The sequence below is a fragment of the Haliotis rubra genome, unplaced genomic scaffold (assembly GCF_003918875.1).
Source record: "Haliotis rubra isolate DU_JTF1 unplaced genomic scaffold, ASM391887v1 Scf623, whole genome shotgun sequence".
NCBI lineage: Eukaryota > Metazoa > Mollusca > Gastropoda > Lepetellida > Haliotidae > Haliotis > Haliotis rubra.
This window is the reverse complement of record NW_025767328.1, coordinates 111,279-255,457: the sequence shown is the minus strand read 5'-3', so window position 1 is coordinate 255,457 and position 144,179 is coordinate 111,279. Positions and strand designations below refer to the sequence as shown.

The 144,179-nt window shown below is 40.7% G+C and overlaps 1 protein-coding gene and 1 long non-coding RNA gene across 3 annotated transcripts; one reads left to right on the top strand and one right to left on the bottom strand.

Annotated features, from left to right (window-relative positions):
• Positions 1-32,120: 32,120 nt before the first annotated feature.
• On the bottom strand, positions 32,121-97,233 carry LOC124256305. Of its 2 annotated transcripts, none has more exons than XM_046690281.1 (4): positions 97,023-97,233; positions 51,613-52,608; positions 46,268-46,379; positions 32,121-33,255 (listed from the first exon to the last, which is right to left on the bottom strand). In XM_046690281.1, exons 2-4 carry the CDS (start codon positions 52,573-52,575, stop codon positions 33,128-33,130), a joined length of 1,203 nt encoding a protein of 400 aa, XP_046546237.1. In that variant the 5' UTR covers positions 52,576-52,608; positions 97,023-97,233; the 3' UTR covers positions 32,121-33,127. The 2 variants fall into 2 exon arrangements, with proteins under 2 accessions (XP_046546237.1, XP_046546238.1); XM_046690282.1 differs by lacking the exon at positions 97,023-97,233 and adding an exon at positions 63,565-63,654.
• On the top strand, positions 82,102-84,347 carry LOC124256307. The gene is made up of 3 exons (XR_006892872.1): positions 82,102-82,144; positions 83,104-83,169; positions 84,227-84,347. It is a non-coding gene; the product is annotated as an uncharacterized LOC124256307 (long non-coding RNA).
• Positions 97,234-144,179: the final 46,946 nt, after the last annotated feature.

The window sequence follows — 144,179 nt, the reverse complement described above, 5'->3', positions numbered from 1 at the left end:
AAAAAAGCTCATTAACTGAAATGACCTGTTCAGAAAAGTAACAGCACAATGTCAATTCAAGACAACTCGCTCTCTTACAAAGGTCAGGGTCACAGCAAGTATATGCCATTTCGCCGACGCTTCCCCGCTGATTAAACTTGTTCTCCACTCGGTTTTATAACGCGACACTTGCACTTTGTACAAGAAAGAAATAGTGTTTTTTTCTTACATTACATTTACATCACAAAAGAAGCATTTCTAGCCCTATAAACAACATCAGACGTAGATGTGTGGTTGGCATGTACAGGACTCAAGTTCATCCGCATCCAAACTGTTCGAACACAATAAAAGAAAGCCGGGAGATAGCACTCGCAATAATTACAATACACGACGAGGTGAGGATGTACAATGTACCTGTTTTCTGTGCCAATCGATGGCCACTGTCTAATCTTCCAGATCCCTAAACCTGAGGCGTGCTTCACCCGGTACTCAAACAAAACGGGAATTGCTAATATTGATAAAACAATCCAAATAAAACACAGATCCATAGAGAAAAGGATAATTGCATATATATATTCAATAACCAAGGTAACTTAATCTCCCTCCAACACAGGTGTTTATCCCTTTGCATCAATCTTTCTTATCGGGTTTGATGGTCAGCTGAAGGAGCGCCCCCTGTGTGCTACACTAATCCTCTCGTGGAAGAACCTGCAGACGAGCAGGTGCAGGCACCTACACACGACGTCATTGTCAACACCGTTGAGAGTAGACATACAACTCGTCAGCTTTCATCACCGGACGCTGTGGGTAGTAACGATGTTGTTTGTTACAATAAATACTGGTCAGTCTTTGTAAAGCAAGTTAAATTAGCTGGGAAACCATGGCCCTTTGATTGGTGTCCAAGGAGTCAGAAATATGTAGGTGGCTGTAATAAACATATCTTTAATTCGAGGTGAATTAGCACTTCGTATCGGTGGTAATGACATACACATGTGTCGCCAGATCGGTGCAAACTGGCACATGCACACTCACATGCACAAATAAACACACTCGCCGATACATATTTCCCAAGAGGCGTACATGACAGAATTGTGTGATGTATGATCTTCATCACAGCGTGCCCACAATCTAACAGCTTCAGATTAAACGTTTGTATATTCATGTTTGGGATGTCGAAAAGCTGTTTCCTGCTATGCGATTCAATTTCAGCTTCCCACTGAATAACGGCTTTTCCCGATCCATTAGACAGCTACATCGAAAATACAGATCAAGTAGGGAGAGAAATGGCAATGTTTCTAATTTGAGGTTATTAAAAAAAATATGTGAAAAATGTTGTGTGACAACGCTCGGAATAAAAGTTCATGCAAGGAAACATGCACCGCTGTTTACCTTTGTACATATGTAACGAAGTTTAACATCTCCTTTGGGAACTACGAATCAGTGATCACCTTACCGAGATGCGTCCCTTAGAGATGGCATGATCCGTAGAGTGAATCCGGATGTCAGATTTCACCCAAAAGTATCATTCTTTGTTTGTCGTAAAGACCTATGATTAAATGTGAGGACAGCCAAAAGGTCCCCTTCATTACCTGACAACGTGGGTGTATATTTGGCTGATGCACATATGCTTGCGGGATTTAGGCATGCTAAAGTCTTGTGTTTCTTGAGCGCTTTTGGGCTGGTGGGGTAGCCTAGTGGTTAAAGCGTTCACTCGTCACGCCGAAAACCCGGGTCCGATTCCCCGGATGGGTACAATGTGTGAAGCCCATTTCTGGTGTCCCCCGTCGTGATATTGCTGGAATATTGCTGATCGCGGCGTAAAACTAAACATACTCACTTACTCTTGAGAGCTTTTAGTCTCCACAAAACAAACTTAGCCATATGACTTTCGTAGGTGTATGTTACGGTATGACAGTTACAACCACCATAGCACTAAGGTCGCTTAGCTTGGAAGGTCGCGATCTTGTACATACATGTACATGATGCTATGACGTAGTACTGTTTGACGTCAATTGCTTGTAACGTCACTATTGATACTTTTCACACATCTGTGCAGATACTTAAATCCTAAAACATTCAGTACCAGTTGCTGTTGTTAAAAATAATAATAGCATATTTGGGATTTTATAGGATGGCTAAATTTGACTACATCTGCTCAAGGAATGATATAAATCCAGCTAGGGTCCGTGCAGGTAGCAACAGTACTGTAAGTCTCCATGGTCCCTGGTATGGTGATCTACCTTCAGTTGTTTGCGATCTATAGCCTGTATTTATATTTCTGCTTAGAAATCCAATTTTAGATGCTAGTTTTATATTCTGGTTCTGTGATATGTTAGTGTCTTTTTTACTGTCCTTTGTCGACATGTTTTTATAATTTAAATGCATTTATCATGTATTTAAACCTTGTTTTCAACGGCAACGTCAATTTGGAGTTTTCCTTCGCAGAAACGTATAACTGTAAACTCATTTAATGTTTTGATTGTATTTTTTTTGACAACATCTACAACTTTACCTGCCCAAAGACATTCCTTCTCAAACTCAGAAATGAATCCAGGAAATGGTCTCAAAAACGCAACCTGACCTCGGAGATGGTACGGTGTTCTCCATGTTTTTCATACAACTCTTGCTGCTCATGCTGTTCACAAGGACGCGCCCTATAAATGCACCCCCAAACCTGGTTGAAACATTCACATTACAACGACAGCAGGATACCGCGACTCACAACAGCTCAGAGGAACCAGGCGCTAGGAAGACTTGAAGCTGGCCACACTGCACAAGCCGTTGCCAATCACTTCCAGGTCAACGTTAGGACCATCTACAGGCTGCAGCATAGTTTCCGGGCCACCAACACCACAAATGATCGCCCCCGTACTGGCAGACCAAAGGGTACCACAAGACGACAAGACCGCCATGTTGTGCGACAGAATCTCTTCATGCAGGCATCCGAAATAGCACGCAAGACAGTGGGATCACACGGAAGACCAATCAGTACTGATACAGTACGCCGAGGTCTTAACAGCGGGAACCTCCTTTGCCGTAGATCTTACCGTGGACCTATCCTCACCCCTCGTCATCGGCGTGAACGTCTACAGTTTGCCCTACAACACCAAAACTGGCGATACAGGCAATGGGGAACTGTTCTGTTCACAGATGAGAGTCGGTACTGTGTATCAACTGCAGATAGCAGAACAAGAATATGGCGACGACGTGGCCAGCGTTACTCAGACCAATGTATTATGGAAAGAGACTCATTGGGAGGTGCAAGCATCGTGGTATGGGGTGGAATAGGCCTGAACCAGAGAGTGGGTCCTGTGGTGTTCCAGAACCTTGGTCCAGGGAGAGAAGGGGGCATCACAGCGGTGCGCTACATCGACAAAGCTCTCAGACCCCACGTCATACCACATTTCGCACGTCACCGGAACAACATTTTCCAGCATGATAACGCCCGGGCTCATACTGCCAAAGCTACACGGGTCTTCCTACAGCAAAGCGGTGTCAACATTATGCAGTGGCCAGCCTTTAGTCCTGATTTAAACCCAATTGAACATCTTTGGGATGAAATTCAGAGGAGACTGAATGATGTCATACCAAGGCCGAACACAGCCGATTTATTGCGCCCGACTTTTCTCAGAGTGTGGTTCCAGGTGCCAATGGCCTTCATCAATCGATTGGTGCACTCCCTGCAGTCAAGGGTCTGAATGGACTGCAAACGTTCACGTAATGTCTTGATATTGAGTTTTTCATTGATGTGTCAAGATATTGTACACTAAAAAAGGTTTTGATCCGCTTATTATGTCCATTTCTGTAATGATTTGATTACAGTGCCTATTTAATTTTGAATTCGGGGCGCTGGGGTAGCCTAATGGTTAAAGCGTTGGCTCGTCACGCCGAAGACCCGGGTTCGAATCCCCACATGGGTACAATGTCTGAAGCCCATTTCTGGTGTCCCTCGCCTTGATGTTGCTGGAATATTTCTAAAAGCGGCGTAAACCCAAACTCAGTCAGTCAGTCATTAATTTTGAATTCGTGCTGACGTTTTATTTGCTGCTGTGTATATTTTCAGTAACTTGATATTTTATTTTCGCATGTTAAGTGAGTGAATGAGTGAATTTAGTTTTACGCCGCACTCATCAATATTCCAGCCATATGGCAGTGGTCTGGCGGCACATGGGCGAGAATGTTTACGTTTGTGCAAGACACATGCATTGGAGGTTGTAAATGGATGAAAGTATGATGATATTTTTAGAAGGTAGATACTGTTTCAGTGTTTATTCAATCCCTATTCTAAACGGGAAGGTGTTCATTGCTCTAACGTTTGTTGTAATTTAAAATAATTTTGTTTGTTTGATTGATTGATGTTTAACGTCGCGCTCAGCAATATTCCACTTGTATAGCAGCGGTCTGTAAGTAATCAAGTCTGGACCAGACAATCCATTGATCAACAGCACGGGCATCGATCTACGTAACTGCGATACGAGTCAGCGAGCCTGACCACCCGATCTCGTTAGTCGCCTCTTACTACTGAAGATCAGTTCTAACTTCACGGGTGTGAAGTGTTAAGAACTTCAGTCGTTGTTAGTGTAAGCTCACAAGGCGAAATACAAACTGTATCAGCAGTCCTCTAACATTTTATTTCGCAAATTGTAATGCCAAATCTGATGCTGCCAAGAAGCTTTTTGTAAACTAAATTCCAGCAGTAAACACGATAATGTCTGCTACTCTTTTATTAGTATACTCTTTTATTAGTTCCTGAACCGCACTATTTCTCGTACTGCAAAGTACTTTTTGCAATGCTTTAGCCGCAAATGAAGCAAATCTAGATTTCTTAAGATTCTGAATCTCTCTTTTCACGGTGGCTCCTTTACAATTTAAAAGGAATTGTTTGTTTCTATTAAATATATATCTTTCTACTCTTTTATATGCATTCCCGTAGCAAAGTTTGAATTCCAGTCAACCTCAAAGCGTCTTTCCCAATCTTTGATGAAGGTATCTGAACAGGCGTAGAGGGCGTGGTATGGCTGCAGATTTCTAGCATCGCTGGATAACTGACTGTATCGGAACAGTAGGCACACGTGGCGGAACTCACTCACTCACACAACTGTGTTTATATGAATGTTTTAGGGACAGAGTATGTCATTACTGTCACCGTTGAGTTGTTAATCCTTCAACGAATCTTTAAACAACGCATTGAAGTATTGGATAGCCACTCCCACGAACTCGACGAATGGTTTTCGATCAATCTCTGTCACATTGAATGGGGATGTGAGCTTATGTGGCGGCACCGAAGATGGTAGTAATACCTATCAATGGAGATAAAACAAGGGTATATTGATCAGATAAGGCTCCTGATCGTTATCATAATGCCTTAGCCGATATCCAAAGAGGTTAAGTGGCATGCATTTCTCATTGGATTTGTTTCTGTGACGGTCGAGTTAATCTCTACGTCATGACATATGTGATGATTAACCTTCTTTCGTTGTTTACAAGTGGCAAGAAGATGGGAAAAGCGGCATCTAGGGTTGTTATTTAAAACCGTGTTATGTTCTCATTTGAAAGGCATTGCTTTAAGATCAATCACCGGCTCAGCTGAGCCCTGTCGAGGAACATTCACATTCATCAACTCAGGGCAACTTTAACGAGGGTCATCCTTGTGCAGCGTACATAGTGAATACTTTCTGATGATTGAAGGTTAAATATCAAACAACGCTCATGTATTCTTCATTAAGATCATTTTGTTTGAAGATACATTATACAGAAGTAGACGGGTTAATTTCATTTGATTTGCTCTTAAACGGGCCAAAACCATGTCTTCTTACAGAACTGGTGCTGTAAACAGCAGAACAAGGCAGACCACTCGAGGAGAATATGGGTGAATGCTGTTTTACGACGCTATATCATCGTCGATGGAAATTATCCAATCTGGACCACATAAATCGGTAGTTGACACAGTGTAAAAGATCCACACCATCGGTGCAGGAGGTCACGCGCATACTTGTCACACAGACGTTTTCAGTCAGCTCTTAAGACAAGTCTGGTACACTCTGGCATTTCACTCCCAGAGTGAGTTTAGTTTTACGTCGCATTTATCAGTATTACAGCAATAGCATGGTGGGGAACACCAGAAATGGGCTCAAACATTGTACCCATGTGAGGTATCGAACCCGAGTCTTCGGCGAGACGAGCGAATGCTTTAACCACTTAGCTAAAACACCATCCATCCAAGAGAAGATACTATTTAGCGATTACATGTATTGCCTTTGCGTTTCACGCCCGTATTCACAAGGCTGGGGTTCCATTTCCCAATCGGTACACTATATTGTTACGAACCTTATCCGGAAATCAACCCGTAAAAGAAAGGCGTAAAACAAGCAAACAAAAGCGATATGATATCATTACTGTAGTATTCTCAATGAGTTGTACAGCCTGTAGTATCTCCGTGATTACTTTATGTGTATCACGTGACTTGTGTACTACGTTAGAATAAAGCGGGTGATTGGAACTACTCGCATGTCGATCCTGTTGTCCTTTGTATGTGCGTGTTGACGAAGAAAGCCCATGAAGATATTACATGTATACAATGATGACGAGGATGGGATCTGTCGTATTGCTTCAAGGGAAGGTGGTATACACACGCGACATGAATTATGTTAGTGATACGAACTCTAACTAATTGGTGAATCTTTCAAACAAAACTTTGAGTGAGAACTTTAGCCCTCGTGAAGACGCCATTTATTCTCGTGCATCACATGTATCTCACCTGTCAGTGTCACGGCATGTCGCAAGTCTGGTTTACAGTCTACACCATGTCTACAATATGTTTTCAACATGAACATTTGTCATCATGAAATGGATATTGAGAACATTTTCTATATTTTGCTTAGTCGTACTTGCCTTGACATTCATAAACTTTGACTTTTTCAAATTGTGTCAACATTGTATAGCCGATATGGCTGACCCTGAACCTGTCGCAGCACCTGTGAACTTTAATCTACATTTACGTCCTCCACCAGCTCTAAATATGAATTCCACTGATCTGAGTAATGAATTTCCGGTCTGGATGGAATCGTTCTCTATTTATAAGGTTGCTAGTGGTCTAGAGACGCAAGGGGAAGGGCTACTTTGTTGCATTGTCTAGGTACTTTATGCCAAAGAATTTTTCTTACATTGCCTGGTCAAAAAGATACTTATGAAAGCGCTAAAGCTGTTTTGAGTGCATACTTCAATCAAAAAAGAAACGTTGTGGCAGAACGTTATAGATTTCGTTCTCGAGCACAAGGGTCAGATGAGAGTATTGATAATTATGTTACTGATTTCAGAGAATTTGCCGCTCCATGCAGGTAGCAAAAGTAATGTAAGTCCCCATGGTTCCTGGTATGGTGATCTACGCTCAGTAGTTGGCGATCTATAGCCCGTGTTTATACTGTATTGTCTTCTTTAAATGGAATGTTTTAGCTTTGCTCGCTAGTTTTATATTTCTATCTGTGATTCTCTAGTATTTTTACTGTCCATCGTCGACAGATTTCTATCTTCAAAATGTTTTCACTTTTTATTGTATAAATTGTTTTCGTCACGATATGGCTGAGATATTGCCTATGTGACGTTAACTATTAACTCACTCACTCACTCACTCACTCAGATAACATGCCAAGACTAATTTTGGTGCTTTGCATGATGAGATGATTAGAGATCAGATTGTTAAGAAATGTGCATCGAAACATTTGAGAGAGAAACTTCTGTTGAAAAATGATTTAACTTTAGATTCTGCTCTTAAGGTTGCAAGGCTTTATGAGATGGCCATGGATAATTCTAAGGCTATTGCAGGAATTTCTGTTAATATAGTTGATTTTAACTTTACTCAGTCTGGTAATCAGTCTTCACGGGTCCGTTTCTATATGGTCTTACCCGCCTGACTATATCTACATAATGTATTCGTTTGTAGCAATCAATTAATTACAACATTAGTTTCTTAAAAAACAAGCTAAAGTAACATCGTGTTACATAGTTTCTTACATACCAAGCTAAAGTAGCATCGTGTTACATAGTTTCTTACTGACCAAGCTAAAGTAACATCGTGTTACATAGTTTCTTACAAACCAAGCTAAAGTAACATCGTGTTACAAAGTTTCTTACAGACCAAGCTAAAGTAACATCGTGTTACATAGTTTCTTACATACCAAGCTAAAGTAACATCGTGTTACATAGTTTCTTACAGACCAAGCTAAAGTAACATCGTGTTACATAGTTTCTTACAGACCAAGCTAAAGTAACATCGTGTTACATAGTTTCTATACATTCTCTAACCAACCGCTCAACCGCGCACCTGTAACATCGTGTTTTTCACAACAGTCTTGTCATCCCGTAGAGGAATATTCACACTTTGAAGTGGATAATATAGCTAATAATTGCGTTGAATGTCACATTTGTGGACATGTAAAGCCGACTTATCTTTACATGTCGCTGGTTTACAACAACAGTTAAGGTCAAAGGTAAAGTATAGATTCTAAAAGAATGTAGCCTCAGATGGTAGTGGACCGGTGTGTGCCACCTTCTACATATAGATACTACACCTAGAATGTTATTACCCAAATTACTTTTGAGTTGTTTGCCTAAAACTAAGTTACAAGCACATACAATTCATTAAAGAATAAACCATATGCAATAATTACCAAAATTATCAAGTAATAATATGTGCACGTATACTGCGCCAAACAACAGGCACAGAGTGCTTGCTCGTGGCGCTACAAACAAAATGTAATCACTGTATAAAGTCATAGGCGTTCTTTTTCATCTGTGCTTACAGTTTAAAGAAGTCCTAAAGAGATAGGTTTTCAGGTCGCCCTTGACAATGTCAAGGGATCCTGCCTCCTTGATTTGAAGAGGTAACGAGTTCCATGAAGTGACAGCCAGGTAGGCAAAGGATCTGTATCCAAACTTTTTCAGATTGTACTTTGGTACGTCAAGTAGATGATGCTCGGAAGATCGAAGTGATCTCAATGGTACATATTTGTGAATGAGATCATTCAAATATGGAAGAGCTCTGATGATAGAATTTGTAGACAAGCGTCAAAAGTTTGAATTGAAGTCTTGCTTGTACAGGAAGCTAATGCAGTGATAAAAGCACTGGTGTAATGTCTGAAGACTTCTTAGTCCTGGTGACGATACGCGCAGCAGTATTTTGCACACGCTAGAAGTCTGGTATCCTTTTCAAATTGCGTATGTATGTTTCTTTACACACATATAATTACTGATCGAATGCATGCACCATACCTGTATACATTGGACATGGATATCGATGTTTTGTGTTAGTTTGATAGGTTTTACGCCTATTTGGGTAGAATAATAGCAGATACAAATTAATGGAAACAGTAGAATTGTTCAAAATTGTATTATGTGATGTTCGAGTAGTAACCAGTAGAAATTTCAGAGGCGTGGAAGTCATGGAATAACAGGAAGTTGAATAATTAGAATAGCAGGAGGTCTTTGAGTAGTTTTAAGTGTATAGAGTAGTGATATGGGGAGATCATAGACCAGAAGTAAGAGGAACCGACTGAGTAGTACTAACATGAATAGAATAGTAGGAAGACGATGTCTCGTAGTATTGGAATGTAGAGATTTTATCGCAGTTGAAAGTAGAGTAGTAGAGAGAGGCCTTAGAGTAGTAAGTAGCTGTCCTAAAGATGTCTTAAAGTTGGAAGAAGATGTCTAAGAGTATTAAGTATATGTCTTTAAGAAATAGGTAGTTGTCTTAAAGACGTATGTAGATGTCTTAGCGTAGTAAGTAGATACCATATATATAGAGTAGTAACTAGCTGTACTAACGAAGTAAGTAGATGTTTAAGGGTAGTAGGTAGATTTAAGTAGACAGAAACAGAGACACGGATATGCAGACAGGTTGGTACGTAGACGTCTCTGTGTAGTGGGTAGATGTCTTAGAGCGGGGGGGTGGGGTAGCCTAGTGGTTAAAGCGTTGGCTCGTCACGCCGAAGACCCGGGTTCGAATCCCCACATGGGTACAATGTGTGAAGCTCATTTCTGGTGTCCCCAGCCTTGATGTTGCTGGAATATTGCTAAAAGCGGCGTAAAACCAAACTCAGGCAGTCAGTCAGTCAGTCTTAGAGCGCTGGGAAACGTATCGGGAACTTAAAGATCTTAGTGCTTGAGGCTCTGTTCTTAAGATTATGAGAGGTGGAATATTTACGAAATCCCTGGAAAACAGTTCTGTATACCTTGAAATGATTCAATGATCCGGTAAACGATTCTCCTCCAATCGCAATGAATCCCTCCAGCGGAGCGAGGCACATCTTCAATCGGAGCCCGGGACCAGCTGTGATGTTTGTCTCCAGAGGCCACACCTTTCAAGGACAAGATAATTACCAACATTAATGAGTTCGAAGTAAATGTGGGAGTGAGAGCCAACAATGTATGCCTAAGTCAATAAATTAACAGGGTAGCCTAAGTATGCTGTGAATACCATACAGGTTCAAGAACTGTAAGTACGATCGACATTTTCCGCACGAAGGTCACTCCCATATGGTCCTGAATTGAAGTAAATATTTATCCATGGCGTTTATGGGTGTGTGGTATTTGTATGTATTGATTAGTGCCTAGGGGAACGTATGGCGTGTGAAATTTGAGCACATTTGTTCAAGACTGGTATGTAGGCAGGCAGGTGGAATGGAGTGGGTGAGTGAGTGAATGAGTTAAAGTCACTGTTAATGCAACAACACAAAACTGATACTCGCATCAACAGGGTTTATTGTATTGACATTAGGAATTACAGTTCATAATACATGGCTCCGGCTGAGGACTTGATGAATATTAGTTGCGTTGATTTGAGGAGTAGCATTGTTGATGAGGTTCAGAAAACTACAACAAACAATAGCTTTCGATAAAATTCAGAAAATGTACAAGTTTCATAGTACATAACATTCAATATTTCATTCGGATGATGTGTGAATACATTGAAATTGCAAACTTAACCACAAATTTACAAATAATTGTGTGAAATATATTAAGAATTTTTGCACTAACCAATTAACATTTTGGCATATATACAATTTCATTGTAATTTAGAGATAGTATAACCTAGCAATGAAAGGGTAAAGTACTCACATATGTGTCTTTACATAGTTCAGCTTACAGTCAGCTGGGTGACAACCAGACAGCATGGAGGTCCAATACACACTGGCAAGCATGTGCTCCAAAATGCATGAGCTTTGGAGAGGTCATGATGTAACCTGTGAGCTTTGGCATCACACATGAAGGTTAAGGCCACAGGGTATTGGAAATTTACTGGCCACATGTAAACATTGTTTTCCCTTTTGACTGATAAGGATTTAAATGGAAATGAACTTTTGTTTGTGAACTGGCCTTCGCAGCTCAGAGTCTTTTGTTTCCAGGATGACACTCCTGACATATCCACTTTTATCAGGCTCAGTTCCAGTAACACGACCCATCGACCAAGCACTTCGGGGAAGTGTATCATCTTTCAAGAGCACAATATCGTTCAATTGGAAATTGCGCTTTGAAGTGTTCCATTTCGGCCGTACTTGTAGCAACACAAGATAATCTTTTTTTCCAACGTGACCAAAATACATTTGCTAAATGTTGAATGTGTCTCCAACGTTGACGAGCTTAACATCATCAAGTTTAAATTCACCAGGTGGGAGAATGAAAACATTTGATTTCATCATAAGAAGGTGATTTGGAGTGAGTGGATCAAGATCACCAGGATCACTAGAAACTGGAGTAAGAGGCTTTGAATTCAAAATTGCTTCTACCTCGCATAGGAGAGTTCTGTACATTTCATCATCTTGTTGCTGACTGAACTCATGAAGTAGAGGATTCAGGACAGTTCGAACAGATCTGACGAGTCTTTCCCACACTCCGCCCATATGGCTTGTCGAAGGTGGAATGAAATTCCATCTGATATCTTGCTGAAGCAGATGGTAATGCAACTTTGACCGATCCAAATCATTTATAGTTTGACGAAGTTGCCTGGCGCAGCTTTTGAAGTTTGTTCCATTGTCACAGTAGATTTCTTTAACTGGGCCTCGACGTGCAATGAAGCGCCGAAGAGCATTGATGAAAGAATCTGTGTTTAAAGAATTGGCCGTTTCAATATGAACAACTCTACTGACAAGACACGTAAAAAGTGCACCATAGCGTTTAACATGCTTGCACCCTTCTTTCACAATGTGTGGCCCAAAAAAGTCAATACGTGTATATGTGAAAGGTGGTGCTGGGTTGACACAGTTGGCTGGAAGTTCTGACATAAGTTGTACGCTGGTTTTGAACCTTCTGCACACAACACATTTGTTGAGAACTGACCTAACAGCAGAGTTCCCATTTATAATCCAGTATGTTTCTCTCAAGGCAGATAATACATGATTACGACCTGCATGGCCAAGTGCTTCATGGATCTGTTGAATGATCAAGGTAGCCACATGACCTTTACGAGTCAAGATATTTGGATGTTTGACCAAATCAGGCACATTTGCTTTGCTTAAACGACCACTGACTTTCAGTAAATCATCATTGACAAAAGGATTTGGCTTCTGAATGGAACTGGTCTTTGGCAGTTTGACATTTGCTTGGCTTCGTTCCTTTGCTGTGCTCAAGAAATTCTATTTCAGACTTGTAAGTATTTCTTTGGACAAATCTAAGAATCTTTCTTTCAGCTGAAGCTAGCTCTTAGACAGTGAATGGTCCCTTCATTGGAATGCATTGCATCTTCAGAGATTTGGGAGGCTGTGATTTCTTGACCTGAAGATAAGCACAAAATCTGCGGTTAATTGCAACAGCCCTCTTTAGACGATACCAGGATGAATAATACTTGATCAAAGTATCTACAGCTTCGACATCAGCTTTGCCAACTTCTTCTGACTTGACCATTCCAGCATATTCACGACGATCAGAGACTGGCCATTCATCTTCAGGAGCAACCAAAAACTGTGGTCCATTAAACCAGAGTGTTGACTTGAGAAATTGCTTACAACATGAGTCTCTAGAAGCAATATCTGCAGGGTTACTTTTTGAGTCAATGTACTTCCATTGCTGGGGCGAACTGTAATCTCTGATCATCTTCACACGGTTTGTTACGAATACTGGAAATCTGTTGCATTCATTGCTGATGTAGTGCAGAACAGTTGTTGAATCAGTGTAGTAAGTGAGGCTATCAATGACAATATCCAATTCTTGCAACAAAAACTGACCACATTTAACTGAAGTTGTAGCTGCCGTCAGTTCAAGTCTTGGAATGGTCAGAAGTTTCAAGGGAGCTAACCTGGCTTTGCCTAGTAACAGCACAGTGGGTATGTTATCTTTGTCATCACGTAGTCTAAGGTAAGCTGAACATCCATACCCAGTAGTACTAGCATCAGAAAAAAAATGTGCATTTGTCTGGAAACAACTGTCCCAAAAGAAGGCTTGATGCAACGCTTGACTTTTAAGCCTCTTAATGCTTCCAAGTCTTAAAGCCAAGTCTTGAAGCTTTGAAGGATCTTTTTGGCAGGTAGCAAGACTGGTGATACAAGGCCTAAAGGATCATACAAGGAAGACATTGTGGACAAAATTCCTCTCCTTGTCATTGGTTTCTTTGGCAAATCTACAGAGAATTTGAAACTATCAAGTTATATGTCCCTTTGCATGCCAAGTGCTTGTTCCATTGGAATGTCATCATAATTCAAATCGATGGTTTAAATTTCCTTAGCACAATGTTCTGGGGGAAAGGATGCCAAAACAGGTTTGCTGTTACTGGTAAATTTGGTAAGATTGAACCCACCTTCTGCGCATGTGGATTGCTAGTCACTTATCAGCTTAACAGCTACTAGTTCATTTTCAACAGACTTGAGACAGTCGTCCACATAAAAGTTTCTTTCTATGGTTTCAGCAACATTTGCGTTATACTTTGACTTTGCATTTCTTGCTGATGCATTCAGTGCATAGTTTGCAATAGTGGGTGATGACTCTGTTCCAAAAGTGTGAACGGTCATTTTGTACTCCTTCAACTCGCTGTTCAAATCCCCACTAGGCCAGTACAAACACCGGAGAAAGGTTTGTTGCTCTTTGGGCACTTTTACCTGGTGGAACATTGCTTCCACATCACCCATAAAGGCAACATCGTTTGTGCGGAATCTCGTAAGAACACCAATTAAAGAGTTGGCCAAGTCAGGACCCTGTAGCAGAACATCATTAAGTGAACAACCATCAAATTTAGCACTGCAGTCGAATACGACCCGAATCTTATTGGGCTTTTCGGGGTGATAGATGCCGTGATGTGGTAAGTACCAAACTTTACCATCGTGTCTGTGCAGTTCATCTTCTGGGACCTCACAAGCATATCCCTTAGACAAGATAGTGTCCATAAATTTGACAATCCTTATGGTACTTGTCATCTTTTAGCATCTTCCGCCTTTGCCAAAGGACTCGTTTAAGAGCTTGTTCCTTGTTACATAGTATTGGGGATTCATCTCTAAATGGAAGAGGAATTTCAAAATGGCCATCACTAAATTTGAGTGAGTGAGTGAGTTAATATTTTTCGTCACATCGGCAATATTTCAGCCATATCGAGACGAGAACATTTTATAATTAAGATGAATAAAGTTAGACATTAAAAATACTGTTGACGAAGAACAGTAAAACTACTAGTGTATCACAGATATCCATTTAAAACTAGCAATTAAATCTAAAATATTGGAACTATAAATGACAATACAATATAAAAACAGGCTGTAGATTGCTAACGACTGAAGGTATATCACCATACTAGGGACCATGGGGACTTAAAGTACATTTGCTTCCTGCATGGACCCTAGCTGGATTTACACCATCCTTTCAGCTGTCAGCAAGTTTAGACAATAAAGCAATCAACAAATTTGAGATTTTGTTCAGTGTCTTTCATAAAACGTCGATCTTCAACAGAATAACCTCGTTCGTTTGGAGTTGAGATGCATTGTTAAAAGTACCAAGAGTAGAGTCATTAGTGATGCTGCTCGGTAACTCTCTACCATGGCTTTCCTTTATCATTTCGTGAGTATCAGTATTGCTTAGGCACCCACTCGTGACAAAGTACATCCTCATGCCAGAATGTCTCTTCATTTAATATTATCTTAGCACATTGTCTTGATACATTGATGCTGATCGTGTACGTTGGATGATATCCTTGCCAGTGTTTAAGCAGTGAGACAACATTTACTCAAAAGAATGGAGAACTGTTTAAGTCCCACATAGTCATCAGTTTTCAATACCGGCCAAGAAAGTATTTTGTTCAAATATGCTGTTGAAACTTTGTGTTGGTGACCATATTCTTTTATCAATAAATCTCTTGCCTTCTTGTAACCTGTATTTACATTCATGTAGAGACATCCAGAGACAAGATCCTTCGCCTCCCCTTGCAACTGTTGGTCTAGGTAGTAAAGCCTATCAGCATCAGTCTGTGTGTACGGAACAATTCGAGCATCGAATGCCATCAAGAAATGAGCAGATTCTGTTGGATCACCTTTGAACTTTGGCACTTCTGGCTGGGGTAAAAACATAGCATTGGCCATCTGCCTTTGACTCTGTGAAAAAATGACTTGATGAATTAGGTTGATTATCAAATACACCATGATTTGGCACAAAGTTCTTTGAAATATTTCCTTTTTATGGCACAAAGTTCTTTGCATCAACATGTAACTTTGGCTGTGAAGATTGCTCAGTGTTATAATGCACAGGGTTAGGAAACGATTCAGTAGGATTCAACATTTGCCTGGGTGGCTGGTCAGTGCAGTAATTCGCTTGACTGCTATTTATCTGCATATCCTTTATACGAGGTTTAATTTTAGATGTGACAGGAGGGATTGGATTTATCTCACCGTTGTCTGTATCTCGCATCTTTACCTTCATTTCTGTTGTAGATTTCAAGTCAGCATCAGCGAAAATCTGTTCCCTTGCACTTGTCTTCGCAATCTCAATGTCTAGCTCAAGCTCTTTCATCTTCAACTGAGTTTCATGCATAGATGTCTGTGCCTGTGTCATCGAATGGAATATGGATTTTTCTGCACGAATCTCAGCAAGTTTAGCTTTTTTCAAAAATATGGGCAGACCTAGTAGAGCTAGTGGTAGACCTTTTAGAATTACCTGAACGCTTAGAGAGACCACTGATAACAGAATTTTCTTGAGAAATGGATTCTTGATTAACTTGATCAGACGGCTCACGTTCAACACGTTGGATCCAATTCACGACCAAATCCCCGAAAGCGTTAGCTTCGTTCAGCCAAACTGCAGCATGCTGAATAGCCTCTACTTTCTGCTCTGGAATGTCAAGTTCACTGGAATAGAGCTGTGAGCAATTTTCATAACTGAAATATAGAGCAACAAACTTATCAAGAAAAGATTTAACCGAATGCAAATTATCATGATTGTTCATCAGAGAAACAAGTTCATTTTTGCAATGCAGAAAGACCTGCAATACACTTGTTCCTCAGCAGACGAAGATGTTCACTTTTTCCCTTCTCCGTCATAACTCTTTGTCTTACTGGACGCTGTGTGGTGTCCTCATTCCCTTCACCTCCAAGCGTGTCCCAGTGGTTGACCTCTTCTGTAGGAGTTGAATCATCCTCAGCCATGTAGCCATGACTTAAGTCTCATTCAAAGAATACAGATGTCACTTTTCAACAATTAACACCTGTTGTGTGAGGAATGACTTAACAGTTAAACGTTTAATCCTCACCGTTAAGCAATAAACAGTTCAATATCAACGGATCCAAGACTGAACTATTAAGCGTTTTAAACAGTCTTAGATGAGTGTATTGGCCTCCATTACAAATGAAACTTTCAAACTACTGCCAATTGTTTCCAATAGTTACACCTTACTAACTGTATATATTTCTGGACTAATGTTAATGCAAGAACACAAAACTGATACTCGCATCATCAGGGTTTATTGTATTGACATTAGGAATTACAGTTCATAATACATGGCTGCGGCTGAGGACTTGATGAATATTAGTTGCGTTGAGTTGAGGAGTAGAATTGTTGATGAGGTTCAGAAAACTACAACAAACAATAGCTTTCGATAAAATTCAGAAAATGTACAAGTTTCATAGTACATAACATTCAATATTTCATTCGAATGATATGTGAATACATTGAAATTGCAAACTTAACCACAAACTTACAAATAATTGTGTGAAATATATTAAGAATTTTTGCAATAACCAATTTACATTTTGGCATATATACAATTTCATTGTAATTTAGAGATAGTATAACCTAGCAATGAAAGGGTAAAGTACTCACATATGTGTATTTACATAGTTCGTCCCTGGTATGGTGATCTACCTTCAGTTATTTGCGATTTATAGCCCATTTTTATACTGTATTGTTTTTCCCCTATAGTTAAAACGTTTTAGATTTAATTACTAGTTTTACATACATATCTGTGATATTCTAGTTGTTTAACTTTCCTTCGTAGTCAGGTTTTTTATAATATACATATATTTCATTTCAATATCAAATGTTCTCGTCACGATTTGGCTGAAATATTGCCGATGTGACGTTAAATATTAACTCACTCACTCACTCACTTTACATAGTTCAGCTTACAGTCAGCTGGGTGACAACCAGACAGCATGGAGGTCCAAAATGCATGAGCTTTGGAGAGGTCATGATGTAACCTGTGAGCTTTGACATCACACATGAAGGTTAAGGCCACAGGGTAGTGGAAATTTACTGGCCACATGTAAACATTGTTTTCCCTTTTGACTGATAAGGATTTTAATTGAAATGAACTTTAGATAATAAAGTCTTTTAATTATTGGACCACCATGGATAAAATAAGTAAAGCCAATTGTAACAACTTAGTAAACAATTTAATTTTAAAGAGTTTGTACATTGAAATGTATGTAAGGAAATCTTGCATTTACTGTCACACTGGCAATATTTCAGCCATATCGTGACTAAAACATGTTAAACAGTTCCTGATAAATATAGAGTTGAAACCCTGTCACAGAATGACAGTAAAACAACTTGACGATCACAGATTTAGATATAGAGCTATTTTGTAAATCTAAAACTTGTTTTACTATACTCATGTCAATAATGGTTGTTACCCCCTCCTCACCCCAACCCCACACACCCCCACCCCACACCAATTAAAAAAATTGAAGGGGGTGACAACCATTATTGGCATGAGTATATTAATACAATACAATATGAAAGACAGACTATAGATAGCCAACAACTTAGGTAGATGACCATACTAGGGACCATTGGACATTACAGTGCTGCTGCTTCCCTGGATTTACACAATCCTTTCAGTCGTTGGCAAATGTATTCCAGTTAAGCCAGAACACTTAGTATGAACAATCCTTTGAATGAAACGGGACTTACATACCCTTTCAGGGGGACAATCATGTTACGCTACTTCAACCCTCTTGGAAGGTATTGCCACTGATAGTCAAAGTTATTAATTCATTTTAACAAATCAAAAATATTTACTAATTACAAAACAAAATAAAAATTTATTACAATCAAAATTAAATCAACATGAACATTATTCAAAAGATCCTTAATCGTTTGTACACTGAAATAGTTATCCCTTGTGATGGAAAAAATCAACACAGTCAAAAGGGACAAAACGGAGGAGCCTCATCTTTCAATAAATATCCTATATCTGCTGTGGACAATACTACATCGTCGCATAACGACATCTTCAAATCTTGACTGACAACTCAAGTAGGTGTAACCAATGGTTGGTTTAATATCATGTAACTTATTTATACCTACTTGAGTGTCCCACTTTTGCATTAGATCACGGACATATTGTCTAATCACAGCCTTATAATCAGTGTATGGGATTAGAAGTGGTGTCACAGATATTTCGAATGCTGCCTTAGCAGCAGAATCGGCCATTCTGATACCAGTGATTCTAACGTGGCTGGGTAACCGACAGAAGACGATGTCGTGTTGGCCAGTCGCAAGATCATTTTATAATTCAATTATTTCGATTAAAAGTGGATGTTTACACGAGAGATGTTTAATAGCCTGAAGGCACGAGAGGGAGTCGACATTACTTGACAACGACATTAGAATATATGTCGAAACGACGCCTTTCACATAATAAAAAAGTTGTATATGCATAAAATGATCATCATTCATATATTTAGGGTATTTATTCATATATTTTAGAGCTGTTAATATGAGCGGTCATCTGGTATTCTAGAGGATATAGTTCTGGCACAAGCAACTGCACCTTGGATCTATATGTAAATAAGGATTTGTATGTACTATATTTACTTTATAATTAATTATTTTTCAAAGTCTTGTATATACTGTAATTGGTTGGTTTATGACTTCTTGAGTGTTATGTCTAATTGTTGCCTCACCAACTGCCAAGGAGGAAACGAAAGCAGTAGGGACGGAGATATATTTTCCAGCTCAGTTCCAGCAGCTGAAATAAAAGGTTTGATTCTTATTCCTACAGGCGCAGTAAGAGGAGATGCTTGTACGAATCCTCATAGAGGGCATTAAGTACACAGTTAAATGCAGGGTTGGACTCATCAAAATGTAGTTAGTGATATACTGAAAAGATATTTTTTTACGGCATTGTTTAAAAGATGGCTCATCGGCCACGACGTAGATAACATCAACAGGAGAAGTAGGTGGACTAGAAGGTGGATATTAGACAGAGTAAGTGAGTGAGTGTGGTTTTACGCCGGTTTTAGCAGCATTCCAGCAATATCACGACGAGGGACACCGGAAATGGGCTTCACACTTTTACAGTTAGACATATAGACACGTAGACAGACATGTACACAGAAAAAGTAGGTTGACAGACAGGCAGGTAGATAAGTGTGTAGACAGGTAAGCATGTAGCTAACCATGAAGGTATATAGACAAGTTGGATGTCAGATGGACAAGCAGGTAGGCAGACAGATAGGTATAGAGATGGCCTTCCAGGTATGTACACGGGCAAGTATACAGGTAGGTAGACTCATATGTAGATAGGTAGAGAGAAAGATAGATAGGTAGACAGGACTGATTGACTGAGTTTGGTTTTACGCCACTTTTAGCAATATTCCAGGAACATCACGGCTGGGGACACCAGAAATGGGCTTCACACATTGTACCCATGTGGGGATTCGAACCCGGGTCTTTGGCGTGACGAGCCAACGCTTTGACCAGGTAGACAGGAAGGTAGGTGAGTAGACATGCGGGTAGATAAAGCGTTCCAGAACTCTAACTCTCTAGGTGAGAATACATTCAATTTGGAATATTCCAGAATAGGCCTAGATATTTCCAGTCCGGTCTTGTTTCCCAGTCAACATATAGCAACCAACATACACGCGCCCTGAAGCGAATCTTAACAGAAACAATGACTGTGATACAATACTGTTCCTCAATACATAGCACTGCCACGTCACAAATCAACGATTGTATTGAACTTGACATATCTTTCAAATAAATCATTTGACATAGTTACGATGTCATTCATCACAACCCTTCCACACATATATTCTTTGGATTTTATTGTTTCACCGACGCGAACAGTTCCAGATACCATTCTCATCAGAGATATTCAACTCACTGCACTGTGTATTGTGTGTTTATCGTTTCAATCACCAGTTGTTAAGACAATCGTTTCTTGGTGAAGAAATGAAATACATGTAATCATTAACGTCGTCACAGAATCAATACTTGATCACCTACCGCATGGCTTCACCTTATGTAGGGGCAACAATTAGTTCTAAAACGTCTTACAAGGAATAAAAAACTTTTTATCCATAAAACGTGTCATGTATTCTTGCTACATGGCAGTGTAATGTAATGTAAAAGTCTAGTAATTTTAATGCATTGTTTCAGTTGTTTACAAAGATTCAGCAGAAGTTCATAACAATATGCGTCGTCAATAGTTGTTAGGAATGTATTATTATCGGATGTAAGCAGTCTGCGAAAGGAAGTAAATCTATATAGTTTTGGTGCCGAGAGTAATCAGGAAACTTCGACACTAAACCGTTCAACGTAGTATGGCAATGCATGCCTGTATCGGTGACAGGAAAAAAGTCATAGGAAAAAAAGTCATAGGAAAAAAAGTCATGGGAAAAAATGTCATAGGATAAAAAGTCATGGGAAAAAATGTCATCGGAAAACTTCGGCTACATAAAATGTACTCAGACAATTGCTGTAGTGCTCTTGCAGATGATAGTGTTGTGATATGTTCATTTTATGATGTCATGTATTACATTGGAACAAATATACATTAATTGTATAAGTTAGGTTCAGATGTGGTTCAAATGTGGTTCAGATGTTGTGCTTTTGATGATAATATTGTTGTGACTTGTTGAATAAATACATTATTAATACTGACATTTTTTATCTTACGACGTTTTTCTTATGAGTTATTTTCCTACCCAAATCTATGACTTTTTTCCCATGACTTTTTTCTTAGGACTTTTTTCCTACATTCCTTGTATACAATCATATTACAATCATCACCAGAGATTATGTGAGGTCACATGTGGATATCAAGCTTCGGCCTTTTCTTAAAGTTTGGTGTTTCACACTAAATTCTTTCGCGTAACGATTTCTAGATGAACAAATTATATATTAATTTCGATGTCGACACGTTACAAGCGTAACATGCTCCAAACAGACTTTTTTCTACACTGTACGTATTAACTGATCACGTTCCATATAAAGAATGTCGGACTTGGGAGCAAAAGGGGCTGTTGATCAATGCATTCCTGTAAGAATATTATACCAACAGAATCTCCCATGGTTTACTTTGCATTATTAAAACCGAGAATTGTCTCACAACAATACCGTTTAGTGTTTTCTGACATGTTATATTCCCCCAGAGACAGTTTCCCTGTACGACATCACATTCAGCTCACAGTGAAGGCGGGGGAAACGACTATGAAAGAAGGTGACGTCAAGACATTGATCAAAACAGCGAAAAGTTTTAATAATTACCAAACTGTGTACAATGAATGCTGATACCAGGCGAGTGATCTGCCACAATCTGCCACCATTACAACGCCCCGACAGGCACCTGTCAAAAAGACACACAGACAGACTGAGTTCATTTCCGGTGAACGAGATAGAGACTGCGAAGTATCTGTGGGCGATGCTCCGGGAAAGACACGATGATCATCCTTCCAGCCCACAGTTGACTTCTGACTGACAGACGCGGAACAATCGTAATATTTATGTTAACTTGTGTGACGGAATCATTCGACTGAACTAGCTCTTGATCGCCAAAGAGCAATGAATGGTTTTGCCTAAGGTAATACCGCGGGTACTGTTATGTGTAATGCCATGTGTACTGGCTTGTGTGGTGTCAAGTGTACCGACTTGTGTGATGTCAGGTATAATGCAAGATGTACTGTATTGTGTCCTGTCCGGGAATCGAACCCACACTCTCAGAACCAGGCACATAATCGCCAGCACACAAAGTCAGTCATCTAAACAACCCTGTCAGCGGTTTCAACAAAAACAACTTCCACAACTGGTTGTCTCGACCAGGGACTTTGTGTACACCTCTGACAAGTGTAAAGGCGCGTCTCCCATGGCCGAAAGCTATGAACACTCTGAGAGTTTGGGTTCGAATCCCGGATGGGACTCAGCCCAACAAAAGCACTAAATTCTCTACTTTACTGAGAAAGTGTAATCCAAAATATAACCTTTGTTACACTTGACCACATTCTAAAAGACAATATGTGTTATGTAATTGTGATTAAAATTACATTTAAGATAGTTGAAATCAGCGAGGTTGAGGTGTCGGGATTGAGCCCACCTGTGACCGGTTGTAAAATCCTTGGAGTCAACTTTGTGTACAGACTCTTTCAGTGTTGTCACAACCCCTAGTGTACAGTACACCATCCCGTGCACTTAAAGAACACACGAATCCGTTGGTAAATGACCAGATGGTGGCCACATGAATACGTGCAAACACCTAGTTGCGAGTACAGCAACGTGCAGTAAACTTGGACAAAGTACTATGACTATGTGTCACAGTCCACCCAGCTGTGATTAGGTACCTCGTAAGGATGGGAAAACCACATTAAGTTGGTGCGCCTAGTGGCTGCAAGAGGTGTACGATGCCCAGGGAGTTGACATTGATAATACGAAGTGCCGTTGAGATTGACATCCTATGATCGAGGGAAAACCAAGCGCCTGTGAGCCGCCTAGCTAGATCTCGACGCTATATAAATAGAGTATAATAATCAGGGGGAGGAGGTATTGAACATCTTGTGGAAGATTAGACCTACACCTGTCTTGGAATGCGAGACAGGCTCAAGAATGCCCAGATTCAAGACAAACTTCGGGCCGAGAATAAAGCTCGCTTAAAGACAATCCGGAGCTCAAAGCTAAATGCTCGAAACAAAGTCAAAGCCACCAATACTTGTGCTGTGCCAGTCCTTTCCTATTCCTTTGGAGTAGTTGATTAGACATCCAGAGTCTTGACCGCCTGACCAGAAGGATCATGTCTGATAACAGAGCCCATCACCCTCGTCCCTCTGCTAAGCGTTCATATATGTCAGTCAGTTCGGGAGGTCGGGGTTTGATTAATGTGGAGGTTCTTCATGATAAAATTTTAGTGTGTACTTTTGCACATATTAATTTGTCGGATGATCCTCTGGTGATGCATGTCAAGACCCATGATGAACGCAAGGAATTCCACAGCTTTTTTAAGCGTGCCAAGGTTGCTGGACAGAATCTGAGATTTTAGGTTGATTTTGTTGATGGTGATGTACTGCTGGACGGTACAGCGATGGGAGTAAACCAGGTGAAGGCCTTCATCAACTCTGTACAGAGTCGTTCATTTGCGGAAAACTTTCTGAGAAACTATCGCATCGTGTATACATGCAGTGTGTGGAACAGAATAGCAATCAAACTGACTCCTTCGCCTGGATGAAGTCGTCTGGTCTTAAATGTGAAAACTGAGGGCTTCCTTTTTGCTGCCCAGGATCAGTCACTTCCCACTCGAAATCGCCTAAATGTGATTTTTGAAGAAAATATTTATTTGAAATGTGGACTGTGTAATGAATTTATAGAGACTGTCCAACACCTTGTTAGTGGATGCTCTTCATTGGCACAAACAGCATATCTTAAAAGGCATGATGGCATGGCTCGTTGCTTCTACTATCGTCTTCGCCATGCCTGTGGTTTGGACTCCGAGGTCCATCCATGGTACGACCCTGAACAGGTCCATTCTCGGTGCCCTTGGTTTGGTACATCCTGATCTTTTGCGCAGATTAGGAGAGTGCCCAGGTTATCCACCGGGAGCAAAGCTCTTCTGACACTCTAGGTAATGCAGACGGCTGCAGTGTCGAAAGCCTTCATATTCTGCGGAAAGTTCATGGTGGGTTCGACTATGCAGCGCTTCCCGGGAGAAGTCCTATTCGCTGTCTGGACTGCGCGTAGAGGGGGCAAGGGCCCTGAGCTGATGATGAGCCTTGCCAGTCTGACTGTGCCAGGATCACCCAAACCCTCTCTGCTGCATTTTTATTTTAATCTGTAAATAATAATAATATTGTATTTGAATAAGATATGTCTGTCTAATTCCTCTTTTTCTTGTTGTTTCAATTCTTTGAATTTCTTTCTGGCAGCAGAGAATTCACCTTTTATTGCGCAATGTAAATTGTATTAATTGAAGAGATTGATCGTGGTCAGTCTGTGCACGTGTGTTAGATAATACTTATCCCCTCTGAGTCTCGCGACGTCAGTTACAACCATTACTCCATTCTCCAACTGATACTCCTCTCTCTCCTTTGGGGAAGGAAACTGGATTCGGCACTAAACAGATCCCAACGCCAACGGCTGGAAGCAGTTGTTGCCGTATACGTAACCGACACCACTGCAACTCTGAAGTCGACAGCGTTGAGGTTCAATAACACCCACGGGATGTCTCCTTACTCGGATTCCGGCAGCTCATAAGACCGAGACAAAAAGTCCATACAATGCAAGTGAATACTGCGTCTCAGTTTCCCAACAAAACGAATCAAGCAAATGTCAAATTTGAGTGGATTATGATGCTCTCGACAGGCATGCCTTAGCTATCTGCAGGCGCCACCATTCACCCTGACAGTCATCATCTGATACCTTTGGACCTTTTCATGGTGTTTAATGAGGTGCACATTTATAGTTAACGGTTAATTGTAAATGCTCTCATTTTTAATTCTGTGTGAGTTTTGTTTTACGCCGCCTTCAGCATTATTCCAGCAATGTCACGGCTTGGGACACCATAAAATGGGCTTCACACATAGTAACCATGTTCGGAATCGACACCGGTCTTCAGCGTGACGAGCAACCGCTCTAACCACTCGAGTACCCCACCGCCCCTTTAGATATGTAATGTTTCTAACATTGGTATTGATCTGCGTTTCTGTTCTTGTGTGGAAGCTGAAATATTCTTTTCAGCCTACACATACACACAGCCTTGCTTACGCAAACAAAAAAGTACAAAAATTTCATGTTTTCTCCTTGTACGTCTGTTTATGTTTTCTGTGTTATTTTTTAATAGAATACTAGTAAATATAGAGTGAATACATAATTTTCAAAATCAAATAGTTTAATCGATTGCAAATATATATTTGATAAGGCTTGTAACACTGTATACTGTCTGTCAAAAACTAATACCACCCCATGATTAGTCGTTCCTAGGTTAGCCTTTTTTTAACATATATGCGTCTCAACGCATCTTGTACACATGCGTGAAGTGCACCTAACAATTTCGATGATTAGACCATGGGTCATCGTCCTCAAAACTACTGCTAAATACTTGCATGAGTTTGTGCAAACAACGCGTGTTGGTATAGTAGAAATCGTGTTCGGGGATTAGAGAAATATCAATTGCTGAATTAGGTAATTGTAAGTGATCAATATCAAGCGGGAATTAAATCAGTCTACTTCTTCCTGAGAACAACATGCTCTTCATGCGTTACGTCATCTATGAGTCGTCCACAGTGACATAGTAGAGGGTCCTTTTACATGGTGTACTACACTTCTGATTTCTTACCGTCGCCACGGTGGCTGAGTGGGTTAGATAGCTGACTTTGTGTGCTGGCGATAAGGTGACTGACTCTGACATTGGGGGTACGAGTCCCGGATGGGACTCAACCTAACGAAAATACTAGCATATGTTAAAATGTAATCCTAATATAATAATCTCATAAATCGTGTACTTGACACTTTTCAAGACTGTGTTGCTTTGAAATTCCATGTCTCTCGCGTGAAATTGGACCGTGACATTATTTTACTGTTTCCATACATTTCCCATGAAAATTCACCAATCTTTGACGACAAGGACTATGATGGCTTGTCACAACTAGAGGATTACTTTCATAAGGTGGGATCAGACTACCCAGATGAACATATATTCCTTGGGGTTGACCTCAACGCGAAAATGTAGAACTTTCTTGATTTTATTCCTGATGACAATATTGATTATGTGTATGGTGCTGATGACTATCCGGGTGATATGTTTGATATTGAGAGGAATTCGAAAGACAGCGAACATTACAACAATTATGGTATCAAACTTGAAGAGTTATGTCGAACATATGGGGTACATACTATGACTGGTCGACTACATGAAGACAAGACTGCCGAGTTCACATGTATCTCTCATAATGGTGCCAGTGTGGTTGACTATATGAAGACAAGACTGGCGAGTTCACATGTATCACTCATAATGGTGCCAGTGTGGTTGACTATATGAAGACAAGACTGGCGAGTTCACATGTATCACTCATAATGGTGCCAGTGTGGTTGACTATATGTTAGCATCCTCCTCACTGTTTCCCTATGTTAGTAACCTTGGTATAGGCACCCTGGATCTGTCTTGTCACTTCCCATTGTATTGTTCTCGGGACATATCTGTGGACAATAACACTGACAATCAACCCTGTGACAATGTCGCGGATGAGGAGAGTGAACTATGGACCATGTATGAGTGGTCAAAGCACTATGATAGTAAATTCATTTCATATTTTGAATGTTTGATCTGCCAATCACTTAGTGATATGTTAGATCTTCTGGATACATGTGTTGATGATTCTATATCTCTGTTTATTGAGTTACTTCATGATGCTGCGGCACATACTAAGACTATTTATCCACCTGTATATTTCAGTAATTATGATAAGGAGCAGCCCCCATGGTGGGATCAGGAGTTAGAGTTATTAAAGCATAGCAAGTACAAGGACAGCTCACAGAGACTCCAATGAAAGTCTAGATGTCCTTAGATATTTTAGAAATTGTTTAGAAAGGTTTTCAGGGCTAAGAAGGAAGGCTATATGTGTAAACAAAAGGAGAAGTTGGTTGATGCAAGTATAGACTCTAAGTTATTTTGGAAGATTCTGAACAAGGCTATTTCCCCTAGTAGTATCTCTCAGTCAATTACAAATAAGCAGTGGGTTAATCATTTCATGTCTCGACTTGGGGGAGGTCAGTGCAGTTCTTTCAGCTCAGATGAAGATGGCGATATGTTTATTTCAAGTCAGCGAACAGAAGGGCTTGATGATCCTATTACTGATGAAGAAGTTTTGCACCATATAGTCCATGTTGCCAATAATAAGTCCCCGGGGCTAGATGGTGTTGCCGCTGAATTATTAAAGGCTTCTTGATATCTTATTGTGCAATATCTCACTCATCTTGTTAATAGTATTCTTGATTTCCTGCTTGTTGGGGTAAGAGTATCCTTTTGTCCTATATATAAGTCTGATTGTAGAGATATTACAGATAATTACAGAGGAATATCTCTTATAGATTCTACTTGTAATGTCTTTATGTCTATTCTTAACCATCGCCTTCAGTGTTGGTGTGAAGATCGTAATATTATTAGTAAATCGCAGGCTGGGTTTAGAGCTGATTATTCTACAATTGATCATATATTTTCTTTGCAGTCTTTAGTTCAAAAATATGTTGGTAAAAAAAGGGGTAGATTCTATTGTCTGCTTGTGGAATTTACTAAAGCCTTTGATACCTTAAGGCATGATGTACTTATAAAATTCCTTGCAGAAGTTGGTACAATTCTCTATCTGCTACAGATAGGACATCTAGTGGCTTATCAGGTAGATTCTCTTGTAATATTGGTACCCGTCAAGGAGGTGTATTGAGTCCACAAATATTTATTATTTTTATCAATAAGTTGCGTTGTCTTTAAGAGAGAGATGGTGGCTAGGGTATTACAGTTTCATCTTCCATTAGCAGTATTTGCTCTCTCATGTTTGCTGATGATGCGTCAGCTGTTGCTGATACTTGTGTGCAGCTTCAGAGGAAGATTGATGTTCAGGAATAAATATATTTAGAAATATTTTACTAAACTCCCCACAATTATAAATTTTATATCTATTCTACAGAGTGAAAATATGGATATGATAAAAAATGTATATATATTCTTATATCATGTAAACAAGAAACACAAACTGTAAATACTGTAAAATGCGCTGATGTGTTACATATTATCATGATTCTATATTGGGCCGGAGGCCTGTTACTGAATAAAATGTCTGTCTGTCTGTCTGTCTGTCTGACATATGTTACATTTGAGCACTTTCTAAATGACATTGTCTATCCATGGCTTTAGGTCGTCGTTGCCGTGCCAGTTCAGTGGGTACACAAGGAACGTGATCTAGACACTTTTTGTTGAAGTCGCGGTGGCTGATTGGGTTAGATCGCTGATTTTGTGTGTGCCTGACTCTGAGAGTGGGGGTTCGAATCCAGGATGGGATTCAATCTAATAAAAGTACTAGAATCTCTACTTCACTGATAAAGTGTAATCCCTAATATAACATTTGTTACATTTGACCACTTTCTAAATGACATTGTGTATTCATGTTTTGTTTCAGTTCTGACATAGACTGATATCTGATGAGATAAAGCCCTGTGTGGGTATGCCTTATAACATAGTGGGTAAAACAAGGTAACCAGCATGGTGGCGAGCCCTAGGATGCCCTCGCAATTTGCGATCGTGATTGAGGAAAATTGGCAATGTGAATTTATCAGACTAATTGCCAACTAGCAGACAAGTGAGGAAAGTAATGAGTGTTGTTTGATTTGCAATCGATTACGCTATTTGATTGATGATATCGGTCAAATCTGCAGTCATTTCATGTAATGACTAATCCTTCACCTGATGAAGGATTAAGAAAATATACTCCCGAAACGTAGTGTCCTGCGGTGTGTTGACATCCATGACGTTTCATTCTTTATGTGTATCACTTCTAAATGCCATTCAAAGACTTTAACTTACCGTACTTGTTACACCCTTTCTTACCGGAGAGTGGTGGGGTAACCCAGTGGTTAAAGCGTTCGCTCGTCATATTGCTGGAATATTGCAAAAAAGCAGCGTAAAACCCAACTCACTCACTCACTTCTTACCGGAGGATGGAATGATGTTGACACAGCTCCCACACCCTGCCAGTACCTCGATGTACGACACAATACCACACGCTGTACCACTCAACATAACAAACCGTTCCTGGAACATCCAATAAGGAGTTTTTGCATACTTTTCAACATTCTATTAATCTGCTGATTCGTTTCATGCTGTAGGCGTATTGATTGGAAATTACCAATACGGCTCTTAGAGTTCAGTTATAGATTTTGATGATGTAGTTATTTAATAATCTTTAGGGGTGGTCCAAAGGACAATCATTTTAACAAAAACCACATTCACTGTTCCTCAACAAGTGCTGCTGTTTGTGTGGCACTCCGGTGGGTTGGAGCTGCTTGTGGTGCAGCAGGTGTTGAGGGGGTCGGGAGAGATTTAATTAAACCCGCAGCGAAATGATGTTTCTAAATCAAATCGCCGACCCTGATATAACTGAAATACTGATCGTAGTGGAGTACCTCCTACACGGGGTCAAGCTATAACTGGCCGTCCAGGTTGAGGAGATAAAGCATGTGCTATTCAAGAAATCTGTAAAATATGTCTTCCCCATTTTATTCCATTTAAAAACTAAACAGACGTACAGAGAGAAAACCTAAAGTATATTATTTGTATTCTTTGTTTGTTTATCTTTGGAGGTGGTGGTGGGGGTAGGGTTATCTTCCAAACAGTAACGGATATATGTGAGAAGTGCTCGGCTGCTAGTCGTGGCATTTTGGTAGAAAATGATCCTACGTCTTTTAAAGAAAATAATCCCAGATCACCCGATGAGTACTTATCTTTGTACGTCAGTTTAGTATTATTGGCTAATTTGGCCGTTTTTGATAAAAGGTTTGTATGCGTTGTATGTTTATAGTACGCCAGTCGAGGTTACAGCAAGAGAGGAGGAGGTCGCTGAGGGTAGTGGGTGTATGATCGTGTCCGGCAGCAGGGTAGTGGGTGTATGATCGTGTCCGGCAGCATGGTAGTGGGTGTATGACCGTGTCCGGGGCAGGGTAGTGCGGTAGTGGGTGTATGACCGTGTTCGGGAGCAGGGTAGTGGGTGTATGACCGTGTCCGGGGCAGGGTAGTGGGTGTATGACTGTGTCAGGGCGAGCAGGGTAGTGCGGTAGTGGGTGTATGACCGTGTTCGGGAGCAGGGTAGTGGGTGTATGACCGTGTCCGGGGCAGGGTAGTGCGGTAGTGGGTGTATGACCGTGTTCGGGAGCAGGGTAGTGGGTGTATGACCGTATCGGAGACAGGATAGTGGGGTATTGGGTGTATGACCGTGTCCGTGAGCAGGGTAGTAGGTGTGTGACCGTGTCCGGGAGCAGAGTAGTGGGGGTATTACCGTGTCCGGGAGCCGGGTAGTGGGTGTATGACCGTGTCCGGGGCAGTGTAGTGGGTGTATGTCCGTGTCAGGGAACAGGGTAGTGCGGTAGTGGGTGTATGACCGTGTTCGGGAGCAGGGTAGTGGGTGTATGACCGTGTCCGGCAGCAGAGTAGTGGGTGTATGACCGTGTCCGGCAGCAGAGTAGTGGGTGTATGACAGTGTCCGGGAGCAGGGTAGTGGGTGTATGACCGTGTCCGGGAGCCGGGTAGTGGGGGTATGACCGTGTCCGGCAGCAGAGTAGTGGGTGTATGACCGTGTCCGGCAGCAGAGTAGTGGGTGTATGACAGTGTCCGGGAGCAGGGTAGTGGGGTAGTGGGTGTATGACCGTGTCCGGGAGCCGGGTAATGGTTGTATGACCGTGTCCGGGAGCCGGGTAGTGGTTGTATGACCGTGTCCGGGAGCAGGGTAGTGAGTGTATGACTGTGTCCAGGAGCAGGGTAGTGGGTGTATGACTGTGTCCGGGAGCCGGGTAGTGAGTGTAGGACCTCGTCCGGCAGCAGGGTAGTGGGTGTATGACCGTGTTCGACACCTAGGTAGTGGGTGTATGACCTCTTCCGGCAACAGGGAAGTGGGTGTATGACCGTGTCCGGCAGCAGGGTAAGGGGTGTATGACCTTCTCCAGCAGCAGAGTAGTGGGTGTATGACCTTCTCCAGCAGCAGGGTAGTGGGTGTATGACCGTGTTCGGGAGCAGGGTAGTAGGCAGCTTGATTCCTGAGAGTTTGTGGGGCTTCAGCCCTGCCCCGCACTTAAGCACATGTTTAATGTATCGTCTTTTTACAAGACAAATGTCTTTGTCCGAACCAATAAACTGCTTAATTTGTTCGAGTTTAACAGGTTGGGAAACATGAACAAGAAGGAGACAACCCCTCCCACACACACATACCACCCAAACAAAATAATAAGAGAGAACACGAGAAAAAAGAAGAAAGAAGATGAATAATAACGCCCCCCCCCCTCCTAAAACTAAACAAAAACAAAAACAAAACAAACAACAACAAAAATGAAAAAAAAACGACAAAAAAATGCAAACGACAAACCCAAATAACAAACCCACGGTGGATTGTAAGAAGATTAAACTTTCTGAAACCCAGGACGTAACCTGAAGGTAGGAATTAGACAGATCGATGGATTATACGATTCTGACAGTACCAAGGGGCTGTGTATGTGAATCATATATCCCATAATGATGACACCAGGTGTTCGCGGACAGGTGAGCATATCCTTCCCAAGGATAACAAAGTAATAAAGTTAACACCTTGTCATTGTAATTACCTGTATCCGGAGAATATTTCCGCTCTCATTTCATGTGCAGTGTGACGAAAAATAGCTTAATTTGTCCACTACCTTGAGAAAGGTAAGAGGTGCACAATGAGCGAGAACAAAACAATCAGTGCAATAAGAATAGACCTTTATTACATTTCTGCTGCATAACATTGGAAAGCAAGTGTTTAGAAATATAGATGTATTTATAACATGGGCCCACACATATTCCCTATACATGCCGTGTCAGATTTCCTACATTTGAACGTTCCCTTTTAGATGTAGCCGAAACCGGTACGGTTCCCCTGACGACAACATACATAACCCGACAAAGATGAATTTCGACGAATTCTCCAAAGTATAACACATTTGTGTATTTGGGTCCACTAGACCTCATTGTTTATGATACGTAAATCTGTGACTGCTGGTTTTACTGAAAATAGAAGACTATTATCCGTAATATAACCCCCCCCAAAACATTTCACAAATACAATAAGATTTTAAAGAGCATGAACTATATCACCACTCCAAATCCTAAGACAATCACTGACAAATATTGATATTGGGCTTACAGTTATATTTTAATGACCAGTAAAGATTTCGCTATTACTACCAGTATTACAATGATGAGAAATAAATAACTACGAATTGAAAAATAAATAAATAAATATGAACTGTAAATGTTCACCCACTTCCATTTGACGTGCTATACGTTACCTACAACAGCTCATAGTGTCTCATGTTTACCTGCTGTGACCCCTAGACATAGATAAGATTACACAAGACACTCACTAGCTTGCACATTGTGTAAACGAACAGATAGATATAAATATTCAAACGCTGACCCCTTGCCCGAGGAACAACTTCATGATGTAGGGAGTCTGTTTTAGCTGATTGTGATCATTACTTTAATACGCTTTTTAAGACATTGTAAATGCTCCTGAAGGCGAACAACAGCGCCCTGTTGTCACCTCCAGGAATATGGTTGGAGTATTCGCTACCCAGATAACACACTCAGCCGTTCAGTTGTAAGCAACGCCGCAAAGGTTTTCTCATTTTCAAAGACGGTCCATGTCTGGGGAACGGGTCATATGTCTCTATTGACCAATCGAAGCTCAGCATTTCTTCTCGGCGACATTCACTTTTTCGACTGCCACGGCAACATGAAGACCTGGATGAGCTTTGTCGGGTCCTTCCGTTTCGAGAAGCCCCCGAAGTCAAACGGGGTCTCCTGCCAGCTCCCACCCATTGCAGAATCGGCCGAACCTGCAGAAAAAGACATATATTGTTACTGTTTGCCATAAAAATCCCATTTATATCATGACACCATGGTCATGCATGGCCAGATATCAAGCGGTTCATATGGCCAAGGCGAACTGGTGTCTTGGTGTATTCCATTTATAAAACGAAAGGAAAATTTGTTAATTTGTTGTTTCAAGTCATTCTCAGTAATATTGCAGCTATAAGACGGTAGTCTGTAATAATCATTCTTTTTACACTTCCGCATTTTGCCTTAGACATTGTGATTGTCCTTCAGTATATCAGAATAGACGTAATGAACAGCTCTATTTAATCGGAGCGATGGGACTATTAACAGGATGCCCATCTAGGTTATTTTAATCAATTATCTATTTAGTGCACGACTTGTGTGAATTCCCACCAGACTTCCCCGACACACTGTGGAGAACCTGTGTAACACTGTCAAGCCGCAGATTACCGTAGTTGAGTGTTTTCACAAGAGCCCATTGTGGCTCCATTACTCTAATAGATTGGAGTCTACTCGATCGACGGCGTTATTGACAAGGTATTGGACAGTGGACAATAGAACGCAGAGTCGACTGTCGGCAACACAGACATTAGACTTGCTGCACACGTTCACGGGTAGATGTCGATAGTTGACAAAACTTCCGATCGGGATAAATTGTGATTTTTACATCCGGAAACAACTAATGCCAGGTTATGTGTAATAAATCGCTGTAATGCCGGAAGGCCATATCTGGATATGTCGTAGTAATATTGAATGCTCCCTTAACTTAGCTACGGTTGCAAAATGAGAAAAAACCCATTTGGCTTTATATATCATATTTGGTTGAACGTGCAGAAGGGGAGGTCTCAAAAATCTTTGATGGCATTTTCAAATAGTCCCGAGGCCATTGCCTCCATCTTTAACAATAAGCTTCATGATCAGGTTTTCAGTATAGCCTCAGAAAATCGTTTTGCGCGACCCGAATGTCTGTCGATAACAGCCTGGAACACCGCCTCATTTGCAGCGAGGAGGTTGATACATGACACCGTATCCCAGCTTCCCCGGTGGATTCTAATTATTACAATCACTGGATTATCTTGTCCAGATTTGATCATTCATCGATCTCCGTTGTAGAGTTGGAATGTTACCGAGTCGGCGTTAAATTGCAAACACAGCGAGATGGATACAGCAGGTATTTTGGAGGACGTATTGGCATTGGTATAGAATGGCGGAGGTATTTATCTCAGGATCAAAGAACCTTTATGTGGATTTCAAGCAGGAGATTGCCAGTAGACTCTCGAAGTCACCATCTCACTACAAGTCTGTCACAGTCACCATCTCACCACAAGATCTGTCTCAGTCACCATCTCACCACAAGCTCTGTCTCAGTCACCATCTCACCACAAGCTCTGTCACAGTCACCATCTCACCACAACCTCTGTCACAATCACCATCTCACCACAAGCTCACTCACGGAGTCACCATCTCGGCACAAGTTCTGTCTCACTCACCATCTCACCACAAGCTGTGTCTCAGTCACCATCTCACCACAAGCTCTGTCACAGTCACCATCTCACCACAAGCTCTGTCTCAGTCACCATTTCACCACAAGCTCTGTCTCAGTCACCATCTCACCACAAGCTCACTCACGGAGTCACCACCTCGGCGCAAGCTCTGTCTCAGTCATCATCTCACCACAAGCTCTGTCACAGTCACCATCTCACCACAAGCTCTGTCACAGTCACCATCTCACCACAAGCTCTGTCTCAGTCACCATCTCACCACAAGCTCTGTCACAGTCACCATCTCACCACAAGCTCACTCCCGGAGTCACCATCTCACCACAAGCTAGAATGGCGGAGGTATTTATCTCAGGATCAAAGAACCTTTATGTGGATTTCAAGCAGGAGATTGCCAGTAGACTCTCGAAGTCACCATCTCACTACAAGTCTGTCACAGTCACCATCTCACCACAAGCTCTGTCTCAGTCACCATCTCACCACAAGCTCTGTCACAGTCACCATCTCACCACAAGCTCACTCCCGGAGTCACCATCTCACCACAAGCTAGAATGGCGGAGGTATTTATCTCAGGATCAAATAACCTTTATGTGGATTTCAAGCAGGAGATTGCCAGTAGACTCTCGAAGTCACCATCTCACTACAAGTCTGTCACAGTCACCATCTCACCACAAGATCTGTCTCAGTCACCATCTCACCACAAGCTCTGTCTCAGTCACCATCTCACCACAAGCTCTGTCACAGTCACCATCTCACCACAACCTCTGTCACAATCACCATCTCACCACAAGCTCACTCACGGAGTCACCATCTCGGCACAAGTTCTGTGTCACTCACCATCTCACCACAAGCTGTGTCTCAGTCACCATCTCACCACAAGCTCTGTCACAGTCACCATCTCACCACAAGCTCTGTCTTAGTCACCATCTCACCACAAGCTCTGTCTCAGTCACCATCTCACCACAAGCTCTGTCACAGTCACCATCTCACCACAAGCTCTGTCACAGTCACCATCTCACCACAACCTCTGTCACAATCTCACTCACACAAGCTCACTCACGGAGTCACCATCTCGGCACAAGTTCTGTCTCACTCACCATCTCACCACAAGCTGTGTCTCAGTCACCATCTCACCACAAGCTCTGTCACAGTCACCATCTCACCACAAGCTCTGTCTTAGTCACCATCTCACCACAAGCTCTGTCTCAGTCACCATCTCACCACAAGCTCACTCACGGAGTCACCACCTCGGCGCAAGCTCTGTCTCAGTCATCATCTCACCACAAGCTCTGTCACAGTCACCATCTCACCACAAGCTCTGTCACGGAGTCACCATCTCACTACAAGCACTGTCACAGTCACCATCTCACCACAAGCTCTGTCTCAGTCACCATCTCACCACAAGCTCTGTCACAGTCACCATCTCACCACAAGCTCAGTCCCGGAGTCACCATCTCACCACAAGCTCTGTCTCAGTCACCATCTCACCACAAGCTCTGTCACAGTCACCATCTCACCAAAAGCTCACTCACGGAGTCACCATCTCGGCAAAAGCTCTGTCTCAGTCACCATCTCACCACAAGCTCTGTCTCAGTAACAATCTCAGCACCAGCCAAAACGTGGAGCCACCTTCTCACCACTAGCCCACTCGCGGAATCACTGTTTCCTCTGACATATTTAGTGGACGTTTCGTATCGTTGTCTGCAGATTTTACATTACTACTTAACCTCGTTTAGATACAGAAATACACTAATCTATGTTAACGATACCTGTGACACCTGCATGTTGAGATAAGAACGCGTATATGTTCATCCATGAGATCCCGAAGACTGAGGCGTATGATGCCATGAACTTGAGGAATGAAATGTAAGTGAAGTAAAATAACTAGGACTAGTTACACGGGTCACCTGGAAAATGCAGAACACTGTATTATGCGTTCGAATCCTGGACACACACACCCACACCCACCCACACACACACACACCCACACCCACACCCACCCACACACCCCCACACCACAGACACACACACATTCATCGGGGCTTGTCAGGACCAAAGCAGTGCCCGGATGTCACCAAACTGGTCTTATTTTTAGTTTTCCTCTAACAATAAGTTAATATAGTTGGGATAATGTTAGGAGCGGTGTTAAAACCTACTCATTTGCTCGTCACACAACACATTGCAGAATCGATGTCTGTTTCTGTACTTCTGAAGCATGTCCTTAAGGAGCTCACAACACATTTGTTTTATCAGATAATGAACACAATTTAATAAATATATACCTTGATTTGATGAAGGTGTTTGAGATCCTCCCTCATCAGGCATTCGACATATAATGCCATCCACTACAAGAATAGCTACTTGAGGGCTATTTCTGTCAATACCCTTGCATTCTAAATAGTACCGTGCGCATGTTAAATTATATTGATATTGATATATCGATGTCGTCACAGGTGAATGCTGAACGGAAGGATAAAACACTATAGTCCCATGAATGATGAATAAAATATTTCTTTTCGATATTTTATTCCGGACAATTGAGTTCGTCAGTAAATTATAACTGTTATAAGACTATTGTAATCCCATTCTTAATTCCAGCATTCCCTTTCAACACTGACTCTAAGACGGAATAATGTCGATATTGTACCGTCCATATGCAGAGGCGCTGATCCCCATTTCCCTGCCAACATGGAAAATGGACGTTTTTCACGCGTTTCCATGGCGACACATGCCTGTACGACATGATTAAATTGTGCCAGGTGGAATGAGCCCCTGCTAATATGAGAAATAGGTGACATCTAGGGGACGCAATGGAGAATGTTAGTGTGTGCTCTGGCACGTCATTGGTAGGACAGTGGGACTTTGGAAAATGGGACTTTTATAAATGTGAAATATACTCGGTAATATGTGTTAGTATCACGGAAACGTTTGTTCAGTGGCTGTGTCAAAAGACAACGTGGTTTCATGAAAACCTATAGTCACCTATTTTGTTGTTAATGTAGGAATTTGGTTTGTTTCAGTGAGCATTTTTGTCCATCATCATCAGAAAATAATATCCTCAAGACGGTAAAGGGGATCCCTGCCTTAAGTAAAAAATGTGAAAACACAAACAATCGGGAGAAAACTGCGGAATGCAGGGTAATGAAAGATATGATAAAATTAGCTAAGCTTCATGGGATTTGGTGAACCAAAAACTTTCATTCATTTTCCTCATTCTTTTTCCTTCAGATTCCATCTGTTTTGGAGCAGGTACATCGGACAAATAATATTTATTTTTTCCTGTTTTGTTATTCCTAAGCATTCTCCTAGTGGTATTTAGAGTTGCATGGGGAGGTGAACAGGAACATTCACTAGGTGTACATGTATAGACACGTTGTTAGTTATTTGTAAACATAATTTGTTTGCGAACTCATGGCATGTGAAGCCAGGTATGTAACTAGTATTGTTCTAACCAGTGGACCTTTTAAATAATTTAGGTAACCGACATTTAACAACATTCATATGCTATTACTCTTGTGTTTGAATGACATATGGAAGTGATTCACATGAGCAAGAGAGTTTTATGGATGTCAACTTCTTTACTATGAGGAACAAAACGTTTGGAAGTTCATCCGTTTGTTAGGTGAATGAATGGTATTACTCTTGTTAAAAAACATATACACGTAATGTAGATGTTTACATGCATTACAAAGATACTTATCTCAAATGATCCTGTTCCATATATAACCTCAATACTAGTTTTGTTTGAACCGAAAACAAATTATTTTGATAAATTTGAGAAGGTTCACGTGATATGCAGTGTTATGTTTGAACAGCACGTTAAAATCTCATAAAGAAAGAAATGCCGCCTTGAGTTGCCGTACTTTACAAACACCCTAAGTGTTCATGGAAGATGCGTTGGACTACGTCTCCTTTAGTTTTGACCAAACGCCATACAGTAAACTTTGTTGAATGGTAAGTTAAATTCAAACACAAATATAAGTATACTGAAATAAAAAAGGGAACTTGAATGTCCAATGTCCTTCTGTGGTGAAGATTCAGTTTCTGTAAGTTACTTTGTATGTTTGTGAACAATCCCCCAACATCACTCGCCAAAGCGGATATCATTTAATAAAATGTGCAATTAAACATAAAAGCCATTAAGTATGATCTTTTAATTCATAGACATGACTGAAATGCCAAATGTCTATCCAAATGCAACATAATGTAACATTCTTGAAATTGGTTTAGAAGTTGGACGAACATGAATACATGACACGTTTTGATGGATAACAACTTCTATTTTATTCTTTATGCTATGACGAAGGAGCAATAATTAGCTCTGAAACGTCGTATAAAGAATACAAAAGAAGTTGTTATCCATAAAATACGTGTCATGTATTAGTGTAATATTTACTAAGAAAAACTGACGATACAATACAATCCCTGACCTTGTAGTGACGGCATGGTAGTAAAGGATGGATCCAATGCAGCCACCTTGTCGCTGGGCTGACGCAAAACAACGTTGTTTATGCAAGTTTTCCACATGACGTCATATTCTGTTGTGTTATTGTGCGGCTTGGTGCCGGATAGCCGTTTGGTTTGCATTTTAAATATCATGCTTGCTCAATATTCATGGGTCCGCAAACTGTGTTTTGGTTCCTTTCAGTCAGAAAATGCTTCGAAATGTTCTATATTAATATTTTCGAATACAAGTGTTGGCCAACCAGAAAGATGCTTCCTGTGACCACGTGACCTTACATATCACGTGACTAGAAATAATCTTTTTGACTTCTTGAATCTGTAATAACGTAATTACAGATCTGTGAAGATCCGGGATAGAATTGGCTTTGAACAACCCATGTTTGTCATAAGAGGCGACTAACGGGATCGGATGGTCAGGTACGCTGACCTGATGACACACGTCATCTTATCCCATTTGCGTAGATCGGTGTTCATGCTGTTGATCACTGGATTGTCTGGCCAAGACTTATTACTTACAGACAGCCGCTATATAGGTGGAATATTGCTGAGCGTGACGTTATTTACAACAAACGTAAGAGCAATGAACACCTTCCCGTTTAGAATAGGGATTGAATAAACACTGAAACAGTATCTACCTTCTTAAAATATCGTCATACTTTCATTCTTTTACAACGGCCCTTGGGCGAGATAGTTTAAATTTAGAGTTTTCAAAAAAATGTTTTTCAGTTTTTCAGCCTTTGTATATATTCATGATCACCGCATGTTGAATAGTGTCAAATCCTGTGTCAGGGACTTGCAACCTTGTGGAGAGTTTCTGGACTTTGGGCTTTCCAGAATAAATTTGTGACACGTTATATACAATAATATATGGGTCATTTTCAAAATTGGTAGTATTTTCTGTCCGTTCCAAATACAAGAAAACTCTGTTACCTTAAAAGGATTTTTTTGTGCTAGAAAACATATTTAGATGTTTACTAGTCAGTAAATGTGGTATATCATCCGTCATGTCATTTTGAAATTTATATTTAGCTACATTTTAGGGTCAAAATTGGCAGATTTGCTCTGGAATTTTACTGTTCAAAGGAGTTTTGATGTAGTTGCATAAAAAACACAGTCTCTAGTAACGGTTGGACAAATAATAGTAACGGTCTGGACATATCTTTAATAAAGTTCAATTTTGAAGAATATGTTCTATGGTGTGATAATAAATTTCTATTTACTTATCTATCTGCTTTAAATAATAAAAACCAAAACAAATTTATCACGTTTAGTTTCTATTTTCTATAAGATCCATAGTCTTTATGAATTAAAGGTAACGGTTAGGACATCTATGGTAACAGTTTGGACAAAATGTAATAACGGTAAACAACTTAATTGTATTCCAACCTTTAAATATTTTTTGGGTGTAAACTGTTTTGTCTTTAACTGTGAGATATGTAAGACTTCTATTTACTTTGAATATTGCTAGGTGTTAATATGTTGTCAAAAACCTTTGTATTTGATAAATATGTGTTACCATCTCACTATTAACAATAACTAAAGGTATCCGAGTGAATGAAAGAAGTAATTTCGTGGAGACTAATATTGCACCATAATATCAACAGCTAACTGATATCTATGCAGCCTGTGTAGCATGACCATGTGTATAATATCATAGTTGTTGCAGTACCTTTCAGAATTTAATCTTTTGCAACTTTCTAGAGGGATAACATAATTTTGTTTGTTACACTGATCTCCTGACCGTTACCAGTAATGTAACAACCGTTACTATTCATTCAATTTTCGTTCCCCAATTGCACGCTTCCTTAGATTATAAGTGATTTTCAATCTAGACAGATGTGTTTTTCTATTCTTTAGAAGCTACAGTTTGTTTTTATTCAAAAGCCTAAATTCATTCACAAGTTTCATATTGATATAACAAATGCCCAAACCGTTACCACAGCATGGAAGAAAACATGTCATATTTGTTACAAGTTACAATTTCTAATACACATTTCACTGTGTGTCCAAAATAGGGTTATCAGTTCAAGTAAGTGATATCATTTTTTCCTTTCATGTTACCTGTTTCTATGTTGAATTAAATTGTTTAAGGTTTATGTCCAGCCCGTTACCATTCCTGTCCAAACCGATACCACTATTGTCCTAACCGTTACTGGTGTTAAGTGACTGCTCTAATTAATTCATGATAATACATGAAACACTCCTCATTATGCTGGTGTAATCAAAAGATGTTCTGGGCTTAGTAACTGATGTCTATTTTAGACAATTCTACCTGTTGAAAGCTAAATACATAATAATGTTTTAGAAAAATGCTATTATTTGTGGTAAATAAATGAAAGATACAAAATATCACTTTCAAGATTCATGATAATAGTTTTTACCTTCAAGTTTGATTAAGCCGGGGTAAAAGCTGTGTCTGCCTTCTTTAAAAGATTTTTATGAATTATATTTCAAAATCCTTATTCTGATTAAGAAGTGGTAACGGTCAGGACTTCCCCCACCCTAGTAATTACTTATGTTTCAATTAAAAGGCCCATTAGTAAAATTGAGCCTGCATGTTTGCATTTTTTTTTAAATTAAGTGTTTGAGATTTTATTTGAATAAAAATTAAATCAATCTTGTGGAGTTTGATTTTACTGTAATAAAGAATTGAAAATCCTATAAATTTTGAAAATGACCCGTATAATAATCTCAGACTTCAATTACAGATTCGCTACACAGAACTGGGTTGTAAGGGCTTCTTGACCGACGTGACTAAGTAATGGTCTGGATGCTGGATGGTCAACAGATGTGTCCACTGAATGAGCCCTGTCCAGCAAGGGATGCATTAGTAGATGAGGCACTGAGATGTTCGCCGGACTTCCTCAACTCACAATGACTAACCGGAACCATCGACGGAGTTAACAGTCGGCCAGCCTCACGTCATTACCCTACCATCAAGACGTGTCATGTAGTTCCGCCATCATGTGTCGTTGTATATATAGGCATCAGTTCCCAACACTGACCCACGAAGAGATAGGGTGAGTACTACTGCCCCTGCCGTAACATTAGTCGTAGCACTTTGATCGCGTCCTGACAAGGGCACCGAGGCCCCGTTTCTCAAAAGCAGTCTTTGTTCTACGGCCATCGTGAGAACGGCAAAACAGTTTTTTTGTACGGTAGTTGAACTTGCTTCGCGAAAGGGCTATAAGTTGATATCAAGTGTGTAATAGTTTTACTATTTATATCCGGCACACCCGCGATAGAATTGATCTTCAGTAACCCAGGCTTGACTTAAGACTCAGGGATCGAGTGGTTAGGCTGGCTGACTTGGTTGATGAATGCCATCGCATCCCAGTTGTACAGATTGTTGCTCATGATATCAGTCACTGTTTTGTCTGGTCCAGACTCGATGGTTGCTGCGCCTAATTATAGTGCTGTTGAATATTTAAACATCGTTGTAGCAATAACTGATATCATCCCAATAGGAAGTGTTTTTTCATTGTGACAATATAAAACTTGTACCGACTAAACTAAATGTCACATGTTCGCTGTTTCACAATGACATGAACTGTTCAACTTATCTACAGTAAATCATTGTATTTCGTCAAAATGTGTCTGCGATTATAGCGGCCCATTTTGCTCCGTCATAACTGTACTTTTAGCATAAAATCAAGGTTACACTTCCAATAACCATCAAAGGACGTTTACCATTCTGTATAAACGTAAAGCATCGTGTTACATTGCCTCATAACAACACACTCACAGACAGTCTCTCCGCTGATTGGTTGGACTCAGTATTACAACATATGGTGAAAGGGCGAGGAGTGTTTTGGGACGTGGCACCACAAACCGTTTTTAATGAACATGGTATTAAGCATTGCAGATACTGTCCAAGAACAACATTAAACACAGATACATCTTTCTCCGTGACTTGTTATAGTGTAGACCTAAGTACGTATATGGTATAAACGCCACAACTGACTTAGTGTAGACTGTTTATCGTTCACTAAGACTGATCTATGTTTTATGAAGTATATCCCTGGGACAAAGACACTAATTTCAAGAAGCTTTTTATCATTCGGACAACTTTTAATACACCCTCTAGAGGTTATTTGAATCAGCGTTCTTGATGTATAATTTCTTTTGATATTCAACCGTACAAAAAACTCCCGGCACTTTAGGAATTGGCTCGTCGACAATCCTATAGATGAGGCGGAGGTACAAGAAATCTATTCGAGCGGGTCATGAGTTAGCACTTTGTGCCGTCTCGCGATACAGCTAGGCACCAGTCCCATGTGCGAACAAGTTTCCACATTTTGCTAGCCAGTCGGGCTAGCTATGCTTGAAAGATACAAGCACACAAAATAATTCACTAGCCCGAAATTTGAATGTTGAAACTAAGCAAAAAGATTACAAAAATAGATGAGAATAAGATATTGTCGGCATGACATTTTCATCATGAAGCTGGTAATGTGATGAACAGTTTTATCAGGCCATAATCTTGCATGATTTAAAAACATTTTATAACTGGACTGTATTTACTAGCCACGGGCTAGCGGGACAGTGGCAATTTCGTGCACTGCACCAGGCCAAGACAAATGTCTTCAGTTTCTGGTTGTGTTGGGTCGTTCGCTGATGGTATCCATCTTGTTTCTATGACAATTAGCAGAACCCACTTCATGTAGTCATGGTACCACCCTTCATACAGGTCCCTGCCTGGCGCTCGGCATTAATGGGTACATCAAGGACTGGTCGACTCGGAGTCAGTATAATGTGCCTGAGTGGGGTATTCATGCTTTACTGCGGTGTGGTATCTCAGTCAACTAGCAGTATATAACCAGCCTAAGTCTGGGCTAGTACAAGCAGCCACACATACACACGCATGCACGTGGTCATATGAGCGAAATATTCTTTAGTACGACGTTAAACTCCACTTAACCTCACCTCACCCATTCATGCTATATCGATATCGTTGGTACAAAAGGGCCTCTGGGCCCCGATCGCCATTATGAAGACATATTGGCAGCCATGCATAGGGTGGATACTGAACACCAACAGCTGTGATGATTCACAAAAGAAGTTTGAGCTCAAAAGGGCGTTAATCATGCATTAATACTAGTAAAACGTGATAAGGTCCATTGAAAACAATCGAAAAAAACTCTGGCAAAATATTGCTAAATTTTATTCTTCACATCAGAAGCGGCAATATTGGCGGCAAAGGTTTAATAATCGGACAGAATTATACCACAACAGATGTGATCATTCCTACAGACTTTCAGCTCAAAATCTCCAAATGTTAAATCAAAATGTAAAAATACCAACGATCGGAATCGGCAACGTACTCTGAGATACACCCACTTGACCTGCCATCAGTTTATCCGTGTTGCACGTGCAAAACGTGGAACGAGGTGTCACGTTGTTGTCATGGTGACGTGAACTGCACAGGTCCTTGTTTCAAGTTCGTTGAAGAATGTAATTACTAACGGACACTCGATATTTCGAGTGGCACCATGCGGACACGTAACCGCTCCTTAACATATCTGTGATACACTCGTAATTCCATTCAAGAACTAACTCTGATTCATAGTCAGACAACAAGCTCCTTCCAGCCGTCAGTAAACTGACTCTAGGACCATACTCGGATTCCACAACTGGGTGATGTTGTGGTAAAAAAGAATTCGTCATCATTTAGTAAATTTTTCGCAAGACAAAAAGAAGTGTTACTTGGTTAAACAGCTGGATAAATGCCAAAGTCAGAAGCTGTTTGTTATAAAAACACATGTTTTGATTCAATACGTGTCAAAAAAATGAGGACCACAAACTTATTTCAACTCAAATGCGAATAAGATAGGACAGGTAGTGTGAACAATTGTTTATACGCACCCCTGTTTGGACTACTAACGGCAGGCATCGTCAACCAAATGTGTGGTGAGCATACCTCGAATGAGAAGAGTTACCTTCAGGAGGAACATATCTCTAGGACGGCATAACAACGCATGGCGACATCGCGACCAAAATATGTCTTATAAGAGCCGTGTATAATTGTCCAGTTAGAGAGCAAAGACAAGACAAGACCCTGTGGTCTGATCTCATAAGGTGTCACCTATGCTAAACCGGCGGGATCTCATGAGATTTCATCTTGCCAAGCTTCTTCGAACGGGGTCTCGCGAGACTTGTTGTCGTCGTATATTTGTTATCTATACCTTTATTGGTCTGGGAACCCGTGTCGTTCATATTCACAATTTAATTATCAAAAGATACCTCTCTGAATGCAACAGCTAGGGTGGCGCTTCTGGAAAGCTACATAAGATAGGGATCTGAGAAGAAACATTTCATCCAAACGTATTCAATGACTGGTGGGTGTGAGCTTCGGTTGTGGAAGCGATGGGGGAGTAAGATAAAATATTTCAGATTCACTAATTGAACAGAACACAATGGTTCCGTAATGGCGTGAAGGTTCAAGACAGAACTTGTTCCAGACACCTATTGCTTGATGTATATTATGGTGTCCCAACAGAGTCGTTAAATGTTCATGATGTCAAGATTAGATTGTCTTGATGTCAAGGCTCAATCATACAAACATACAACAAACATATAACTGAACATAGTGACCCTTCCCTCACGCATGTGTTTATCTTATCGCTGTGTAAAACCAGAGGCTGTTAGGAGTTTTGGCGACCCTCCCCTGATGCCGCCAAATTGGAAGTGTACCGTTCGGAATATTGTCTGGCTTTAATTGCATAGTTCTCTGACAATGCTGCGTCAGAGAACCAGTTCTACGAGAGGGTCATATGCCATACAAGGCCTTACAGATAGTGCGTTTCATACATAACGAAGAAAAAGTCACTTTTAGTCATTCAGCGACAAGAAAACATCCGCATCAAATTATCTGAATATGTTTTATAAAAATAATGGAAATGACGGTTCAAACCGACTGGAAAATGTCAAAAGCTCCGATATAAGGGAAAAGCTGTATTCAAGGTGTACGCCTCTTGTTTGTATCCAAGGTGATGATGTATCCCTTGGTTGTACCGAATGGGGTTGTGTGTGAACAGATACCAATTACCTGAGGTGGACTGCGCAGCTACACATCTCTGGTCCGCGCATGTGTAGAAGCCATAACATGAGCACTCGCTGTTGTCAGAGCAGGACTTGGTCAGAATGGTGTCGCAGTCTTTCTGTAAACGGAACAACAGCTTCATTATACAGTATCACTTTACAGTGATGCATGATTCGTTTATACTCGGGCATTTCCGACTTGGAACAGCCTTCGATAACTTGCTGATTTTCCCAACATGTTTTGTCGTGGCTGGTGTCTTACAACATCATGTCTATAGGGGTGACGAAGATGTGCAGGTGGAATATCACTACCACACACAAGTGTGTATACACTACGACACACATTATGTCTACAGGAAAGACGCCACTACCACACAGAAGTATGTCTACTGGAGACTCCACTACCACACACGAGTATGTCTACTGGAGACTCCACTACCACACACGAGTATGTCTACAGGAGACTCCACTACCACACACTAGTATGTCTACAGGAGACTCCACTACCACACACAAGTATGTCTACAGGAGACTCCACTACCACACACAATTATGTTTACAGGGGGGACTCCACTACCACACACGAGTATGTCTACAGATGTGATCATTCATACAGAGTTTCAGCTCCAAAGCTCCAAATGTTACATCAAAATGTAAAAATACCAACGAACGGAATCGGCAACGTACTCTGAGATACACCCACTTGACCTGCCATCAGTTTATCCGTGTTGCACGTGCAAACGTGGAACGAGGTGTCACGTTGTTGTCATGGTGACGTGAACTGCAATTGATTCACAGGTCCTTGTTTCAAGTTCGTTGAAGAATGTTATTACTAACGGGCACCACACACGAGTATGTCTACGGGAGACTCCACTACCACACACGAGTATGTCTACAGGAGACTCCACTACCACACACGAGTATGTCTACAGGAGACTCCACTACCACACAGAAGTCTACAGGAGGCGCCACTACCACACACGAGTATGTCTACAGGACGCGCCACTACCACACACAAGTATGTCTACAGGACGCGCCACTACCACACAGAAGTATGTCTACAGGAGGCGCCACTACCACACAGGAGTATGTCTACAGGAGCGCCACTACCACAGAAGTACCACACACTACCACACACGAGTATGTCTACAGGAGACTCCACTACCACACACGAGTATGTCTACTCCACTACCACACACGGTACACGACCACACAGATGTCTACAGGAGCCGCCACTACCACACACAAGTATGTCTACAGGAGACGCCACTACCACACAGAAGTATGTCTACAGGAGCCGCCACTACCACACAGAAGTATGTCTACAGGAGCCGCCACTACCACACACAAGTATGTCTACAGGAGCCGCCACTACCACACAGAAGTATGTCTACAGGAGACCGCCACTACCACACACGAGTATGTCTACAGGAGCCGCCACTACCACACAGAAGTATGTCTACAGGAGCCGCCACTACCACACAAGTATGTCTACAGGGGAGCTCCACTACTGTCACACAGAAGTATGTCTACTGGAGCCGCCACTACCACACAGAAGTATGTCTACAGGAGCCGCCACTACCACACAGAAGTATGTCTACAGGAGCCGCCACTACCACACACAAGTATGTCTACAGGAGACTCCACTACCACACAGAAGTATGTCTACAGGAGCCGCCACTACCACACAGAAGTATGTCTACAGGAGACTCCACTACCACACAGAAGTATGTCTACAGGAGACGCCACTACCACACACGAGTATGTCTACAGGAGACTCCACTACCACACAGAAGTATGTCTACAGGAGACTCCACTACCACACAGAAGTATGTCTACAGGAGACTCCACTACCACACACGAGTATGTCTACAGGAGACTCCACTACCACACACAAGTATGTCTATAGGAGACTCCACTACCACACAAGTATGTCTACAGGAGACGCCACTACCACACACAAGTATGTCTACAGGAGAGACTCCACTACCACACACGAGTATGTCTACAGGAGACTCCACTACCACACACGAGTATGTCTACAGGAGACTCCACTACCACACACGAGTATGTCTACAGGAGACTCCACTACCACACACGAGTATGTCTACAGGAAAGGCCACTACCACATACAAGTATGTCTACTGGAGACTCCACTGCCAAGGCACACCACATACAAGTAATCTACTGGAACTACACTGCCACACACAAGGTAATATAAATAATCCAAATAATTACAGAGGCATAACACTACTGAGCATATTTAGTAAAACCTTCACCTCTGTAGTAAATAAAAGACTTGTTAACTGGGGAGACTCAATGGATAAGATCAGCGAAGCGCAAGCGGGCTTCAGACAGGGATATACGACAGTAGATAATATGTTTATAATGCAAAGTATTATTCAAAGGTATTTAAACTCTAAAGGGGGGGGAAATTCTACCCATTATTTGTAGATTTTTCAAAAGCTTCCGATTCAATACAACGAAAAACTTTGGCTTCTATTTAATACCCACGGTCTCAGTGGTAAAATGAGTACACTTTTATGCAATATGTATGAAAATGTTAAGGCTTGTATTAAAAGTAATCATCATTATTCAGAAACATTCGACTTGCAACTTGGTGTGAGACAAGGCTGTATACTAAGCCCATTTCTATTTTCCTTTTTTATAAATGAGGTAGCACGACAAATCAAAACTAATTGTGGACACAGGATTCAACTCCACCCTGATATAGTTCAGATTTTCCTATTGATATTTGCAGATGACATTGTTTTGTTCTCAAACACGATAAATGGCTTACAGAATCAAATTAATGAACTTAAAAGTTACTGCGATAAATGGAAATTAACTGTAAATACAGAAAAAACCCCGAAAATTGTTGTATTCAAAAATGGAGACAAATTGTCAAAAAAAGGAAAACCGGTTATATCAAGGTATGAAGCTGGAGTGTATTGGCTTTTATAAATATTTGGGACTATATTTCACCAGTGGCCTGTCATGGACGAGGCATGTAAAATATGCAGCGTTACAGGGACAAAAAGCATTAATTGGAATTATGAAACAGTTGAGTGTACTTGGTAATATTAACTACTCTTCATTCTTTAAAATGTTTGATGCCAAAGTCAGTCCAATTTTATCATATGGGGCCGAAATTTGGGGAATAACAAAATTTGACGAAATTGAAAAAATCCATTTATACGCATGCAAAAATTTCCTCGGAGTTAGAATTAACACTATTAACGCAGTTATTTATGGTGAATGCGGTAGGTACCCAATGCACATTCTTACAAGCATTAAAGTTATTAAGTACTGGCTAAAACTGTTGATTTTGCCTTCAAATCGCTTACCGAAGAAGTGTTATAATATGATGTGGTTATATGATAAAGGTAGACAAAAAAACTGGGCAACCAATGTAAAAAACTTATTATATTCTATTGGTTTGGGAGTTACATGGAATACACAATATGTCGAATCGCCTACGTTATTCATACAATCCTTAACGACAAGACTAAAAGATATGTATATTCAAACATGGTGTGAAAGGATATCCTTATCAAATAAATGCATGTATTATGCATTGTTTAAAAATGCCATAGTTCTTGAGTCATATTTATCCTGTGTTAATGTTAAAAAGTTTAGAATAGCACTGGCACGATTCAGATGCTCTTCTTATGATTTGTTGATTGAAAGAGGCAGATATATGAATGTAAAAAGAGAAAATAGAATATGTACACTTTATAATTTTAACGAAATAGAAGATGAATTACATTTTCTCCTAATATGTCCATTTGAGGACCGTTTGCGAACAAAATATATTAAAAGATATTACTATGTCCAACCAAATGTGATAAAATTCTCCTTACTGTTAAGTAGTAAAAATCCAGTTCTTCTACAAAATATTTCAATGTTCATTTACTATGCTATGATTACCCGATCTAAATTCCTCTCAAATGTAACGTAACTTTATGTACTATAGGCCTGTGGCCTTCTCAGTGCAAATAAAGATTATTATTATTATACAAGTATGTCTACAGGAGACTCCACTACCACACACAAGTATGTCTACAAGAGAGACTACAGTACCGCACAGAAGTATGTCTACAGGAGAAACTTCACCACAACACAGAAGTACTAATAGAGTGGTACTCGATAGAAGTACCACTTCTGCAGTTTTGTCACATGTCAACCGTGAAGATCGATGCCTCTAATTACCCTTGTCCCTAATTTAGGTGGGGGACGCCTGTTTACCTATTCCAGTGTCTTGTGGTTCATTGCTGAGTCTCTGATAAGCCTGGATTTTGAATTAGCGGAACCATTAATTTCAATCGAAGGAGTACAGAAATAGAACGAACAAGGCATGATTGGCCTTATTTTGCTCTGTAACTTCTCCCGTTGTCAATCGTTGGCCCTTTAGACAGGGTACATGTGTTCCGTGCGGTATTGATTAGAGCGTTAACTACACATTAACATTTTCCCCAGACAATTCAATTACTGGCCAATAAGACCCGGGTCCTATTAGGCTAGGAAGTGAAGGTCTTTGTAACAAACTCAGTTCACAGTTCGGGCGTAATTAAGTATTATTTAACTGTTGTCTCCAACACAACTTATCCAATATTTTAAACCTGTGGCAGACGGATAATATAGGTGTCCAGTGATGTTGTACTTATAACATAACGAGCGGTTTTGAGTTTTAGAGATATGTATATATCCCACATGATCATTGAACGACAGCGAAACTTGGTGCTAACGGACGAATGCCTATCCTCTCTCATATATTGTTCCAAAATGGGGTTAAGTTCCCTGCATATCCAGATTCTGTGGTTCGAATCAAGTCCACAAGGCTAAGGTTTGGTAAACAAGGTCGTAGGTATATTGATATCCCCAGTCATCCATAACACCATCTCACAACTAGTTCTATACCTACTCACATGTTCTACCGTGCCATTGAGAGCTCCAGTAACAAGGTCGTCACTTCGCCATTCATACTTCATTTGAACTCGATAGTTGTTCTTCCGCACATCTTTACATCCTGTTTCTAATAATTTATACATCTATTTCATTTTAATTTGTAATGCAACTATCCTGTAAATGTAGGTCGCCTGTAAATTTCGAGTCTAGACGGGGCATTCCTGTGATTGATATTAAGAACAACGATCCACCCGGAGGGGTACGTGTACACGGTATTTTTCACTCAGCCTTAACACCCGACCAATCTTGACGCTACGCACGACCATCATAGCTTGGTAAGAACCTAGTCTCACCAGGAATGTCACCATCGGTAAAAAGAATGTGCATAATTATCTTTCTGTTATATAACGTATAGTCACACAGATATATGAATGTGCTACATACCGTCTCGTCTGAGAATGAGCCACCTCCTATCGTCCCGAATCCGGCGGTGCCAGCAGCTGCTTCTCCCCAAGTCCCGGATGACGGTTGGGCCGCCGAAGACCCAACAACAGCGCCGAACCCATCACCTCCCCAGCTCCCAGAGTCAGACCAGGCAGTGTCCGCCAAGGATCCGGAGTCAGAAGAGAAGGAGCCTGTCCCAAACCCAGTCGATGTCTTGGCTGCTGTGTCAGCCTCGTGTTTAAGAGTTTGGGATCCCGTATGACTCGTGGGTAAAAAACCATCTGAAAATCCATCCGCTGGTTGTAAATCAAATCCATCCTGAGTTATCGTTCCAAATCCGACGTTGTCGAATCCGGATTTTAATTCCTCGACCTTTTTCTTTTGAGAGGTGGATGGTTTCTTTGGTGTGTGAACCATTCCGAACGAATCTTGTACGGAACCAATATTCCCGAAATGAGACTTGTGTTTCCGGGACTGTAACGTATTTCCTTGTCTGAACGTCTCAGCGGAGGATAACAGCCTGTTGCCCATGGCATTCACTGACGACGAAGCGTACATTGCAGACGGGACGTTAGGTTTCCAAATACTGTTGCTTAATATTGTGTTCATCTGCTTTTTCTTATTATACTTTTCCAGCAGTTTGCGGTATTTAGACACATAGGCACTCCTTTTCCCGCTAAACAAATTCCTGCTTCTGTCAAGTACATTAGAAATATCCATTGTCACGTGATGTCCTTCTCCCTCCTTCCGCTTCCGTCGCTTCCAAATATTGTAAGGGTACCATTTAGGGACTGACTGATGCCACCTTTGTGACACAAGATGGCTTTCGGCAGGGGCAGTCTGTGAACGGGTCTGGCTGGGACTATGCCATGCAAAGCACGTCACCGTGGATATTTCTAGGTATAAAAGTTGTAGCATGATACACAGTCCCAGCTGGGACCAGGTGTGTTGATATATATCCATGTTCACAAGTTGGTGGGGCGGTTCCTTCTGCAGCTGGAAAGAGAGAAAGATGCTGATAGAGTTTGAGGTAATGCAATGCAAAAATATCCTACCTACAAATGATATGAAACTAAAGCTTTTGCTGTGAAAAGAAATTATTGACGACACACTTGGCTGTCCAAAAGGTCCTTCAGATGGCAAACCACCAAAATAGAGGTTCGAAAGGGTGTGCGGTTTGCTGCTCATGTGATATTCGTGACTGCAAAATAATGTAACTCTCAACAGAGAAAAGTATCATGCTGCAAGGAGTGGTTGATATGTTCTGAGCCTCAAGACCTGACCTGAAGACATTAAACTGGCACTATTTTCAACCGATCCCTGTCCACATTGATACCCATTAACCAACAAGCTTTTAATGATTTTGTCCCAGTTTCGAAGGAGCTCTTTTTATTATTGTCCAAAACATTTTCACACAGATCCAACGACTGGTCATTCGAGTCAGTATTATGTAATTCTTTCTATACATTAGCGCACATTCGTCTTCAGGTAACGTGTTAGTTTCTCAGGTTGATTCATGTTAAGTTTTAGCCACTCAATAGTCCTCAGGTAACGTGTTAGTTTCTCAGCTGGTTTCATGTTAAGTTTTAGCCACTCAATAGTCCTCAGGTAACGTGTTAGTTTCTAAGCCGGATTTATCTTAAGTGGTAGTCACTCAATAGTCCTCATGTAACGTGTTAGTTTCGGTGGATTACTCAATTTCAGGTGGATTTATGTGAAATGTTAGTCCTCAATAGTCCTCAGGTAACGTGTTTAGTTTCTCAGGAGGGCTTATATGTGAAGTGTTAATCAGTCTCAATAGTTCTCAGGTGGAGGTAACGTGTTAGTTTTTCTCAGGTGGATTTATGTGAAATGTTAGCCACTCAATAGTCCTCAGGTAACGTGTTTAGTTTCTCAGGTGGATTCATGTGAAGTTTTAGTCCACTCAATAGTCCTCCTTATGTAACGTGTTTAGTTTCTCAGGTGGATTTATGTGAAGTGTTAGCCACTCATTAGTCCTCAGGAAACGTGTTAGTTTCTCAGGTGGATTCACGTTAAGTGTAGCCACTCAATAGTCATCATGTAACGTGTTAGTTTCTCAGGTGGATTCACGTTAAGTTTAGCCACTCATTAGTCCTCAGGTAACGTGTTAGTTTCTCAGGTGGATTCACGTTATGTTTAGCCAATCAATAGTCATGTAACGTATTAGTTTCTCAGGTGGATTCATGTTAAGTTTTAGCCACTCAATAGTCATCATGTACAGTGTTATTTGCTAAGCTGGATTTATCTTAAGTGGTAGTCACTCAATAATCCTCAGGTATCGTGTTAGTTTCTCAGGTGCGCTTATATGAAGTGTTAGTCACTCAATAGTTCCCGGGGCGGTGGGGTAGCCTAGTGGTTAAAGCGTTGGCTCGTCACGCCGAAGACCCGGGTTCGAATCCCCACATGGGTACAATGTGTGAAGCCCATTTCTGGTGTCCCCCGCCGTGATGTCGCTGGAATATTGCTAAAAGCGGCGTAAAACCAAAACTCAGTCAGTCAGTCAATAGTTCCCAGGAAACGTGTTAGTTTCTCAGGTGGATTTATGTGAAATGTTAGCCACTCAATAGTCCTCAGGTAACGTGTTAGTTTCTCAGGTGGATTTATGTGAAATGTTAGCCACTCAATAGTCCTCAGGTAACGTGTTAGTTTCTCAGGTGGATTTATGTGAAATGTTAGCCACTCATTAGTCCTCAGGTAACGTGTTAGTTTCTCAGGTGGATTTATGTGAAATGTTTGCCACTCAATAGTCCTCAGGTAACGTGTTAGTTTCTCAGGTGGATTCATGTGAAGTGTTAGTCACTCAATAGTCCTTATGTAACGGTTTGCAGTATAGAAGGCCTTGGCCGGTCATGTGATAATCCTGTGCGTTGAGTGGGAAGGTGGCTTGGATTTCTATTGAAAAATATTTTGGGTATTTTTAATTATTAAGCTGGACAATTCAAAGCAATATCGTGCAGATGGAATGGGTTTAATTGTGATTATTCAGAAAGCGACTCTAAGGAAATACAATGAGATCATACATTTCATTTGCTACTGAACATTCACTTCTCCGAGTTTCCGCTATCGCCTCCGAAACCTCCTTATTCAATAATTATCTTATTTTCAGCTGTTACTTTTTCCAGCTTGTTACGATGTTTCATTGCAAAAAAAATCATTATAACATTGTTGAGTGCTTGTGTTTGTTAATACTTGTAGTGCTACAGCTCGCCTTCCGACTGACAGCCGCTCGTTGCAGCAGAAGGAAATGAGATGATGCCTGCCCTTGAGCTGGAAGCTCTCACCTCAATGATGGCTGTAGAGCTACTTGGCGATTACAGTCGAAATCATTGAAAACAATGCAAAACACGCTGTGATATCAGACTGACAAATGTTGACATTTCCATTTACTGCTTTTATTTCCACAACTCATAGTGTTAGCTTCGGCAAACCTGCAATTTTAATGTAATCTCAGAAGAATTAAAGTGTAGGAAATGAGCATGGAGTTTAAGTGAATGAAAGTGGGAGATTAAGAACAGTTTTCAAGTTATATCACAGCGTGTCAGTTTTATATGGGAGAAAAGCCCGGAGTAATACCGATCTTAGACGTTTACTACTTGGGTGAAACCCACCACTACTGATATGGGGCTGGCAATTATGTATCCCAATGAAAATGAACCCATCGTTTGATCCTTACACGCTCAAGGGACGCAAGTCTGTAAATCCAGCAAAGATCCTGTATGAACATATCGATACTGCGATGCTATTGTACAAGACATTCGTCTTGTGCATCTGTATAATAAACCCGTGATTGTTTTAGGTGATGGTTATCACTATGGTTAGTGCGTTTGATATATCAAAGAATGAGGGTTCAGTTCCTTAGAAAGCCATATCTAGTGATATCGCGGATACTGCTTCAGGACTGCCAAAACGGGCTTCGTCCATTCGCAATTCTGATTCCTTGACAGAAACCACATATTCAGGTGTTCAGCGTGGACACTTGACATGCCACTGCATGCGTTTGTGACAATAACACCTTTAAGGCAGATGAACTCACTTTTGTGCTAACAAGTAGTATCGTGACTATTTCACAGTGATTCAATAACGCATTCTTATTGTATGGTCGGAATCGAACAATCGTAAAGAAAGAAATTATCGATACCGTGACTCGCCATGCTGTTTAACTTAAGATTCGTGAGATAATGTCTTCATTTGTTAAATTGTGGGGAGGCGATTCCAGCGATAACAGATTGTGAAAGGAAACGCGAACCATTTGTCTCAATGAAAGACGTTACTTGAGACCTTAAGATGAATTGACACCGTTTATCTTGCAGTTCAACAGACATGAATGGATTTGTACAGTGATGAGAGGGAAGCACTGATAGAGGCCCTACCAAGCCTCATCAACTGTTGCCGTATCGACAGTGTGCCAGAGGCAACGGTCACTTGATTTCATTTTGAACTCCTTTCTATCACCGACAGGCAAAGTATATACATCTCCCTATTTTGTTCAGTTTCAAAGCTACTGTGTAACCTCTTACCTGTGAGTGAGTACGCTTAGTTCTTGACTCAGACTTTTCATTACGTATGTCAGTGATCGCTACAACCACACAGTGTAGGCGCCCAAACATGAGTGAGTGAGTAAGTGAGTAATGCTTACACCGCTTTCACCACTATTACCCCAATATCATGGCGGGGGACACCAGAAATGGGCTTTACATACTGTACCCACGCCAGGAATCAAACCTGGGTCTTTGGCGTGACGAGCGAATGCTTTAACCACGAGACTACCCCCTCTCCCAAACATGAAATGCCAATATATATATGGTGACTGTTCTTATTTGAATTGTTGGACTTTCAGCTGAATTCTGGATTGTTGTCACCTTACATATGGTTACATTTAGTTACATTTTTTTAAATGCAGAACAAAGTGACCAGTCTTGAAGGAAACACCAACAAACAATAGGCTCGTGACCTCCGATCGATGGACGGTAGCGTAAAAAAACGTTCCACTGTAATCAACCTTTTTCTTTTAACTGTTGGTGAATAGACAAAGTTAGTCCGCTAACACCTGTCGTTTGATTCATGAAGTAATTAATAAAAGCGGTTTTCTCATGTCATTGTGCATCTCAAATTGAGTTATTAGGAACAAAGCGTCTGTACAACCAGAACATCTGCTTGGGTAATGCTCACATACACCAACGTGCGAGAGGTCAGTATTTGCTGAGAGAATTATGCCGGTAATTGTGTTCTGAAAGATGACAGAATACAGTTGGGATGTATAAGTGGATTAGGCTTTCACCTTAAAGTCACCTATACGACATCTGAGGGCTTCAAAAATCGGAATGGTATGCTTTGGTATGGTATGCTTTGTAAAATATCATTAAAACTTAAAATCTCTTTTCGATGGAGATGTCTTTTGATATTAAATCCAATGCTTATATGAATGAGGGTTTCTAGGACTTCAGTCCTGCCCCACAACCAAGCACATGTGATACATGTGGTCTCACCTTAGGCAAGTGAGTTTGTTCAAAATTGCCTCTGTTCACCCAGCAGAAAATGGGTACCCAGTTTGGTAAAGTCATGTGACTATAACATTCTAGCGCCTAACAGGCAGCTTGGGTAATCCGGGGTAATACTAATCACATTCTGATTAAGCGCCGCGAGCTTTCACTTGGTGTTTGGAGACTGTGCGCTATAGAAGATGACTTATTATTATTATTATCCTTAATGTAAAACAGATGTTTATTTGACGTCGGTTTTCCGGTCAAGTGAGATTAGATATAAGTTGGGTTGGTTATAACATAGCAGGAACGTACCATTATGTTCAATTCTCTGTCTATTACAGTTTAAACTGTGTGGTTATGCAAATAGCTACCATATGTATAAACAGACGGCCGGTGAGACAGACAGACAGACGCACACCACACGCTATACATACGCTACATACGCTACAGTTATGAAGCCATTTTTACTGGCATTTTTACGAAGCTCCATCTGCCATGCGCAAGTACATATATAGCAGATTGTACAGACGTCACGCAAATTAATCATAGCTCAAATGACATAGAATACGATTTACGGACATCATATAGCACTAAATGAAGTTTTAAAAACTCTCTCAATTGGTAGATGGTGTGTTACAATACCTGCAAGCCACGTTAGATTAATCATCGTCATGCAAAGAAAGGGAGGACCATTAGATTCTTTTAGGTAGCATATACTTACTAATAGATTTTAATCTGACATATTTACAGAGTATGGTCTTGCAGGCCACTCGCCGACGTCATGATGGTCCCATAAAGCTCCTCACTAGGGCGGTAAAACAATCAATTAGTTTTCGATGAAATCCTTGGAATTTTTTTTATCAAATCGCCTTCATCGAAACTGTATAGTGCTTAAGTAAACAGTGAGAAAATTTCAAAATTATTTTCACAGTAAACTTTGAAATGTGACGGTTATGATCTCAGCTGTCTTTATTGGAGAAGAAAACACCCGCATAATGACTCCCAACCACACCAGTGTACAGGGCTCCCATCCTCATATCGCCATACCACATAATACTTTCTGTTGTATATGATTTACATCGAGTAGTAATGCATGTCATATCTTGGCAGACAGGGGTAATGTCCAGAAAGCGAAAAGAGCAAACTTTGAGTGGTATCTGCCGAAAAAACAATGTTAATGTGTGTGATGTCGTTTGTGTGGTCAGACAGATCTTTTAACATCGGTGGTCTGAAATAGTCTGGAACAGACAATCCAGTGACTGACATCGTGAGCATCGATCTACGCATAACAATGAGATGAGATGCATCAGCCAGACCAGCGGGCCTGACCACGTGATTCCACCGGATGTTGCGTTGCTGGAGGTGCGCATTAATGATTAGTGCTCAGAGAGCACGGACATCTTGAAAACCGTAACCTCGACCCACAGGCTTTGCTTCGCGACGACAATAGTTGTCAATATGTTGTCCCCATAGTACTGTCCAGTGACGGTTCTTTGCCTAATATGGAGCGGGGTCGTTGTAGCGCCAACCCACACTGTTCCCAGTCCAACGTCAATCTACCAGGGGCCTGCTAAAGCAGACGTTTATTCCGACATCGCCAGACACCACGCCATCAAAGACGTTCTAAGTGAACAAGACTCTACTGATAACATAATATGTAACCAACGACTGTTACACCATTTTCGACGTTGTCCACAGCACTGAAGTCTGTTGGCAATACGACAATTTGTAGGTAGTTTGAGCATCGCGATGAGCCTCATGTATGCGATTTCTAACAGTAGGACTTCTAACCCTGTACCCTCAGGAAGGTTTTCATCAATTTGAGTCGCCTTGGTGTCGGATCAATCGCTTCTGTACCCTTGTCGTTGGCCTGGGGTTGGTCGGCAACATTTGCTATGTGTCATTTCAAGGATAACTGTTGCCTCGTCTGCAAATTAAAGATTTGTCACTTTGCACGTATTGGCCTCCGCTACCTCCTGCTAGTGTCCAGCATACAACTAGTCGGGCGGTGGGGTAGCCTTGGGGTTAAAGACCCAGGTTCTATTCCCTACATGGGTACATTGTGTGAAGCCTATTTCTGGTGTCCCCCGCCGTTATATTACTGGAATATTGCTACAAGCGGCGTAAAACTACAATCCCTCAACAAGCCCTTACACACTCCCCGCGTAGCAGACTCGGGATAGAATCATACACAAATAAGGACTGATATAAAATATATTACAACTTTATGGTGAGCAGAATCAATACGACTGACAAAAGTAATGGTTCTTAAATATTAATCGACCTTCCTGAAAGGTCTCAAAACCAGGACTGATTCCATACGCGCTTGTGAGACGCTACTGCCTTCAAACTATAGGCTTTGTTTTAGTACGTTAATATTTTAAGACTTAAACGTCCTTGCACAGGATATTTGTCTTCTTATCTTTGCTCTAATTCTTCGCATTAACATTAATATACCATGAACATATGATCCATGTTATTATTGATAAGTATATCATGCGACTTATTTCTTGAAGACATAACATATATGTTAAATTCAATCATCGTATTCAGCAGCCTTGACCTGTAATGTCTACGTGTTCCAACTTCTGAGCCGTTCGGACCTGGGTTTATTTTCAGCATTTTAATGTGCGTCACATATTTCTTGATTAACATTTGATCCTTACGCTATTTGAGGCGTTAGGAAATTTAAAAAAAAATGCTGGTGGACATGTGGAGCACTTTCAAATACGTGTACCGCCGTTTGACTTCATTTGAGACCGATGAATTGCTCACTGACACAAAATCTAATAAATGCAACAAAGCTAAATTTTGCACAGTCACATGAAATCGACAAACCAACTGTGATGATTTGTCTCATAATTTTGGACACCCGAATAAAAAGGTTGTTATACAAACGATTACTATTTTGTTGTCACTTTTCGCTACTTTTTACGATGGGGGACCACTTGCTGGTAGAACAGCCATGTGTGCGATTTGCACGGGTGAAATTGAAATTCCACTTCACACGCTTGTTGATTACCTGGCTGTTCTCCCCCCATCGTAAAAGTTAGCGAAAAGTGACAACAAAATAATAATCGTTTGTTAAACAACATTTTTTATTCGGGTGTCAAAAATTATGAGACAAATTATTACAGCTGGTCTGTCTTTCATGTGGCTGTGCAAAATATGTATTTGTGTCCAGTGCAGTCTTAATATTTACTTGTCCCAGTTTGCTTTCTGCTGAACAGAAGGCACACCTTTGCATGCGTTTGTGATGTGTGCTCCCACGACCACACGCAAAACTAAGTCTAAAAATCTTTCTCTCTTCTAGCAGTAGGTGTGTCTAGTTCAAGTCAGGCAAAACAATAGTTATAAAGAAAAGTCGGGAAACAGTTAAATTTTCAACCTTTACGGAATAATTACAGACACCTACTTCCGGCTGGATTTCAAATAATGGGCTCAGAACGCCTAGATAAGACCCTGCCCTATTAAGGTTTTCTGACAATCTATTCTGCAATCCTTTTCTGCGGCCGTAGATGACCCTTGATGAGGAAGATCAATTTTATCAACACGTCGCATATCAAGGAAACTTGGTGAACTGGCACGAGCTTTCCTGTATGTCGATTTCATTTTGTTTTGGAGATAGTGAGGCCTTCATTCGATTACACGTTTTCAGACTATTATGACTTTTACTTAACTGCTTGAGCTGCAAATCATTGAAAAGGAGATTAGATCGGATGGAAAAGTGATAACCTGCAAACACCTCACCTCCTACAAGTCTCCCCAGGGATGCCAAGTAGTATGATCTCGGGATGTTTGGAGTAGTCTAGTGGTAACAGCGTTCGTTTGTCAGGCCGAAGACCCCATAATAATTTTAATATTGCAGGTGTGACAATCTGTCAAGGAGGTTCTCAAGTATAGAATAATCTCAATATCCCACGTGTGGCAATCTGTTAAGGAAGTTCTTACATACATTATCATCTCAATATCGCACGTGTGACAATCTGTCAAGGAAGTTCTCAAGTACAGAATAATCTCAATATCGCACGTGTGACAATCTGTGAAGGAAGTTCTCACATACAGAATAATCTCAATATCGCACGTGTGACAATCTGTCAAGGAAGTTCTCAAGTACAGAATAATCTCAATATCGCACGTGTGACAATCTGTCAAGGAAGTTCTCAAGTAAAGAATAATCTCAATATCGCACGTGTGACAATCTGTGAAGGAAGTTCTCAAGTACAGAATAATCTCAATATCGCACGTGTGACAATCTGTGAAGGAAGTTCTCACATATAGAATAATCTCAATATCGCACGTGTGGCAATCTGTCAAGGAAGTTCTTACATACATTATCATCTCAATATCGCACGTGTGACAATCTGTCAAGGAAGTTCTCAAGTACAGAATAATCTCAATATCGCACGTGTGACAATCTGTCAAGGAAGTTCTCAAGTACAGAATAATCTCAATATCGCACATGTGACAATCTGTCAAGGAAGTTCTCAAGTACATAGAATAATCTCAATATCGCACGTGTGACAATCTGTCAAGGAAGTTCTCAAGTACAGAATAATCTCAATATCGCACGTGTGACAATCTGTCAAGGAAGTTCTCACATATAGAATAATCTCAATATCGCACGTGTGACAATCTGTCAAGGAAGTTCTCACATATAGAATAATCTCAATATCGCACGTGTGACAATCTGTCAAGGAAGTTCTCAAGTACAGAATAATCTCAATATCGCACGTGTGACAATCTGTGAAGGAAGTTCTCACATATAGAATAATCTCAATATCGCACGTGTGGCAATCTGTCAGGAAGTTCTCAATACATCATCTCAATATCGCACGTGTGACAATCTGTCAAAGGAAGTTCTCAATATCGCACGTGTGACAATCTGTACAAGTTCTCCCATATAATCTCAATATCGCACGTGTGGCAATCTGTCAAGGAAGTTCTTACATACATTATCATCTCAATATCACACGTGTGACAATCTGTCAAGGAAGTTCTCAAGTATAGAATAATCTCAATATCGCACGTGTGACAATCTGTCAAGGAAGTTCTTACATACATTATCATCTCAATATCGCACGTGTGACAATCTGTCAAGGAAGTTCTCAAGCACAGAATAATCTCAATATCGCACGTGTGACAATCTGTGAAGGAAGTTCTCCCATATAGAATAATCTCAACATCGCACGTGTGACAGTCTTTCAGGGAAGTTATCACTTATATAATAATCTCAATATCGCACGTGTGACAATCTGTGAAGGAAGTTCTCCCATATAGAATAATCTCAACATCGCACGTGTGGCAATCTGTCAGGGAAGTTATCACTTATATAATAATCTCAATATCGCACGTGTGACAATCTGTCAAGGAAGTTCTCACATATAGAATAATCCCAATATCGCACGTGTGACAATCTGTCAGGGAAGTTCTCACATGTGCCCGACTAAACCGGATAACGATATCTTCCTAACACAGACCCAGCAATAGCAGACAAACTCCACTAATCCCAATTTCTCACGGTTAGATGTCATGTATTGCCGACGAAATAAAATTGTCCTGCTATAGAGTTTCAGCCCTTAGGGATGTACAATAGAATATTCTGAAGTAGGATTTGTGCAAACAATTCCGTATTTTGGAGGAGTTAGCTAGCGCAGGGGCGATGTAATCGCGGGATAATACCCGCCTCATTAGACCAATGCACTATGTTCCGGTTTTAGACGAAAAAAAAAGCCCCGTGGGCCAGTAATAGTCCTAGTCGCCTCTTATAGCTGGAGATACTCAGACAAGCTCACGGAAATCCGAACTGTCCAACAAATTACAGTTCTTTATCAAAGACTTTTCCTCCATTCGAGGACTCACGTATAGATTTCGCATTCCATTATACTTCAGATTACAAGTTAACAAATACAAGGTTGGCAGAAGTAGGTGTAGAGACCAGTAAGACAGACAGACAGACAGACAGACACACACACACACACACACACACACACACACACACACACACACGCACGCACGCACGCACGCACGCGCGCGCGCGAACACACACCGAACACACACAGACAGACAGACAGACAGAGATGTCTTATTAACCAAATGATTGGCAATAACAATTGAAAAATCCCCCTCCGCCAAACAAAAAGAGTATCCATGTATATACCGTACAGTTTTGCACCGAAAAAGTACATCTGTACAACTCATAAAAAATCTTAAATTGACATAAATCAACAACGTGAATATCTGAAGAAATATATTATTAATTTCCTATTCTCCAACGTTTCCGCTTTCATATAAAAATAACAATATCAAAGGTAACACATGTGATTAACAACGCGTCAGGTATGAATCAGTATTAACTACTTATCGACAAATAACCACTGGTCATTAATGAAATAATAATAAACCCTTCCTATACTATAGTATACAGAGAGTGTTCACAAAGTCATACCTGTCTCAAGCTAGATGTCACTTCGCCTTCTCGACTACTGGCTTGAACCACGGCTCACCAGCTACTGAGCTTCGATCTCTTGTAGTTGTTGCTGATGGCACTCGTAGGCGATACCCCACGTGAAAATCAATCCGGTAGCATCGGAAAATATTGGGTTAAGCCCCATTAATTATTACTTTTGAGAAACTACATTAACAGTCGATAACCTGTTTGTTTAAGAATGGAATGTTGTTGAGAGTTATGTTGGTTTGTGCTGCAGGGACCAACCTCAATATGGTCGCTAGTTGTCCGTGATCGGTTGGTGCCTCGGACGGTGTTTCCGTGAGGAGGACGTGCTTAATTCATCACTTACAGTTAAACATCAGCCAGTCGGATGTAACATATATTTATTCAAATTACATTTTCGATAAATGGAAAACAAGATAACAATGTTTACGTTCACAATTCGTGATTCCGTGCTCAAGTTTTATTTGCTTGCAATATCATGGTAGTTCCCAAGTCATGGAAGTATTTATTTTCTTTCAAAGGTCGTGTCGGAATACACATGAAATGCGATAGGAAATCGTTATAAGAGACATTAAACACATAGATAGGACACATTTTCTCTGGTTTGGATCTAAATATTTAACTATCCTTTTAAGATACGTTTCAGCCAATTGATTTGAGATAACAGATCGATATGCTTCTGTGATCAGATAGCCATGAGAATTCACCTTCTCTTGGACTTACCATTATTCAAATTTACAGAAAGCAAATTCGTGACTTTTAGCGGAGATTTCTCATGAATGTGGAAAGGATTTTGTCGCTTCTATTTACGCAGAGAGCCATTTCACGACTTTTGCAAGCAGATGTCAGATGTGTATATTTGGTATAGATTCATTTGCTGTCATGTTTCGCTTGGAAAACGAATAATTTAAATCCGATAGTGTCCTGGGGTTCTGTAAAGTAGAATATTAATGTGCATCGCAATATATCATCAAACAAAACCTCTTTGTATCATGCTCTACATTTGTGTAATACACTACATTTCTGTCATACTCTACATTTGTGTCACACTCTACATTTGTGTCATACTCTACATATGTCATACTCAACATTTGTGTCATACTCTACATTTGTGTCATGCTCAACATTTGTTTCATACTCTACTTTTGTGTCATACTCTACATTGGTGTCATACACTACATTTGTGTCATACACTACATTTGTGTCATACTCAACATTTGTGTCATACTCAACATTTGTGTCATACACTACATTGGTGTCATACTCTACATGCGTGCCATACTCTACATTTGTGTCATACACTACATGGGTGTCATACTCTACATTTGTTTCATACTCTACATGGGTGTCATACTCTACATGTGTGTCATACTATACATGTGTGTCATACTCTACATGTGTGTCATACTCTACATTTACACTTACTTGCCATACTCATCAAGCGCCTATATATGTACATGTGCTTGTTGAATGTTCTGCTTGAAATGATTAATACTTGTGCACCGGACACTGTGCCGACATTGTGGATGGCTTGAGGCAGAGAAACATATAAATGCTTGGTCATCAAAATAAGGTTTGTGGCTATCTGATGACCAGTTGTCCGTCTCTGGTTCAGGCCCTTGAGTTAACAACGCACAGAGACCTACATCCAGGGCGTATTGGCCGCATAGGACAGCCATTAACGCTGCTGTATAAGGGCACCGATTCTCAGGAACAAGGTCTCGTATTTGTACCATCTACTTCTGACTACACAAGATTAATTAACTCTCCCTTATTTCACACTAAATATTTGCAATGTTTGCAAATCTAAAATATTCCTTTATAAATCAAAACTGTAGAGTTTCGGTGAGGGTTGTATTTACGGCGAGTCGTTAGTCTCCATGACAACAAGAAATTTCGTTACATGGCAATGTGTTACATGACAACGTTCAGATTTAGTCGAATTAAAATAGATTACATGTCTTGTATTATCTTACACAAACTGCACAGAGCAACGGTTAACCTTAACCACTAAGATTAGAACTAGGGTTAACTCACCGATCACACAAAGCAACCTTATCTCGTCCTAAATGTAGAACGTTTGTACAAATGAATGCTCAATCTTCGCTATTATCAGACAAACTCCATTTGTGTAAAAGGGCAAAATGTCTTTGAAAATTATAGGAATGGAAAATGAGAGATTGAAAATCACTGAAAATGAGTGAGTGAGCGAGTATGGTTTTACGCCGCTTTTAGAAATATTCCAGCAATATCACGGCCGCGGGGTACACCAGAAATGGGCTTCACATATTGTGCCCATGTGGGGAATCGAACCAGGGTCTTGGGCGTGACGAGCCAACGCGTTAACCATTAGACTACCTCACCGCCCCCTGAAATGAGCGATGGCACCAGGTGTTCGCGAAAAGGATAAGTATGTGCTACGGGTAGCACCCGCCATTCACAAAATGCGCTTTATTTCTTGCCTGACACTGCACAGCAGTACTCCTACCGTACAATGGCGGCCTGCGAACGAACAAGACAATCAAGTGATCGACGAACCGGTAAATCCATTTAGATAAACTGAAATTACGACTGTTGTATATGAAGTACAGAGATTCCGAAAAGTACAGAACAACGTTTGAGAAATATAATTGTTTAACGGCACATTGGGGGTCAGATTTAATGACTCGGACCAAACATTTCTTTTGTGGTTGACTCATCATACCTAATATGCTACCGAGCTTATGATGAATCTCGGGGACTTAAGTCCATCGGAAAAACATCATCCCAGTTGAATTACATATAGAACGACAGTGCAGTCAGTCATTAATTGTCTAGTTTTATTAATCCACATGCCTTTGATGGTTTTCATCTTAACACACACAGTAGAAGGTACACAGTCATTAACAATGGGTTTTGGGAGAGATGTTAACAATGCCCATGATTGGGTATATGCCAATGTCATGCGCAAACGGATTTTCAACTAGTTTCGGTTTGATCTGTTAAATGAAGGGAAGCTGTTCCATAAATGTTTAATGTGGGTCGTACATAATATACCACCCTCATTAGTGTTCGATACAATGTTTACAAACAAATGTGTAGTTTCCATAGTAGCTGACCTGCTTCCGCTTGTTAAAACCACATCATGGCCTATTGTTTCGAAACAAAAACGATACCAAACCAGCATGGTTGTAGAAAACCCAACTAGGGTTAACCTAAAGCTATATAGCCCTGCTTTGCGTTTCTTCACGAAGGGCCCCATATGGAGCGGCTCAATTGGATCTGCCGTCGTCGACGTCACCACGCACGGGAAGTACAGGTTGCAGGTTTCCATAATTATCATTATTATTATTATTAAACACCCCTCACTTAAATCGCGGTAGGTGTGTGATGTGACGTGTCAACCAAGTCAGCGAGACTGACCACCCGATCCCGTTAGTCGGCTCTTACGACAAGCAGGGGGTGCTGAAGATCAATTCTAACCCGGATCTTCACGGGTATGTGGCACATTGAGTCCGACTGACACTTAAACATGTGTTCAGGCTGTCACCTTACATACATCAGCAGCTGTTGTTTTGATCCACATGTAGCTTTCATATTCAACGTTGACCAAAAGCACTTTAACGGGGGAGTCATCTTCAATGGAACGGACGTGTATATTGGATGTAATAAATGGTGGCCTCACCGCATATCAGAAAAGCTCTAAGCGCAGCGCTACCTAGAAGTTAACTAGAAGATAAAGGTCATAGTATCAAGTCTTCTTACCGGGTACCCATTCACTGCAGGTTGGTGAAGGACATTTTTCGATCAGAGTCTCTTTCTGAAGTAACGCCACATTTCCTACACCATGGGGATGCACCAGACGCCCACAAACACGAGTCGTGTCGTTCAACACGTTTCCCCGCGCTATAACTCGTCCCCGACAACCTTGCTTAACCGAGTTGTGGGGGCAGTGGGGTAGCCTAGTGGTTAAAGCGTTGGCTCGTCACGCCGAAACCCGGGTTCACTTCCCCACATGGGTACAATGTGAGAAGCCCATTTCTAGTGTCCCCGCCGTGATATTGCTGGAAAGTGGCGTAAAACCATACTCACTCACTCTCCGAGTTGTGACCTACACGTTGTGCACAGGACACGTGTTGTGTTGGTCGGACAAGCCTTTTACCCAATTCAGAATCTAGAAGTTGAAGCGGTGACTGGTCACGCCGTTTACACAGAAGGTGTAAAGCGCATTTAAATTACCAGTCATCATTTATTTATTGATTAAATAGTAACAGGTGTTCGCGAGGAGGTAAGTATATCCAGCCCCACCAGTGCCATCTGTCGGAAACATTTGCATAGTCAAAATAAATATTCACCTGAACACACACGCACGCACGCACACGCACGCACTCACACAATAAGGACGTTTATTTCTGTAGATATGTATATCTCTTTCATAACGGCGATCCACCTTTGAGTATTTATGATCGGACGGCACAAATAAAACCATTATTTCTGCCCCAAATCTGGTTGGTTGTCATAGCTCAGGAAGCGCTTTGAGCATATCCCTGTGACGTGGAAAGGCGCTATATAAATGGCCTATTATTATTATTATATATCTATAACATGCATGAATGCAGATGCAGTTAGCAACGGATATAACGCCTACCTCTGCAAAAAGAGGCATCATTTTTCCCTTCCGCTATTCAGTACAACATGACCACCGCATACTGCCCTAGTAAATCGTAATGTTACTAGGCGTCCTGTCAACAATCTGAATATGGCGGACTTAAATACCGGTGTATATGCACAGAAGCTTTCACTTTGGCTGATATTATTTGTGTCCTGCATTGAGTAGTGTAGTAATAGTGTGCCTTGTTTTGTTTCTCGTTTTGTTCAGTCTCACAGTTGATCTGGACAGTACCGGGCAATGGACGCTAGTCTGTCACATGAGGTCGGTCTGCCATATCAGAGAATACACATCGCCAAGCCCGATCTCATCTATCTAATCACATACACTGCTGGTGATCCTTTCTTTCACCACAAGGTATTTGGTTTTTAGCAATAAATAAGCCTATATATAATTACATGAATGACATGACCGAATATTGTACTTAAAATATGGCCCGTTCATAATGTTGGCTTTGGTAGTTATTACTTCTTTGTATAACTTTCCTGAAACAAATAGATGTGACATAATCGTCACATAATCTGTAGACATGGATAATACTGCCAAATGTCTTCCTATTTGAAATAAGTATAGGTATAAGGTAAATACACGTATTCTGAGATCTAACGAGGAAGTTTTATAGATGTCTCCTTTGTAATTCATGTTTCACTTATTGCATGGTAAGACTCGACGTATTATAGATATCAGTCTTTCCACACGGCAAGGACGCACTTCAACGATAAAGAATAGTTCCAATTTTAGAAACTTCCGAACACAAGCAACAAGGAATGATAATTGCTATCAAGCAATAGAGGAAATCTTTCTAAATAATACCAGTGATGCCTAGGACAAGCACATCGTACCAGGTGTATATTTAACAGTGACATTGCCGCTTCGACCTCCCTGATCTCGAGCTATAAGTAGTGGCCCTTGGATATGTCACTGTCAGTCTATAGAATTGCTAATTTTGTCTTAAAATATTTGTAAAGATAATATAGACGAACATCTCACTACAATAATGTCGGTACAGAATCTCTCCATGGTTGATGTAGAATGTGTCACCCCAGCGTCAGTTATCACACACAAAATGAGTTGCCGTGTAGACCCGACATCAGATCAAACATTTTTCACCGTCAGCCAGTCACATAAACTTGTTCCAGCTTTGATGTTACTTCTATTGCCAGAACAAAAATGTACAAGTGCAACAGACATAATGTCAGTTGGTGCTCCGTGAAGAACATACCACGGAAGGAAAAATGTCACGGGATGAGGCAGTAGGTAAAGATCAGAAATTCAATGAAGATTTAATAAGATAATAAAGCATGTATTTGTAAGAGACTGGTCCTTCTTGAATGGATGAAAGTGCATTAGAACAGAAAACATCTTTGACGAGAAAGCCATGCTCTGACTTCCGTGCCAATGCACTAACGACGGCGTTTCTTGTACTACGCTGTTTCAGAAGGACTTGGTATTCATCATAGCATTAAATCGAGTAAAGGAAGTACTAGAAACGCGAGTTATTTATAGATACACTAATCAAAAGGCATGCTTGTAAGAAAGAAAACTGATTTTTATCTCTGTATCTATTTTTCCTATGCTGGTTTGTCGATCATGAGGTTTCAGTTCCACATGGTGCCAGATGTTTCCATAGTGCTGGAGCTCGATTGCATTAACATTTTATTAACAATGAGTAGATTCCCCTTTATTTATTTTTGCCCTTATACCTGTACATGTGTTTCAAATATCACTGCCTAGTGGACGCATTGTCAGCATTCTGCCTGAATCATTCACCTCTCCATCTCTAAACAGCATTGTCTCGAAATACCTTCACACAACACCGTGTCCTTCAAACGCCTCGAACTCTCGCCATATCGATACTAGACCGTCCTTCACACTGCACATGCGTCTTTCACACGCCACGTCGATACTTCAATGACCTTCACACTGCACCTGTTTCTTCCAACAACTCTCTCAGCCTCGACACAAACGTTCCCTTCGCGGTGTCCACCTGTGTATTTCAAACACATTATTGACGCTACAATATCCCACTGCACCTGTCAATCAAACTTCCTTCTCCTTCGCTGTGCCACCTTGTCTTTCAACTATCTCTGCAAACTTTCTTTAAAGAAACGATATATTTGTTTGCCAGGATGCCCGTTCCTGTTGATAAATACATTGGGGATTTCAGACTGTAACTAGTTTGGTATTGCTATTGAAGGTTTAATCTCTATTTGATAAGCACCATTACTTGGCTATATCAGGAATAGATTGTTGAACGAAAGCCACGCTACCTAAATGACGATGTCCATAGACGCGGATATAATCGTTATGGTATATAAGCCCTCGGAAGAATATGAGAAGTGAGCAGTTTCGCCTTATTTGTCTCGAATGGACTCTTATAGGGACATTAATCGAGACAAGGAACCCTTAATTCCGAGCGTTGAGCTGGTTATATTCATTAACTCGAATGATTTATTTCTGGTTACCATTTGCGCATCATGTCCGGTTTGTGACATAATCACTTTGGTGTTACAAATATATGCGTTTGTAAAGCGATTATAAAATAGTCTTCCACATCATGAAATTGCAAATATAAAATCATTTAGATCTGTAAATGACGATGTTTGGCCTCACCATAAACAAAGCATGTTAATGATTTATAAAAATACGAAAGAAGAAAGAAGCACGCTTTGATTTCTGTTTAGTTCTGAACAGATCTTTGATAGCGTTATGATCGGATTGTAGTTCCGTCTCAGCTTGGCCACAAGGAAAATACATAATCTATACCTGCGCTCAAGGCACTTCACTGGCTGACCATGGATTTTTTAACCCTGACACTAATTAAGGCAAAGCATGCACTGACATCATCATACATTTGTGATCTTATTATAGACCATGTTCCAACTCGATCTGTAAGATCCAGCAGCCAATATTTGTTGTCTCTATGGAAACCCCGCTCCAGCTCCTATGTGATAGAACTTTCTCAAAAGCTGGACCAGAACTTTGAAATTATCCAGAAAACCTCAGAAACAGTCAGAAACTTTCAGATGTTAAATCTGGCTTAAAAAATCGCACTTCTTCAGATTGGCGTACATCTTCAAGACTCTTCAAACCTCGAGTAAGAGTCATTAAGTGCTCCTGTCATGCAAAAGGGACATAACTCAGCAAAGCGAACTGCAGTGCCTTGGACGATCGTAACTAAGGCTAGCTATCGATATTTATCATATATCGATATAGATCGATAATCGCTAATGAAATATCGATCGAATATAGATAAATATCGGAGAAAAAATTCCAAATGGGTTTGAAAGAAATAAATATATTTCAACACTGGTGAATGGTGACATATTTATGCATGGATTGCTAACAATACAACGTCCTGAACATACTTTAGAAGCAGCCCATGAATAAAGGCCTTACTTTGTGTATTGTGTGAGTAACCTATCACACACGTTTATGTACGTTATTATCCATGACACAACATTCAAATCATTCATAAATTTTCCTTGCGATATTTCTGATTATCGATCTTTTTAGCAAGCCTTAATAGTAGCTCATTGTATACTTTTTGTCGCAGCCATGGTTGTGTATTAAAGATGAATGATCATTGCCATATATTTCTGCGACTTTGCCGATTCCGATAGACTGTCGGTACCAATCATTATCACGCGACAATAATGTGTCACACATCGCAGTATTTACCCGCTGATCCTGGTGACTGTATAAAACATTATTGTTAAAACATGATATAGTCACTCTCCCATGTTGTGTATACTGTTGAGAGACTAACGGATGCAGCACACATTACAAAGATACCCAATTGTTTACGCTGTTTCAAAACCTTTAAACTCTTCGTCTTTGTTGTGTTATGCTAATGCGATACCTTTACGTCAGTTTCGTCTAGGGTAACGTTTCCAGTGACATTCGTATGTTACTTATGTATGGAAGCCGGTAAACAATCACTCTCCGTTAAAATTATACACCCATGTATTTGAACCTGGGGACTGGTGGGTGATTAATTTGAAAATGTACCAAAACATCCCCACGAACATCGATTTTACTCATCATATCAGAAAGTTCGTCCTTGTGAAAGATGGCGTTTCCTTGAGTATACTTGTGAGTGATGTCCAACACAGGTACAAACTGTCATGATGATCATGGATCATGCTAATGTCTTCCTGTTGTTGGCACCGGGAGCCGTGTTTGTAGGAATGGTCAGTCTGGGAGCAGCATCCTGTCTGGGAGTCGGTTAACACTGAGGAGGTAGTGGGGGATACGTCAGAGCCGAGCTGGGTTGTCTACATACATCCATCACTTAACAGGATGGCCACACCGTGACACAGTGTTTGTCTGAAACCTACAGGCTTTATTGCACTTAGGAAAGAGTCCTTTACATTGTAATTAAAAGTGTTCCTTCTGTGAAGTTTCGCCTTAAGAGTGAGACGCAATGTAGTACTATTTACAAAGGAACACCTCCCCTGACAACCATGTAATATCATCGGAACAACATGTTGACACACACACCCTACATGGACCCATATTAAACCGAAATTTTATCAAAGAAACACATGTTATCAGCAGAACAGATTTTCAGAACAAATGTGACACGTCTACTGGCCTCGATTACACAAGCCGAGCATTATACACCGCTTTTTCTTCACTAGATTTTCATGACATACCTCCTCTACTACATTAGCCTACCATGCCATACCTCCTCTAGTACATTAGCCTACCAGGACATACCTCCTCTACTACATTAGCCTACCATGACATACCTCCTCTACTACATTAGCCTACCATGACATACCTCCTCTACTACATTAGCGGTGCATGACATACCTCCTCTACTACATTAGCCTACCAAGCCATACCTACTCTACTACATAAGACCTGAGCCTACCAAGCCATACCTCCTCTACCACATTAGCCTACCATGACATGCCGCCTCTACTACATTAGCCTACCATGACATATCGGCTCTAATAGATTAGCCCACCATGACATACCTGACATACTACATTAGCCTAACATGTCATACCTCCTCTACTACATTAGCCTATCATGATATACCGCCCCTACTACATTAGCCTATGATGACATACCCCCTCTACTACATGAGCCGTGCATGACATACCGCCCCTGCTATACATTAGCCGTGCATGGCATACCTCCTCTACTACACTAGCCTAGCATGACATACCTCCTCTACTACACTAGCCGTGCATAACATACCTCCTCTACTATACTAGCCTAGCATGACATAGCATGACATACCTCCTCTAGCATGACATATATCTCCTCTACCGCCCCTGCTATACATAGCCTAGCCCTACTATACAAGCATGACATACCTCCTCTACTACACTAGCCGTGCATAACATACCGCCTCTGCTATACATTAGCCGTGCCTCCTCTATGCATGGCTAGCCGTGCATACTACCTCCTCTACTATACCTATGACATACTGACTACCTATACAAGCCATCTAGCATGACATACCTCCTCTACTATACTAGCCTAGCATGGCATACCTCCTCTACTACACTAGCCTAGCATGACATACCTCCTCTACTATACTCTAGCCGTACATGACATACCTCCTCTACTACTCTAGCCGTACATGACACACCTCCTCTACTACTCTAGCCGTGCATGACACACCTCCTCTACTACATTAGCCTAGCATGAAACACCTCCTTTACACTAGCCGTGCATGACACCCCCCTCTACTACACTAGCCGTGCATGACATACCTCCTCTACTACACTATCCTAGCATAACATACCGTATCTACTAGACTAGCCGTGCTTGACACACAGCCTCTACTACACTAGTCGCGCACTAGCACCAGCTAACACGACAAACGGCCGCAACCCCACCAGCCGTGCACCACACACCGCCGCCGTTACGATACCAATCACATTTCTTCCAGTAGAACATCACTTGTAATACAATCACGGCATCATAATGCAGTTGTGCCGTCCACTCATTCACCACCGCAGCTCATAATGGCAAGTACAACCTGTTATATCATTTTCCTTTCAGCGCTTTTGAATAGACATGTCTGACAATAGTTAATCTATTAATAAAACGTGACAGAGAATCTTCCGTTGTCTGCGTCTTGAGTTGTCATTAAAGTGTCGACTGGTTACAAGAACGATCGACCGCCTCTATCCCTCCCGTGCTTATCTAGTTAGTTAGTTGATGCACCCCTGGGAAACAGAATTATTTCGTTACTACAGATTCTATTTGTCCGCATCAGCCTTGCTCCAGATGCAGGTGCCCTTTCTCCGTCTCCCTGTGTTAAACCTTGCATATATCATCACTGCTAACTGCACCCTTTCGTATTTTTGTAACTGAAAGTAGTATCGTATTAAAGAGATCTCGCCGTACACAGGGACGTCCTTCTGAGATAGATATGGTATAATGTAGGGGCAACCTAATTGACAGGGCAGACAAATGATTTTGATTACATACAAACCCCATTCAAACATTGGTCTGAGAGCTTCAACACCATCGATAATCAGATAGTGATACTCGGCAGCTTTTGATTGCAGGATAAACTGCCAGGGGACTCTAATGTACATACATCTCAATACATTCTCCCAGTGCTGATTTAGTTATAATGTGTGACTAAGCAGATGTTTGGAAGCCAATTTTGGGGCGAAGAGGAATTTGTTGAGTGAATATTTTCACACTGATCACTTCACTAGGAGACTTGGTGGGTTATATTTAATATAAACTGTCCCGTAAAATGCTTAAAGGAAAAAAATATGTTTGATCTTGTTAAAAAGACATGGTCTGCAGTAAAAATACAATATTGAAGGCGTTTATAATTGTTTTATGGTCAGTGACAAAATAGCCGAAAAATAAGAAGTCTCAACACAGCATGCCTTCCCTAAATGGTATAAAACAAAAGAAGAATGATATAAGACCAGCTATAGCATTATACAAACATTCGTTACAGTGAGCATTAACAATTTCCTTTCAGCTTCAGCTTCACTATCTCTTTAATAATCATTCCAAGCCAACAGTTAATGTCACCAATGTCACATATCATACCAGCTTTTACATATTCAGCTCCCGCTCCATTGTACAGCTCGCGATCCTATATATCCAATCACAGAACTCCCTGTCATCGTTCCCACAATCACCGTCAACGACATCACAATCCTACCCCCCATCCCATGATCACCGTCAACGACATCACAATCCTATCTCCCATCCAACAATCACCGTCAACAACATCACACTATCTCCCATCCCATGATCACCGTCAACAACATCACACTATCTCCCATCCCATGATCACCGTCAACATTACAAGCCTATCTCCCATCCCACAATCACCGTCAACGACATCACAATTATACCTCCCTTCCCATGATCACCGCCAGCGACGTCACAATCCTATCTCCCATCCCATGATCACCGTAAACGACATCACATTTTTACACCGTCAACACATCCCATTTTTACCTCCCATCCCATGATCACCGTCAACGACATCACAATTCTACTTCCATTCCCACAATCACCCTCAATATCACAATCTTTTATTTTGCTTCCACAGTCAACTCCTCACCCACTCACAATCACATTGCAACCATCACTTTCGCCTGCACAATCCCGTTCCCACTGAAGCAACCATATTTCAAATTTTCCTTTCACCTTTTACTCTCTCACAATCACATTCGCCTTATCATTACCGCTACCTCGGTTGTCCTTTCAACTCCTTCATTGTGGGAACTTCCAAGAACCAATACGGCTGTACAAGTATTGAACAACCCAAACTAAACACTTATGTGTACATGGCACACAAAGTTCTGTAACGTGTTATCTCGTTACTCTATCTTAATGAAAACACATTGCTATGTGTTGACACCTGAGCTGAATGACAAACACAGAATCGGGGACTAATTGAACAATTATTGCACGTGCACAAACGGCAAAGGCGACCTTCTCCGTGCACGTTCCTTTGAACAAATATTACAACTAATATGCAAACGATTTTTCCAAGGATTTGTGAATGCAAGTATTGTATTGTACTGAATTATCACTAATGCATTATATTACCTCTGACAGGACACGATCCTAGTTATGTGCCTGTAACCTGTTTGCAACCGGTACGAGGATTGCTCATGGGATTACCTTCACTAATGAACGTCACCAACTTCCTCCATTCTGACATGATTATTACGTATGATGCTATGTAGTCAGCGCCATATCTGTCCCCATGTGATATATACACATGGTAAATAGTATCGCAACACCCCGTCCTTTTCATAGTATCACTATGTTACCATTAACCACAGCAAAGGAACGTTTCCAAGAACTCATCAATGTTATCATCAGATCTAACCGCCCCGGAAAACTAAGGTTTATTCAGATAAGCACACGGGACAAAAATGACTCATTTTGTAGTGTTGATAACTATCATCGTAAGACGTTAACATGTACGGCCATTTGCAAGATTCTGACATACAGTCCCTAAGAAATCACACAAGTATCGATAAATGAGCACATAATCAATATATGGTGTAGCTTCCGCCAACATCCAACAGCAATCACAGGACTGACCTTCGTCATGTTGACTGCATCGGACGTTTAATATGACATTGAGGCGTTCCATATTTTATTGAGGGCGAATTCTAACACATCAAGGCTTTTATACTGGAGGGTCTCTTTAACGCAATCTGCGACCCATAATGTCCCAACCATGCCCTGGGAGATTGATATTTGGACTCATGGTGGCGTTGCCATTGCCTCTTAATGTAGGAAATCAGCACAGCACGTGCACGATGCAGTCTAGTTTTGTCGTCCTTGAAGATTGGCCATGTGTTCATCTAAATCCGGTACAACATCCCTGTCTAGGATATCAGTCATGTCTCGTTGTACATTCAGATTTGGTCTGATCGTCCAGTTTACAGACATGTGAGAGACACACCCACATCGTCATTGAACCTCCGCCAAATGCTACTTCCTCTAAGATATTCCTTTTATGGACCCTTCCCCATGACCTCAAATTACAGTGATGTTGAGATTGACACCAAGCTGGTCGTTTTGCTTTGTGCTCTGAGGATAACAACGGACGTCTCACCTGGCTCAGTACACAGCCCATAATGCTTTTTCTGATCAATTTCGTATCTGTTTCCGTGTGAGATAGAAGACAACGCTATATCTGGTTGTAATATAGGATACATATCATATATGTCTCCTTGTAATGAGGATACAGTGCCATGTCTGTACAGGTAAAGTATGTCCCTATGTGACAAAGGAGACACGACATATCTGTCCCACACTTGCATAGGAGACAATGCCATATCTGTCCCAATGAGGCTTAAGAGACAATGCCACCACATATGTCCCCAAGTGACAATGAAAACAGTGCCATACGTGATTACTTTATATGTTACATTGTCCGTATCGATCAATTTCCACGAAACCTATGATTTTCTTGAACTGTTAGAGAGGCATTCTAGAAGTTGTAAGTAATATGAATGACAAGTGTTTATGGATGATCAACTTCTTTATAGTACAATGGCGACGTTTCGGTTTAGACACTTGTACCGTTGTCAAGCAGGTTTCAGGCATGCTCGTGCTTGGAAATCGTATAAGTATATACATGTATACCGAAATGTTGCCATTGTACTATAAAGAAGCTGAACATCCATAAACACTTGTCATTCGTTTGGTTTTCTCGTTTAAACTTTAACACTACTCTCAGTAAATGTATTGCTGTAACACGGTGCCCGTATTAATTGCCTACGAACCAGATAAAAAACAGAGATCATGGTCACACAATCAACCAAGCGGCCAGACCTCCATTTGTATTCCACACTTATAATGAATATGTCGTCCAAGTATGGTGCTGACACCTGAGTCTGATGTGAATGTGGCAGCAGCGAGATGTTCTCGAGTCAACAGGTATCTCAGCTGTAAGTGGTAATCATTTATTTATTCTGGCGGTAATCACGCATGCTCTCTTTGTGCTACTAATACATTGTATTTATACAAAGAAGACCGGTTTAAACTAATGGAAGTCTTGATCGGCTGATGCGATGCGATGCGATGCGATGCGATGCGATATGCGATGCGAGATGCGAGATGCGAGATGCGATGCGATGCGATGCGATATTACGTCGTCCATACTCTTCCATATATTGCCGTTTGTTTACATTCCTGTTTTCGATACGTCCCGTTTATCTCTCGTTACGTAAATCCGACGACCCTGGATAGCTGTATCCAGTACAAATACGGCTTGTGAGATAATGATATCACAGTACCCAGCACAGACATTATCTTCTCTACTCAATTAAGGAGTACATTATTGATAAAACTGCACTTTGGCGACTAATTAAGCAGCGGAATAACGATATTTTCCGTCGTGAAACCATATTAATATCTCATTATGCCTATGACAAACAATGTGCTCTAGAGGCACCTCCAGGAGTGATATGTGAATATTCTATGTTTAATGATTCAGCACTTCTAGGGAGTCTGCTAACGATATCCCCGACGACAAGATCTGTAATAAACCCAACCTCACTATTTTGTCGTGATGACGATCAATGCAGACCACCTATGAGAGCTTTCATCTGAGAATACTGGTCAAGACAATGAATAAACATTCAATAAAACACGCCCATGTGAATATTGCCGGTGTTAAGCTCAATCTGTCAATATTTCTGTGTAGAGGTTACCAGTTCAGTTGTTAATTGTTCACGCTTTCGACTGTCTTTTTATTCAGAAGATGACAAGAGCCAACATTCCCATCCTGTTTCAATTACAATTTACAAGGCCATCTGTCAGGATGGAGCATTATTCCACTTGATTTTCACCCTGAAAGAGGAACAAATATGGAAAATGCCACACCGATTCTTTCATTATCATTACATTGACTGAAAAGTGTGCGACATATGTGAACTGAACCTAAAACGTATCTGACACGTCATATCTGCCCCCATGCGATAAAGGCGATAACGTCGTATCGGCCCCATGTGCTAAAGGCGATCACGCCTACATCTCCCAATATGTTATAGAAGCCAATGCCATATCTGTCCTAATGTGCCGTATGGTATATATACTATCCAAAAAAAGAAACGCATATGCGTTTTGTATTTTAAAAAAATCTACCAGTTACCTATTGTGTTCAAGCAGTCGTCAAAATATGTTACAAAAGTGTTGATAACATGATTTTACACAATTGCACAAGTGAAAAATCGACTTTACCTGAAAATGTCGATTTTGATGAGATTTCTTACAAGGATTAAAGAGGCATCACCACAAAGCAAGAGGTATCACCTTCCAGTTGAAATTGTGTAGCAAAGAGCATGCACTGTCTGGCTATAAAATCCAGATTACTTTCGGAAATCGGTATTCGTTTTGAAGGAGTCAAGGTCAAATCACTACACCAAGTCTTGACGCTGCGGCACGGAAATCGCCATTGAAAGAATGTACGCTGGAGATTACCAATCTTCTGTTGCCAGGCGCCTGAATGTTAGTCTGAGCACGATATCACGGCTTACAACTCGTTACAACCAAACAGGCATAACAAATGACCCTCCCCGTACAGGCAGGCCTCGAGTCACCACTGAAGCCCAAGATCGGTACATCCGGATACTACATTGGCCATGATCCTACTGCCACGAGTGAGAGCACAGCAGCCAGGGTGCATGGTCAAAGTGTACGGAACAGGTTGAGAGAGATTGGACTGAGAGCCAGGAATTCCGACGTCGGGCCCGTGCTACGTCGTCACCATGGCACTCAACGTCTCCGTTATCTAAATTATCCACTTGGTTGTATAGACATGTCCATCTTTTAAACAGATGCAAAAATTCATTTCCTGAAGTCTATTCGTGGACGAGTTATACATGTTTGAAAATTCAACATATTCGCAACAGACTTCTGGGTTATGCTTTTCTTTTTTTGAATAGTATATTAAATTGTCTTGCATGGATCTTTTTCCATGAAACCCATGATTTGCTTGTTTGTGGTTTGTCTCACTAAAAGAACAAATGTGGAAATGCTACCCTGATTCTATCAATTTTACGTTGACTGAAAAGTGCCGGGCATTTCAAGTGTCACCAGTTATGTCAGTTTATCAGATTCATGTTTTCAAAAATTATAAGTGTTTGTAACTATATAGCCCAAGCAAGTGTTCCTTATTCAACCAACACAAGTGGCCATTATGTAACTAAATACATAAGCTATAATGTAACTCACACAAAGAGTCACTATGTAACCCAAACGGCGGCCATTATGTAAATCACAAAAGGGGCCATTATGTAAATAGAAACGAAAACGCCCTTTCAACATCCGTGCTAGAAGAAGAATCGATTGTACAATTGTGACTATATTATGAGTATATGCTTGCTTGACGCCGCATTCAGCCGTACGACACGGTCTGTAAACAATCGAGTCAGGGGCAGACAACCTGGTGACTGACACCATGAATTATGTATTTATGAATCACTATCGATCAGTGAAAACAGGTGTTCGCCAAAAGGCGAGTGTCTCCTGGCCCACCGGTGGGACCCGTCATAATCATAAGCTAAGGCTAGTCAACTGTTTACCTGAAAAACAATCGAGAACGTATGGTAAAAGTCAAAATAGGGAATTGCATCGGACATCAATGTTTGTCACTGATGCATCAACTGTTTGAAGGGCCTCTGCAGGTCTACCACTAAGCTTTACTAAGACATCGAATATATATAGTTACCTCGTTCCAACAACTTCTGAGCAAGAGCCGTTTGACGCTCTTTGAACTCTTGGTAGAAGGAACGTTCTCGATTGTCGTGACGTGTAAACACCAAAGTCTCGAGCTGTTGGAATATTGCTCGACATTAAACAAGAGTTGACTACTGGAAAATTGAAATAATCCGTTTCGTCATACAGCCTTGAAGAGCCACTCATTGCCACTGCATAGATCTAAATATGAAACAATTGATTCGGCCTCACTTGTCTCCTTAATTGCATGTTCAGGTGGGTAAATCAGTGGAAGAGAATGGCTATTTGATGGTTATTGAACGGTATCAGATTCTCAGTAAAGTTCACATGCCATTGTCCTTTATTTTCGACAATTTTTTCTGAACATTTGACGATCGATATGCAGGTACATTTGTGTTAATCACGTTTGCTGAAGTTTGTCATGTGGGATAGTGGTGAGCCAGGTTGAAAAACCAATTGTTTTCACAGAACTGAACTCGGTCTGTTTCTGAGATTGTAACAATTAAAGAAAATCCTTTGAGTTTTTCAGAATATACATGGCATTAATTCCGCTTTCCTCAAATACCTTCTGTGAATTCCTTGATACTATTAAAGATTATAGTAAATCTTGCCGGCCCAAACAATATATGCCCCTATGTAAGGATTTGTATGTAGCTTTGGAATCCAGTACAAAAGAGGAATGGACATCTCTTCAGGTTTCAAAGTGAAGCCAAAAGTTGGTAGCATCTATGAATATTTTTGGCAGAATTGTATTCCACATTTAAATAACTTACGAAGGTTGCCTTTGTCAGCAATGGAGACGGCACCTATGATTATATGTCCTTCAGGTTTGTTATAAAACCATTTCTCTTGGCCAGCACATTTACATCCTGATAAGGAACATGCGGTTTTTGTCTGATTCAGGAGAGAGTGTATCTGGTTTAACCAAACGCTTCGAAGAAATATCAATAACTAAACTCTTCCGCCGATACTTTAGGCTTCTGCTGTCTGTAGAACCACCCATAAACCGAAGTTGTTTGAATCGTCGAATTTCTTTTAATTCCTTAGAGTATCGTCTTGTTTTCACTGCGTGAAGTCCTAATGCTTCCTGCAGGAGACGCAACGACTACTTCGAGGAATGGTTTCATTTGATCTTTGTCCCTTCTTGCGACCATGACTACATCGACGCCTTTGGGATGCCGGAAACAGACTCAATACATTGATGATGGCAGTTCCTCGGTTAGAAAGACTTCCTTTATTTTGTTATTACATCCATATGGCGTTGCTGTACATAGCAGTCGAAGCCAATGACTTTTCTCTTGACATTCTGTAAGGTCGACTGCATTTAAGGCTATTAGAAAGGTGGTATATTTTTCTACTATTGTAATTTTCATGCACAAGATGGGGTGATTTTCGGGATGAAATGTTGGTAGACACAATTGGAAACATTTCGATTGATGAATGATTTAATCTGCCTGACTCGTGTCGATAATTTCTGTTGTGTCTCTCTATTACAAATCAATCCACAAAGAGTACATTTAATCATATATGACCGTTTTTGTGTGATATGTCTTCAAATGTTTTGTGCAGTATGTTTCAGCTGTAAAGTTCGATTTGAATTGAGGATCCGTTATCAAAATAGGATAGGTTTTGCAATTATCGATATGGATTTGAAAGACCAATTCTAGCGAACAGTTTGTTTTGTAATGAATCTTTTAAACATAAGTTGCCTTCATGTTGAACCCATACACATGGTCCATACATACCCAACACTAGGTGTCACTATGTCACAAATGGTATTGAACACATTGGGTCACTTTATAGCCTCGGGAAGGGGTCAGTCTGTGATCCCCCGCCCCGCACACACACACTGTCATTATGTAGCCAAGTGGTTATGACAATCACCCACACACGAAGGAAGGTGGGGACGATGTATAACTATGACGTCCACACGGACACCACCGTAATCACTGCAGTGCTATTGTTGTAGGTAACAACTGTTGTGGCGAGGTTGACCTTTCTAGTAATAAGGACTTGTACATGACATACATCTCGGGGATTGACACTGGGCCATTGGCAGTGTCTGGGGACTGATATTTCACACTGAAGTCTATCACAGGACATATACAAATATGTCTCCAAGGTCGCGCTGGTTTCAGGACGACGTTAACCATATGTCTCTCACTCTTACATTACAGGATGTGCCCTTCCGGAACATGACCAGCATTGAGGTGCTTTTTCTCTGCGAGGTCTTGGTGAGACAAGTGAGCCTTTGTACAAATCTTAGTAACATGAACTCGAAATCAAACTACTAAACTGTTAATCCAACAGTATTGAGTAAATTGTGGAATCCGTTTGGGTGTTGATTTTTGAATGGTAACGTATCTACACACACAGACGCCCGCGCGCGCACACACACACACACACACACACACACACACACACACACACACACACACACACACACACACACACACACAGGAAACACACATAGAGGCACTCACAGTGAGTAGGTGTATTTTCTTTGTCGTTTTGGTGCATGAAGAGTCACCGCCGGCGCAGTCATCACGACATCTTTGAAAAGTTCCGGAAATTATATATTCGATCGTAGATCCGATAAATGTCAAAATATTGACAGTCCGGAAAACCTCCACTCTTTTAGATTAAATATTGATGACTAGTGTTAAAACCGCAGTGTGACGCTCTCTCATCTTCCGGAAAATTTTTCCGTTGAATATCATTCATTTGTGAGTCCAATTTGGTCAGATATCTTGACATCTTCAGCAAGGATCGCAATATAGAGCTGACAGTAGCAACTGCCGCGAGCCATCCTTCAATGAGAGATGTGTGGGAGACTATCTTGTGTATTTAAGGAATTAATTCGCCTGTTGACTGCTATCGACACGGAAGAAATTACACCACTCCATGCTATTAATGCTCCCCTCTGAGCAGCGAAAGTCCCGTGACTTAATAGATGGAATAAAGTTTGGCAAATTACATAGCAAGCCTGTAAAAACAATGTTATTAACAAAACTGACATTTCTGTAGGGTACCATGCTCGTATTAAAGTTGTAGGGGACTTGTTTGACAGGATTCCTTCTTGAAAAACAAAATGGCACTGCAGAATATGGAAACGGCCCAAGGACAAAGATTGCTGGCATCACAGGAACGTGCCGTATAAAAACTGTACCAAATTGAATTAGTGTTTTTCACAAATAACCAATCCTTGTTTAAACATACAAAATCCATTTGACTTCTTGTGTAGTGACATACGATCAATGATTATATTTAATTACATGCAATCATATTATTGCTATGCAGGCTTGTCCTCTTCAACTCTGATTGGAAAGTCACTGCAAGCTGGTTATGATAGCAACGTGATGGAATTGATTGTCGCTTAGCCACCGAAGACCGAAGACAGTTCAATATATTACAAATACACCAAGGACATATGGAACATTATCGTCACGCAATCCGGCTGAAACCGAATGGCGTAAAATTTCTACAATGAATAAACATCAAAGTTGTAACTTCAGAACAATAATTGTCCTTTTTGTGGAAATGTGGTAAGCCCAACGATGCCGTATGCATGGAATTCTGTCTCGAGGTGATCAACGAATGACTGATTGTATTTGTTTGAGGGCCATTCTGATAATAGCCGTATTCACCGGGCCGGTATAATAACTACTGGACGGCTCTGTGTACAGATGGCTCCTTGTGGTAGCCGTGGGGTACTTTACGCTACCATTCTGCAAAACCCATGTCATCAAATAGAATAAAGATGCTCTTTTCAAATATTGAAACTACGATTTGATGACATGAGGTCAAATAAAGTATTCATTGCGCGATTACGGAATATATAATACGGAATATATAATTTCAACATATAATTTCTCTAAAAAGATAAAGAGTGTTGGAATTGCGCATGTACCAGTGTGTGAATGTGATTGTTTGTGAGTGTTCACAGACATAACCATTATCAAGCAAATCGACTAATTATAATACCGCAAATCGGTTTGCACGTACACTGACCAGTTAGAAACTAGCAAAATGACGTTCATATACACACCAATGAGAATAAAGCACATGCACATCTACACACAAAGAGCTTAGTTAAGCACCCCCTGACATATTTCACGATTGAATGAGCCCCGACTCCTACCCTTTGGAGCATATCTGGGACATGAGTGGTCGTCGTGTGCAACAAAGGGATCCTCCTGTACAGGACCTGGCCCAGTTGGAAGCTGCTTTACACGAGTAATGGCGTAGACTGGCCCGTAATCAGGATGCCGACAGGGTGTGAGGAGGAGAGTGCTGCTGACATGTTTGTTACACTCGGTATTGACCTTGAATCGTGTAAGAAACGCAAAATAACATTTTTAATGTTCACATTCGCCAATAAATTCAACATGATACATTCCAGAGACATACTTGCACAGACATGGCTTTGTATGGAAATCGGTGTTTTTTAATAATCAATTATCATCATAAAATCAACATGGATTCCAATCATTTTGTCGTTTTGTATGAGTCACAGGACCATACGGGTCAGAAAACCCAAGAGTGGTCACCACGAGAAGTTTTATGTACCTGTTGAAAACCTATCACTGCAAAAATACAGGGGATGCTTAATTAAGTTCTTAATATTTGGCTAAAGTACATTTTTGTGTGCTCATATGGGCGTCGTCAGTTAGACATAGAGCACATGCATGTGCACAAACATTGACGTGAAAGAATACAGCAGGAATATGTCCGGACACATGGACGGGACTCAAAAGAATAAAGCACGTGCATGTGCGCACATATTGATGTGGATCAGTACAAGCACATGCTCACATTCGACATCGACAGTGACACTGAAACCTGCACTATATCACCCATCAACAAAATCTGATTTTGCAGGTTATATTTAGATCAGAAGACATACTACAAGTGTAGGTTACCTGACGTCGATAGTACAGGAACTATCTGACCCCCTCACTTCCGGTACTATGCCATTAGGCCGGGGCGTTTATACGTCCACTCAATGAAACTCGTGTTCGCCTCTGTGAATTGTAAAAGTATGCTCACGTTTGAATACAGTAATTTGCTCTGAACTTCAAACGGTTTTTAGTGTAACCGTCTCAAAATCTTCTTTATTCCAAATTGAATATATAAGGAGGACAACTTCTTTATTCTATTATAATGCGGCGTTTAGATATAGATCCACGTATATGCATTTAACATGAAGTAAAAAGCAACAAGATAACGGAATACATGAAAGGGATTAGCAACCAATATATTTACAGCTGTAGGCAGCCTGCTGTAAGTGATAGGGTACAACATACACACTGCTGATTAGTTATGCTGGCTGAAGTGATCCGTGTTTCAGAGTAGGATAAGATATCTATAGTCTTCAGTTTTCCACGATAACATTACTATCTAGATAGACAGACTGGATTGTCATCTATAAATGTGTCTTGCCATTACTGTTACTTACCAGTTTCTAAAATGGCAATCAAAGAGTTCCAGTGTATGCTTCCACAGACGCTTTTCTGTTCGGTGTTACATAGCTATATAGTTTGGCATGAAATGCATGTGGACCCGTTTTTTTGTAAATATCTCTTCATCCAATGACCCAATCGATCTCAAACTGTGCAAGTGGATGTTTTGTCAGACAACCTAATCACATTGTAAATCACCGATTTTATGCATTTGTATTAAAGAATCTGTCTATGTAACTGTCAACAAAATAAACAGCAGAACGCCGACTGCTTGCAGTTTCTGTAATGAGGACGGAGAGAGCAAATCACGTTGTTCAACAATTTCAGGTGTAGAGAAATGGGTCATATATAGAACCAACAACACGCTTCGAACACAGGATCAGAGTATCCTGTTGCTCCTCTTGAAGATTCGCGATCCCCTCGAGAGTGGTGTTTAAGTAAAGGTGAGACTGAAAATATATCTCCGACATTGGCGCGTCCCATTTTAAAGTCTCTTCACCTGTTATAATAACTTTAAATTGTGAATAGTATTTTAAATTATCATGAGTCTAACTCGGATATAAAGACATAAAAGGACAGAGCCCAATGTGTGCCCGTTTGTGTTTTCTTCTATAGTTGCTGGGAAAACGATATAAAGTTTTCCTGCAGAATCACCTTTTTCCGATATGTAAGCGCAACAATACGATCTCCATAGCAGTAAAAAAAACGTCTTGGGAAGAGTAAGGTCCACTGTACCATTCCGACTATATCAAGAGTTTGATTTTACGATTCAAAATATTTGTGTTGACACCCGGTGTTCGCTATCCTGTGAACGTAACTATTCCAGACCACATCAAGAGTCATCTATCTGGAGGCGTAAATGCAGATATATCTGATCCACTGTTCCAGTGTTTGTCGGTGGGAAGGAAATGGCTAAAAGACAATTATTGAACCACAATCAGATCATTGACCTACTCCTCCTCATTTTCCAAAAGTGGAGTATCATTTTCGTAAGCAGCTTATGGATGCCGCTTTTATTCTTTCATTTCGTAGTCTGAACTTTAAGGAAAGGTAACAGCAGCTTATTGCTGAGTCAAATGGAGAGCTTCCATCCCACCCAAACCTACTTAGGTACAAAGGACAAGGATGCGGTCATTGTACTTGACTGGAAGATAACCTTGTTTGTGAACCTTGTCCATCTCTTATGTCTTTGGGTCTTTGATTACCGCTTTCATGAGAGCAAATCTGTGCCGTAATTACATCAGGTTCTGACCTACATCTAACAGCACAGTGCAATCATGCAGGTGTATGTCCGTCATTAACATTGTGGTACTGAGGCTGAAGCTGATGCTCATCTGACCATGCTTCTGAGATCAAAGCAATATAATCAAAGGGTATTAAGAGTATATTTACATAGAAAACCTGATTGACATGATTATGTTCTATTACAAAACGATTTCAAGGCATGGTCAAACTATCGGTGATATTCACCAAATGATCAAATGTCCAAAGTACAAACATTTCGATTAAGGTTTTGCAAAAAAACATTCCAATTACTAAAGGTTTTGCTAATTTGTTTTAATTTCTGATTTCAAATTTCGTTTCCATTGATATAGTTTTAAGCCGCTGCCTTGCCTTTTACGAACTATAGAATCTGTTTCAGCAAAGGTCGAGGCTGATTGTTCTCTGGCGATGACATTCTAAATGAGATTATAGAAGCCATGTTTGTTGGCATCGGATTTTGAAACATCCATATTGAAAACACTTTAGTTTCATTTCCATTCTACAAAAGGAAGCATATGCGAACTATCCAGCAATTGGTGATGTGATAAGTGACATGGTGACGATTGTGTCTGATATTCTGAATCTCGAATGATCAAATGCGTGAAGAGATCAATGACAATAACATTTATTTCGGGCCTCTTTGCTGCCATTTACTGAAAAAAACCATAAGTTCCTCCATAAAGCCTAACATGTTCAGTATCAGAAAATTAAACCCTCTGATCATACCAAGTCAGCACTATTGAACTCGTCCCCTCTAGACAACATGAGGCAAGCTTTGTAAGGTTTAGTTCAGAGGTATACACAGGAATGTTGACGCCATGTGTTTTACAGCTAATGAGACTGTGCGGACAATATGACGTCAAAGTCCAGGCCCCGATTTCTCGAAACAAACTTAAGTCTGAGTTTTGACCTAAGTTCGAGTTTTTACTCAAATCTGAGAAAACGCAGGAAAATGCATTCCACAGAATGAACGTAAATTGGTATTAAACTCAAATCTATAGACGACAATTTAAGTTTGGTGGGTAGATTACTTAAGTTGTTTGGGCTTTTATATTTTGAAATTGCAGTTGAGTTAAAAATTCCTCTGTTTCAAATTGTGAAACTCAGTTTGAGATTTGAGTAAAAACTTAAGTTTGTTTCGAGAAATCAAGGCCAGATATGTGATGTGGGTTGCACCAATTGTAAGTGTGAGTTAAGAGCGCATGACAGACAGACAGACAGACAGACAGACAGACAGACAGACAGACATTTTATTCAGTAATAGGCCACTGGCCCAAAATACATTCATAAGTATGATAAGAAGTTACATGCATTTCGCACAAAAACATCAGAATCTCTTATTTTCCCAACATTATATAAAAATAGGCATAAATTATTTATAACATTTATGTTTGTTGAAGTCATTATGTTTATAAAACTGTGTTGTGTAATAGGATAGAGTGCATTACCATATCTTCTGAACATATATCAAGATGTTCCCCGGTGGTGTTTTGACGTTTCTATTGAGTTCAACAGTCAACTGTCCTCTTTTGTCGCGGAATATTCAAGGAACTCCCGCCTTTGGTGTCAATATTTCGCATCTTCTGAGATGAATAATCGAGTATGCGCTTTCTACCAAGATTTCAGCTTACGACTCTTACTCAAACGTTCTTTGATCTGAGTCATAACATTCAAGTTCTGAGTAAAGTTTCCAAAATGTGGAGGACATTTCCAAAAAAATAATTTTTCGAAAAAGTGACAAAAATTATATCAGAAGCAATTTTTGGTTTTGACTTGTAACATATGCTCCAGTCTGTTTTCAGGTGAACAAATCACTTCCCTTTTGCAATTTGTTTTACCTTTTGTTTGTCACGGGTGTCAACAGTATTGCAGGGTACGCTCACCTGTTCGCGAACAACCGGTTTCATCACTCGTTGATGATGATTCATAAATACATGCACTAAATATAGTCGGAGTTTCGTTGCCTTACGGACATGCTTCGCCTTACTCGTCACATGCTTTTACCTACTGGTGCTTACGTATTTAATGGCAGGGCACGTCCACATGTTTCACAAACACCCGGAACAAGACAAAATAGATGGTACTTTAGCAACAAGAGTGATATCATATTTGTCACCGGTGATTTGTAATTTATGTCCTCCACATCAATCATAAAACAATATTTTGAAAGCTTTTTGGGGCCTTCAAATTTTGCTGTTAAAGATATCAGGATGCGTAAGCATATTTGATGCACTGAGATGTACTTGACTTATTATTATATTATTGCTCGTGGACAACTGATGCACGATGTCCGGTTGAACATATTGACCAAATCAATGCAGGATTAAGAAGATGCAACGTGCAGCTTGTTACTCGTTTTGGTGACCTACTTCCGTCAGAATCTGGTATCTGATGGCTTTGATCATAGTAGTCAGTGTCAAGATGTCGGGTGAAAGATTCACCCTGTGGCTTTGAGTGAGAGGGTCATGTCCAAGAAGCAAGATTTTGAGCACACGAGGACAAGCGGGGACATGAACTATCTGCTAGTTTCAGCAACTAGACTGGGCAAAACAAGACAGCAGACGCCACGTCCTGCTTCAGACGAATGTCTGTTGTCAGATTTGACATTATTTGCTGAAATCAGACAAATACCCAATTTGTTTCCCTTCCATCATTGTCAAGGGTACCATCTGACTGTCAGTGTCATTCTCAATCTCGTGCTAGACTTCTGACTCCTTCCAATCACATCTAGCATTAAACCTCGTGAGTCACCACACTTTAATTGGAATTCATACCCCAAGAACGTTGATTCTGACAGCGGCGGAACAATTTCTGGTGTTAACATATATTATAAAAACTTTGAGGCCCAATCGCTGTTTATGAGATAATGCAGCCAATTATATACCACTATTATATCATGCAGCGGCTGATCTACGATTTTGAAAACTTAATGTGACGGATAATTCACGAAAATGCAAGTGGGGATTCAATTATAAAAAGGTTGCCATGAAAGGTGTCTGAGAAAGGTGTGTGGGCTCGCAGATCCCCACGACGTTGATTCGACAGTGACATGAATTATATGTTCTACCGACATCATCGTCAACATCATTGTCCTCTCCTCAACAGTAATTGTTCCAGGACGGCTGTGGTTCTGATAAAAAAAACATCTGCACGTATATAAAATAACTCTGTCTGCATCTCTGGAGAGTCGTTGTCGAATATAAAATGTGTAAACAGTCGTCTACATACGACACAGCATCTTGGGCCCAGAGTTAGAGTTCCTGCTCGGACAGTGGAAGGTTTGGGGTTCGATCCCTTGGGGGAGCCAAACCAGACGACGTAAAAAGATAGTACTTTTTGTTACCCTGCCTGAAATGATTGATTGCGTCTTTCAGTTGTATATAACAGAATATCCCAAATCGGTTTCCCCGTATATTTATCATTTGGAAACAAACCGGTTGGAACTAACGAACACTTTTAATAATCACACAGGGATAGCAAAGATGCACACAGAGCAAAAGTATTTTGTGTAATGCAAAACGGATTTCGTCGAGGAAATAAGCTAGTTTTATCATATCATACTATCTGTATGTGTTATACAGTGTCAAGCGAAAACCAATTACTCACCAAGAAGACTTGCGTGACTGCGCTGATTCGAATAACAAACTTATTCAAACTACCATTAATATGGGTATCACTGGTCGATAATTACTGCACTGCTCATCTTCAGCAAATCATCTTCAGTAAATTAGGCTAGTAATACATGAGACCTCCGTGCAGATGATTGCACTGGGTGTCCGGTTCCCTGGCTCCATAGGAGAATGAGCGTATGATACGCAGGTCACACAACATAACGTCGGCTGTGTGTTCTCAATGCATCTGGCATCTGGTGACGTCACAAACGCGTGGCTTTTGAAATCAGCATGGCGAAATCTCAATAAACAACATGATCACCATTTATTCGTGAACTCAACATTGCTAATTAAATCTAATAAGTCATAATAAGTTCTCGTAAATATATTTGCTTGATTAAATGGATACAGAAAATATTATGTTTTGCTTGTTTTATATGTGAAGGAAATTTTCCCGGCGGCGTGTATGTGGAATACATATACTATATATAATGTCAGGTATATCTGGGATTCATAATAAATCTCAAGCAGATATTAACATGGGACACATGATGTATTTTAGCTGATGTCAATGAGGCCATCGCGATGTATTCAAGGTCGTACGATTGTGAGACTCATGATGCATTCAAGGTGGTATGCATGTGAGATACATGGTGTATTCAAGGTGGCATAAGTGTGAGATACATGGTGTATTCAAGGTGGCATAAGTGTGACATACATGGTGTATTCAAGGTGGTATAAGTGTGAGATACATCATGTGTTCAAGGTGGTATGAGTGTGAGATTCAAGGTGTATGAACGTTAGATACATGGTGTATTCAAGGTGGTATAAGTGTGAGATACATGGTGTATTCAAGGTGGTATCAGTGTGAGATACATAATGTATTCAAGATGGTATGAGTGTGAGATACATGTGTATTCAAGGTGTATGAACGTTAGATACATAATGTATTCAAGGTGGTATAAATGTGAGATACATGGTGTATTCAAGTTGGTATTAATGTGAGATACATGGTTTATTCAAGGTGTTATAAACGAGAGATAAATTATGCATTCAAGGTGTTATGAACGAGAGATGCATGGTGTATTCAAGGTGTTATGAACGAAAGATGCATGGTGTATTCAAGGTGGTATGAGTGTGAGATACATGGTGTATTCAAGGTGTTATGAACGAGAGATACATGGTGTATTCAAGGTGGTATAAGTGTGAGATACATGGTGTATTCAAGGTTGTATAAATGTGAGATACATGGTGTATTCAAGGTGGTATGTGAGTATGATGATTCAAGGTGCATGGTGTATTCAAGGTGGTATGAACGTTAGATACATGGTGTATTCAAGGTGGTATAAGTGTGAGATACATGGTGTATTCAAGGTGGTATAAGTGTGAGATACATCATGTGTTCAAGGTGGTATGAGTGTGAGATTCAAGGTGTATGAACGTTAGATACATGGTGTATTCAAGGTGGTATAAGTGTGAGATACATGGTGTATTCAAGGTGGTATAAGTGTGAGATACATGGTGTATTCAAGGTGGTATGAGTGTGAGATACATGGTGTATTCAAGGTGTATGAACGTTAGATACATCATGTATTCAAGGTGGTATAAATGTGAGATACATGGTGTATTCAAGTTGGTATTAATGTGAGATACATGGTTTATTCAAGGTGTTATAAACGAGAGATAAATTATGCATTCAAGGTGTTATGAACGAGAGATGCATGGTGTATTCAAGGTGTTATGAGTGTGAGATACATGGTGTATTCAAGGTGTTATGAACGAGAGATACATGGTGTATTCAAGGTGGTATAAGTGTGAGATACATGGTGTATTCAAGGTGGTATGTGAGATACATGGTGTATTCAACATATAAGATACATGGTGTATTCAAGGTGGTATAAGTGTGAGATACATGGTGTATTCAAGGTGGTATAAATGTGAGATACATGGTGTATTCAAGGTGGTATGAATGTGAGATACATGGTGTATTCAAGGTGGTATGAATGTGAGATACATGGTGTATTCAAGGTGGTATAAATGTGAGATACATGGTGTATTCAAGGTGTTATGAACGTGAGATACATGGTGTATTCAAGGTGTTATGAACAAGAGAGAAATTATGATTCATGGTGTATTCAAGGTGGTATGAGTGTGAGATACATGGTGAATTCAAGGTGTTATGAACGAGAGATACATGGTGTATTCAAGGTGTTATGAACGAGAGAAACATGGTATATTCAAGGTGTATGAACATTAGATACATGGTGTATTCAAGGTGGTATGATCGTTAGATAGATGGCGCATTCAAGGTGGTATGAATGTGAGATGCATGGTGTATTCAAGGTGTTATGAACGAGAGATGCATGGTGTATTCAAGGTGGTATGAGTGTGAGATACATGGTGTATTCAAGGTGTTATGAACGAGAGATACATGGTGTATTCAAGGTGGTATAAGTGTGAGATACATGGTGTATTCAAGGTTGTATAAATGTGAGATACGTGGTGTATTCAAGGTGGTATAAGTGTGTGATACATGGTGTATTCAAGGTGGTATAAGTGTGAGATACATGGTGTATTCAAGGTGGTATAAATGTGAGATACATAGTGTATTCAAGGTGGTATAAGTGTGAGATACATGGTGTATTCAAGGTGGTATAAGTGTGAGATACATCATGTATTCAAGGTAGTATGAGTGTTAGATACATCATATATTCAAGGTGGTATGAATGCGAGATACATGGTGTATTCACAGTGTATGAACGTTAGATAGATGGTTTATTCAAGGTGGTATGAATGCGAGATACATGGTGTATTCAAGGTGTATGAACGTTAGATAGATGGTGTTTTCAAGGTGTTATGAACGAGAGATACATGTTGTATTCAAGGGTGTATAAACGTTAGATACATGGTGTATTCAAGGTGTATGAACGTTAGATACATGGTGTATTCAAGGTTGTATGAATGCGAGATACATGGTGTATTCAAGGTGGTATGATCCTTAGATACATATGTATTCAAGGTAGATACATAGTGTATTCATTCAGGTGTATGAACGTTAGATACGTGGTAGAGATACATGGTATTCAAAGGTATTCATGGTGTTTTCAAGGTGTATGAACGTTAGATACATGGTGTATTCAAGGTGTATGAACGTTAGATGCATGGTGTATTCAAGGTGGTATGATCGTTAGATTCATGGTGTATTCAAAGTGGTATGAATGTGAGAAACATGTGCATTCAAGGTGGTATGAGTGTGAGATACATCATGTATTCAAGGTGGTATGAATGTAAGATACATGGTGTATTCAAGGTGTATGAACGTTAGATAGATGGTGTATTCGAGGTGGTATGAATGCGAGATACATGGTGTATTCAAGGTGTATAAACGTTAGATACATGGTGTATTCAAGGTGTATAAACGAGAGATACATGTGTATTCAATGTAGTATGAGTGTGAGATACATGGTGTATTCAAGGTGGTATATGAGTGTGAGATACATGTGTATTCAAGATGGTATGAATGCGACATACATGGTGCATTCATGGTGGTATGAGTGTGAGATACATCATGTATTCAAGGTGGTATAAGTGTGAGATACATCATGTATTCAAGGTGGTATGAATGTAAGGTACATGGTGTATTCAAGGTGTATGAACGTTAGATAGATGGTGTATTCAAGGTGGTATGAATGCGAGATACATGGTGTATTCAAGGTGTATGAACGTTAGATAGATGGTGTATTCAAGGTGTTATGACTGTGAGATACATGGTGTATTCAAGGTGGTATAAGTGTTAGATACATGGTGTATTCAAGGTGTATGAACGTTAGATACATGGTGTATTCAAGGTGTATGAACGTTAGATACATGGTGTATTCAAGGTGGTATGAGTGTGAGATACATGGTGTATTCAAGGTGGTATGAGTGTGACATACATGTGTATACAAGTTGGTATGAATGCGAGATAAATGGTGTATTCACGGTGGTTATAGTGTGAGATACATCATGTATTCAAGGTGGTATGAATGCGAGATACATGGTGTATGCAAGGTGTATAAACGAGAGATGCATGGTGTATTCAAGATGGTATGAACGTTTGATACATGGTGTATTCAAGGGGGTATGAACGGTTGATACATCATCCATGTGGTTATCGAACAGATGGTAAAATACACACATGACATACAAGGTCGACCTGTGTTGTAAGGGGGTTGACTACGAAAATCGCGCGGTTGATTTGATAATCCGTTCACGTCACTAGGTCACATTGATCCTGAATTAAATTTTCATTCATAACAATCACGCAAGATTATTCGTGTTTCCACAATCACGGCGTGACGTCATACATTGCGATGCTGACGTCATAGCCTCTATAACAGAATGTAACCTTTGGTCTTGCATCCAGTTTGTCTTTCCGCAAGACAGTCGACTGAAGAGACGTTGTCCGTTGTGAACGGCTAAACCATTAACATAAATTACTTCAACTCTTCCTGCACCTCTAAAGCAAAACGTGAAGTGTCCGCCATAGCATACACCACTGCTGATGACAACACAGACTGAACGTGAAATATTATGGCGAGGTGTCGGATTTGACAATCTCTGAAGCGTGACAGCTAAAGTTGCAAGCTATTTCTCACAGCCCAAATCTGAGATTATTTATTTAAATGCTCTCACTGATAAGATAAGAATTTACATCGGAAAACAGTCTACAATCTCTTTCTTAATGGCGGTTTCGGTTCGTGAAATCAAAACATCAAAATCACACAAAAATCCAATGTAAATATTCATAACGTGGGCAATAAAAAATCCCACACGCATCCTCTGTAGATACCAATCCCACACGCATCCTCTGTAGATACCAATCCCACACGCATCCTCTGTAGATACCAATCCCACACGCATCCTCTGTAGATACCCACACGCATCCTCTGTAGATACCAATCCCACGCATCCTCTGTAGATACCAATTTGACGAAAGTTGTGAACTTTCTATGGTATCTGAACTCGCTTTCGATCGTTTTTGACTTTCGTAAAATTGGCTCGTGTCTTATTCTATAATCAGGGAATTTATGATTTGTCAAAATGTATGCAAGAGAGTATTTGCATCTTGTGAAGAGACTTTGTTAATGCAGAAACCCGCACTCAACCATCTTATACATATTTTTGTTACAGTGAGTTTATGACATAAATTGGTTAAACAAAATATTGAACTACTTTGTGTCTTAGATGCGAATGTAGCAACAGTAAATACGTTTGTTGTCGATGTATAAGGGGTACGAGAGATGCACAGGCGGAACACAAATTCCCCTAACTTGCCATTCCCAGTTGACAATCTGACAACCCCAGAGCGAATATTTTGTTTATGCGCCTTGAGCATGTACTAGTTGCGTGGATATGTGCGCTATATAAATATCCTCTAATTATTATAAATGTGTCCATCAATATTAAAACGAAGCAAAAGCCTCCTTATACTTTGCATTCATCTAGCCCGTTTATAGTGAGGGGAATCATTAAATTCATCCTTTTCTTGTCTGAGGGATGCTTCAAGACTAAACATTTAATTTAACACAATGGTTAATTTGCCTACAACCTGAAAAAATAATCAACCCACGAAGAAAACATTACCAGAATGAATCAATGTGACCTGTTGATATTAGGGTATCTATATACTTACCTGGGGGACTTTATAGGAACTTGGTCAACAGGTTTTATATAAACAACAAACAAAACTTTGAATATATTTGAAATTAAAAGACCCACCTGTGAGACAGTTCCGCACCTTGGTGTTTGAATCTTGCTTGTCCCGAGACCGAGTGACTTCAGGGCGTGTCTGTCACACCCTTCTACATTCCGTCAATCCTTGCTCACCCGTCGCAGCTAGACACCACCTCCACCTCAGACATGAGGGTTCAAAGTCGTGTGTCGACACCGTGTTGTCGCCGGTAGTAGAAGGTCCGATGTGCTGGCCGAGAGACGATCAATGAGAACAGCAAGGCACTGTGCGGAGTTTGTCCCCGCACACAGCTAACGAATGGTATGTCATGGCTTTGTCGGTATTTGAGGGAGGGGAGGAGCAATTGCAAGTGTCATCTAGGATAGATTTGCGGGGGAAACCCTTGTGTTATTGCCAAATGAACGCTGGAAATATTTTGATCAATAACGGTATAACTAGCACCATTCTCATTATACTACTATACGGATCAGACACATGCTATGCAGTAATAACGGTACTTATGATGTTCAAGGGATGGTCATGATGAAACAGAATAAACACATCAACGCACAAATATTGCAAAAACGTAACTAGAAAATTGTTGGAAACGTTTGTCTCAATCCTTAAGAACAAATTCGCAATAAAAAAATATATATTTGGTACTACACGGAAACACTTATTAATGCACGGAAACATCGTTGCGGTCGACGTTAAAGTCAGTGGGTAGACATGGGGTTGCTACAACATTGTTCCATGTGAAACTACATTTCCCTCACATACAACCCGGAACAGAACTATCTGTACAAGTACAACTGAGTATCAACTACCTTAAAACGTATAAATTAATTTGATAAACATCTAAATAAAACGGATAAAGCACTATGAATATAAAAAAACTCACATGATAACAAGTCCCGATATTCCGACGAAACAGATATGACAATAGTGATGTATAACTCACCGGAATCAGCCACGCAAGAGGAGTACTTGGATCTTAAAACATCACAAAATATACAGCCAAAATTTATAAAATGTCAAAAAAATAAAAAATACATTCTTCAATCATAATATACTGTAAGCCATTAAAAACGCAATTTGACATTCATACTTTCTTTACTCACACTAATTTCAACATATATAAACCTAACTGGCAGATATCTTTTAAGTGAACATCTGTGAATAATTTCATCTGAAAATGTCCAGTCAACAACAACATCAGTGACGCAACAACGACATCACACAAAGGAGGGGGCACTTGCAGTCAATATCGTGTGTGTCCACCGTGCGCTGCAAGACATGCTAGCAGTCTTTGGGGCATTGAAAGACACACATTTCTCAGGAACAGCTGTTTGATGGTCTGCAGCCTCTGATGGTCTGTGGTCTGATCATGACACCACCCCCTCCAAAACGATCATGTTCAAGGACACAGTTTGGCGCAAGTCTTTCTGCTTTACGTCGATAAATCTGTTGACGTCCATCTGCAAAGGATAAGTTAAACCTGGATTCATCTGAAAAAATGACATCTGGCCATGTCCTGTTGCCAAGATTGGCCCCATTTGCTGCCCATCGCTGTCTGGCAAGTCTGTGGCGATGCAATAAGGTTGGACCACGGTACGGGTGACGACACCGGATGTTGAAGGCAGCAAGGCGTCCTTGCACCTTTTTGGGCGCTGAAATGACGTTGACTTGTCCCAATTGTCCTCCTTGCCTAATCATCAGCTGTTTGGAACCGATTTCGCAAGTGTGAAACTCGGATATTGCGGTTTTGTCGAGCTGTTATCACAGGTGGTGCACCAGGTCGCGGAAGATCAGCAACACTTCCGGTAGCCCGAAAACGTTGTCTGAGTCGACTTACAGTGAATGGATGCACATTAAAGTGCCTGGCAATCCAAACCTTGGCTGACCATACCGATAACCTGATTCCTTTCGTCTTGTGTCAAGTGTGGCATTTTCTCAAAGTGATGAGTTTCACAATTCCTTGTGCTTTTACAGGGCCTGAGTGCAGGTAATGCATGTGCACAACGTGTTTCATGAATGTGGTTGTGTTTACGAGAAATGTCAAAGGTTCAGTTTTAAGTATCAAAGTTCATGTGAGAGGAATGCTCCGGGACTCGAACTCGAAATGGGCCAGAATAACAGCCTTTTATCCCTACATCCTCTGTATCGCAGGAAAAAATCTTCAATAGAACTTTTGTCAGTTCAGGACAACAAATACCAATTGCGTTTTTAGGGCTTACAGTATATATTCCTGGAATTAGTCATAATCAATAAAGTTGGTCGTAGTTGGAATTGAGTGAGTGAGTGAGTTTTATACCGCGCTCAGCAGTATTCCAGCCATATGGCAGCGGTCTGTAACTAATCTAGTCTGGACCAGACAATCCCGTGATCAACAGCATGAGCTTCGATCTACACAATTGGGATGCGATGACATGTGTCAACCAAGTCAGCAAGCCTGACCACCCGATCCCGTTAGTCGCCTATTACGACAAGCATGGGTTACTGTTCTAACCTGGATCTTCACGGGTCTCGTAGTTGGAATTGAGGATATTCTGTTGAATTCAGCCTGAGGATATTCGTATCACTGTTTGTACCCGGTACAAGTACAATTTTTGTTAAAATTACTAGTTGAGGTGTGGAATGATCACAGCATGGGATATCATCGAGCATCATTTCAAGAAGAGACGTGAAATAGATTCCTTTGCAAAGCCACCCCAAAATTCTGAATACCATGGAATGCTGCATAAATTTGTTATGCGAGTGAAATTGAATAGAACAGGAAATTAATAACGGCCACATTTAAACACTTTCGTTGGGCCAGGAAGAAAACTGCTTTCGCGGCAACGTATAATGAAATTGTGCCTGGATATGCCCAGAAGGTCATTGCATCTGCCCTACATACATGGTTGTAGCATTAAGGACAGTCGTGGAGTGATGACGAGCTTGTAGGATGAGCTGGTATGTATCTAAGTGCAAGGCCTTACACCTTTTACTGTTAACACGAACCACCCACGCACATCTAGTACGCCTTTATCAACATTCATATATTGAATATACCACTCTGTCTTAGACCACTGTTAAAGGGAAGAGTGTATATTTATTTACTTAAACTTGAAGACAAACCCGGCGTCATATCCTCAACTTTCCCTACATGTTTGCATTCAGTAGTTAATTAAACTACTGTTGTCACCATCTAAGACAAAATTCCAACTGAAAATTGTGGTGTAAATGTTATTAAGCGGCCTGCTTGGTCACGAATACGAATAGTCGTCAGGTTTAACGGTAGTGTCCACACGAACAAATATAAGTCAAATGTTGGTTATCAGTTTGAAATATTAATAGCAGTTTTCGCGTAAAGTCACGAAACTGTCGTTTTAAGAAGTCATGCTCTTGAATTTAAATATTCCCAACTCGTCATGCCAGGTGTCAATACGTTTGTGAGAAACCCTTCTCTTGGCGCTGTTGCATAACAAGCATTTTTAAAAAAAACTTTGCCAAGAGCAATTCGGGGCGTAATATCGGTGACATGGTATCACTATAGACCCCCGAAAATCATAAAGACATTGCACCACCAAGCTCAGGATCGGTACATCCGGAACCTTCACCTAAAGAACAGTGATCACTGAACACCATTGGTTACCATCCATTAGCCGTAACAGTAATACCCGTGAAGGTCCGGGTTAGAATTGATCTTCAGTAACCCATGCTTGTCGTAAGAGGCGACTAACGGGATCGGTTGGTCGGGCTCGCTGACTTGGTTGACACATGTCATCGGTTCCCAATTGCGCAGATCGATGCTCATGCTGTTGATCACTGGATTGTCTGGTCCAGACACGATTATTTACAGATCGCCGCCATATAGCTGGAATATTGCTGAGTGCGGCGTAAAACTAAACTCACTCACTCACCGAAACAGTAACAATGTCATGTGCTCTGGAAACCCGTGGTGTACCTACCATGTCTGCACCAGGCGCGTAGCAAGCCATTTTCTCGTGTAAGCCCGATAGGTTTAAAAGCTTTATATTAGATAGTACTGAGGGCTTATATTTGAAATCATCAGAAGGAAAACTAAGAGTAGTTTATCATTAATTAAATTGTTAAATAAATTGGGTTTTTTTTCTAAATGATTGTAAATACCTGCATTTCAGTTATGATTCACATATATTCATGACTGTAACAAAACATTCACATACATGTCGATGGGAAAAAAATCTTCACTGAAAGAAAGATACCTTTCAAATCTATGATATGAAGAATACCATGCTTACTGTAAATGGTGACTGTACTGGTAATGCTTTGTTATCAAAGAATATTGTAGTCAATATGATTCATAGAGGGATTACCATTTTTTTGATAATGGATGTTTTTGCAAGAATTAGAAACCAATTTTTTAGCAAAAATCATGTGTAAGCCCGGGCTTCTTTTTACTTTTTATAATGGTAGCTAGGCCGCTGTACACAGCTGTAATCGTAACCTGCCCCTAGAATCAGATCGGGAAAACCAATCCTTAGCGTCATTTTACCAAAACTAATCCTTTGAGCGGCTGCAGTGGCGTCATGTGCATCAACAGGGCGTCACCAAGGTTAGAGTTGTGGTGGGTGATGTGACCAATCTCGTTTCTCTCTATAAAGAGACGAGAGTCCTCGTCTGTATTATCGACAGAATGAGCGTTATACCGGATACTCGGCATATGAAATCAAAAGTGTCGGTGGAGGAAGTGTCGTGTTGCGTGCATCATCTCTTATGGACGTGGAATGGATCGCGTTCATATCTTGGGGCTAACATTATACATCGTGTAATCGTGAAGAGCACGAACCACTTCCCTCCGGGCCCACAATCTCGCCCAGTGGTTAAAGCGTTCGCTCGTCACGCCGAAGTCCCGGGTTCGATTCAACATATGGGTACAACATATAAAGCCCTTTTCCGGTGTCCCCAACCATGATATTGCTGGAATATTGCTAAAAGCGACGTAAAACTAAACTCACTCAGTCTCTACTGACTTTCTCACAGGTGGAGAATAACGTTGTGCCCTGGCCGACAAGGTCACCGGAAGTCAAGTGAACAGAGGAATTGTGGGATCAGATGGACAGACGTCAATCAGGGCCATGGGTCTGCAATTACTACGTCAAGCTCTTCACAAAGGATACATTGAAATTCCATAAGGTGACATCCTCAAGCATGTTGTCTGCACGGGCGGAAATTCGTGAGCATCAAGTGAATGACAACAAAAATACAAACATACAGCAATAAGACATGGATGACAAGAAGGGAGTCGTGGTGGTTATATTACATGCAATATGGCTGAAACAGTATGGGTCGTCGCTGTTTGGAGTTAACTCTACTTGATTGTTGCAACAATAACACGTACAGATAATTGCTGTATACTCATGTAAATAATTATCCAAATACCTTTAAACACATATACGGATTTGCAAGATGAAGGGTTTTGGTAAGCAGATGAAATATGAGAATTCAAGGGGATTCCGCGATTGTCGACGAGGTCCGAAACCCAGCTGTTGAGTCACCGGCGTTATTTGGCATCCGTTGATTACACGGGCTAATTAGAATGGCACCAGCATCCATAGAAATCACGACCAGATGGAGGTCGGTACTACCCTTTACGACTTGAGATGTGTCTATAAAAGCTTCACGAACGCTATTTCGTTAATCAAAACACATATATCTCACGTGTCGCTTTTAAGGCCCTGTAACAGTCACGGACTGAATGAACACACACGCGTACGCAGTCTTGTTTGCCGGTTTGATAATCACTACATTCAGGAGCGAGGAGCTGACAAGCCACAAATTATTCCGCACAGTGAACTATGGCACCTCAGACATCTTAATCATGATCACCGGTGCTCTATGCACAGACATATCGGAGTTTAATATTTCCTGATGTGTTGCCACTGTACGTAAAACTTGGGCACAGTTACACAGTTAACCATCGTTATCCCACCTAATGATGATATATATGCCAGATGATATATATGTGTTTGGGATTTACGTGATAAATTCATAGAATACTGACAGAAGACCTCAGTATTTACCAGATTTACATATGATACAAAATGACAGTGCCAGTTAAAGGACACCAGGGCCCCGTTCCTCAAAGCGATCGGAGCGCTACGACTGTAAGTCAATGTTAAAGTATGGTAGTTACGATCACCTTAGCGCTACGAACACTTTGAGGAACGGGGCATTGGTTGTATAATGTCGTGCTAAACGTGCACAATATATTCCTGATTTTTTTGTCAGCTGAACATTCGGCTTGCCTGTGTATGTGTTTGTGACGGTTCCTTTTACAAACACTATTGTTACTATTTGGTGGCTGTGACGTGTGGCCCTGTGCGTAGAACTCAGGTCACAAATCAGCTGAAGTTAAGCAACGATGGGCGCGCAGAAAATGGGTACCCGGTGGGGTAAGTCATATGGCTATAACATTCTAGCGCCTAACAGGCAGCTTTGGTTATCCTGAGTAATAATGTGTTGTACTTTGATTGTTAGCTATGAGTATACCTAGCGTGGAGTTTGGGGCTATATATATGGACACATTATTATTAATACTATTTAATACTGATTCAAACATACACAGTCATAAAATCTGAATAGGAAAATATAACTCTGCTTTTAGATTATGGAGAGTGTTTTCTCGCTTTAATCTATAAGACAGTATATCTCCGTCTTTCGACGCATTGTGGACATGTTCAGTGATGCTCGAGACAAGAGGCAGACTAATGACACAGGTAATCCAGCTTGTCTTCCTGTGATATGTCTCCAACTGCAGTTGTATTAGCCCCTTAGAGACAAACTGCGCCGTGCAGGTGTACTGGACACTCGGACAGGTGCCATGGCGGGCTCGGTTCAGTCGTCGCACCATCAATATATTGTTTGGTGAACGTAATGAGTCCAGAGGGCTTATTCCAGTCAATAAAGTGGCCAGCTTCTGTTTATCAATGGTAGGCTCTTGGCTTCAAGAGACTCTTTTGCAGTGTTTGGAGCCTAACTCCATAATTCATAATGATTCAATTACGCGCATCGGTAGTTGAACACATATAGATCTGAAGGAGAAAGTCCTCATTTGACCATATACGTTGATATCGAGTCACCTTGTAGGAAGATAACAGATGTTTCCCCAAAACAGAACACACCAAGTAAACCGTCGTCATCCACAGCCCACTACCCCAAACGCAATCCCCTCTAGAATGAGCAAAACAATTCCCGAAACATACTCTCACCCGCAGCAAAACATACCAAACAATTACAAACACAAAGAAAAACAGAAAAAATGACAAAAATAGCCAACATCACAAAACAAAAACCGACAGTAAAATTGTTTGCAGCAAGAGAAGTGTAAGATGGGTTTAAAGTCGGCGCCGAGAGGTGGGAGACTATATCACACTACCGTGGTATCGGTGTCGTGACAATTAGGGAAGGTCCGTCCTTCAGGTGTCACTTGTATTGATTACAGGTGGGGGACTGGCTTATGAGACGCTCCCAATCATCAAACAATCAATTTAAGACAGAGAGAGTCTGACTGCAAGATCAACTGCACTACAACAGTCTTCAGCTCATGTCATACACAGTAAGTGTGTTGGAGGGTATATAGATATTGACCTGACCTGATAATTTAATCTTAGTTCAGTATGGGTGTACTTGTACATGTAATTAGTGAGTTGGGAGAACCACGTTATACAACAATGTATATGAGAGTGATAAAACTGGTACTTTCCATCACTATTTTGTCATTTACGATCACTGGAACCTGTTTTGGTAGATACTCTGGCGTTGACTTTTGCATGTAGTGTGTTCCTATGTAGTGCGTGGTAATGCACATTTATCGGCTGACGTGTGTTTTCGTGCAGATCGTCAAGTAAAAATTGAGATATTTTGTCATCAACAGCATCAGTTATTTCGGAGGTAATTCGTGTAAAGTGCGTTTACATGTATCTACATCAGTCAGAATGTCTCGTAACACACGTGACACGTCAAGATCAGGGTTAGAATTGACCTTCTGTGCCGTATGCTTATCGTTAGAGGCGAGTAACGGGATCGGGTGGTCAGGCTCACTGGCTTGGTTGACACATGTCATCGTATTCCAATAGCTCATTATGTTGATCACTTGATTGTCTGAACCAATCTCGAATATTTACAGACCGCCACCATATAGCTGGAATATTGGTGAGCGCGACGTTAAACAACAAACCAACCAATGTTACACACGGGCATCAGTAAATGATGATGCTGATATTAGTCCGTGCTCGTCACCATTTCCCCAATCCGTCAAGGTCACACTTTATGTTAAGTTAAACTGTTTCGTGACGATCTTAGATGAATTCTGCACTTTGTTAAAAGCCGGAGAGGATGGGTGGTGGTAGTTCTGGAAGAGTGTGGTTCTTCTGGTCAGGAGTTACACGAGGGTAAGAAGACCACTTATTAACTTTGTCAAAAATAGGAAACTATTTTGTATTTTACGCTTTCGGTAAATGTAAACTAATTAAATAGTACTACATTCCTTCTCACGCAAATATAAAAGGATATGACTGAAATAATATCGCAAATGCTGAAAAACATGCACTAGCGCCCGTGTTTTAACCCTCGGTTATCTCTGATGGTGCCGTGCATCACGGCAGTTCTTCACTAGAGGGAAACACTGCTGTCGATCTCCTTCGCCCCACGCAAACTCGAAGCTGTGTAATTCACTTGCGACACAGGCGGGCTTTTAGCAAATCTGCATGATTAAACCTTTCGAAATTCTAAATGGATTTCCTTGATGTTTAAAGCAAAGTTTGTTTAACTTTTGATGAATTATTAATCTGTCTGGAATGTTTGTGTCTAAGGTCTCGATCTTTCTTTTCTGTCATAAAATGAGACAATAGTAAGTTTAATTAAAACTGCAAATATTAATAGGTACAATTTCCTGTCAAACGTCTCGTGGCAAATTACATTTATTTCCGTTCATGATGTATAGAATTCAGACGTTATCAAATGTAATTGATGCCGTGTTGTGACGGTTACAGACACCATGGCGGAATCTTTCATATAGATTGCAACTTCGCCGCTGTGTCAAGCAGAGAAAAGGAACGGAACAAAAGTGAATTATATATCTCATGTTTTCAAACGGGAAAAATGTGTACTAAGCAAATCAATGACTCGTTTAATCCAAATCGCCGTTTTTACTAGTGTTGCTGCAATCGATGATCAATTGTGAAGCGGTCACATGTATTTGGTCTGTGAAGTAACAAACTCGTTTTCTGGCATTTGTCTGCCGGATCCGCTGAGGGATATAGAATTCAGTATTCGCCCCGATTATGATCCTTGGTGTTCAAGCATGGTACCAAGGTCTTGGAAAGTCATCCACAAATGGCATCACTTTCAGGATTCCTCCCCCATTGTAATAATACTCTTCAGAGGGACCGTCTTCACTACTTCCTTCGCACTTGCATGAGAAGGAGCAGTACGATAGTTTTGTGTTTAGGGGAAGACCCTGGGCCCCTATTCTCGAAACGTTCGTAGCCCTAAGACTTCTACTGTCATATTCTCGAAACGTTCTTAGCCTTACGAATTCTTAAATTTAAGAAAAAAAACTAAGGCAGCTAGTAGGCTGTCGTAACTTGAGATACGCAAATTACAGATGGCGGCGTTGATTGTTTTGATGAATGAGGTAGATGTAAAAGGTAACAGGGAGAGAGTTTACAGAAACCGAACCAGGTATTTGGATTTGTTGGACGATCAAGAGTTAGTTGCGCGGTACAGGATGTCTGGCTAAGCGATTGAACAACATGTACATTGATCAGGCCCCACCTGGAGAGACAGACGCAGCGTTCTGTCCCCCTTGATCCAGAGTTGCAGGTGCTTGTCACCCTTCGCTATCTGGGGTAGGGAGGATTCCAATCAGAACTAGTTGACCTGCACGGGGTTTCCCAGCCGAGTGTGTCCCGGTCTATCTCTTCCTGCCTTCACGGATTTGTCGGAGCGTTGGACTTGATCAAGTTCTCAAACGACGATCAAGCGCTTCGGCAAGTGAAGGCAGGGTTTTACGGGACAGCCGGGTTCCCTCGTGTTGTTGGAGCGATCGACGGGACACTCATCCCCATCACTCGACCGGCTGCCGACGAAGAAGCGTCTGTTTGTCGCAAAGGTTTCCACGCTTTGAACGTCCAAGCCATTTGCGATTCAACCTTGAGGTACGTACCAAACAGGGTTACCAACGTAGCACACTCGTATCTATGGGTGCTCACAATAAGTTTTACTGAAACAAAATGACATCGTTATTTCAACGACATTTATATACTCGATGCGTGAAAACAAATGTCTTTGACCTTCACCTTAAATGCTAACCCAATGAAATTGAAAGGCTAAAAAAGGTTGTAATATGAATGGTGTGAAGGGGCACTTTTAAGGTTATCTTGTCTAAATTGTGTTGTAGGAACAAGAAAATGCTTTCTAAAAAGCGAATATTATTTTACCCAACTGCATTCGTATTATACACTGTAGTTTTGTTTTATGTGTCATAAATAAATTTCATCCTTTGTGATTTACTACAATAAAGAAATCAATTATTTATCCATTACTTAACTAGATTGCTAGTGCAATTTATGAGTATAAATGGAAAATATTCACTACATCAACTTGGAGCCCATGCAAGAACATGCAGAAGTGGAAAGTCTGTAAATATGTTTTATTCACTTTTTTATGATTTGTGAATTTGCATTAATAAAAACATACCACATATTCATAGAAATCTTAAAATGCTTACTTCAGGTCAGCCCATTTCTTTTTAGCCCGAGGAACATCCCTGGCTGTTTTCCCATTGGCATGTATTCTGTTAAGTAATATCATTGGATGAAACTACAAGGGGAAATACATTATAATCATAACAAGTTTATTTCAGGAATACAATGCATTTATCATGAAATTTAAAAAACCCACAAACAATGTCAAGGGTATATGAATACAATAACATATTCTCTTCAAGATAGAGACATAAATAGTATGCTATGAATTGGATATTACGCAAACCCTTATAGCAGTAAATGACAACACAGTACTTAGTATTACATTCATAAGTAACGACAACGCATATCAATTTTGGAGTTTTACATTTGCAATCATTTTCTATAAATAATATAAACTTTGGCACTCACTTGGTCACGATGTCCGACCATAATTTCTTCTTCTGCGAAGCCGACACCTGGGACGAAAAGTGTCCAAAGAGGACGCTATCATTTGATCTGACCTCTTCGACAAGGATGTCCACTTCTGTGGCGGACCAGTTGGACGTTCGCAGCTTCCTACAAGGAGTGTTGGGAATGCAAGACTCCATGATCCGGGATATCGTCTGCCTGGTTTGTAAACATGAGAATCTCATCGTGATTGTGACGTCACGGGGAAACCCCCTACTAAATCTCCCTTTGACACAAAAGAGTTCCTTTCGTAACTTACGAAAATTTACAAAAACTTGACTAGTCGTGTTGGGTTTACGAACTCGTTAAGAACGTTTTGAGAATAGGTCGTAAACATTTTCTTAAGAATTCTTTTCTTTTGGCGTAAGCAGTTAAGAATTCGTAGCTCTACGAACGTTTCGAGAATAGGCTCGCTGATTCGCTTCCTCACATGGGTAACCTGCTGAACCCAATACATTCCGACATTTGTCCACGGCGGCAGAACGACAGGTACAGTAAAATAATAATGGATATGGCGCACATACAAATATCAATTAACATGAAATCTATATTATAGAATGACAAATCTCCAAAGTGATTTGAAGATCAAAACAAACAATCATGGCAACATTTGGAATGTCGGGATATTTTATAATGAGCGACCATTTGATATTCTCTGATGTTATCAAAACAAAATGTCCCAGGAAAAAAATGTTGCAAGGTGAATCTTCTGGAAAAATATACAGGCTCGTTGATAGTCTGAATACAATATATATCTGGTGTTGCAGACAAAGCTGAAAAATGATATCAAATGTCCGGTGCCTAACAATTATATAATGGGCTACAAATACTTCTCTTTTGTACAGAATTCCATATTTATAATCCCAAAGTTTTAGATGTGCTTTAAAATTCATATCCTTTTGAATACGTTATATGTGATGTGTTTGAAGTATTTTCCATCTCAATTCCCCAGTTCCTGTACATATTGATCATCTAATCTTGTAGAAATAACCTTATTTGGTGAGAGACTGGTGCGACTGTTCTGGGATTGCCATTTGGGACGTTCTGGGACACCCAAATTGTCCAGCCTGCGTTTTACCAAGTTACCCATTTATGGATGTTATTTCCATACTCAATCAAACAGTGACATTCTATTTACAGTATTAGCCATTTTAGATACTCTGTGTAGGTTGAGACTGAAAATGAATACAGGTGATAAACCGATTAATTGATAAAACATACAAACATGTGTCTTTTCTACAGACAATGGAAGATTCTGAAAACACGACTGGACATTTAATGTAACAAATATGATTTTTTTTTTAAAAAGCCCTAAGTGAACCATTTACATGAGTGGTACCAAAGATTCGAAGGGTTTGAAGCTTATGTGTGTGTTTTTCTCCATCATATTGTGTGATGAAGCTGCTGGTGTTAGTCTCAGATTCCGGGAGAAGTAAACATGAGAATACAATTCACTTCCGCTACTACTACTACTACTACTACTACTACTACTACTACTACTACTACTACTACTACTACTTCCACCACTACTACTACCACTACCACTACTACTACTACCAATACTACCACTACTACTACTACCACTACTACTACTACTACTGCTACTACTACTACTAAACACTACCACTACTATTACCACTACCACTACCACTACTACTACTACTACTACTACTACTACTACTACTACTACTACTACTACTACTACTACTGTACATCGCCCTAATGTCTATGCACTGTGTGTATGCGCCAATCTTCATGATATACATAGAGATGTAGAAAACTCCACAAATGAACTTTATTCAATTTTATTGCTGCTATTGTTGCTACCACCACCACTGCGACTCCCGTGCTTGCCCGTGAATATCCAGGTCGAAATAGGCGAATACGGAATATATGGCTGCCGTCATATATATGGAATATAGTTGAGTGCGGCGTTAAACAACAAACAAACTTACTATGTGTATGGGTGTATAGTAGGAAGTCGATGTGACGGTTATACGCGCAACTGCGTTCTGAATACAATGGGGTTTGGACAGGAGTGTTCATGACACACCCGTAGTATCAGGGGTTTGCACATGCTGCTGATGGGGCCCGCAGTGAAGGAAGCATGACGTGCAGGTGTTGCTGACATGACTCTTCACTGTTACCTCTGAGTCCAGATGAGTTCCTACATCCTTGACACATCTGGAGAATGGGATGCTTGAATAGCAACCTCAACGCTTGTCTCGATAATAGCTGATCGATTTTCCCCATTCCCCAGAAACAAACGCCATTTTATTTGAGTATGGGATACTGAGTGGTCAGTCAGACTTTTCTGATGAATCCAGCTGATCTTAAGACCGTTTTACCACGAAATGTACAGATAAAACTCCTTTCACAGTCATTGTGAGCAATCTGAACAAATAACATGTACCTGCTACATGATTACTGAATGCGGGGTTTCAGATATTGAAACATTCAAAGTATACCTACCAGAGTCTGAAAGAAAATATGATAGAAATCATCTGAAAGAATGTTTTGGGAATGAGAGTTAGGTTGGTGCTTTTTTTTAGGTCATATCAACTTCAGAATTAGCAGTGTGATAGGATACCAGATGCGAGATGCGGTGTAACCATAACAATATTAATTTTGCAAAACGGAGCCAACTATAAGTATCAGCGTTTCATAATTCAGATAAAAAATTCATTTAAAACACTGAACTCAACCATGACGTTTCAAATGATATTTCCGCTCACAGCACAGTGCTCGCGGTTCCAATTTCTACTTGCAGCGTAGCTCAAGACTGACAGCACAGTAGGTTTGTCTGCAAATGACTATCTTTGACCACTCATTTGCCACATAATGGATTCACATGTACAGCAGAGTCGGCTTGGAATGCTTTACGCTGAGATCATGTATCACGGGTTCGAGTCTTATTCCAGTTCCTTGCCCTAGGGCTTCAACAAAGTCATAAACATCAGCGATCTTCTTTCATTTAGCCTCTCCTGTAACACTAAGCCAACACGCGTTGATTTAGCTTAACCAGTGTAAACCATTGCAGTTATTCACCCACTCACCCACTGTGTTCCTGCCTTAAATAGATATAAAGAGATGGCATGATGACACCAGAGAGGCATCAGTTAGTCGATATTGTTCACATAATGGCCTCCGTGATTGTCTCACAGAGACAGCCCAAGTAGCAGGTTAAACCACATGAGTGGAATCGGGAGAAGTGATGGACACCTACAGGGAGGTTATTATTACCGCTGGAATCACGTTGTTTGTCTAGGCAAATAGAATCAGCCAGACCACACATCAGAGCATATCAAGTTACAGCGTTAACACAACGGCACTCCAAACTGATAATGCAGAGTAGTATATTATATTTGAGTGTTGGTTTGAAGAAAAGCTCTAGGAAAGCCAGGTTAGTGTGGATGATGGATCTTCTGAAGTTCGGATCTCGACACTGAAAGATTTGCCGTAAAGACATAATGATCCATTGACATAATCTCGTTCCATTTTGAGACACATTTGCGAAAGACATGCGACTTATTTTGTCACAGTTTTGTAGAAGCCCTTATGTTGGTGTTGTTCAAAACGTTCTAAGCACGGCAGCCGTGACGTCATTGTTCGAGTTAACACGGGTTCGGTAACCCAAGCTTAGGATCCCAAGTAGCTGATGCTCTTTTTGCATTGCCAGAGTTTCTGTGACAAACGGATTGTACGGTCACCTGATACATGCCAACTGAACTAACCATACGAGTAAGATTATTTGGATCATTTTTGGTGTATAGGAGACTGACAGGTCTTGTAAAAAGGGGATCGTCTTCACGGTTCCACCGCGACGCTGAAACTCGGGTGCTCACCATGGCAGCAGAGGAAGGGCCAGTCTTAGATATCATATAATACTTGTTTACAAAGTTGTCAATATTTCACTCTCAAATGATTAAAGGAACAAACAATTGGGGACATTGCCATTGCCACAAAACACATAATAATAATGCACAGTTTCTCTCTGTGGCTAGTATAGTACATGTACGACTTTGTTGTTTGTTCATATTCTGTAAATATATAAAAACCGTACTCACTCACTATATATTCATTATCACCCCATGTTTATCCAGGTCCAGTGGTCCAGTGCCCAAATATGCTTATTTTACTGACGTGTATGTCTTATCTGGCTTACTGGTATACAAGAACAACACGAGGACATAAAAGACCATTAGGCACATAAATGTCTGCACAATAGTATTCTGACATGAAAACCACTATAATCTAACCACACCCTCATTACAATTGGTAAATATATACCATTGAGGGGACCCGTGCAGGTCCGGGTTACAATATTGATCTTCAGTAACCTATGCTTTTCGTGAGAGGCGACTAACGGGATCGGGTGGTCGGGCTCGCTGGCTTGGTTGACACATGCCATCGGTTCCCAATTGCGCAGATCGATGTTCATGCTGTTGATCACTGGATTATCTGGTCCAGGCTCGATTATTCACAGACCGCCGCCATACAGCTGGAATATCGTTGAGTGCGGCGTAAAACTAAATTCACTCACTCACGATTGAGAGAAGAGCGAGTTTGTTCGCATTTATCGTCTAACATGATATTTCGTGCGAGGTGTTCAGTGATTCATAAGTGTGTTTGACTTTTAATTTACTACGAGCGTTGAGCTCTGAACTGTATATTTTCTTACATCTGTATTCTGTTATGTACTTTGTAAGGGCGGTCTGGAACTTGTCCTCGACCTGCATGTCTAAGCAGGTACATGCCTGGCCTTCCACGAGATGGTCAGTAAGCCCTCCCACAAACTGACCGGTCCTCCTCCTTTTGCTTTGCCACGTTTATTATGAAGAAGGTTGCTTTGGTCAAGTCTACTGAATATGTCAATGTCATTGGACAAGGACTCGACAAGTAGCATTGGATTTCGTTTCAGTGTTGAGTCACGTGGCAATAAGTTAGGTCATTCACATAAAAGAGTTGAGCAAGATTCCCGCATGACAACCTTCCTTTTTGTAAAGCAAAACGCTTAAAGTATTAAATGACATATCAATTTGAGTTGACCAGCAATTCCGAATGCAAAAGTTGACCAACACCCCCCGTCACGATACATCCCACATCGATAGACACACTGCCGACAGTTACTGCTGTCAAAATGACACCTTGACTCATTGGTGAAAGATTAACCTCCAGTCCCGTTACCTGATATGTTGTTTTGATCATGCGGGCGGTCAGTATCGGCTACTTCGATGACGTGACAGCAAAACTGGACGTATGTAGGGACATCGTGGTCGGATGTTCAGATCTCGTAATCGATTCTTCACACTCCTTGCACTAATCAGACATAAGTCAAAGATGGTGCGGGCTGTCAAATGCTGCAGTCTGAAACCGATTTCGCACGTGAACAAGACGGATAATTAGCCGAGGTGATGTTACTCGTTGACGTCCAGGACGTGGTCGGTCCCAAGTATTGCTTGTCTGGGGCTACCGGTCTCCAAATTGACTGTAGGGGCGGTGGGTTAGTCTAGTGGTTATAGCGTTTGCTCGTCACGCCAAAGACCTGGGTTCGATTCAATACATGGTACTATGTGTTAAGCCCATTTCTGGTGTCCCGCGCCTTGATATTACTTGAATATTTCTAAAAATGATGTAAAATTAACTCATCCACTCAGAGTTACTGTATGATGCTACGTGAAACAAACATGACAATGTTTCGTGCAATACTTACGAGCATTCCAAATGCCAGAAACCACACATTTTCAAAATTTCACGCAGGTAATGACCGGCATGCATTGCAAAGTCAGAGTCCTCACTGGTAGTCACAACGAAGTCTTTACTCATTCTAGTATCAGTCATGATTCTGAGGAACCTATGGCATTCATTTTCTTATCCGATTGGTTATGGGATTCTTGAGAGGCATTTAGAAGTTGGTGAATATATAAGACGAGTATATGGATGGCAACTTCTTCTTTATTGTATAACACGACGTTTCTGGGCTCCTTCTTGCCCCTTCTTCATCTGATCACCAGAAACGTCGTGTTATACAATATGAGGGGCGTCCCCAAAGTAGTCGGCCTAACTATATTCTCGATGTCCAGTGTTAGAAAAGTTTCCATTTTATTTTGAAGGAATCATGAACAAAGCCATATCCAAAAGTTCACATATGTGGGTAATGTGGTTAACGAAATATTAGTCATCACAACACATTGGGGTATATTATTTCTTTAAAAATTGCAGAAGGAGAAAAATGATCTGTCATTTTGTACCTCTTGGATAATGGTATGCTCTCAGATAATATATAAAATATGTTCAGTATAGTATTGGATGACTTGCCGTCATAATCAATATTCAAAGATTTGGATTGCTTGATTTATGTCTAGACAGGGTAGTTTTTAAAGGACACCCCCATTTTAATCTTTCAAAAACATTGTGTTCAAATATTCAAGCACGCACTGTTTACAAAATATTGAGTGCTGACACTTGTGTGACCATTCAGTATTTAGTTTGAACTCTTGGCATCATGTATGAATAAGTGAAAACAATAGAATATATTATGTCCTTTTGATTGCGTCATCTGCAAGAGGTCGGGTAGTGTCTCCAAAACAAGCTCTTTCAGTAAACATCATGGGGGGAGTCACTATAACAAGCGATTTTAGTTTAAATTTGCATTTTATGCTCTTTAATATCTACGTTTGTTTCGAGAGGACTTCTGCCTGTCTCAAACACACAAAAATGTTTCTTGCATATTTTGTTTCCCGAAGTTTGTGATGCATTTATTGCAGATTTTGCGTTTTTGGGGGGTAACAAGATAAAGAGTCAAACAAAAAGGGGATCGTGAGGCTGGAACATGGCATAAGCAATTTGCTTGAGGTTGACAGATAATATGTAGAAAAGTAAAATATAAAAACAGCTGCATTTGTATATTTTCTTGGTGAGGCCGCCTACGTTTGGGACGCCCCTCGTAAAGAAGAAATTGCCATCCGTATACTCGATTGGGTATGGTGCACAGGGCCCTTTTTAGCAAACATATGTTCCACGAGTCATGCAATGGCCACCAAAGTTATCAGCAAGAGGACAATTCGATCAGATCAATATCAAACATATCGTTTATTATTGTGTCTAACTTTGCATTGCTTTCACCAATAACAATTCTATGGCTAGGTTAACATTGACGAAATAAGGAAAAGAGCACAGAACATTTGAAATATCATCCAGGCAATTATCGCAGTAGAATCATGGCTTCAAGAGACGATTATACTTCTTGGCACCTGATTCCTGGACGTTCCTATCAACACCTTCAAATCCAAATAAGTATCGGCTGTCTATGCCACAGAGCTGTTTTCCTGAGACCACAGTGCCATTAAACAAGAATAAAAAGGTTGTAAAAGTTCACAGTGTTATTACTATCAGCTAACTGTATCAAAAGGCGAGACTATAAAGATCAAACACCAAGTGTACTCTGACAACGACCACTGATGAATTAAATCAGGGTAAATACACACATTAATTAGCTAAGCAACTACACAACAGTAAGGACAAGAGAGTAGCTACATCCTCGCTTTGGCATTTCCGTCAAGCCAATTAAGTGACCAGCTACCACCTGAGACGTAATTAACTCAACACTCAAATGAGTCATCATCTCGGAAGTTCAAAAATCAGTTCAATCTTACAAATATATTTTCAAAACATGAATATGGTTGCAAAAATGTGAAATAACATATATCAGAAACATATATAATAAAATCAAGTGATTATATAGCCAGAGTATATAATTTACGCCTCACCAATTTTCTACCAATACGTGTATACGTAAATGCACTGGACGATGAAGACAAACGGACTTGCCTATCGACGACGGAAGATGGACAATCATGGCCAAGGTAGCTTTGCGGTCACTAGACTGCATATGGGGTGGTTTTAAGGCCCGGTGACAATTTAGAACTAACGTATTATATATAAAGTCTGTGTATGGGTCCAGATGAACAAGGTAGATGAGTAGTGGTTTCATCGGGAGTATTCAGATGACGTGCTGCTCTATTGACGTTTGGAATCATACTGTCATGTTTTGCCAAACCCGGGATAAGTTTAACGGATCTACCCCGGTTCCAATGTGATATAGGTCATTTGAAGAACATTACCTTGTAACCAAGTAACCAAGGTGATCCGGCACCAACATCCCTCCAATTTCTGAAGTTCAGTCCAAAGAACTCCAGCCCAATGAGTAGCCAGAATCGTTCAGAAAACTGAAACAACCGTTTCTATCACGATTAAATGTTCAATTTATTTGTAAAATACTCTCTTATGATTGAAGGTTGAAGGGTTTTTCAGTAATACTGAATAAAAGATGTATTACGTCAACGATCATTGTTTCCGACTGTTTCCAGATTTGCTATGTATATTTATCTCATCCAGACGATTCAGTTTCAGCCCAGCAAATAAGTCACATGTAATAAGAGAGCGACCAACAAATTAACTAATCAAACCCTAGATATCTTCTCCCGTACAAGGATGTTATGTTGGTATTAACTGTCCTCCTCTCATTTATTGGCTAATAAAGATTCTATTTCTATTGATCTATACACAATTTGTCTTGAAATGACGTTTTCAAAGGGCAAACGGTATGTCTTAAGACACGGAACCTATCCAGAGACGGTGTGTTGGTGGGTGTAAACATTTATTTATTTCCAGGGTATTATTAAACTACACTTTTTGTCCTTGGCGCGATGTTGCTCTAGTCGAGTAAATACCCCGAGGAGCAAACACTCTTTGGAAATCAGACAATTAAATCATGTGTAACGTGAACAATATTCAACCTATTTAGTAAGACAGGTATGTGCAACGTAAACAACATTCAATGTAGTTGGTAAGACAGGTATTTGCAACGTAAACACTATCCAACCTATTTGGTAAGACAGGTATGTGCAACGTAAACAACATTCAACGTAGTTGGTAAGACAGGTATGTGCAACGTAAACACTATCCAACATGTTTGGTAAGACAGGTATGTGCAACGTAAACACTATTCAACATGTTTGGTAAGACAGGCATGTGCAACGTAAACACTATCCAACATGTTTGGTAAGACAGGTATGTGCAACGTGAACAATATTGAACGTATTTGGTAAGACAGGCATGTGCAACGTAAACAACATTCAACATGTTTGGTAAGACAGGCATGTGCAACGTAAACACTATTCAACGTATTTGGTAAGACAGGCATGTGCAACGTGAACACTATTCAACGTATTTGGTAAGACAGGCATGTGCAACGGAAACACAATTCAACGTATTCGGTAAGACAGGCATGTACAACGTAAACACTATTTAACGTATTTGGTAAGACAGGCATGTGCAAAGTGAACAATATTCAACGTATTTGGTAAGACAGGCATGTGCAACGTAAACACTATTCAACGTATTTGGTAAGACAGGTATGTGCAACGTAAACAACATTCAACGTATTTGGTAAGACAGGCATGTGCAACGTAAACAACATTCAACGTATTTGGTAAGACAGGCATGTGCAACGTAAACACTATTGAACGTATTTGGTAAGACAGGTATGTGCAACGTAAACAACATTCAACATATGTAGTAAGACAGGCATGTGCAACGTACACAACATTCAACGTATTTGGTAAGACAGGTATGTGCAACGTAAACACTATCCAACATCTTTGGTAAGACAGGTATGTGCAACGTGAACAATATTCAACGTATTTGGTAAGACAGGCATGTGCAACGTAAGCACTGTTCAACATGTTTGGTAAGACAGGCATGTGCAACGTAAACACTTCTCAACGTATTCGGTAAGACAGGCATGTATTTGGAAAGAGACCGGTAAGACAGGCGTATATGCAACGTATTTGGTAACAATATTCAACGTATTTGGTAACAGATTTGCAACGTAAACACTATTCGGCATGTGCAACGTAAACACTATTCAACGTATTTGGTAAGACAGGCATGTGCAACGTAAACACTATTCAACGTATTTGGTAAGACAGGCATGTGCAACGTAAACACTATTCAACGTATTTGGTAAGACAGGTATGTGCGTAACGTAAACAGGTATTTGCAACGTATTCAACATATTTGGTAAGACAGGTATGTGCAGTATTTGTTAAGACAGGCATGTGCAACGTAAACAATATTCAACATAAACAACATTTAACGTATTTGGTAAGACAGGTATGTGCAACGTAAACACTATTCAACGTATTTGGTGGAGACAGGTATGTGCAACGTATTCAACATTTGGTAAGACAGGCATGTGCAACGTAAACACTATTCAACGTTTGGTAAGACAGGTATTTTCAACGGTAAGACAGGCATGTGCAACGTGAACAATATTCAACGTATTTGGTAAGACATTTATGTGCAACGTGAACAAACACTATTCAACGTATTTGGTAAGACAGGCATGTGCAACGTAAGACAATTTGGGTAAGACAGGCATGAACAATATTCAACGTATTTGGTAAGACAGGCATGTGCAACGTGAACAATATTCAACGTTTGGTAAGACAGGCATGTGCAACGTAAACAACATTCAACGTATTTGGTAAGACAGGTATGTGCAACGTAAACAACATTCAACGTATTTGGTAAGACAGGTATGTGCAACGTGAACAATATTCATCGTTTGGTAAGACAGGCATTTGCAACGTAAACACTATTGAACGTATTTGGTAAGACAGGTATGTGCAACGTAAACACTATTCAACGTATGTGGTAAGACAGGTATTTGCAACGTAAACAACATTCATCGTATTTGGTAAGACAGGCATGTTTAACGTAAACAATATTCAACGTATTTGGTAAGACAGGTATGTGCAACGTAAACACTATTCAACATGTTTGGTAAGACAGGCATGTTTAACGCGAAAAATATTCAACGTATTTGGTAAGACAGGTATTTGCAACGTAAACAACATTCAACGTATTTGGTAAGACAGGTATGTGCAACGTGAACAACATTCAACGTATTTGGTATGACAGGCATGTGCAACGTGAACAATATTCAACGTAGTTGGTAAGACAGGCATGTGCAACGTAAACACTATCCAACATGTTTGTTAAGACAGGCATGTGTAACGTAAACACTATTGAACGTATTTGGTAAGATAGGCATGTGCAACGTAAACAATATTCAACGTATTTGGTAAGACAGGCATGTGCAACGTGAACAATATTCAACGTTTGGTAAGACAGGCATTTGCAACGTAAACAACATTCAACGTATTTGGTAAGACAGGTATGTGCAACGTAAACAACATTCAACGTATGTGGTAAGACAGGTATGTGCAACGTAAACAACATTCAACGTATTTGGTAAGACAGGTATGTGCAACGTGAACAATATTCAACGTTTGGTAAGACAGGCATTTGCAACGTAAACAACATTCAACGTATTTGGTAAGACAGGTATGTGCAACGTAAACACTATTCAACGTATGTGGTAAGACAGGTATGTACAACGAAAACAACATTCAACGTATGTGGTAGGACAGGTATGTGCAACGTTAACAACATTCAACGTATTTGGTAAGACAGGCATGTTTAACGTGAAAAATATTCAACGTATTTGGTAAGACAGGTATTTGCAACGTAAACAACATTCAACGTATTTGGTAAGACATGTATGTGCAACGTAAACAATATTCAACGTATTTGCTAAGAAAGGCATGTGTAAGTGAACAATAATCAACGTATTTGGTAAGACAGGTATGTGCAAAGTGAACAATAATCAACGTATTTGGTAAGACAGGTATGTGCAACGTAAACACTATTCAACATGTTTGGTAGGACAGGCATGTGTCACGTGAACAATATTTAACGTATTTGGTAAGACTGGCATGTTTAACGTGAATTTTTTTAACATGTTTGGTAAAACAGGCATGTGTAACGTGAACAACATTCAACGTATTTGGTGGCTCAAGACGTCCATGACGCATCCACCATGGGTATCACCGTCCACCTACACTCTTTCTCTTTTAACCTAGATTGAGGTCCTCCTATCGTGCTTTAACGTTTCATCAAATACTGGAAAGTTCGCAAACTCAAACGCTGGTACAATGCCAGAATACCCTGATGTGTGGTGCGTCACCAAACATTTATAAAAGCATCTAATGATGATATTTGAATGGTTAAAGGTCACTATGTTTATATGAAACATTCCAAAAGGTTAATCAGTCTTCGGCTGAAGCTCTTTTATTTCTCTTTGTTGTTTACAGTTAGAACTTCTTGGAACTGGTGTAGACTGACTGACTGACTGACTGAGTTTGGTTTTACGCCGCTTTTAGCAATATTCCAGCAACATCACGGCGGGGGACACCAGAAATGGTATGAATGGTGGGTGCTACGGGTGGAACAGATTATTCTTTTCAAGAACCTGGTGTCATCAATATTTTCTGTGATCCATGCATATATACTACTCACATTCTGCTAAGGATCACAAAATTTCACAACTTTACTTAAACATAGAGTAATAATTTGCAACTGTATTCATTTAAAACTGGGTAAATAATGATATGGTAACCCCTCTTTAGGCAAACAGTCACTTTAATCTAACCTTATGCACCTGATTCATGAGTAACCATAAACATGGTTTTCATGGCACCAACCAACCATTTTGCAAATCATGGAACGGGTCATTTACAAGTACACAACACCTGTCAATAGCAGGTATGGGATCCACAAGATGAAATGACATACTGAAACCTAGGATCCATGCTTACAATAGGCTTAGATATTTAAACCAAATTTGACTCCACATCATAGTTTTCCGTTGAATTAATGATTTGATCCTCATCAAAGTGTGAATAGTATACATTTCACCCCGAAATCGCCATTTACGCCCAATGGAATATATTTCGTCACATAAACAAGATGGGTTATTCTTTGTCGTCAACGTTTTACATCGACCATGTCGTGAATGCTCATACGTGCCACCCATCCCTTCTGCCTAATTGGACATTTGATTCAAAAGGTTAAATTCCTTGAATACACGATGCCATTTAGAAAGTGGTCAAATGTAACGTATGTTATATCTGGGATTACACTTTCTTAGTAAAGTACAGATTCTAGCCCTTTTGTTGGGTTGCGTCCCATCCGGGATTCGAACCCACACTCTCAGAGTCAGACATCTAAGCGATTAGGTTTATCGAGCAAGTGTAATCCCAAATATATCATGTGTTAAATTCCCTGTAGCTATGCCAAATGGAATCTAAGATACGATTCATTCTGCTTATCTGCCTTAATTACACAGTGCCATTTAGAAAGTGGTCAAATGTAACATATGTTATACTTGGGATTACACTTTCTTAGTACAGATTCTAGTACTTTTGTTGGGCTGAGTCCCATGCGGGATTCGAACCCACACCCTCAATCAGGCACCTAATCGCCAGCACACAAAGTGAGCCGCCTAACCCACTAGGTCACAGTGCAGATTCTAGTACTTGTGTGGGGTTGAGTCCCAATCGTCAAAATATGTAACAAAAGTGTTGATAACATGGTTTTACACGATTGCACAAGTGAAAAGTCGACTTTACCTGAAAATGTTGATTTTGATGAGATTTCTTTAAAGAATTAAAAAGCCATCGCCGCAACGCAACAGAAATCACCTTCCAGTTGAAATTGTGCAGCAAAGACTGACTGACTGACTGAGTTTAGTTTTACGCCGCTTTTAGCAATATTCCAGCAATATCACGGCGGGGGACACCAGAAATGGGCTTAACACATTGTGCCCATGTGGGGAATCGAACCCGGGTCTTCGGCGTGACGAGCCAACGCTTTAACCACTACTCTACCCCACCGCCCCTGCAGCAAAGAGCACGTCTTGACGCTGCGACACGGCACATCGCCATTGAAAGAATGCATGCTGGAGATTACCAATTTTCTGTTGCCAGGCGTCTGAATGTTAGTCTGAGAACGATATCACTGCTTGCAGCTCGTTACAATCAAACAGGTATAACAAATGACCGTCCCCGTACAGGCAGACATCGAGTCACCACTGCAGCCCAAGATCGGCACATCCGGGTACTACAGTTACGTGATCATACTGCCACGGGTGAGAGCACAGCAGCCAGGGTGCCTGGACTTCTAAGGATATCCGGTCAAATTGTAAGGAACAGGTTGATTGAGATTGGACTGAGAGCCAGGAGACCCTACGTCGGGACCATGCTACGTGGTCACCATCGCGCTCAGTGTCTCCGTTATCTAAATTATCCACGTGGTTGTATAGACATTACCTTCTTCTAAACCTTCTTCTAAACTGAAGTTATACATGTTTGAAAATGCAACATTTTAGCAACAGATTTCTGGGTTATGCGTTTCTTTTTTGGAATAGTATATTTCTTTTGGGCTCATTACATGACTGGGCGTCTCCTGCCTCCTGTGCTAGATTGATAAGTCGGGGTACAAAATACTTGGTTTGGAACGACCGCAGGGTAAGTCATCAGTTTCCGCAACTCTCTTGTCCTGTAATCCTTGTGCTGCTACTTTGGCTATTGTCCAAAGGAGAGATGCACGTTCGTCTAACACCGTATTGGTCATACAAAATCCGGCAATATGTCAACTTTATTTCAGTATGTTCTATGCCGCTGTCGAAATGGAAAATACTTATCTGTAATAAAGTACTTCACCTAAGTCATTATACTGTATTTATATAATGACTTAGGGTTTAGACTAAAATAATACCATACCTCACTGTGAATGGTGTATTTCTGACGAGAGGTGCTCAGTACACGTATTCATTGTTTTCGTATGTGAGTGATATCGAGAAGGGTTCCCTCGCTGGTGTGTTGGCGGCGGAGCGAGGCTAATCCCTTCCGGTCGTTGGAAGCGTGTCCAAGTGGCTGTCTCCAAAAGCAGTTGACGAATTAAATGTTCCGTGTTACATGAAGCGAAGCCACACCGAGACAGCATGGGAGGAACCGAATAGATCTGAGAGGAAATTGTACCATACATGAATCGACTGAGCGGCCCGGACGACAGGAAGGGGAAACACTACAAGAATTTATCCATAAAGATTAGAAGCTTCTTAAGCTTCACGAAATGTACCAATAATGCCATGCGGTGCGTTGAGCGGAAGCACTTCCGGTGATAGCCAGTGATCTCCCTGGGGCTAACTAAGGGATGAAAACAACATCAGGGTCGGGAAATCAGAGTCGTCTGATCCACACTGTGAATGATAGGCTGTGTAACGATCTGGACATACAGTGTAACGACATTGCAAGTGTCGAATCTTGTATCAAGTAGATAATTCAATACATCATCTCAGTCTTTTGTTTATGTGTCTGCATGTATCGCCAAATATACCTTTCAGTGGTTCGGATTAACATTAGCATTGAGCACCGTAACATAAACTTCCTTGGCGATAATGTGCCATGTTCTGTATCATGTCCAATGTTCTGTATAATGTGCCATATTCTGTATCATGTGCCACGATCTGTATCATGTGCCAGGTACTGTATCATGTGATATGATCTGTATCATGTGCCATGATCTGTATCATATACCACACTCTGTATCATGTGCCATGATCTGAATCATGTGCCACGTTCTGTATCGTGTATCATGAACTGTATCATGTGCCACGATCTGTATCATGTGCGACGTCTGTATCATGTGGTACGTTCTTTATCATGTATCATGTGGTACGTTCTTTATCATGTGCCATATACTGTATCATGTGCCACGATCTGTATCATGTACCACACTCTGTATCATGTGCCTCGTACTGTATCATGTATCACACTCTGTATCATGTGTCATGATCTGTATCATATACCACACTCTTCATCATGTGCCACGTACTGTATCACCGTCCATGATCTGCACCATGTGCCATGTTCTGTATCATGTCCAATGTTCTGTATAATGTGCCATATTCTGTATCATGTGCCACGATCTGTATCATGTGCCAGGTACTGTATCATGTGATATGATCTGTATCATGTGCAATGATCTGTATCATGTGCAATGATCTGTATCATGTGCAATGATCTGTATCATGTACAACACTCTGTATCATGTGCCACGTACTGTATCATGTGTCATGATCTGTATCATATACCACACTCATCATGTGTCACGTACTGTATCACTGTCCATGATCTGTATCATGTGCCATGAACCGTATCGTGTGCCACGATCTGTATCATTTACCACATTCTGTATCATGTGACACGTACTGTATCATGTGCCATGATCTGTATCATGTGTCATGAACTGTATCATGTTAAACGATCTGTATCATGTGCGACGTCTGTATCAGGAGCCATGTTATGTATCATGTGCCACGTCCTGTATCATGTGCCACGTCCTGTATCATGTGCCACGTTCTGTATCATCTGCCACGTTCTGTATCATGTGCCACTTTCTGTATCATGTGCCATGTTCTGAATCATGTGCCATGATCTGCATCATGTGCCATGTTCTGTGTCATGTACCATGATCTGTATCATGTGCCAGGTACTGTATCATGTGATATGATCTGTATCACATACCACACTCTGTATCATGTGCCACGCACTGTACCATGTGTCATGATTTGAATCATGTGCCACGTTCTGTATCATGTGTCATGAACTGTATCATGTTCCACGATCTGTATCATGTGCGACGTCTGTATCCTGTGGCACGTTCTGTATCATGTGCCATATTCTGTATCATGTGTCATGATCTGTATAATGTTACACACCTTGTATCATGTGCCACGTACTGTATCATGTGCCATGATCCGTATCATATACCGCACTCTGCATCATGTACCACGTACTGTATCATGTGTCATGAACTGTATCGTGTGCCACGATCTGTATGATGTGCCACGTCTGTATCTGCAGCCATGTTATGTATCATGTGCCACGTCCTGTATAATGTGCCATGGTTTGTATTATGTGCCACGTCCTGTATCATATGCCACATTCTGTATCATGAGCTACGTCCTGTATCATGTGCCATTTTCTGTATCATCTATCACGTTCTCTATTATGTGCCACGTTCTCTATCATGTGCCACGTTCTGTATCATGTGCCACGTTCTGTATCATGTGCCACGATCTGTATTATGTGCCATGGTCTATACCATGTGCCACAATCTGTATCATGTGCCATGATCTATAACATGTTCCGCGTTCTGTATCATGTGCTGTGATCTATATAATGTGCTACCTTCTATATCGTGTGTCATTTTCTATACCATGTGCCATGTTCTGTATCATTTTCCACGTACTGTATAATGTGGCATGGTATGTAAAATGTTCCATGTCCTGTATCATGTGCCACGTTCTGTATTAAGTGTCATGTACTGTATCATGTGCCACGTTCTGTATCATGTGTCACGTTCTGTAGCATGTGCCACGATCTGTATCATGTGCCACGTTTTGTATCATGTGTCACGTTCTGTAGCATGTGCCACGTTCTGTATCATGTGCCACGTTCTGTATCATGTGCCACGATCTGTATTATGTGCCATGGTCTATACCATGTGCCACAATCTGTATCATGTGCCATGATCTATAACATGTTCCGCGTTCTGTATCATGTGCTGTGATCTATATAATGTGCTACCTAATATATCGTGTGTCATTTTCTATATCATGTGCCATGTTCTGTATCATTTTCCACGTACTGTATAATGTGGCATGGTATGTAAAATGTTCCACGTCCTGTATCATGTGCCACGTTCTGTATTAAGTGTCATGTACTGTATAATTTGTCATGGTCTATATAATGTGCCATATCCTGTATCATCTGCCACGTTCAGTATCCTGTGCTAGATTCTGTCTAACGTGTGACGATATGTATCATGGGTCACGTTCTGTACTATTTGCTATATTCTGTATCATGTGCAACGTTTTGCATCATGTGCCAGGCTATGTATCATGTGCAACGTTCTATATCATGTGCCACGTTCTGTATCATGTGTCATGTTCTGTATCATGTGTCACGCCCTGTATCATGTTCCATGTCCTGTTTCATGTGACACGATCTGTATCATGTGACACGATCTGTATCATGTGCCACGTTCTGTACTATTTGCAACGTTGTGTATCATGTGCAACGTTCTGTATCATGTGCCAGGTTCTATATCATGTGTCACGCCCTGTATCATGTGCCATGTTCTGTTTCATGTGACACAATCTGTATCATGTGCTGCTGTCTCCTCCACGTGTCACGCGCTGTAGCATGTGCCATGTTCTGTATCATGTGTCTCGCGCTGAGTCATGTGCCATGTTCTGTATCATGTGTCACGCCCTGTATCATGTGCCGTGTTCTGTATCATGTATCATGTTCTGTGTCATGTGACACGATCTGTATCATGTGCTGCGGTCTCCTCCATGTTTCACGATCTGTATCATGTCGATGTCTTAAGAAAACCAAGTAACATATTGCCTATAAATAATTTCGACACATTTGAATCGGTTTAGAAATGTGATACCTCCATTTTATAGACACACTGACAACATGACTTTCGTTGTCTCCAGGAAACATTGCTGCTTCCTGACCCCTGGGTTTAATGAAATAAGTGTTGTTTTCAAGCAGTATCGTATCAGGACCAAGGGTTGTGTAATTACCAGGAGGTCGCAACACCACGATGACGCCTAGTTACGTGTGGTTGCCGAGGATGAGACCGGTAGCGATGGTGTATCGGCCTTCTGCTGTGACGTTGTCGTTCTCGCTACTAAGATTTTTCCTCGACTTTGCCCTCGCTCTGTAATCTCAGAGAAATATTCACAGTAATTGTTTCTATTTGGGTATCTTGACTGGCCAAAGTCGTACAAGCAGGGCGCACTTGATATCGAAAGGGTATTGTCCCTCTGATAAGTTTCAATTAGTTGCCACTGACCGACATTACAAATATCCACCGCGTGTTAAAAACAATTTGTTACTCATAATATACCCTCACATACAATACAAATGAACAATTCCCTGATCCTGATCTTTAATGATTAAATAAACCTTACGTCTTTGTAACTGTGAAACAAAAATGAATTGCAAAACTAAACGAGTGTTTCGTTTGTGTCAATGCATTAGACGCAGGTCATGACTGGGTTCGGGGGATTGTGTGGTTGGTTTGTGAATGAATGAAAGAAAAGTAGTTCTGTCGCAACCTTTCAACCAATCCAGTTGTGTAATTGATGACTGATTCAGTCCCACTGCCGGGAAGTGAAGCTGTTCAGGGCTCACATATCTTGTCAGTTAGGTAATAGAAGATGGCTTATCATGGTTCTATTGTAGAGCTTGTCCTTCCACATGAAGCTGGCACCGTGAGATGTATGAAGTACTGTTCACAGTGGCTTCAATGTCTTATAAAACAGGCATCTGTACGATGAAGTCATTACATTCTCTACTAACGGATGACTCGTGGTTCACTGTCATTAATTAAAGAACGAACCTTTCATAATTACATCGCCACGTTCAACTGTTGTGAGCTGTTGTAGGGCGAATGTCCACAGTGAAGCAAGTTCATGCCTTCGTTTGCTTGTTGGTTAACGCCGCAGTCGGCAGTATTCCAGCTAAATGGCGTAGGTCTGTAAATAATCGAGTCTGGACGAGACAATCCAATGATCTAGGCAATGGGGATACGACGATATGTGTCAAGCAGGGCAGCGAGTCTGACCACCCGATTCCGTTTGTGGCCGCTTACAAGCACGGACTGCTGAAGAGCCATTCTAACCTGGGTTTATATCTGAAGTAAGTGAGTATGTTTATGGTGATGACTACAGTTATGCTGAAACAAAAGGTGAATGTGGAACTTAACCCCCAGTCAGCGGATCTTCCGTGCACAACTCTAACTCTCTTCAAATGAAGTGACGGCTCGAGCCAATGTCCCACTGGTGCCGATAGGATTTATTGTGGACGGCTATCATGGTCGGAATGATAAACCATTGTTAAGCTGAGAGTTATTTGTACATCAACCGTCACAGTTCTTTCATATCCAGAGACTTTTATCACTTTTAAATTTAAAATAGAAGACAACGATAAACATTATCTGTTCTTTCATTTACTAAATATTTAACAAGGACAGACATATTGTGCCTTTGATGTTCGGTAGATTTAATGGCCTCTTTCACATGCAAGATTGACTTCGGGGACACTTCCGGAGATGCTTACATGTGTTAAAAGATACATCAACACTAAGCCACAAATTCGGTGAAAACACAAGATCAAAGTTCATCTTGTATTGAATATCCACATCACCACAAAACCATGTGTCACTGAAAGCACGTGCGCTTGTACAGAACAAACACACTGTGGATAGTAAATTCTGTCAGTTTGATTGGCAAGTCTGGAAAAACTGCGTGGCTGCTGTTGATGTCAACTGAGTATGTGGAGGCGTATCCTCTATCCCAGATTCGTCGTTTGTTGGGCGATATTATGACAGAGATAGTTTCTTTATACAGAATCATGTATTGTTTGTGATCACAACAAGTTCAGTAACTTATCGTGATGAAGTTCCTGGTTTCAGTGACATCACTAACACAGAAGGTGGACAAATGTTTCTTGAGTAGATATTAAATTCACGAACAAGTACTCCATCATACATAGGTTGTATGGTGAAACTAATAGAATCCCTGTTAGTATCGTGTAACGAATGATGGCATTCTGGAAAACTCCTGCAGTATGTTTCAATGACATGCCTACCATACTTGTTATATACTTCCCCGATGTACTTCCTCGGATGTACACCACAGACAACTACCAATAAACACTGTAATGAGTACTTCCTTGCAAATTCCTCTTACACAAATTCCTCTGTTGTATTTAAGCCCATCTGCTACTCTAAGAAATTATTTATACATTTATTCAATGTCAACATCAATATCCCGAACTTTGTATTGTCTACAGGTTTATGTAGTGAGAAATTAGTATTGTTGTCGTATGTATTTATATGAATTATGTTCAATGTGTAGTTGTGATTTTGGAGTTGTAAAGATAAAACCCTTGCCTTGAAACAAGTGGGTGGATTTATATATTATATACACCACACCTTTTACCATTACCAGTAGTGAATATATATCAGTGATACTCCCTTCCTAAAGATAAAGTTGAAACGCGTAGGATGGAAACTGGCGTCCTGTAAATAATTTGTCGATTTCTTTATATATGTACTACTCTACACTGCTGAAATTGAACACTTTATACATATTCACTATCTATTTCTAGCCACCGCTTGCGAGAATACAAGGAGTTGAATCAGACAAACTGCACTCAGTGGGCTGGGTCACGTTTCACAAAGCAATCGTAGCGCTTCGACTGTGGTATCTCCTATCTTCTAACAGAGTTGCGGCCGTCCTAGCGCAAAAATCGCATTTGCAACAGGACCCTGCATAATACAGTAGCCTGTTTACTCCCCAAGTTGCCCAAAACGATACACTGATACCATGGTCACACCTTGACTCATTGGTGAAGGATTAATCTCCAGTCCCGTTACCTGATATGTTGTTTTGTTCATGCGGGCGGTCAGCATCGGCTACTTCGATGACGTGACAGCAAAACTGGACGTATGTAGGGACATCGTGGTCGGATGTTCAGATCTCGTAAACGATTCTTCACACTCCCTGCACTAATCAGACATAAGTCAAGGATGGTGCGGGCTGTCAAATGCTGCAGTCTGAAACCGATTTCGCACGTGAACAAGACGGATAATTAGCCGAGGTGATGTTACTCGTTGACGTCCAGGACGTGGTCGGTCCCAAGTATTGCTTGTCTGGGGCTACCGTTCTCCAAATTGACTGTAGGGGCGGTGGGTTAGCCTAGTGGTTATAGCGTTCGCTCGTCACGCCAAAGACCTGGGTTCGATTCAATACATGGTACTATGTGTTAAGCCCATTTCTGGTGCCCCGCGCCGTGATATTACTTGAATATTTCTAAAAATGGTGTAAAATTAACTCATCCACTCAGAGTTACTGTATGATGCTACGTGAAACAAACATGACAATGTTTCGTGCAATACTTACGAGCATTCCAAATGCCAGAAACCACACATTTTCAAAATTTCACGCAGGTAATGACCGGCATGCATTGCAAAGTCAGAGTCCTCACTGGTAGTCACCACGAAGTCTTTACTCATTCTATTATCAGTCATGATTCTGAGGAACCTATGGCATTCATTTTCTTATCCGATTGGTTATGGGATTCTTGAGAGGCATTTAGAAGTTGGTGAATATATAAGACGAGTATATGGATGGCAACTTCTTCTTTATTGTATAACACGACGTTTCTGGGCTCCTTCTTGCCCCTTCTTCATCTGATCACCAGAAACGGCGTGTTATACACTATGAGGGGCGTCCCAAAAGTAGTCGGCCTAACTATATTCTCGATGTCCAGTGTTAGAAAAGTTTCCATTTTATTTTGAAGGAATCATTAACAAAGCCATATCCAACAGTTCACATATGTGGGTAATGTGGTTAACGAGATATTAGTCATCACAACACATTGGGGTATAATTAACTTTAAAAATTGCAGAAGGAGAAAAATGATCTGTCATTTTGTACCTCTTGGATAATGGTATGCCCTCAGATAATATTATATAAAATATGTTCAGTATAGTAAAGGATGACTTGCCGTCATAATCAACATTCAAAGATTTGGATTGCTGGATTTATGTCTAGACAGGGTTGTTTTTAAAGGACACCCCCATTTTAATCTTTCAAAAACATTGTGTCCAGATATTCAAGCAGGCACTGTTTACAATATATTGAGCGCTGACACTTGTGTGACCATTGAGTATTTAGTTTGAACCCTTGGCATCATGTATGAATAAGTGAAAACAATAGAATAAATTATGTCCTTATGATTGCGTCATCTGAAAGAGGTCGGGTAGTGTCTCCAAAACAAGCTCTTTCAGAAAACATCATGGGGGGAGTCACTTTAACAAGCGATTGTAGTTTAACTTTGCATTTTATGCTCTTTAATATCTACGTTTGTTTCGAGAGGACTTCTGCGTGTCTCAAACACACAAAAATGTTTCTTGCATATTTTGTTTCCTGAAGTTTGTGATGCATTTATTGCAGATTTTGCGTTTTTGGGGGGTAACAAGATAAAGAGTCAAACAAAATGGGGATCGTGAGGCTGGAACATAGCATAAGCAATTTGCTTGAGGTTGACAGATAATATGTAGAAAAGTAAAATATAAAAACAGCTGCATTTGTATAATTTCTTGGCGAGGCCGCCTACTTTTGGGACGCCCCTCGTAAAGAAGAAGTTGCCATCCGTATACTCGATCGGGTATGGTGCACAGGGCCCTTTTTAGTAAACATACGTTCCACGAGTCATTTAGTACTATGCAATGGCCATAAACGTTTTCAGCAAGAGGACAATTCGATCAGATCAATATCAAACATATCGTTTATTATTGTGTCTAACTTTGCATTGCTTTCACCAATAACAATTCTATGGCTAGGTTAACATTGACGAAATAAGGAAAAGAGCACAGAACATTTGAAATATCATCCAGGCAATTATCGCAGTAGAATCATGGCTTCAAGAGACGATTATACTTCTTGGCACCTGATTCCTGGACGTTCCTATCAACACCTTCAAATCCAAATAAGTATCGGCTGTCTATGCCACAGAGCTGTTTTCCTGAGACCACAGTGCCATTAAACAAGAATAAAGTACTGAATAAAAAGGTTGTAAAAGTTCACAGTTTTATTACTATCAGCTAATTGTATCAAAAGGCGAGACTATAAAGATCAAACACCAAGTGTACTCTGACAATGACCACTGATGAATTAAATCAGGGTAAATACACACATTAATTAGCTAAGCAACTACACAACAGTAAGGACAAGAGAGTAGCCACATCCTCGCTTTGGCATTTCCGTCAAGCTATTGACAAGATTTATAGACAGCCAATTAAGTGACCAGCTACCACCTGAGACGTAATTAACTCAACACTCAAATGAGTCATCATCTCGGAAGTTCAAAAATCAATCTTACAAAAATATTTTCAAAACATGAATAAGGTTGCAAAAATGTGAAATAACATATATCAGATACATATATAATAAAATCAAGTGATTATATAGCCAGAGTATATAATTTACGCCTCACCAATTTTCTAACAATACGTGTATACGTAAATGCACTGGACGATGAAGACAGACGGACTTGCCTATCGACGACGGAAGATGGACAATCATGGGCAAGGTAACTTTGCGGTCACTAGACTGCATCTGGGGTGGTTTTAAGGCCCGGTGACAATTTAGAACTAACGTATTGTATATAAAGTCTGTGTATTGGTCCAGATGAACAAGGTAGATGAGTAGTGGTTTCATCGGGAGTATTCAGATGACGTGCTGCTCTAGTGACGACCACGCGTGTTTGGAATCATACTGTCATATTTGACCAAACCCGGGATTAGTTTAACGGATCTACCTCGGTTCCAATGTGATGTAGGTCATTTGAAGAACATTACCTTGTAACCAAGTAACCAAGGTGATCCGGCACCAACATCCCTCCAATTTCTGAAGTACAGGAGTCCAAAGAATTCCAGACCAAAGAGTAGCCAGAATCGTTCAGAAAACTGAAACAACCGTTTCTATCACGATTAAAATTTCAATTTATTTGTAAAATACTCTATTATGATTGAAGGTTGAAGGGTTTTTCAGTAATACTGAATAAAAGATGTATTACGTCAACGATCATTGTTTCCGACTGTTTCCAGATTTGCTATGTATATTTATCTCATCCAGACGATTCAGTTTCAGCCCAGCAAATAAGTTACATGTAATAAGAGAGCGACCAACAAATTAACTAATCAAACCCTAGATATCTTCTCCCGTACAAGGATGTTATGTTGGTATTAACTGTCTTCCTCTCATTTATTGGCTAATAAAGATTCTATTTCTATTGATCTATACACAATTTGTCTTGAAATGACGTTTTCAAAGGGCAAACGGTATGTCTTAAGACACGGAACCTATCCAGAGACGGTGTGTTGGTGGGTGTAAACATTTATTTATTTCCAGTGTATTATTTAACTACACTTTTTGTCCTTGGCGCGATGTTGCTCTAGTCGAGTAAATACCCCGAGGAGCAAACACTCTTTGGAAATCAGACAATTAAATCATGTGTAACGTGAACAATATTCAACCTATTTGGTAAGACAGGTATGTGCAGCGTAAACAACATTCAACGGAGTTGGTAAGACAGGCATGTGCAACGTAAACACTATCCAACCTATTTGGTAAGACAGGTATGTGCAACGTAAACAACATTCAACGGAGTTGGTAAGACAGGTATGTGCAACGTAAACACTATCCAACATGTTTGGTAAGACATGTATGTGCAACGTGAACAATATTCAACGTATTTGGTAAGACAGGCATGTGCAAAGTAAGCACTATTCAACATGTTTGGTAAGACAGGCATGTGCAACGCAAACACTATTCAACGTATTTGGTAAGACAGGTATGTGCAACGTGAACAATATTCAACGTATTTGGTAAGACAGGCATGTGCAACGTAAACACTATTCAACATGTTTGGTAAGACAGGCATGTTTAACGTGAAAAATATTCAACGTATTTGGTAAGACAGGTATTTGCAACGTAAACAACATTCAACGTATGTGGTAAGACAGGCATGTGTAAGTGAACAATATTCAACGTATTTGGTAAGACAGGTATGTGCAACGTAAACACTATTCAACATGTTTGGTAGGACAGGCATGTGTAACGTGAACAATATTAAACGTATTTGGTAAGTCAGGCATGTTTAACGTGAAAAATATTCAACATGTTTGGTAAGACAGGCATGTGTAACCAGAACAAAATTCAACGTATGTGGTAAGACAGGCATGTGTAACGTGAACAACATTCAACGTATTTGGTGGCGTAAGACGTCCATGACGCATCCACCATGGGTATCACTGTCCACCTACACTCTTTCTCTTTTAACCTAGATTGACGTCTTCCTATTGTGCTTTAACGTTTCATCAAATACTGGAAAGTTCGCGAACTCAAACGCTGGTACAATGCCAGAATACCCTGATGTGTGGTGCGTCACCAAACATTTATAAAAGCATCTAATGATGATATTTGAATGGTTAAAGGTCACTATGTTTATATGAAACATTCCAAAAGGTTAATCAGTCTTCGGCTGAAGCTCTTTTATTTCTCTTTGTTGTTTACAGTTAGAACTTCTTGGAACTGGTGTAGACTGACTGACTGACTGACTGAGTTTGGTTTTACGCCGCTTTTAGCAATATTCCAGCAACATCACGGCGGGGGACACCAGAAATGGCATGAATGGTGGGTGTTACGGGTGGAACAGATTATTCTTTTCAAGAACCTGGTGTCTTCAATATTTTCTGTGATCCATGCATATATACTACTCACACTCTGCTAAGGATCACAAAATTTCACAACTTTACTTAAACATAGAGTTATAATTTGGAACTGTATTCATTTAAAACTGGGTAAATAATGATATGGTAACCCCTCTTTAGGCAAACAGTCACTTTAATCTAACCTTATGCACCTGATTCATGAGTAACCATAAACATGGTTTTCATGGCACCAACCAACCATTTTGCAAATCATGGAACGGGTCATTGACAAGTACACAACACCTGTCAATAGCAGGTATGGGATCCACAAGATGAAATGACATACTGAAACCTAGGATCCATGCTTACAATAGGCTTAGATATTTAAACCAAATTTGACTCCACATCATAGTTTTCCGTTGAATTAATGATTTGATCCTCATCAAAGTGTGAATAGTATACATTTCACCCCGAAATCGCCATTTACGCCCAATGGAATATATTTCGTCACATAAACAAGATGGGTTATTCTTTGTCGTCAACGTTTTACATCGACCATGTCGTAAATGCTCATACGTGCCACCCATCCCTTCTGCCTAATTGGACATTTGATTCAAAAGGTTAAATTCCTTGAATACACGATGCCATTAAGAAAGTGGTCAAATGTAACGTATGTTATATCTGGGATTACACTTTCTTAGTAAAGTACAGATTCTAGCGCTTTTGTTGGGTTGCGTCCCATCCGGGATTCGAACCCACACTCTCAGAGTCAGACATCTAAGCGATTAGGTTTACCGAGCAAGTGTAATCCCAAATATATCATATGTTAAATTCCCCTGTAGCTATGCAAAATGGAATCTAAGATACGATTCATTCTGCTTATCTGCCCTAATTACACAGTGCCATTTAGAAAGTGGTCAAATGTAACATATGTTATACTTTGGATTACACTTTCTTAGTACAGATTCTAGTACAGTGAAGCCCCGTTAGTCCGGACTCCGATAATCCGGATGTCTCGCCTCCCGGGCGATTTCAGCTTGTTACCAATCTATGCCTATATAATTTGCCTCGATAATCCGGAAATTCGGTTTCCGGAACCGGACGGTAAGTAGCTGTCACCAATCAGTAAAATAAACAGTAAATTGCTTCACAGTCCGGACACTGTAAGTCGTGTTCACGAACCGTAACAACACCTCCCGGCGATGTTTACTTAATTAACTGGCCAACTGGGTTGTTGTTTTAATTAGACATTAAAAGCTCTTTTGTTGGGCTGAGTCCCATGCGGGATTCGAACCCACACCCTCAGTCAGGCACCTAATCGCCAGCACACAAAGTGAGCCGCCTAACCCACTAGGTCACAGTACAGATTCTAGTACTTGTGTGGGGTTGAGTCCCAATCGTCAAAATATGTAACAAAAGTGTTGATAACATGGTTTTACACGATTGCACAAGTGAAAAGTCGACTTTACCTGAAAATGTTGATTTTGATGAGATTTCTTTCAAGAATTAAAAAAGCCATCGCCGCAACGCCACAGAAATCACCTTCCAGTTGAAATTGTGCAGCAAAGAGCACGTCTTGACGCTGCGACACGGCACATCGCCATTGAAAGAATGCATGCTGGAGATTACCAATTTTCTGTTGCCAGGCGTCTGAATGTTAGTCTGAGCACGATATCACTGCTTGCAGCTCGTTACAATCAAACAGGTATAACAAATAGCCGTCCCCGTACAGGCAGTCACCGAGTCACCACTGCAGCCCAAGATCGGCACATCCGGGTACTACATTTACGTGATCATACTGCCACGGGTGAGAGCACAGCAGCCAGGGTGCCTGGACTTCTAAGGATATCCGGTCAAATTGTAAGGAACAGGTTGATTGAGATTGGACTGAGAGCCAGGAGACCCTACGTCGGGACCATGCTACGTGGTCACCATCGCGCTCAGTGTCTCCGTTATCTAAATTATCCACGTGGTTGTATAGACATTACCTTCTTCTAAACTGATGTCAAAATTCATTTCTTAAAGTTATACATGTTTGAAAATGCAACATTTTAGCAACAGATTTCTGGGTTATGCGTTTCTTTTTTGAATTAGTATATTTCTTTTGGGCTCATTACATGACTGGGCGTCTCCTGCCTCCTGTGCTAGATTGATAAGTCGGGGAACAAAATACTTGGTTTGGAACGACCGCAGGGTAAGTCATCAGCTTCCGCAACTCTCTTGTCCTGTAATCCTTGTGCTGTTACTTTGGCTTTTGTCCAAAGGAGAGATGCACGTTCGTCTAACACCGTATTGGTCATACAAAATCCCAGCCCGGCAATATGTCAACTTTATTTCAGTATGTTCTATGCCGCTGTCGAAATGGAAAATACTTATCTGTAATAAAGTACTTCACCTAAGTCATTATACTGTATTTATATAATGACTTAGGGTTTAGACTAAAATAATACCATACCTGACTGTGAATGGTATTTCTGACGAGAGGTGCTCAGTACACGTATTCATTGTTTTCGTATGTGAGTGATATCGAGAAGGGTTCCCTCGCTGGTGTGTTGGCGGCGGAGCGAGGCTAATCCCTTCTGGTCGTTGGAAGCGTGTCCAAGTGGCTGTCTCCAAAAGCAGTTGACGAATTAAATGTTCCGTGTTACATGAAGCGAAGCCACACCGAGACAGCATGGGAGGAACCGAATAGATCTGAGAGGAAATTGTACCATACATGAATCGACTGAGCGGCCCGGACGACAGGAAGGGGAAACACTACAAGAATTTATCCATAAAGATTAGAAGCTTCTTAAGCTTCACGAAATGTACCAATAATGCCATGCGGTGCGTTGAGCGGAAGTACTTCCGGTGATAGCCAGTGATCTCCCTGGGGCTAACTAAGGGATGAAAACAACATCAGGGTCGGGAAATCAGAGTCGTCTGATCCACACTGTGAATGATAGGCTGTGTAACGATCTGGACATACAGTGGGACTCGTCAGCTCAATGTAACGACATTGCAAGTGTCGAATCTTGTATCAAGTAGATAATTCAATACATCATCTCAGTCCTTTGTTTATGTGTCTGCATGTATCGCCAACTATACCTTTCAGTGGTTCGGATTAACATTAGCATTGGGCATCGTAACGTAAACTTCCTTTGCGATCACTATCATGTGCCATGCTCTGGATCATGTGCCACGCTCCGGATCATGTGCCATGCTTTGGATCATGTGCCACGTCCTTTATCATGTACCACGTTCTGTATCATGTGCCACGTTCTGTATCATGTACCATGTTCTGTATCATGTGCCATGATCTGCATCATAAGCCATGTTCTGTATCATGTCCCATGTTCTGTATAATGGGCCATATTCTGTATCATGTGCCACGATCTGTATCATGTGCCACGTACTACATCATGTGATATGATCTGTAACATGTGCCACGATCTGTACCATATACCACACTCTGTATCATGTGCCATGATCTGAATCATGTGCCATGTTCTGTATCATGTGTCATGAACTGTATCATGCGACACGGTCTGTATCATGTGCGACGTCTGTATCATGTGGCACGTCCTGTATCATGTGCCATATTCTGTATCATGTGCCACGTACTGTATCATGTGTCATGATCTGTGTCATATACCACACTCTTCATCATGTGCCACATACTGTATCACCTTCCATGTTCTGTATCATGTGCCACGCGCTGTATCATCTGTCACGTTCTGTATCATGTGCCACGTTCTGTATCATGTGCCTTGTTCTGAATCATGTGCCATGATCCGTATCACACACCACACTCTGTATCATGTGTCACGTACTGTACCATGTGTCGTGATCTGAATCATGTTCCACGATCTGTATCATGTGCGACTTTATCCTGTGGCACGCTCTGTATCATGTGCCATATTCTGTATCATGTGCCATGATCTGTATAATGCACCACACCTTGTATCATGTGCCACGTACTGTATCATGTGCCATGATCTGTATAATTTGCCATGTTCTACACCATGTGTCATGAACTGTACCATGTGCCACGATCTGTATCATGTGGCACGATCTGTATCATGTGCCACGTCCTGTATCATGTGCCACGTACTGTATCATGTGTCATGATCTGTGTCATATACCACACTCTTCATCATGTGCCACGTACTGTATCACCTTCCATGTTCTGTATCATGCGTCATGAACTGTATCGTGTGCCACGATCTGTATCATTTACCACATTCTGTATCATGTGCCACGTACTGTATCATGTGCCATGATCTGTATCATGTGTCATGAACTGTATCATGTGCCTGGATCTGTACAATGTGCGACGTCTGTATCAGGAGCCATGTTATGTATCATGTGCCACGTCCTGTATAATGTGCCACGTGCTGTATCATGTGCCAGGCACTGTATCATGTGCCACGCTCTGTATCATCTGTCACGTTCCGGATCATGTGCCATGTTCTGAATCATGTGCCATGATCTGCATCATGTCCCATGTTCTGTATCATGTTCCATGATCTGTATCATGTGCCAAGTTTTGTATCATGTGCCATGATCTGTATCATGTGCCATGACCTGTATCTCACACCACGCTCTGTATCATGTGCCACGTTCTTTATCATATGTTATGAACTGTATCATGTTCCTCGATCTGTATCATGTGCGACGTCTGTATCCTGTGGCACGCTCTGTATCATGTGCCATCATCTGTATAATGCACCACACCTTGTATCATGTGCCGAGTACTGTATCATGTGCCATGATCTGTATAATTTGCGATGTTCTGTATCATGTGTCATGAACTGTACCATGTGCCACGATCTGTATCATGTGCGACGTCGGTATCATGTGGCACGTTCTGTATCATGTGCTATATCTTGTATCATGTGCCACGATCTGTATCATGTACCACACTCTGTATCATGTGCCACGTACTGTATCATGTGTCATGATATGTGTCATATATCACACTCTTCACCATGTGCCACGTACTGTATCACCTTCCATGATCTGAAACATGTGCCATGATCTGCATCATGTCCAATGTTCTGTATCATGTGGCAGGTTCTGTATCATGTGTCATGATCTGTATCATGTGTCATGGACTGTGACATGTTCCACGATCTGTATCATTTGCGACGTCTATATCCTGTGGCACGCTCTGTATCATGTCCCATATTCTGTATCATGTGCCATGATCTGTATAATGCACCACACCTTGTATCATGTGCCACGTACTGTATCATGTGCCATGTTCTGTATAATGTGCCACGTCCTGTATCATATGCCACGTTCTGTATCATCTGTCTCGTTCTGTATCATGTGCCACGTTCTGTATCATGTGCCATTATCTGTATCCTGTGCCAGGTTCTGTATCATGTGCCATGATCCGTATCATAAACCACACTCTGCATCATGTGCCATGTACTGTATCATGTGCCAACATCTGTATCATGAACCACATTCTGTATCATGTGCCACGTACTGTACCATGTGCCACGTTCTGTATCATGTGTCATGAACTGAATCATGTGCGACGTCTGTATCCTGTGGCACGCTCTGTATCATGTGCCATATTCTGTATCCTGTGGCACGCTCTGTATCATGTGCCATATTCTGTATCATGTGACATGATCTGTATAATGCACCACACCTTGTATCATGTGCCACGTACTGTATCATGTGCAAGGATCCGTATCATATACCACACTCTGCATCATGTGCCGCGTACTGTATCATGTGCCATGATCTGTATAATTTGCCATGTAGTGTATCATGTGCCACGTAATGTATCATGTGCTATGATCTGTATTATGTGCCATAATCTCTATCATGTCTCATGAACTGTATCATGTGCCGTGATCTGTATGATGTGCCATGTCCGTATCATATGCCACATTCTGTATCATGTGCTACGTCCTGTATCATGTTCCACGTTCTGTATCATGTGTCACGTCCTGTATCATGTGACATTTTCTGTCTTATCTGTCACGTTCTGTATCATATGCCATGTTCTGTATCACGTGCCACGTTCTGTATCATGTGCCATGTTCTGTATCATGTGCTAAGTACTACTTAACGTGTCATATTCTGTATCATGTGCCACGATCTCTATCATGTGCTAGCATCTGTCTAACGTGTCACGATTTCATCATGTGCCATGTTCTGTATCATTTTCCACGTACTGTATAATGTGCAACCTGGTATGTAAAATGTATCATGTCCCGTATACATGTGCCACAATCTGTATTAAGTGTCATGTACTATAACATGTGCCACGTTCTGCATCATGTGTCACGATCTATAAAATGTTCTATAGCATGTGCCACGATTCTGTATCATGTGCCACGTTTTGTATCATGTGTCACGTTCTGTAGCAATGTGCCATGTTCTGTATCTTGTTCCACGTTCCTGTATCATGTGCCACGATCTGTATCATGTGCCATCGTCTATACCATGTGCCACAATCTGTATAATGTGCCATGATCTATAACATGTTCCGCATTCTGTATCATGTGCTGTGATCTATATAATGTGCTACCTTCTATATCGTGTGTCATTTTCTATATCATGTGCCATGTTCTGTATCATTTTCCACGTACATGTGGCATGGTATGTAAAATGTTCCACGTCCTGTATCATGTGCCACGTATCATGTGCCACGTTCTGTATTAAGTGTCAAGTGCCATGTACCGTATAATTTGTCATGGTCTATATAATGTGCCATATCCTGTATCATCTGCCACGTTCTGTATTCTGTGCTAGATTCTGTTTAACGTGTGACGATATGTATCATGGGTCACGTTCTGTATCATGTGCCACGTTCTTTACTATTTGCTACATTCTGTATCATGTGCAACGTTTTGCATCATGTGCCAGGCTATGTATCATGTGCAACGTTCTATATCATGTGCCAGGTTATGTATCATGTATCATGTTCTGTATCATGTGTCACGCCCTGTGTCATGTTCCATGTTCTGTTTCATGTGACACGATCTGTATGATGTGCCACATTCTGTACTATGTGCCACGTTCTGTATCATGTGCCACATTCTGTACTATTTGCTACGTTCTGTATCATGTGCAACGTTCTGTATCATGTGTCACGCCCTGTATCATGTTCCATGTTCTGTTTCATATGACACGATCTGTATCATGTGCTGCGGTCTCCTCCACGTGCCACGCGCTGTATCATGTGCCATGTTCTATATCATGTGTCACACGCTGTATCATGTGCCATGTTCTGTATCATGTGTCACGCCCTGTATCATGTGCCATGTTCTGTTTCATGTGACGCAATCTGTATCATGTGCTGCGGTCCCCTCCACGTGTCACGCGCTGTAGCATGTGCCATGTTCTGTATCATGTGTCACGCCCTGTATCATGTGCCGTGTTCTGTATCATGTATCATGTTCTGTGTCATGTGACACGATCTGTATCATGTGCTGCGGTCTCCTCCATGTTTCACGATCTGTACCATGTCGATGTCTTAAGAAAACCAAGTAACATATTGCCTATAAATAATTTCGACACATTTCAATCGGTTTAGAAATGTGATACCTCCATTTTATAGACACACTGACAACATGACTTTCGTTGTCTCCAGGAAACATTGCTGCTTCCTGACCCCTGGGTTTAATGAAATAAGTGTTGTTTTCAAGCAGTATCGTATCAGGACCAAGGGTTGTGTAATTACCAGGAGGTCGCAACACCACGATGACGCCTAGTTACGTGTGGTTGCCGAGGATGAGACCGGTAGCGATGGTGTATCGGCCTTCTGCTGTGACGTTGTCGTTCTCGCTACTAAGATTTTTCCTCGACTTTGCCCTCGCTCTGTAATCTCAGAGAAATATTCACAGTAATTGTTTCTATTTGGGTATCTTGACTGGCCAAAGTCGTACAAGCAGGGCGCACTTGATATCGAAAGGGTATTGTCGCTCTGATAAGTTTCAAATAGTTGCCACTGACCGACATTACAAATATCCACCGCGTGTTAAAAACAATTTGTTACTCATAATATACCCTCACATACAATACAAATGAACAATTCCCTGATCCTGATCTTTAATAATTAAATAAACCTTACGTCTTTGTAACTGTGAAACAAAAATGAATTGCAAAACTAAACGAGTGTTTCGTTTGTGTCAATGCATTAGACGCAGGTCATGACTGGGTTCGGGGATTGTGTGGTTGGTTTGTGAATGAATGAAAGAAAAGTAGTTCTGTCGCAACCTTTCAACCAATCCAGTTGTGTAATTGATGACTGATTCAGTCCCACTGCCGGGAAGTGAAGCTGTTCAGGGCTCACATATCTTGTCAGTTAGGTAATAGAAGATGGCTTATCATGGTTCTATTGTAGAGCTTGTCCTTCCACATGAAGCTGGCACCGTGAGATGTATGAAGTACTGTTCACAGTGGCTTCAATGTCTTATAAAACAGGCATCTGTACGATGAAGTCATTACATTCTCTACTAACGGATGACTCGTGGTTCACTGTCATTAATTAAAGAACGAACCTTTCATAATTACATCGCCACGTTCAACTGTTGTGAGCTGTTGTAGGGCGAATGTCCACAGTGAAGCAAGTTCATGCCTTCGTTTGCTTGTTGGTTAACGCCGCAGTCGGCAGTATTCCAGCTAAATGGCGTAGGTCTGTAAATAATCGAGTCTGGACGAGACAATCCAATGATCTAGGCAATGGGGATACGACGATATGTGTCAACCAGGTCAGCGAGTCTGTCCACCCTATCCCGTTTGTGGCCGCTTACAAGCACGGATTGCTAAAGAGCTATTCTAACCTGGGTTTATATCTGAAGTAAGTGAGTATGTTTATGGTGATGACTACAGTTATGCTGAAACAGAAAGTGAATGTGGAACTTAAACCCCAGTCAGCGGATCCTCCAACAACTAACGTGCACAACTCTAACTCTCTTCAAATGAAGTGACGGCTCGAGCCAATGTCCCACTGGTGCCGATAGGATTAATTGGGGAGGGCTACGTGCACTGCACATGGTCGGAATGATAAACCATTGTTAAGCTGAGAGTTAATTGTACAGCAACCGTCACAGTTCTTTCATATTCAGAGACTTTTATCACTTTCAAATTTAGAATAGAAGACAACGATAAACATTATCTGTTCTTTCATTTACTAAATATTTAACCAAGACAGACATATTGTGCCTTTGATGTTCGGTAGATTTAATGGCCTCTTTCACATGCAAGATTGACTTCGGGGACACTTCCGGAGATGCTTACATGTGTTAAAAGATACATCAACACTAAGCCACAAAGTTGGTGAAAACACAAGATCAAAGTTCATCTTGTATTGAATATCCACATCACCACAAAGCCATGTGTCACTGAAAGCACGTGCGCTTGTACAGAACAAACACACTGTGGATAGTAAATTCTGTCAGTTTGATTGGCAAGTCTGGAAAAACTGCGTGGCTGCTGTTGATGTCAACTGAGTATGTGGAGGCGTATCCTCTATCCCAGATTCGTCGTTTGTTGGGCGATATTATGACAGAGATAGTTTCTTTATACAGAATCATGTATTGTTTGTGATCACAACACGTTCAGTAACTTATCGTGATGAAGTTCCTGGTTTCAGTGACATCACTAACACAGAAGGTGGACAAATGTTTCTTGAGTAGATATTAAATTCACGAACAAGTACATAGGTTGTATGGTGAAACTAATAGAATCCCTGTTAGTATCGTGTAACGAATGATGGCATTCTGGAAAACTCTTGCAGTATGT

Excerpts from the sequence above, each read along its gene's own strand:
- LOC124256305 (XM_046690281.1), bottom strand. The coding sequence starts at position 52,575 with ATGGATATATATCAACACACCTGGTCCCAGCTGGGACTGTGTATCATG. Across the intron at positions 46,380-51,612 it reads GCTCATTCTCAGACGAGACG|AAAGACTGCGACACCATTCT; the intron begins GTATGTAGCACA and ends TTCCGTTTACAG. Across the intron at positions 33,256-46,267 it reads AGCTGCGCAGTCCACCTCAG|GTTCGGCCGATTCTGCAATG; the intron begins GTAATTGGTATC and ends CTTTTTCTGCAG.